This window comes from Megalobrama amblycephala, linkage group LG7 (genome assembly GCF_018812025.1).
Source record: "Megalobrama amblycephala isolate DHTTF-2021 linkage group LG7, ASM1881202v1, whole genome shotgun sequence".
Lineage (NCBI taxonomy): Eukaryota > Metazoa > Chordata > Actinopteri > Cypriniformes > Xenocyprididae > Megalobrama > Megalobrama amblycephala.
In genome coordinates, this window is record NC_063050.1 from 23,339,192 (window position 1) to 23,483,370 (window position 144,179).

Consider the following 144,179-nt stretch of genomic DNA (forward strand, 5'->3'; position numbering starts at 1 on the left):
AATTTTGTTACCCCTGTCATTTATACCAGGTGGTCCCTCATATAGTCCCGCTTGTGAAGTCTTTGAAGAGTGATGGCCTTCCCAACAGTAAAACCTTCCTGCTGCAGTTCGCAGAACTCATCCACTGCATGATGTACCAATATTCTGGCTTCCCAGACCTCTATGACAGCATTCTTGAATCCATTAAAGTAAGATATAGATGGGGAATCTTTGGTTTAATCACTTATGAATTAACTTAAGTATGTAAAACAAAGGACATGCTATATGTATCACTGCAATTATTTAACATTTTGTGTTTGTGTGTAATAACTAATTTTATACTGTTTGGTTCTGTAAGGTTTTTGAACATTTGAAAATTTCTTATTCTCACCAAGGCTGCATTTATTTGATGAAAAATACAATAAAAACATAATATTGTGAAATATGATTACAATTTAAAATAACTTTTTTCTATTTTAATATATTTTAAAATGTAATTTATTCCTGTAAAGGCTCCTGTTCAGTGTCTCATCATCCTTCAGAAATCATTGTAATATGCTGATTTTTAAATTAATTAGATTTGATTAAAACAGTTGTGCTGCTTAATATTTTTTAGGATTCTTTAATTAATAGAAAGTTTGAAAGAATAGCACGTATTTAAAATAGAAATCTTTTGTAACATTAATACTGTCTTTACTGTTACTTTTGATCAATTAAATGCATCCTTTCTGAATAAATGTATTAATTTCTTAAAAAAAAAAAAAAAGCTTACTGAATGCAAACTTTTGAGCAGTACTGTATTTCTATGCTTCATCTATATATATCCACCTCTGGTTCTGCTGTAGGACCTGTCTAAACCTAGTGAGGAGAAGATCAAATTTGTCCTGAACCAAAGTGCCTGGACCTCTCAGTCAAATTCATTTGCCTCAGGCCTGCTCAAGATCACTGGCAAATCAGAAACGGGGAAGACGGGACTTGTAAATCTGGGCAACACATGCTACATGAACAGCATCATCCAAATTTTATTTATGGCTACAGAGTAAGTTTAAAATCTATTGCATATTATCTGATCTCTGAATCAACTGTTCTACTGTAATTAATCCAACTGTAATTAACTTTTTCCCTATGCTATAACCACTACATAATGATTGCATGTAAACACAATGTTATAATGTATAATAAAATGACTCTCAAGCATTTAAATATTTATAATATTTTTTTTGTTTTAAATGCAAGATATTTCTCAGCGCTAACAGTCTCTCCTTAAAAGTTTCAGGCGACATGTTATGTCTCTGCATTTGAATGGCAGCAACAGCCTCATGAAAAAACTCCAGCTTCTGTTTGCCTTCCTGGCCCACACACAGGTTTGTTTTCTCTCTGTTTGTTTCAGAATGTTGCAGCACTCAGCACTGCTGGGTAGGTGTGCTTTCTGTTTCTTAAATGAGAGTAAGAGTACCTGCTAGTGACTATTTATCATTTTATATGCCCACCAGAGAGCAGCATATTCGCCAAGGAGTTTTTTGGAGGTTTCTCGGCCCCCATGGTTTACAGCCGGATCCCAGCAAGACTGCTCAGAGTATTTGCGCTTTCTTTTGGACAGGTAAACTCAGAAAATAGCAACAGGATCCTTTCCCATAACTAAAAGAAAGATACAGCTATTCCTGCAAATTTTATGTTTAGGCATACAGTTTTGTTTAAATGCCAATACTTAACACAGAACTGAGCTGATTTTGAAACTTTTTCAAAACAAAGAAAGGGCTGTTTAACACATTCATTGAATTTGACATTAAAGATTTATTCTGTTATATGATTTTTGTAGAATGACCAAAACATTCTGGATTTTTGCAAGAGCCCATCAGTGTTCATTACTGCTTCCTGTTTATCAGGAATTATTGAAAAAATGTCCCCTGTAACGAAAATCTTATTTATTAAAAACCTATATGGGATGTTTAACAAAAGTATATTCAAAGTCTTTGTAAAGTGTTTAGTTAGCATTGAAGTATGAAGTATAAATGAACAAGTGAACAACTAGTAAAACACACATTAATTTGTTCAAACCTTAATGAGAAGAATGTCAGAGGACAGCAGGTCAGCTGCAAAACCAGCTGTACATGTATAAGTCCATAAAGTCTGGGCAAAGTTGTCTGACAGTAATTGTAATTGACAGTTATTTGTCTCATGGGGACGTAAGGTAATTTTTACATTTATAGCAGCAAATTTGTGAATTTATTGACATCCAGAATGTCTGTGTTTTTCTCCCACCACCTGCATAAAAAATTCCCAGACACTGTCTGAATCCACATCTTAGTTTACAAGAAGGGATCAGTCCAAAAGTCTTTTTTGACCACTGGAAAACACCGTTCTGTTGTGCTTCACAGTAATGTGCTTGCATTTTAAGTATGGACTCTTATTACTGAATTACTGAAAGAAAGAATTAAACAAAATAATGTAAACTTCTGAAATGTGCCCTTTACTAGGGCTGCAACAAGAATGCAGAGAAGCACCTTTCTAGTTGTTAAGATTGTTAAGAACTTGCTTTTCCACCATAAATAATTGAGTTTTATTTCTGAGAAGCCATGGTGATTTATTTTTACAGACATCTCCATGAGAAACACTGCTGTCCGAATAGGGCTAAATGTCACTGAAACAACATTTATGCATATTGTTTTGTTATATTGTGTATGTTGTCATATAAATATGACTTTTCTTAAAAGGTTTTGAAGCAGTTAGTCTGTTAACTACAAATAATGAGATTTATCATGAACGAGTATTTCAATTAATTGACAACTCTAAAAATCTATTGATAATGATAACAATGTGTTTCCTTATTTACATCAGCAGGGGGAGTTCATGTATTTCGTAGTCTCCATAAAGTTTTGTTTCATCTTCCTGTGTAATATTAAGGTTGCATGAAGAAGAGAAGACTCTCTCAGCCCTTCAGGTGACCAGCCAAAAACCTGAACCTGCAAGCACTTCTGCTGAAACTCTTCACAATGCTGTAAGTCAGCCAGTCGCTGATGTGCCATCACACCCAGATCCTGTAGTAGCAGCCGAAGGAGATGGTCGCACTCTAGTGGAGCGTATGTTTGGTGGTAGACTCTCTACAGCCATCCGTTGCCTGCAGTGTCACAGCCTGTCAGAAAAAGAGGAGCCTTTTACAGACCTCTCTCTTGCCTTCTGCCCCTCGATGTCACAGCCACATGGTCCCACTGATGAGCACAAAAGCTCCTCTTCGGTGGGACCCTGCCAAGGGGCGGTGAATGGAGGCAGCGAATCCTCAGAAGGCTCAGTAAAAGAAGGTACAGGAGCCAAGATGGAGATGCCCATGGTGGAGCCCACGCTGTCTGTGACCGATTTAGTGGACTATTTCCTGGCTCCAGAAATCCTGGAGAATGAGAACTGCTATTTCTGTGAACGCTGCGCCTCCCTGCAGAGGGCCGAGAAGGTCATGCGGGTGGTGGCGGCACCTGAGTACCTCATTCTGACTCTGCTGCGCTTCTCGTACGATGCCACCTGCCACGTGCGTCGCAAGATCCTGGACAACGTGGGCATTCCGCTGCACATGTGCCTGCCTCTACGCCAACACGGTAGCTCTGCTTCATCATCTTCCTCAACTGCAGCTGCATCTTCCTCATCTGACTCCCCTGAGAGTGGCGAGAATCTAGCTAAAAAGCTCAAGCCTTCTCAGAAAGAGGAGGGGATGACAGAAAGCAGAACAAAAAGCAAGAAAAACAATTTGGAAATGCTGTCAGTGCCGTATGTTTTGAGTTCTGTTGTAATGCATTCTGGTATGTCCTCCGAGAGTGGTCACTACTACTCGTATGGAAGGAATGTGAGTAGCGCTGATGGTCTTGTAGCTAACCCATGTCCTAAAAACCTGGAAAGCTCCAGCCTATCAGAGAACTCGACAACCACACAAGAGGACATGGGGTGCCCTGACCAAAAGTCAACAGACTGGTTCTTGTTTAATGACAGCCGAGTGACTTTTACAAACTTTCAATCATTGCAGAACGTCACCAGTCGCTTCCCTAAGGACACAGCCTATGTCCTGATCTATAGGAAACAAGAGGTCAGTGGACATCCAAGCAATTCAGGGCCAGTCGTAAATGGCTCAAAACTGAGTGGAGAGCCACCCTTGCAGAAAGAGCTGATGGATGCCATTACCAAAGACAACAAACTCTTCCTACAGGTGAGAATATTGTACATTATCTATGTTGCTTTTGGAATATAGGCCAGAAATGATCAAACAGGCCCTCACTATCATTTGATTTACATACAGTCAAACCAGAATTTATTCAGACACCTTGAACATTTCATTCATTAATGCAGTTTATTCATTAAAGTTTAAAAAAAAAATGGTAATAAAAAATGAAAAAAATGACAAGATCTCAAGGTTAAACTGTGTCAAAAAAATTCATCTTAATTATGCCAGATAACACTTAAGCAAAACATGGTCAGGTCAAAGTGTCTGAAGAATTTTTGGTTCCAAATTTTTATCAATTTTACTGGTAATAATTTTTGGGTATAATCACAGTCACAATTTACTTTATTTTGCTATCCTCATTTACATAAATGAACTATAGTGTTCTGCACCCACTAGTCAAAATATATAAAAAATGTCTGAATAATCTTTGGTTTGACTGTATATACACTACCATTCAAATGTTTGGGGTCAGTAAATATTTTTAAAAGATGTGTTATTTTCATCAAGGCTGAATTTATTTGAACAAATATATATATATATATATATATATATATATATATATATATATATATATATATATATATATATATATATATATATATATATATATATATATAATATAATATAATATAATATAATGTGTGTATATATGTATAATATAATATAATGTGTGTATATATGTATATGTGTGTATTATACAGAAGAGGATTAGGGCCAAGCAATAATAAAAAAAAAAATAAAACCATCTCGAGATTAAAGTTGTTAAATTTCGAGAAAAAAGTCGACATGAAATGTTGAGAATAAAGTCATTCAATTACGAGAAAAAACTCGTTAAATTTCGAGAAAAAAGTCAAGATAAAATGTTGAGAATAAACTTGTTAAATTACGAGAAAAAAGACGTTAAATTACGAGAAAAAACTTGTTAAATTTCGAGAAAAAAGTTGAGATAAAATGTTGAGAATAAACTCATTAAGTTTATTAATGTTATTGTGAGTTTATTGTCAACATTTTATCTCGACTTTTTTCTCGAAATTTAACGAGTTTTTTCTCGTAATTTAATGAGTTTATTCTCAACATTTTATTTAGACTTTTTTCTCGAAATTTAACAACTTTAATCTCGAGATGGTTTTATTTTTTATTATTCCTCTTCCGTAGTATTAGTAAAGTAAAATACATAAAATAAAAATACAGTAAAATACTAACATTTTGAAAAAAATATTACAATATTTATATATGTTTTCTATTTTAATATATTTTAAAATGCAATGCATTCCTGTGATGGCAAAGCTGAATTTTCAGCATCATTACTCCAGTCTTCAGTGTCACATGATCTTTCAGAATTCATTCTGATATGCTGATTTGGTGCTCAAGGAAAAGGTCTTATTATAATCACAGTTGGAAACGGTTGTGCTGTTTAATATTTTTGCTTAATATAACTTTTTTCAGGATTGTTTGATTAATAGACAGTTCAAATAAACAGCATTTCTTTGAAATAGAATTTTTGTAATAAAAGTGCGTATGCATCCTTGCTGAAAAAAGTATCCTTTTCAAAAATTCTTACTGACCTCAACATTTTTTTTTCCTAAAAACTGAAAATGGCATAATGCCAATTTGTTTTGTAGAGTTATATTAATTTATTCCAGAAACATTGAAGAGAAAAACAAATGAATATATTATAAAGAGGACTTCTGAATACCATCATGACTGTGTGTCAAAGTGAATAAATCACTTCAGATAATGAATCAATAATTACATTTTTTTTCAAAATCATATGAAACATTTTCCTTGCTTTTGGACACTCTTATTTATCATTAGAGTATGGAGTTAACCCTTTGTTCCTTTCCCTCCAGGAGCAGGAGCTGAATGCCAGAGCTCGGGCTCTCCAAGCAACCTCTACTTCTTGTTCATTCCGACCCAATGGTTCTGATGACAACGAGCCGCCTGGCAGCTGTGGACCCTCGGGTGGGGGTGGGGGAGGGGGCTTCAATACTATCAGCAGACTCGTCTTCTAAGGAAGGGTCACAGACATACCCTCAGAGCACTGGACAGTCCCACTGACAACACCAGTTCTAATTGTCCTAATTGCCCACAGTCTGGATAAATGTGCCATCTCAGAACATGTCTTAATTTTTCTGGTTTGCATGCTTTTTTCCTTTACATCGACTTGTTCATTTGAAGTTAAATGAAGCACTTTTCAGTATAGGTCAGAAATGGGCATGCAATAAATTTGTACAGAATACAGTAATAATTTTGGTCTCATCCTGGAATATTAATCGTTTCATATTCTAAAATGAAATCATTAGGCAGAGAATGGTTTTAAAAATTAAAGCAAATATTTTTGGACCATAATATACAGTGAACTACTTGCATGAATATTTTAATTGGAAGTTTTTCAGCTTCTGGTTTGAGGATTACAGTTATAACTGTTTTGTCAATTATTTAATTATAATTAAGTTATTTTATTCATTCAGGGAATACTTTTTGATTTAACTTTTTAAATGTTTAAGCTTTTTTGAGAATTTTATGTGCCTTTCAATACTTCAGATTTTACAGATTTATTGGACTGAGTATTCAAAAAAAACACCTTGCTCTTGCTGTACAGTGTTAATATGTAATGATTATGTTTTTGCTCTATAGTAAAGACTCATCATTGAACATTGTCTTAATTGTATTATCTAAAATACACACATGGTTAATTTTATCACTCACATTTACTGTCATTTACTGGTTCCAACATTTAAGAAGATTGTACATCTCTAACCGAGGATGTAAAAAAAAAGCAGTTTCAGCATGAAGAAATCTCAGCATTACAACAGCGTTAAAAAAAACATTAAAAATGTCATTGCTTGAAATAAGATAAACATTAACTGAAATAAAATATAAATAACTTAAATTTATTTCAACTAGTTGCCAAGGCAATATTTCTCATGTTCAAGTTGAAGTACTAAAATAACTAAAACTAAGTAACACTTTATAGTTTAAGTATTAACATAAAAGAAACTTTAAAATTAAAATCTAATTTCAAATATGTCAATGATACTACTGGTTTACACAGGGCACCAAAGCAACAATTAATCATGTGTTATTCTTTTGAATATGTTGCTCAACACACATATTCTAAGACGGTTTAATCAAGCTGAGGTCTGTTTTTACTATCAAAGCATGAAACCTTTAGGCACCTTGTGGCTATCAATCCATAAGTCCACCCCCAAACTCCCAGTGTCCTCAGTATGAACCACTGCACTCCTGTCTTTTGGTGAACCTTTACAAAATGCTCCATTCTTGACAACAAAGCCCAGTTAAATCAGTACGGCATAGTCCTGGAGTATTAGTAACTGAATAAACATAGGGTTTAAAAGCATAAGATCCCACCCTCTCTTCAGAGCGCTCTCTAAAGCCACGCCTCCTTCAAAACACATGAACGTGCACAGCCAGAGCAGCACCTTCAAAGCGTCACGAGAGATGGTGATAAATTACCTCATGTTTAAAAGCAAATAACATTAAAATTATAATGAACGTAAGCAACTTAAAGAGCTCTGACTTGTACCACCTGACTCCTGCAGATTAATTTTGGTGTAAATAGGGTTGCCATAGAAATGCACAATTACAGTAGTTATAGCATGAACACAGCATAATCTTGGCATGCAAGTACATGTTGACAGGCAGGTAGGACATTGTATCATTGCATTTGGACCAAATTGGATGATTGGACGAACGTTTTTTGGTCCCGAGACTTCCACAGAAGGTATTTTTTTAATATTTAGACCCCTTCTATTATTGATTGCTATCAGGATGTGAAGAGAGTTTCAACCAGTACAAAAAGTGTTTATAAAAAACATTGCCTAAGGAAAGTTGGCCTTGTGGTTTTCAGATGAGGGCACCTTTAGCTCTTCAATCTCCCCCAGAGCCATTAGCTTTATAACATATTGTGCACTGAAGCATTGCACCACTCACACAGTCTCTAAGACCATTTGGTAAAATCAATGACTCTCAATTATTCAACAACTGAGACCTACACATTTCATCGCTACAGTTTAGGCCACTCCCACTAACAATTTATTCTGTGACATCAAAATTTGTTGAATGGCAAATATATTAGGTTATTGTTATAACAACATTAGCTATATTGTAGTAACAATTTGAATGGCCACTTACGTCATCTTTGGGTTTTTACATCAAAAATGGAAGAAAACAACCAGGTGTTTATTGTAAATTATAACATAGACACACAATTTAAATTATCACTGTGAGTTGCATATCATAAAGTGAATTCACCACTTTGTTTTTTGGCTTCATCCTTGTGTTTGCTTTATAACTTTTGCTGTCTGATAAGTAATTTTAATGACAGACTGTGTAATGTGTAAACAGGGCATGTAAACTGTGCACCCATACTCGCCATTAACACATAATATATTAAAATTATGCATGCTTTCAATTTAAGGCAGTTTTTTCTGCACTATATCTTGACAAGAGTACTTGTCTCAAAAATTTTTCATTTCTTGTAAGAGCTCAAACCTCTAAAATTTTCACTGTGAACAGAATTGAATAAATCAAATGCTTTCTTTTAAGTATACTCCGCTCTCTGTTTGAATTTATTTTTCTTAAGTTTGGAATTTTTATGTCTTTAAAGTTGTAATGCATGAGTAATAATGAGTTATACTAACCTACCGAATTTACAGGAAATTATAATAATTAAACTTTATTTTAAATGCATTAAAATTAGTATTGTTACTCTTAAGAATAAACAAAATCCTTAATTGTATACTTATAATACTTGTATATTTGTATGTTTGTTACTGTAAAGCTGCTTTGAAACAATCTATTGTATAAAGGTAGGCTTTATACTGCCTCAAGTATACTGGAATGTCAGTGCACATTTTCACTTTAATCCACAACCTGAAATCACATGATGAAAGATTATAGGATAATAAACTGTCTAAATCAATCCTTTGCACTGAGCTACAAATTACAGCACTGAGTAGGCACAAAGCTTCAGAGATAACTGAGTAAGGCGTTTAGCATTACAATAACATTCCACAGATACCAATCCCACTAACATGAATGTTCTTTACTGAAACTCTTCGCTTTTCATCAATATATCGCTACTAATTGATCAGTGATATTTATCCTGAGTAGCCTAGGTCTCCCTTGTGCGCTTTTAGATGTAGCTACAAAATATTTATCTCAAACACACTTAGCCTAATTTCTGCCCATTAATTGATTTTTGTTTTTGTTTTGTTTTAAATATGAGCATATCACTTGAAAAGACTATAAAAGTAATAAAACATAATTCTGGTAGGCTAAACTGCAAAGCATTCAAGACGTTTGCTTTGCTTTTATTGGAAGCCAGATTCGGTTCTTTCGAACAGTTCATTTAAAGAGTCAGTTCAAAACCAAATTCAGTGATTCTTTTACGTCCTGACGTAATTACGTCAAAATGTGTTGAATATTACATGCTGTAACGTCTAATATTGTCAAAAGTAGACAGGCATTGCTGTTTATTACGTTTTTTTTCGACTGATATTTATTAATATCGGTGCTAATTGGTCAGTTTGCTGCAGCCTGATACAGCTCATTAAATTTAAGTCATTTAGTATCTAAATATAATTAGCATTCACAATTAAAAAATACAAAAATAGATAGATAGATAGATAGATAGATAGATAGATAGATAGATAGATAGATAGATAGATAGATAGATAGATAGATAGATGTAAACTGTTTCTAGTAGTGTTTTATTTGTAAATGTGGGATTTTCGAACATGATTGGTTCGGTTCAGTGAGTCAGATAAAAGTTACTCTTTTTCTACCATATCTTTACTGAAATAATAAGAGAAGCATGAGTTTATACTTGTTTGAATGTAGCCAGTGAAAATATTAGAATCAATCATATATAAAAAAAGATTAGAAAAAGAAAAAAAAACACCCTACTTTATTATCACAGTCTTAATCAGAACTCAAGTTTTATTTGGGACATGCGTAAGAGATTTGATTACACCTATTCTTTGTAATACGAGCCACCGTCTCAGTGTTTTCCCTCTGACGGGGCAACACTCCAAGACTACATTTCCCATGATGTAATGTTCTTTATTCTCTGTCTTGACCGACTTCTCCCTGCCTCCATAGGCCAGAGGAGGCTGAGTTTAGGGAAAGTATCGACGTTTATGCTTGTCAATCAGCAAGGAGCTGTGGGGAGTGAAACTGGAGGGAAGGTCGACGATCGGGGAGGATTTCTACTTCAAAAAGCACTTCAGTGCGAATGCGACCATAATGTTTTGGAAAAACAAGGAAAAACTGTATATCTTTTCAAGGAAACTGTTTTGTTTTACTTTGAAATAAGGTAATCAAGCAAAGCTTTCACTACGGCGAACTTCGCGAGTATCACTCGCTGCCTCGTTGCATTTCAGCTCGGAAAAAAAGAAAACAGCGGATTACTTCTTCCGACAAAGTGTGTAAACTAACAGGGGGCTCAGCTACAGACGGGTATTGCTGTGTTTAAACACACTGTGCTTGATTAATTCCTCTGGCCAGAGGAGAGGACTTCATCCAGAAGAGTTTGTGAGAGCCGACCGTGTCGCTGTCGGGAAGCTCTTCCCGTGTGGACGTGCTGGAAGCCAGGAGTGACGGTATTCATACTGCTTTGATACACGCACTGAAAACACTTCGGCGCAACTTCTACTTCATATTTTGGGACTTTGCTTTGATATGTTGCAGGTTGAAACACGAAACTTAAAGCGCGTATTTTCCTGAAAGGTTATAAGAAAATGAGCGGAGGAGATGTGGTGTGCTCGGGGTGGCTCAGAAAGTCTCCACCTGAAAAAAAGTTACGGCGTTATGTAAGTAATATTTTAATCTTATTCAAATGCACTGTTAGTGTTGTAACCGCAGAACAGTTGGGGCAAGATTCATGCAAATTTTTGGTACGCTTTCCAACAACCGCAGGTCAATCAGTGCTCGTGATCTGGCGGTTAGGGCTTTTTTTTCCTCTAAAATGCTGATGATCCAAGAAGTTTAAAACTTGTTCAGTTCCTCAAAAATAACTTGAGTGTGTGTGTGTGTCAGCGCTGTTTGTGTTCACGGTTGTTTTCGGGAACGCAGCGCATGTGCAAAATCCTTATTTATGGCGTCTTGATCCGTGCTGTAGGACACACCTACCGGTGTTAGGAGAGAACTTTAGTTTTGTTCATTAAAGGGACACTTCCTTATTTTATACATAAAGGATTTACACACAAATAAAGAGCACTTTTGAGAAATATCTCTAAATGATGTACACTATAAGACTCACATGCCAGTCTTGCAGAAAAAGCAAGTTTTTTTCTACATAGAGGGGGTCGCCCTCTCATGGGCGGCGCCATGTTGATATCACGTGACATAATTGAACTAGATAAGAATAACAACAACAATAAAAAAATCATATATATAGTGCTTTTAGCTAGTGCGTAAAGTGTAAACATAAAAGTACATAGTTCCAAGTGCAAACCCACTGCACTGTAAAATGCCTCTGTCCAAGGCAGCCATTGCAGACTGGGAACTTGTGTTAGTGAGGTGCAGCAGTTAGCCATAAGGTTGACAGGTTTTCACAATAAAACCCGCTCAATTGCTCCTCAAACCTTGCCCAAAACTAGCCCAATTGCATTTCGCTTTCCAGGGGCTAAATATCACATTATTTGGGGTCAATTCAACCCGCGGACATGAAAAACAACAGTGTAAAAAGCAGCCCAATTTCCACAGACTTGGCAACACTGATTAGCCATCAATAACATGCGTCGTTGGAACTGAATCCGAGAATGTCCATGAATCCAGTGGATGTGTAGTATGAGATGGAGAAGCACAGACAAAAAGGAACAAAACAAAATATATACAAATAAATAAACTTCATGCATCCATGCCAGTAGTAGTCAGTATAAGTCCAAAGCCTCTGCTACATTTGGGAATGGATGAGAGCCAGATAAGCGCAAACCTAAGTAATGCTTCTTGTTTTAATGGAATGTGGCTTGACCTGCATACACCACTATTGTACGTCCAAATCTAAACACGTTTATGTTGTATTTACTCATGCAAAAGTTGTTTTCGACATTCTTTTATGCAGCAGACTCTGTAAATAATGCATATACCCAAATAGTGTGCAGTAGGCATGGATCTTTTGAAATCGAATGACTTTTAAGTGCGGTTCAAGCCAAAAGCTATTGTTGACATGCATCAAGGTTGCAGAAAACAATGCTGGTTTGGATAGATGACACTAATATCCATAGATTCAATTTAGATTAAGTTCATTTGTAACAATTTATTTGCTTGCACCAATGATCATTACACTGATTACTGGCTCCTTGATCTTGTGTATTTTGAATATTTTCTTTAGTTTTGCATTAAATACATTGTCACATTCCATTTCAAAGATGTTTTAAGAAAATGTATTTTTCACCAAATCATATGAAACGCCTTTGTTTGCTGCTACTTTAGTTGCCAAGACAACTGAACACTTAACTGTCCATTCTGTCTGTACCGGATGAGTCAATGCATTTAGTCATTCACACATTGTATGTGTACCATGGGGTCTTCCCTTCCTCTTAGTGGTAATATACACCAATAATCTGTAATGAAATCACTCACTTACAGCTCTGCCCGATATCGAGCTCCAACCAAACATGTTAGAAATCTCCTCCAGGCTCATGTGATGCTTTTTTTATTGGATTCCTTTAATCTAGTGGAGCTCTGCTAAGAACATTGCTATTGAATTCATGTTTTACCTCATTGTACAATCAGCAACACAGTTTAGACTCAAACAGCCAAGCATTTTGCAAAAGTGGGATCTTTGGCATATTTTCCCATTGTTTAGAAGGAACATTCGAATGTAGCTAATGCATGAAAATGTGAAGGCTTGAGAGACAGGGTGTGATTCCACATGCTTTGAGCTTCCAGAGTAAACGGTAGTCTGTTGAATGTGATGAACAATATTTCATGGCTCCAAATCTAATTAAAATGATTTCTGAGCTCATCCACACAATGCTATAATAAGATTAGATCCAAACAAGAACAAGTGCTTTGTTGTACCACAGCGTGTTCTCAGAAGTCATTTTTAGATTTCCTTTTGCTTGAGAGGCATTTAAGCAAAGTGATGGTGGACAAAAGCCTTTGCCATAGTTTGCATCGCACAAACTTGGTTGTTTGGTTGGTTTTTAGAGTAAGATAACAGAAACTTCATTCTTTCCTGTTGCAGTAAGTTTACAGTCTGGGTTTGCTGTAGTTTTGAAGTTCTGTCCTCAATATTAGTATTCATTCTTGTCCCGTTTTCTGGTGCGTGAAGGTGAAGTGGTCTCAGTGTATCACATGTGGTGCTTTGAAAGTGGCTGATTAGGACCAGACTGTTTTTATTGGAGCCGAGTGGCTAATAGGCCTAACTAAAATGCTTCTCCTCAAGAGGAGCCCCATGCTAGGTGTACAGGCCTGTTAGAGATTGTACATCTGTTTTGACTGGTTATACTTATATCAACATGAGCTCTAATTTAAGATAAGCATATTGAAAAGTTTTGTGCTATGATTGCATTGGACGATGCTGGGGAAACTTCAGAAGACCCTGTAATTTTTATCTGCTTCAGACGTCCTGTAATGCTTTTTTTTTCATGTCACTTGTAAACATCCTTTAAAAATGTGCACTACCATCCAAAGTTTAGGGTCAGAAAGAGTTCTTACAAAGAAATTAATCTTATGTCACTTTTGATCAATTAAATGCATTTCTATTTCAAATAAACACTGTTCTTTAGAACTTTCTATTCATTAGAGAATCCTAAAAACTAAAAATATAAAAAAAATAATTAAAGTGTTAAATCACCCAAAAATGAAATTTCTGTCATTACTCACCCTCATGTCGTTCATTTTTGATGAAATCCGAGAGCTCTCTGACTGCTCCATAGACAGCAATACAATTAACAAGGTATACGATTAACAAAGGTACTAAAGACATTGTTAAAACAGTCGACCTGACTGCAGTGGTTCAACCTTAATTTTATGAAGCGACGAGAATACTTTTTGTGTGCAAAAACAAAACAAAAATAACTATTCAACAATATCTTCTCTTCTGTGTCATTCTCATGTTGTTTACATCCGGCACCTCCAAGTTCTACGTCGGAACGGCGACTCATTGGCCGGCTCCTGCGTCAGCATCGCACACTTGCGTCGTGCTGCTCACGTGTGCAGCTTTGGCCAATACTGAGCCGGCATTCGGACGTAAACGCAAAAGCCTTCACTGTGCTTACTGCGTCAACTCCATGAGGATAATGACAGGGAAGAGAAGAGATTGTTGAATAAAGTCATTATTTTTGTTTTGTTTTGCACACAAAAAGTATTCTCGTTGCTTCATAAAATTAAGGTTGAACCACTGCAGTCACGTTGACCGTTTTAACAATGTCTTTAGTTAATTTCTGGACCTTGAAAGTGTTGATTATATTGCTGTCTATGGACGAGTCCTATACTTCTCAGATTTCATCAAAAATATCTTCATTTGTGTTCCGAAGATGAACGAAGGTCTTACGGGTGTGGAACGACATGAGGGTGAGAGAAATGACAGAACTTTCATTTTTGGGTGAACTAACCCAACTGTTTTTTTCAAATTTGATAAGAAATGTTTCTTGAGCAGCAAATCAGCAGATTAGAATGATTTCTGAAGGATCATGTGGCACTGAATACTGGAGTAATGATGCTGAAAAATCAGCTTTGCCATCACAGGAATAAATAACATTTTAAAATATATTAAAATAGAAAACTTTAAATTGTAATAATATTTTAGAATATTACTGTTTTTATTGTATTTTTGATCAAATAAATTGATCAACCTTCGTGCACATAAGTCTTTTTCTTCTTTAAAAGAAAAATCTTGCCTACCCAAACTTTGAATGCTAGTGAGCGTCAAATCCATTGTTTATGAACTCTCATTCTGTGCTGTCTTGTGTCTAAATTAAATGGAGTCTTTGAAGATTCTTTTTAGATAGCTCATGTCCTATTCATGATTGAAACACTGATGAAACAACAGAAAAGACTTGCAACCTGCAGCCTCTCAAAAAAGGATACACTCTATTATTTCATAATTAAAAAGATGGCTATTATTTGCATTTGAACCAGCTGGAAATTGAAACGCTTTGAACATTTTATGGAATCATAACAGCAGAGATTGCACAATAGCACTTTGTTTCATTATCTGAATGACCTGAGGTGGTGTCTAGCTTCTGACAATAAGTTTTTGCATTTCATATTCTAAATCATATCTTTGTTTGGACTAAAAGAAAACAGTAGATCAGCTGATTTATCTGAGAAGTTCATTGCACATGCTTTGGATCCTCTAGCGCTGCAAAGCTTTTAGTGGCACAGGGTCAAAAGTCTGATGTGTTTTTGACGGTTTGGCAGCAGTTCAAGATCATTTGACTTGTCTGTTTGCAGGGAATGCTCTTGATGGCTCAAAGTGCACAGTGATTTACTAAGGGTCTCCTCAGACAGGTAACTAGCTAGTATAACAGTAGTATATTAAAAGGGGCTACACAAGTATAAAAAGAGTTTTAAAAAGGCCTGTGCATGTGAGACATCTGACTTGTGGCATAAGAACATCATAAGCTATTACTCCCCACAATAGCCACACCATATTGCTCAAACTGGACTATGACGTTGAAAATGTCCCTGTGGGCTAATTTTTTTTAGTGTCTTGGCATTTTCCATTTGGCCTCATCATCTATTCTTTGTAAACTTCTTCTTTCACACCCTTCTCGTAATGCTTGGAGACTAATTGTGAAACTTCCAAATGAAGTTGGGAACACATGAACGGTATGGTACAGTAATGTAGGAACTCACTTTGGAGTGTTAATACTCACTTCTGCTATTGAGACCATCATGTGATTCCTCACTTGCGCTCATTTGGAATGTACTTGCTGATTGGGCTGTGCGATTAATCGGAAATTATTTTCGATTTTGGCTTCCAGCGATTATGTAAATGCGAAAATGGAGATAAAATTATTATTGTGCCCCGTTCCTTTCCTTTACAGCGGTGCACTTTCACTCCACTGTAAAATCCCAAACTTAACATGCAAATCAGTAAAATCATGTAACGTGACTTTCGTAAAATGGGATGTGCTTGATATTAAAAAGAGTTATTAAAAGCACGAAAGAGAACTAGCACTGTTCCTTAGGCGGCTTTCTGTGTGCACACTCTGAGACGGAGTGGAACACGGACAAGCAAAGTGAAATTTGAGCTAAAACCGTCAAATGCACACAAATTGTCAAAATGCTGGGCTTGGCGAGTGTTCACTTAACCCTTAAATGCATGACTGTTTCACCAATCATTCTTACATATTCGGGTCTTTATCGACCCGGATCAATATCTAACATGGAAGGATCTCTACCTGTCGCGATAATATAAAATTCCTCTGATATTTGAGTAACAATTACAGAAGAATAAAATAAAGCATATTTTGTAACCTTTTGGAGCTTGAAAGGGCTCCTTTTGAGCAGATGTTTTATGCCATCACCACTGTCCTCCTCAGAGCTCATTTCCCAGTAAATTCAGCAAATAATAGGATATTTTTATGTTTGAGGTCACGAATATGAGACCATTCGCTATTTCAAACGTATTCTCAAAACTATATAATTTTCAACATCTTCAAAATCAATATTTCGATCGCTAACAGCTTCACCAGATCCATCCAGTAAGAGTTACAGTCATATTTGATTGCGTTCAGTACTTGCTCTGCAGTAAATCACTGAGCCATTTCATGTTTTTCTTATTATTTTGTTTTTTGCCTGAATGAGTCGTCACTTCAGCATTGTGTTTCAGACATTGCCACCTTGTGGAATAAAGGTGAATTGCACTCATTCCGTCATCTAAGATTCAATTATTGTTGTGCAGAAAAAATATACGTACACTCATACACACCTCGGGTCGATAGCGAACCCTATACTATTTTCACAAAAAATGAATACAAAAATAGGCATTCTTTAATAATTTTTTATTTTTTTTTCTTGTTATATTCTTTATAATGAATTGATTGAGGAATACCAAGAAGGTTGATGTCTAACTTTGAAAAATGAACGAGGAGGAGGGTAGTGAATGATGTCCCGGGTCACTAAAGACCCGAGGTATGCATTTAAGGGTTAAACCCAGTTAGTTATGTCTTAAGTGAACGTAAACAGTTGGGTGAAAATAGAATGCATTGCGCATTTGTGCATCTGGTTTTAAAGTGACTTATTGTTTGTCATTTGCATTTTTTTCATTGTATTACTGACTGTGTTATTACTGAGGACTTTTTTTTTCTTACATTAGTTAGTATTCTGCTGTGGTATGGAAATTGTTATTGAGAATGCATCATAGCTGCCTTATTTCCAGCAAGTATAAACTTGATATATTACTATCGATAAATAAATTACTCTTTCAAGGTTTTGGTCATATGGTCCACTCATAATCGTGTTAAATAATCGTGATTACAATATTGACAAAAATAATTGTGATTATGATTTTTGCGTATATATTTACATATTTGTATATCTGTGTAAACATAGTGTTCAAAAACATTTACAAAATTCAGCAGATATGTGTATTCAATGAAATCAAAACTAATCAAATGTCCTTTAAAATCATATATCCCTCCCCTTTGCATCTTGTAGCCAATCATTGTTCATTGTGGTGACGTAACTTAAACCTATTGGCTAATTAAAAATGTAGGCATGCATTAATATTAAAATTCTGGCCAATAATTATTTTCATGTTATGACTGATAACCAATAAATTGCAGATATGAAAATTCTATACAATTTTGTCTAAAAGTTATTGTCTTAAAATTATAATGTACAGTAAAAAAAAATAAAAAAAAATGGATATTCGTTGTGAGATTTGCTGGAGATTTCAGATTAACATGATCTGATTTAAAAATACAGGGAATGAGCATGTACAGTTAGATATGTATTTTTACATATGTCCAATTACATTTCCAATAATCCAGTATTGACCGATATGAATCAATAAAAAATGTATAATAAAAAAATAAATAAATAACAATAGAAAAACAATACTGAAAGAAGCTTGTCAGTATATCCTGCCCAAACTTCCTTTTTCAGTAGGAAATGTCCACACAGGACAGACAACTATGCAGTAAACTACTCTGACGGTGATATTGATTGAAATGTGTTCCAGTGACAACAATGTGCACGTCTGTGTTTACTGTTGCTTTTTTCAGTCTTGCTTTGCGGTAGCTTATTTCTGAGATTGTGAAATTATTGTTTATGGTTGGTAATACACAGCAGCTTTCCACATTGCAATAAGTGTCAAGGAAGATTGAGAGGTTGGAGCAAAACGGGGAAAGAGAGCCAGAGGGAAAATGCAGAAATATAGTGACTTGTGCAGCTCAACCTATCTAATCAAGAACGCACTCCACCCTTCTGTTTTAATGCAACTCGGCAAGCCACTAGGTACTCTGAGCATTTACAAAGCAAGCCATTACCTATGCCATGCAATGGCTGCTCTCACTCACTGCCTCCAAGCATGCAGTTGCATTTTAAAAGCTTGATGCACTAAATTTAGTGGGGTGCAGAGGAACAAAAGAATAGTTTTTTACTTAGCAGCCGAATTATTTCTTTTAGTCGGGATTCATTAAATCTGCTTAGGTGGGGAAAACATAATCGTGTGCAACTTTTTGCTGAAACAAACATGAACAGAGAGCAGAAACAAACAGTGTTTGTGGCCGGGGTTATCGGCTTAGTTAGGTGCTGGTGCAGACATTTTTGCTCATTTGTTTTCTCTGCCTCTCTCTCTTCCCCTCCCCCTCTTTTTGGCGGTCTCCCTCCCACCCCGACTGGTCATTTGTGTCCAGAGTAGTTCTGTCAGGGCTGAGAGGGGCCCTGATAATGGATTGCCTCTGCTATCAATTATTAACTGTAACAAATAAGAAAAAACCTTTTGCAATATTAATGTGCTCCACTCCTACCCAATATAGCTTTTCAATAGTGATGGACTGAAATGAAAGTTCTTGGCTGAAACTGAAAATTCTGGACACACTGGGCTGAAAACCAAAACTGAAGATGCTAATTTGGAATTAGCTTTTGTTTTGAATGCCTTGCAGTACAGAGATGATGTTGTTTCTTTGACACTATTATGATGTGCAGAAAAACAGAATAGCTAATAGAATTATATTAATGTTAAGCAATTTCCATTGCCAAAAGAATAGTAGATTTAGTAACACCTAGCTTCTCTGCCTTGTCACATGAGAGATGATTCCTCTTCTGGTGAACTGTATGAGACTTTGCGTTAAATAGCTTCACAGCAAGCAAACATTGTTATTGTTGATCAGTGGTGGAAAGAGTACTAAAAATTGTACTTAAGTAAAAGTATTGCTACTTAAGAAATAATTTACTTGAGTACATGTAAAAGTACTGAAAAATAATAAAGTAAGAGTAAAGTAGTTTGCTGAAAAACTACTCAAGTTATTACGTTACAAAGTACTTTAGTATAATTTCTATTTTTACACAAAATTAGGCGATGTTAGCAATACGGAGCATTAAACACACTCATGAGGGCACCCTCGCGCAGGAAGTCCACAAGTGAGATTTATAGAAATAATAAACTTATGATATTCCAGGAAATCCCTTACCAGATATCGCTGCAGCTGAATAACATGAAGATAGAGATGTTTTGACTGATGAAACATAAAGACAATAAACACACGATTGCGACGCTATATCTATGTTTATTTGTGTTCTTCAAGATATCTTGGGTATTTTCATAAGAATAATGTACATCTATAATGCAACACTGATCAACATAGTCTGTATCATAGAGTTTTATAACAGCCTAATATATCTTCTGTGTAAGAAGCAACATGGGACCACAAAAGTTTTTTCAAACACGGCTGACGGCTATATAGTGATTTTGGAGCAAAACATGATATTAATGTCATAAATTGACGCTATGCTAAGCAAACGTACTAGCTATCCCTGTTGCCAAGAGTGATTTATTGTTTTATATCTAATTTTGGAAAGTAAGTCCACGTAAGATCATTTGAATGTTTTTAAGAAGGGCAATCGCAAAAAAGGGTAAGTGAGAGGTACACTGTAAAAAATGACCGTGATTTTAACAGTAAAAGACTGTAAAAATGCTGCGGTGAAAAACTGTCAATTGGTTTACAGAAAGTTTCCGTACTATATACGGTGAATAACTGTAATAGATCTAACGGTACATTTTACATTTACGGTAAAATACCGTTAAATTCACAGTTTTTGGAAGTGAAAAATAACAATTCATTGTAAGATTTACAGTGAAAAAACGTAAATTGACATTTCCACAATTCCCTGCGTGACACTTCACATTTAATATATTTTCATTGAAATAACTCTGTTTCTTCTTAGTTTTTCTCATTTTTTTTCTAATCAGTTATGTACATTAGGGTTTTATGTTACATCTAATGTTGTTAAATGAATGTTTATTGCATTTTTAAAATTTCATGCATGTTACCATGATGGTGTTTAGTGTGTGTGTGAATGACACTGTGTGCACCTTCTATATGTTAGTATTGTCCTTCTCAGCTTGTGGAAAATCTGCTTATGATGAACTTTGATTCATCATGTGACTCTTATCACCACTGTGTTTGGTGACTGTCAGTGTATTATAAAGGTACAAAACAGATATTAATACTTCATTAGGTTGGTAAATTAACATTGTATCAGTTAATGAAATGCGTTATTTTACCGTAAATTTAACAGATTTGTTTTATGTTGCTACTGTATTTTTTACGGTAAAGTTCTGGCAACCACAGCTGCCGGTTTTTTACCGTAAATTTTACTGGGATTTTTTTTTACAGTGTACGATCAAAGAAACGAGGGATTAAAACAGTATGAATAGAAAAGTGCCATTAAAAAAAATAAAGTGGGGTACGGGTTAACGTTAAATAAAATGCTCTTTTTTTCGTTATACCGAAAAAGTGCCGGGGCGGGAGCCCACTATTGCTATAGTAACGAACTACACTTTTATGTGCATCATAGATAAATCATGTAAGCTTTTTTTCACTTTGTTGCTGATGTTGAGGTTATTTCAGCTTTGTACAAAATTTGCTTCATACATTTAGTTTAACTGCATTGTTAAAGAGGGCAAGCTTAAACTGAACTATGTGCATGCATTTTAGACACATTGTTCTTGCTCCGTCCATGCAATAACTGCATCCTTGCATGAGCCGAGTTTTCTATTTACTCAAACTGCTCAGTGTTCTGGTAATATCAATGGTATGAAAAATGTACTCAAGTACTGTAACGAAAGTATTTGTAATTAGTTACTTTCCACCTCTATTGTTGTTAACAGAGAGGGTGAATGTTGTATGTTGAGTTTTGTCATGGAAAAATGCAAATACAAACTGAATGCAAACTACAAACTGGTAGATGCTGAATCTAAATAATCTAAAAAGCATTTTTTTCCCATTGATAATCATTCACGGTAGTGGTGTATTCTGAGGAAAACTTTTTGCAAGTTATAATGAAATTATTTCATTATAGAAAAAAATGCCCAAAGTTGATCTGTGATGACCTTTGATTTGGCCTAACATTACATACCCCCCCCCCCCCCCCCCCAAAAAAAAAAACAAACAAACAAAAAAGCATGCCATTATTCTTTGCCACAAGTCTTTGTCATCAGTATCTGTTTATTCAGTTATTTGTTTAGTCAGGTACTATTTTATTTTACTTAATTTTCTTTCTTTTTTTTCAATTATTATTTTTTATTTTATTTATGCACTTTTACGTAAAATCAGCCATCATCATTTAGCTACATTACATCCATTTTAAATGGGATCTTTTCCCACATTCATGCTGCTTTTTCTCTGTCAAAGATTCTGTTACTGGCTGTTAAAGTAACAGTTTCTGTTGACATTTTTGCTTGGAAAGGGCATTTCTGTGGCTTGGTCATTTGGCTGAGGCATTTTGAAATCCCTAGTATTCAAGCAAACTTTGTCCGATCTGAATTTAAAATTGTCAGAAAGAGTCATGAAAAATGAAGTTTATATAATGCAGTAGCATTAAAAAAATCTAATAAAAACACTGGTTAATCCTATTATTAGCTGTCACATTTATAATCTGTTTCACTGGTTCTTTTTCTACACTCCAGATGAGCAATTTCAAAAAAGAAAAATAAGGGCTTATGTAAACATTGATTTAGTGAAGTGAATTTCAGTCATTTCAAGGTCTTGACATATAAAAAGCAAGCACATCTTTTGTAATAATGGCTGTGATTATTGTCTGAATGGTTTTTAGAGAGGATATAATTGAAATTTTCATGAAATGGCCAGAGAACAAATAGATTTGTCTGCACATTTTGAAATAGCTGTGGAGTGTCTAATAATATGTTGTTATAACAATGGTTAATTAAAATTGTTACCACTCGCTTAACCTCAAACTAACACACAAAAACACTCCATGTCTGCTTACTGTTGGAATGTCCTACTCGTGTGGAAAACACACAATGTAAGTTTGTATTTGGTATAATGCTTGATATAACACTGTTTATTACTGCCTATTTATCTAAGACTCAAAAACTCTAGTTTCAACCTATTCAAGAACAGAAAATGACAGAAAAAATGTTTCGACCTCATGGGAAAGAGCTGGTATGATGCTGACATTTCAGAATACGTACGATAGTGTAGCCACGTTTTAAGGTGATCTGTGCAGTTTGCGCAGGAGATCTCTAGTGCCTTAGGTGTATGCAGATTCTCACGAGAGCATTACATTAGCATTGGATAAGCATTTGTTGCTCGGTTGATTTGATTTTATTGGCAGGATGTTGTGTGTTTTAGGATTCCAGTGGTGAGGGACGAGGCCTCAGCTGTCGTAACTCATTCACACAGTCTGCTCTCTAGAGGGCCTCCAAAGGCAGCCTCTGTCTGGGAGCAGGGAAGGGGACCTGCCCCTTTAAAACACACACACATAACCATACATAGTCTCTCCCTTTACTCGATGACCTTTCTATTTTTGCTGGGAAGCTCAAGAGTTTATTATTCACCAGGGCTCCATCAGTTTGATCCAGAGCACAGAACTTTATATACAGACTATTTACATTCTTTATTGGTGGGAAAGTATTTTCAACTTTTCCTGTTGTTGGTACTGTACTATTTTCATAGTAAGGCTGCATGATTTTGACAAACATCATCATTTCCTTTAAAGTCACCATGAAATCGAAATTGATAATTCTTATTTTATGCAGTATTTATTATAAATGATTTAATAGCTTCCCCTCCTAATATCTTCCCCTCCCCTCGTTTGTGCAGCGACATGTTTAGTGGCAGGAGGGCAGTAGTAAACGACAACCATCCAACAATCCAAAAAATTCCCAATGGACAAAACCAAGGTTCTTGTTCGAAATAGAGAAGACTATTGCAACTTCTGTTTCAACATATTCAATCTATTATTAATCTTAAAAAATAAATAAATAAATAAATATATATATATATATATATATATATATATATAAAATGGCCAAAATTATTAGGATGGTAAGGAGTCTCTTCTGCTCACCAAGGCTTCATTTATTTGATCAAAATACAATAAAAACAGTAATATTGTAAAATATTTTTACAATTTAAAATAACTGTTTTCTATTTGAATATATTTTAAAATGTAATTTATTCCTGTGATGTCAAAGCTGAATTTTCAGCATCATTACTCCAGTCTTCAGTGTCACATGATCCTTCAGAAAACATTTTAATATCCTGATTTGCTGCTCAAGAAACATTTCTCATTATTATCAATGTTGAAAACATAATTTTTTCAATTATTTGATGAATAGAAAGTTCAAAAGAACAGCATTTATCTGAAATAATAGAAAGCTTTTGTAACTTTATCACTACTGTTCAAAAGGTTTTTTTTTTTTTTTTTTTTTTTTAAAGAAATTAATACTTTTTATTAATACATATGTGTCTTGGTAACTTTCTTTAAGAAATGCTTTTATTTCACAATTTTTCTCTCTATTTCTAGAGGCCCATTACAGTCATGTGCTCATGGTGTTATCTGTATTGCTTGTTTGAAGTGTTCAGTCATTGAGCATGACGAGTTTAGCTAATTATAACCTGTTGAAGTGCTCAGTGGCCCTTTGCTTATCGATGCCTTCGACATCTGATTCACACGACATGTTGATTAGCTTTTATTCTTGCATGTGTCATTGTCTGCATATCTAGACTAGTGTTGTTTTGTCAGCTGATCCCGAATTAGCCTTTGGCCTGAGTGCTGAACTGCAGAAGTATGTACAGCAATGAGAGGCTTACAGGAAAAGGCAGTTTGTAAACAGATGTGAGCTTTTATTTACTGGGGATATTTGTTCAGTCTTGTTCTTTCCCATGCAGAGATTAGATAAGATGAAAATGGAAGTCTCACACTTTCATTTTCTCAGTCTGTTACCCCCCCGGTTTCCATATAACATAGTTTGTGTTGAGGTTTTCTGAATTCCTTCTATACTTTCACAGTGCCCTGCATGAGCCTTGAAGTTATTTGATTAAATTGAATGCAGTTGGCCCTGATTACAAGCCATATCGATTGGATTTGGTCTCTCTGAATAGGTGCTATGAATTTGTCAGCACCATTAAATTTAGACCGTATACTTGCATATTTTACTTCAATGTATTACTTAATGAATATAATGCACAAAACCATATTTTATTTGATATATAATATTATTTCAGAATCAAAAGCAGCTAGACAGAGATTGGTCTAATAATGTGATTCAAGATATTTTTAACTTGACACAATGTTTTAAAACATAGCAAATATGCCCTTCTGACATAATTAACACTCAGTCATGTTAATTTATAATTCACAAAACTAGCATAGTATTTTCTTGACACATATTGTTGAAGCTGATCAATTTGTTACAGGAGCGTTGAATTGATGGCTGTAGCGTGCTTTAAAGGTCCCGTTCTTCGTGATCCCATGTTTCAAACTTTAGTTAGTGTGTAATGTTGTTGTTAGAGTATAAATAAAATCTGTAACATTTTAAAGCTCAAAGTTCAATGCCAAGCGAGATATTTTATTTAACAGAAGTCGCCTACATCGAACGGCCAGTTTGGACTACATCCCTCTACTTCCTTCTTTAATGACGTCACTAAAACAGTTTTTTGACTAACTTCCGCCCACAGGAATACACAAGAGTTGCGTTTGTAGAGTGTGTTTGTCGCCATGTCGTCGAAACGCTGTTATTTTCATCCCGCAGTCCAATCACCGGGTCTGATTCCGGCTCAAATTGATAGGGTAAAATTAAAGACATGTTTACAATAACACTGAGCGTGTGCATCTCCACGTTATGGTAAGAGGCGTGACCTTTCCGGGCAAGATGCGCTAAGCTGCTGTCGAATCACAACACAGGAACCGCTGGCACAATCAGAACTCGTTACGTATTTCTGAAGGAGGGACTTCATAGAACAAGGAAGTCATCAGCCCGTTTTTATGACAGTGGAAACAGCGGTATACAGATAAGTAAATTATGTGAAAAATACTGTGTTTTTTTACACGCGAAACATGAACACATGTTATATTGCGCACTATGAACACAATCAAAGCTTCAAAAAACCACGAAAAACGGGATCTTTAAAAGCAGTGAGTTTGAAAACATGATTGTTGGAGCAGGTTTGCAAGGTTGTTAGTTTGAATTCTTCCCTTTTAAAGGGGTCATGGCATGAGAAATCCAATTTGCCTTAATCTTTTGGCATATAAGAGGTATTTGTACCATTAAAACATCCTGCAAGTTTCAGAGCTTAAAACATTTCTCTCTTCATTATGAACAAAGCATTTATTTTGCTCATCTTTATTTACTGAATGAAATTAACAGCTAATGAAAAGAGCTTTAGAGGGGAAGTCGGAGATTTTTAGGAACAGACATTTTGTTGATGCAGACTTCTTGGGTGAGCCCAGTTTAAGAATAGATTTGAGCATTTTTGCTTTTGGAAGGTGCTATTTTAAGGCTGCTCTTCCCCATAAACATACACTGACAACCAGAGACGGTACCTTTGGTTTGATCAAAGAATGTTTAGGGCAGAACTGTGTCTGAAATGACAGAAAAAAAATAAAAAAAAATAAAAAAAATTATACACTATGAGTGCCAGAGTTTGAATTTGTATGCAGGTAAGACCATCTAAATATCACTGCTATGCTGAATGATTATTTATAAGTTATGAATGGTAATATTTAATAATAAAAATAAAAATAATTATTTTATTTAGTATAATATGTAATATATAATATAGTATAATAATATTAATTAAATATTTATAATCTTAAATATAAAATATGTATAACTATTACTAATTAAAAATAACTAATAATGAATAATATTAAATAATATATTAATATATTATATATTATATTATATATTATATTAATATATTAATAATAAAATCTATAAAAGATTTATAATGATTCATATTTAATTATTTAATAATAATAATGTTGTAGTTATAATAGTAATGGTTATTATTATTTAAATGTTGCGTGAGCTGAAGGACATGTTAAACTGTAATAATAGCCTACACTTTTTCCCAGAGTCCCATGCTGCACAGGAATGCAAGTTTGTCAAGCTCCTCATCCCCCCCCCTACACACACACACACACACACACACACACACACACACACACACACACACACACTGTCTGTCTGTCTTATTTTTTCTTCAGCTGCTCTTCTGCTCTTGCCGTGTCGTTCTTTTGCGTTCTGAGGTGCCTGACAGCAGCATGGCGACCATTTCCTGTGCTACCACTGCTGATGGTTCCCAGATGGCTGTAGAGAGCGCTTTCTCTCTCTTTCTCTTTTCTTTATTTGGAATAAAGCCTAGTTATGGGCTTGAGTACATTAAGAGGAGGTGTTGGAGAGAGAGCGAATGAGTAGGCTGCAGGACCTGCGCTGGAAAACAGAGCCGTGTGGGATTGAAGAATCAGTTTTGGCTATTGTAGTGACAGTCCAGAATGACTGACATAATAATCCAAATTTACTCTAATAGACAACATGGGTGTGCTCTGAGCATTACATCAGCTGCATCAGCAGTGCCACGGCAAAAGGAATTATATTTTACTCAGTTTGAGTTAGCAGATTTAAGTGCATCTGATAGTAGCGTGTACTGCAAAATACTGATGAGAACGTGTTTTCACCTGCTACATTTTTTTTTTTTTTTTTAATCGGCCGTAACTTCTGTAGAGAAATACGTCAGACATTGGACAAGGATGAAACTTTCTAGTGTGCATTTGTTTGCAACTGCTATCAAGTAGATTATGCTTTTTTGCATTAGGTGCACTAAGCATTCATGTGTAAACTGCAGTATACTTTGAGCTTTATGAGCTAGTTCTTATAAGGAAAGACTTACAGGTTAATGTTTTGAATCAGTCTGATGAATCCTTCACTGAAAGAACTTGTGGTTACTGAATTACGTCTGACTCATTTCTGAACTGCAGGGTTTTACTTTTGAAGCGAATCAAGAATCGTTTAGTGTAATTAAGGTTTGCAAAACTTGAATAAGTATCATTACTGACTGGTTGATCATACAATGTGTATTTAAAGGGAAATGGTATTTTAATGAAAACTATGTATTATTTATTAAACATATTAAAATGTTAATTAAATAGTATTTGTGCATTTTAGTATTAGTTGTGGTAACACTTTACATTAGTTAATGCATTAGGTATCTTGAGCTAATAATGAACAATACAACACAATGTCTAAATACATCATAATGCTTTAAAATAAGTTGATTTATTTTTATTGGGCATGAATTAACAATGATCAGTAGTCTTTTTATAAAGTAACAAATTGAATAGTGAACTGTTAAAGGGTTAGTTTACTGAAAAATGAACAATGTCATTATTTACTCACTCTTTTGTTCTTCTTCGAGAAGATATTTTTAATGAAACCTGAGAGATTTTTGTCCCTTCATCGAAAGTCCACTCACCCAAAACATTGGTGAAGTTCTTGAAACATGTCATAGAGACATTGTAAAATAAATCTATACAAATCATTTAATCCAAGTCTTCTGAAGAGACTCAAACAGATTTAATTTAGGCTTTTAATCACATATAAAAATGAACATGCATAGAGCACATCACTTATGGTAAACGGACACTCAATTGTACTTTCTTGATGCATCAAAACAAAAACCTCATTGGTTGGTGAGTAAAATGATAACAGAGTTCCTACTTGTGATGTAGCTCTTTAACAAATTGAAACGTATTGTAAACTGTTATTGTAAACCGTAAAATGGTTGGACCATCTGGAGGTGGATGAGGGGCTCCTGGTTTTTGATTTGGCTTTGGATCTAATGGACTAAATGCTTCCCAGGTTCTCCCCGTCCCTACTCAGGATCACAGTGGGCTACTAGTGTGTAGGAGGGGTCAGGCTGGAGACAAGCTGTGAAATGCCGCCGCCGCCCCGTGTAATTTCTCAGGTTACCGTGAGTCTGCTGGGGCCTGGCTCACATTGGACTGCCCTTCCCCCTCACTGCACGTGTGTGTGTGTGGAGGGAGAGAGCTCTCAGCGACAGAGCCCTATTAGAGTGCTCTTTCTCCTGATTGCATTAGAAGGGCTGCTCAATGTGGCTTGATATCTTCAGCCTGGCATCATGCCAACAAAGATACAGCTATACAGTGTATACAGCTGCAAGAAGCCAAAAGACCTCCAGTATTGACCATGCAAGTGCATAGGCTTGTTTCTGATGTGAATGCTGTCCACTCGCAGTGCTGATTCGGGATGTGTTGTTTCCAGTCTTCATTTGACTTCTGACTGACTTGTTTGTTCCATAACCTTCGTCGTCCTTTTCCCCAAGAACTTTGGATTAAGTTTCACGCCACTAAATCTGCTCTGCTCTCAAGGTCAGTACGGGTTCCTTTAATTTCCTCATTGCACGTTTTGTTGATCTTATGGGTCTTGGAGAAAGACACCTGGCTTATACTGCAAATGAGTGGCTCCAGAGTTTCTGCTGCAGTTTCTGTGTGAGCAGGTGCTGGTAGCCCGCAGGTGTTTTAACTGTAAATGCTGAGAGTGCATGCTTGACTTTGGAACCTGAACCCTTCATGAGGTTATTATTCTCTGCTTGATGAAGAGCGTTTACTTTGTCTGAAAGCTTGGAAATTTTACAGATGTTAATTTTCACAGCTTTATTTTACGACTAAGCGAGCGATTTGTATGTAGGTTGATTTGCCTAAAATATGTAGACACTGTGGCTCTGTGATACTATCAAAACATTGCTGTTTGATTGTGAGCCTAAAACTGCAAAAGTGGCTCAACCAATGAGTTTGGGGCAGGACTGTCTGTTTGACCAACCAATGAAAATTACACATTTCAGCTTTAATTCTGAGTTTTGAGTCCTTTAGAAATATATATTTTAAAGTTGCCATGAAATGAAAGCGTTTTCCAATGGCATTATTGCGAATGATTCATCCATGCATGTTTTGTTTTTTTGATCCTGTAATTTAATTAAAATGAAATCTCGATCGATCTTCTGGTGAAACGACTTCTCTCTGGTGGCATATGCTGGACTTCTCCAATCATTTTAGTTTGCTTAAAACCCAACCTGCTCTTAGAAATGACTGCAAGCTCACATTCAGATCTGCCTTCATCCAATCAACAACCGCCCAGCTTTTTTTCTTTTTGAAAATTTGTTTCATTTGGATGTACATCACAATATGAAATAAAAGATCTGTCGTTACTTCCATTATATTGCAACGTGAAAATAAAAAATAACTTGCAGAATTCTTTTGTGTTTGATTTTCAGGATTCATAAGGTCATGGAAAACTTGAAAATTTTAAAATTGTTGTTTTCAGGGCTAGAAAATTTGAGGAAATCGATAATATTTGGAAGGCATGAAAATGTTTAATAATTAATACATTTATAAATAAATTTAGTCATCACTACAAAAAGTTTGTCTGTGAGTGCAGTTGCTGTTTTTTTTTTTTTTTTTTTTTTTTTTTTAAATGCAAAACTCATTCATTGTTCAAAAGGTGTGAAAACTGGATTTTGTGGTATGCATATCACAGCCCTTTCCAGCTGTCATATTTGCCTTTGGTGTTCTAGATGTAGCTACTCAAGCTACAAAAGTCCTATGACAATCATGAGGATTTTCTACCTGACACCAGAGTTGTGGAGGTCATGGTCCGTTTTGGGCCCCTTTGACAGAGTGTTTGGTACTAAAAAAGAGGGAATTGTTTGGGCAGGCTGTCGGACAGACCTAAGCAGTGCTCCAGTCATGTGAACAGAGGCTGCCCAGGCCAGAAGAATGTGTTGAATGTGAATGACGCAGCTTTGACGAAGACATGTGACTTTGAGAGCGATAGATAGAAAGGAAAGAGGAGCGGGGAGGAGGGCAGTTGACTCATGCAGGCAAAGTGCCACTCCGCTGACCTTTTTATGCTAGCGTAACTATCGCCCCCATGGATCAAAGAGCAGGGATGGAGGCAACTGAAGAAGAGAGGGGCAGTGAGTGAGCCTGCCCTGTTTGCGTATAAATCTGAGTTTGTTGATGTCATGCCCCTTTGTTTCTCTCCATCTTGGTCAGATGACTAGCCCATGCCTTACCACTTGGCGTTCCACAGCTACTGCTTAGACGTAATCTATAACCTTTGAAATGCCTTTCGGATGGCCTTGTAAAGGGTACACGCTCTCATAAAGACGCTTGCAAACTTTTGGGCCTTTGTTTTTAAATGCCAGCATTGTTATTCGCATTAGTGTTTAAGTATTGCAAGTAGTCAGGCATGATGGTGCTTATTTCAAGCTGATTTGTTGGCCAATATAATGATATTATCGACTAAAAACAGTGCTTGTTTGGCCACTTGACAGTCAATTGTATTGTATCATCTATTAACACACATATATGAACAGCGTGTGGTAAAAATGATCATGCAGAGTGAATCTTCTCAAATGGTTGAGGAAAGGCTGGATTAATTGTGCCTTTTATACTGAATAATTAAATACAGTCAGTGGAGAAAGGCTTCAGAACTAAAGAAAACATTGCTTGTATTGACATATATCATTACATTTTTAATTATTTTATTTATTATTGATAGTTGTTTCATTGCAATGTATATGAGTGTTTTTTATATAATGAGATATTGTAAATTTCATTATTTTTGGCATTTTTGCCTTTATTCAGGTAGGACAGTGATGTGGGAGAGAGAGAACAAACAGAAATTTAACTCAACTGGACAAATTGACTTTGTACTTTTTTTATTTTTTATTTTTAATATCACTCACCCCCTACATCTGCTCTGTAATCTACTCCAACATACTTTATAATATAATAAAATTTTTGCTATGGTATATGTACAAAAATGTTAGTTTGACAGGACTTTGTCAGAGAATTCTATCCACTAGCTGAAGTGTCTGTGTATCTAACAGAAACCTGAGTGAACTTTACATTGGGTTAATAATAGCTATTGATCAGTGACCTGGTTTCTACTTTGACAAGCACAATATAGTGCACCAGTGACAGTTTAGTTGTCCTTCAGAAGTTTCTTTCCTTATCAGAACACGTCACTCTTAAATGCTTCATTGCAATTGAGGGTGAACCATGGTAGCAAAGTCAAGCTCATTCTTTGTATTCAACTAACTACTTTTATTTGTGGCCAGCTCATTTCATTGACGCATGGGATAGGCAGCTGTGACACACCAGCCTGTGGTGACCTGCACTGTCTCTATCTATAGATTCAGCTTAGGCTGTAGTTTCCATTGTATCTATTTTATTAACAACGCATATACTGATGATACATGTTGCAAGGTCAGCACAAGTTTTTTTTATTTAAATGGATGAAATATGTCAACAAACCCATTAAACTGCACTAGCATGGATATTCACTGTACTTTGGAGTTACAGATACTGCGTCTTTTGCTTTTTACTATTGGTGATTCACCAGTTGTCGATGATGGTCGTTTTACCTTTCTTGATTAAAATCCGCCATCAAAATGACAAGTTTAATTATTTCAGCTGCTGTAAAAAATAACAAATGACCGCCACCTGCAGCATCCGGGACTCCTCCTTTATGTTTACAGATGTGACATAATGACACAAAGGCAAACTCATATTTCCCGCAGAAACCTACCAGTACCACTCAAAAAAAAAAAAAAAAAAAAAAAAAAAACACTATTACAATCTTACCGTTGTGAATCAGGCTAAGGTAAGGAGGTAGTTTTGAACACTGGCTGGTTATGTACTTGCTCAATAATTGATTTTGGATAATTTTTAACCAAAAAAGTTACAGACTGCAGCTTTAATATTACTTGTATTCACTGGATATTCCACATCTTGCCCAGTGACTTTAAGTTTATATAATGTATAATATCGGGGTTTTTCCTGGTAGCAGACAAACACTGTCATTCACACACAGTACAAAGTACCCTACCCATGCGAACTGCGAGCCCAGTACTGACAATAAATCCAAATTAAATGCAAAGAAACAGTTTGTCATATTAAAACGACATGAGGGTGAGTAATAAATGACATTATTTTCATTTTTGGGTGAACTAACCCTTTAACTTATCATATTTATTCTTGAAATGTAAAATAGTCACTGTCAGGATCATAAAACAAAGTGCTTAGAACTATTTTATATTTAAAAATCTGTAAATTTATATGTAAATTATATGTAAAAAGTCACTGAGTGACTGATTTGGAAAGTTAGTAATAAAACAAACAAAGTGGCAGGTCTATTATTTTGCATGAAGACTTAATGCACAAATAATTTGACATACAGTATCAGATTGTTTTGTTCCATTGCTATGGTTATCACTGTCAATTGGGTTTAATCACACATTTAATACGGTTGTCATTCCAGAAACTTTGCAATGTGTAGTTAGCAGCATGAAAAAAAAAAAAAAATGAATACAGAAAGCGAGCAAAGATCGCTGCCATTATAATCACTGAATCTGTCAGTTACTTCAGCTCAGCACGTGACACACAAAGCTGAAAATCCATAAAGCGGTCTACGCTGTGCAATGAATCTTTTATTGACATTGTGTTTATATATAGTTGGTTATAATAAAAGGATTTGCGAGCATACAGAACTTGTGCTGAACAAAAACTCTGTTAATAACTGTTATTTCATGTTATGACCAAACAAATTTAAACTTTTTTTTATTTGTTTTTATATGATACTTTTTATATAAATATTATAAATTTAAATAAATTTCCCAAAATTTCCCGTAAATTCCCGTAAATTCCCGTAAATTCCCGTAAATTCCCGTAAATTCCCATAAATTCCCATAAATTCCTGTAAAGTTTCCAAATTGGAATATTTCCAAAATTCCCCAGCTTAAGTTTCCGTGGAAAGTTTCCGGAAATTTTGAGCGGTGTTGAGAGGATTCTGACTAACTTGAACACATATGATTGGCAATGGTGTTCATGCACGCAATAGTTATGTCTGTGATTGGATCAAAGCTCAATGCTGCAAAAATATGTTGTAAATAGAAACCTTTGATGCTCTTCATAGAGCGCTTACACAAACACGCACAGGAGCATTTTAAAGCAGCTTACCGGTACTGCAGAATAGCAGGTATTTTGAAATCACGGCCCTCACGTTGAAAAGTCGTTATTTTATTTTTTTTGCTGCACAAATAGTATTCTTGTCGCTTTATAATATTAAGGTTGAACCACTGAACTCACATTAACTGTTTTAAATAAGTTTTTAGTACCTTTCTGGGCACTGAAAGTGTAAATTAACTTGCTGGCTATAGAGGCCTTACTGAGCCATTGGATTTTATCAAAAATATTTTAATTTGTGTTCCGGAGATGAACGAAGGTCTTACGAGCGTAGAACGACATGAAGGTGAGTAATTAATGAAATTATTTTCATTTTTTGGTGAACTAATCCTTTAGTGACTTGCAGGCATGTTTTCTCCCAGTTTTGCTCCTGAACTCGATGTTCTCCTGTAGGGGGTCACTGCCTCTAATGGGCTGAAATCTTGTGTCGTACACACACCTCTCGCCCCTCACCACCTGCTTGGACTTTAACAAGACTGTAATTTATGTGTGTGCACAGCCACAAAAAGTGTTCAGGAGAGTTTTTTGATGTCTAGCTATTTATATGATTTCAGAATGATAACATTATTTAAATTATTTTATGTCTGATGACTGATCATTTTAATTATGATTAGGACTGTTTATAAAACAACCTAATTTGGGGCATTTTGGCTTTTGTTTTGTCCTATTTTGACCCAGTGCTGGGTTTTCGACCCAGTTGGCTTGGTTTAAATGTTTGTAAATGTTTAAATGTTTTTTTTTAGTTTTTTTTTTTAATTCAATTATGTAACATATTGTTTAAAAGTTACTATATAAAATGAACATATCTCCCAGAAATGGACACAAATATAGGCAAAATAACATGCACGTGTATGTGAGTGAGAAAGCACAGAAAAGCTTTCAGTAAAGGGAATCTCAGTATGTTCAAAAGTTATTCAGATCCAGTTCTGCTGTACAGATGTGGATGAGATTTTAGTAGAAAAGGCTGGTCACAAGTCATCTGTCTCATGGCACACACCTCTCACAGTCCTTTGGGACACTAATGCTCAAAGTTAAACAAGTCAAAGTGACTTGCAGCATGTCATGCTGTATTGTATTTACCATTTAAGAAGTCTTCCTTTGCTGCAGAGTTATATGGCGGTCATAAATATCTGAATGGCAAACATCAGAGCTGGTGTTTTTTGGGACTTATCTAATCAGTGCCAGAGAAATGTGTGAAGGATGCTCTGGGACGAGGCCTCTTTTTTCCTTATCTCCACTATGCCATGGCTCCATTTCCTGTACCTCTCTCTTCTTTAGTTATATAGGAACAATTAGATTTGGCCCAAATAATGCCTGTGCACTAAATGTGATTTCCTGGGGTTAGCATTGGGCTGAGATTGGATTATGTCGGGTGACTAGGATGACATTATATGTTATCACAAGAGGCTACTGGAAAGAAGTGAGAAAGACTGCAAGTGTGTTTTCACACACACAAACACACACACGTTTGTTTTTGTGAATTGTGAGGACACTGTACTGTACAAACCATATTTTCTATCGCCCTATACCTAAACCTACCCATCACAGAAAACTGTGCACATTTTTACTTTCTCAAAAAAACTCATTCTGTATGATTTATAAGCCTTTTGAAAAATGGGGACATGGGATTATGTCCTCATAAGTCACCCTTTCCTTGTAATACCTATGTCATACCTATGGGGGTCTTTAATAAATTTGTTCAAATAAAAAGCATTTATTTGAAATAGAAATGTTTTGTAACACTAAAGGTCTTTACAGTCATGTTTGTTTTGTTTAATGCACCCAAACTTTTGGACATAGTATATTATTTACTATTCATTTATTATATTTATCATATTTTATTATATTTTTTTCTCAAACAGCTAGTTCTTAAAATATTATTTCGCTAATAGAATTATTCATGTCATATTAAATATTACACACAATTACGACTTTAAGCTTGGTTCACCCAAAAATGAAAATGCTGTCATTAATTACTCACCCTCATGTCGTTCCACACCCGTAAGACCTTCATTCATCTTCAGAACACAAATGAAGATATTTTTTATGAAATCCGAGAGGTATATGACTCGTCCATAGACAGCAATATAATCACCACTTTCAAGCTCCAAGAAAATACTAAAGACATCATTAAAACAGTCAATGTGACTGCAGTGGTTCAACCTTAATTTTATGAAGCGACGATAATACTTTTTGTGTGCAAAAACAAAACAAAAATAACGACTTTCAATCTCTTTTCTTCCCTGTCATTATCCTTACGCAGTTGACGCAGTAAGCACAGTGAAGGCTTCACTGTCCAAATGTTATGTCCAAATGCCGGCTCAGTATTGGCCAAAGCTGCACACGTGAGCAGCACAATGCATGCGTGTGATGCTGACGCAGGAGCCGGCCAATAATGAGTCTGCGTTCTGACGTAGAACCTGGAGGCGCTGAACGTCAACAACATATGAGAATGACACAGAAGAGAAGATATTGTTGAATAAAGTCGTTATTTTTGTTTGTGTTTTCCGAAGATGAACGAAGGTCTTATGGGTTTGGAATGGCATGAGGGTGAGTAATTAATGACAGAATTTTCATTTTTGTGTGAACTAACCCTTTAAAAGAGGAATAGTGAACTTTATGAACTTAACGTTCTCTCTAATAGGTATGTTGTCTTGAGTTTTTTTGTAATCCTGGTGGAGATACAAAGCACTGAGTCTCAACAGGTATCACTGGGCTGACCGCAACCTTTCTTCTTCACTGTGTAGAAAAGAGTGTTGTTGTCCTCTAAGGGAAGGTGGAGTGTAGGAAAAAGAAGAGAGGGAGAAAGGGGGGAGAAGGAGGCCTCTCGTTATTTTCAGTCTATTGTGTCTACTTCCTGTAGGTCAGGGGTTATTGGAGTAGGGAGTTGCAGACTAGCTGTGGAGCAAAAGTGAGACAGAACTTCCATATACTCAGAACATCAACACCGCAAAGGCAAGATCAGTTTGCCTAACGCTTGGGACTACCAACAAACAACCTCAACAGGTAAATACAAGACAAGCCGTTTGAATGATGCCACTTTATGCTTCCGATTCTTTCGAGTTCTGCATGCCACGTGTTCCCGGGTTGCCAGTCCGGTATCCTGTTTTGGAAGAGCCATAGTATTTATTTTGAATTTTTCCTCCAGTGTTGCTCGAAAAGGACTCTCTCTTGTTCTGCAGTCCATTTATGAGCGTTTGTGGTTTTGTGTGTGCATTAGTGCGCTCATCGATGTGTTTACTGGCTTTGCAGTCTCGTGACCAGAAGTGGAAGAGATCGGAAGAGGTTGGAATTGTTTTTGAAATGTCTCTTATGTAACTCGTGGGCTTCCTGAGAGCAGCCATATTAGAGCCCGGTTAATGGAGAGAGGGAACCTCTTCTACCATTAGCCAATATGGCCATGGCCAAATCACATTAATGCTGGACTGCAGCTCTGCAGGGAAAGATGCAAATCAAAAACACTGTGTCGCTCTGTCCAGTCCTGCATCAGCTCTTGTGTTTTGCTATTCACTGTTTCTTTAAGTCTTGATCAATTTGATGACAGAGGTAAGAATATCAGGTTTGGTGACTACGTTGTTTTGACTAGCCTAGTTAAGATGTGTTGCAAAAGTGTCCAGCTAAATAGTTAATGGTGTGATTTGTGTTTTTCTACTTAATTCTTAGTAAGGCTACTGAATGTAAACAACTCAACTTTGAATGTTGTGCAAAGTTTTCTGAAATATTCATTAGTAGTAGTTGCAGTAGCATTAATAATAATAATATAATTATAATTATTAATTTAATATTTAAAACAAGAAAAAATTAAATACTTATTTATTATTATTATATGATATGATTTATTATTTGAAACAGATAATAAAACAAAACATATAATAATAATAATAATAATTAATAATAATAATAATAATAATAACAAATATAAATTTCTAGTTTTTGGATTAAATTCTTTGCAGTTTCATGCAATACTAGGGTTGCCACAATACCCAAAGTTTAGTAGTTGATACTAGTGCCAGTCAATTTAAAACAAAAAATCATGATGTCACTGCAAAAATATGCTATTTGACACACTATTTTAAAAAATGAAATATTAATGAAAAAAAAAAAAAAAAAAAAAAAAAAAAAATATATATATATATATATATATATATATATATATATATATATATATATATATATAAACAAAATATATAAAAACACAATGGAGATATAATTAATTTTTTATTATGTTTTATTATATAAATTGTATTTAAATTGTCCTTTTTTTTTTTCTTTTTAACAAGATGGACAAAATTTGTCACCAGAAAAGTAATTTGGTTTTACTGAATGACGATATTTTCAAACAATGCTAACAGGCTGATATCAATCATTTTATATTCAGTACAAGTTTTTCAAATATTACAACATTTTCCATGTTTTATAGCGGTTGTACCGAATGACCTGATGTTTCGGGACATGCATATGAGCAAGTGAAAACATGAATTTTTCAAATGGTTAAGAGAAACTTAGTTACTTTTCTTCACGACCATGTGGTCCTGTGCAGGTGTCTGAATGATGTCACATCCTGTCACATGATATTGATGCATGACTTGATCCAAAATGGTGCCTTTATATTGGCTACTCCGAATGACATCAATGAAATTCATTTTTACAGACATTTTTTCTCATAACAAAGCAACGACTTCTATACATAATTGTAAAGCTGTTTTGCACTATGTTGATATAAGATGTTATAAAATCATTCCAGAAAAAAAAATATATACATTTATTATATTTTAAGATATTTTAATCACAAATGAAATTACTGTATTGACTTATACCTTTATATGTACCTTTATATGTAGCAAAATATAATTAAAACCTTTTGGATTCAATAAAAGAGATCTAGTTGCACTACCTTACATACTTTGGATGTCATATTTTTGTTGTTTTTATTATTATTAAGGCCTTTTGGACAAAAAAAAAAAAAAAAGACCCGTCACGTCAATGACCCACTTGCAGTGCTGATATTTGGGAAAGTGTGGTTGTGTGATGTTGCTTAACTATATATAAATATAATTTTTACCGCGGTATGTTTCTGTGAGTTTTATTGTGTATTGTTGCCCTCATTTGTTTTGATTTCTCCACAAGAGTCTCTCTCAAACACAGACAGGCTGCGTGAGCATCAAATGCTGCGAGTTTGTTACCGTCAACAAATTATCTATTATCAATCAATATTATCAACAGGTTTTGGTGACCAAAGTTTCTGCGCTTACCTAGTTATTTTTATTTATTTATTTATCAATCTATCCATCAGGCTACTTGTCCGGTCGGGCAAGTAAAATTCTCTTTCACTTGCCCGCCCCTTCAAAAAATCCACTTGTTGAGCTATGTATTGTATATAATGTAATGTATATAATAATGCACAATGTGATATCATAAGTCAGGTCACAGAGAAATGTCTTGTTGCTAGTTCTGACATAAACCTGTTATTGCACAATATCTAGAAATCCATTTGCAACTGCATGTTAACCATTACTGTTTTTGCAACTTATGAGTAACAAGCTAAGGATACCCTAATGCATTTGGAGACTTTAAGGAAGCCCTCCTTCCCCCACCAATAAAACCAGTCTAAACTTAGTCGTGACCAACCATGTAGCGAACGAGTGACAATGGAGGAAAAACAGGATGTCTTTTTCTCAAAGTGTATGTTGGGAACAGATGACCAGGAAGATGAAAATTGCCAGCGAAGTGGAAACTTCCACTTTGTATCTGTGTGTTTTTGCCCAGTTGAGACCGGTTGCTCATCTGTTGTCCCACAGCCAAGCATGATGGTAAACTGTAAATGATTAAGTCCCTCTTTCCTTCTGCTTACGTTTTTGCCCTGTTTCACACTCTGTTTCGCTCCTTGGTTAATGTTTGAATCCCATCTAAGTGCAGCCGCTGCATCTGTACTGGCTCTCAGCTCACATTTCTTCTGTTGAAAGAGAGATAAAGAAACTAAACCAACTGTAGAGAGGAAATGAAACCAGGCCATTCCCCTGGGATTGCTGTTAAGGGCTATCGATCTTTCTCCCTCTCCCTTTCTCTCTCTGCACAAATGATTGATATGGAATGACCTCGACTTGAAAACATGCTGCCGTTCTTGTCCTGCCTATCTGCCACATTGGCGGTCATTTGGAAGGGGAGCAGTGTGGAATAAGAGACAGAGGCTAGACTCGGCTATTTAGTGCAATTTTCAAGGACGGCCACAGCCGGGATGGTTTTTAAGCACTATGGATGGCGGGTCTCCTAGTTAAACTGAACTAGCTTGCGTTGAAGGTGATGTTGATGATGGACACAGCTGGAAGTAGGATCATGTGCACTTTTGTGTGGAGTGAGAGTTGTGAGACTCGCTAGCTCCGTGTTTTTTATCTTGCACACTTCTTTTACTGGATCAAGTTTCACAACATCGGATTTTTCCAGAGAATACACCACAATTGAAGGCTCAAGGTGAGAGAATTGTTATTGCGTAGTTTATTACTGAGTTCTCATGTTTCGCCATAGTTTTTGATGTGTGTCATTTTCAGTAAGCATATGTACCGGTAAAGAAAAAAACAAAACTTCTGTTCTCTAAAAACCATGAGTGCTTGTGTCTGTGTTTTGTACATTAGGGTTTTTTTTAATTTTTTTTTTTTATTTTGACTTGCAACTGCTGTTATTTTCTAACCTAGTACAGGTTATTTATTCAGCTGGTCCTGCTGCATAGGATATTCCCTACATTACATTATCTTCTGCTGCTAAGGGCTGTTGTTCCTCATAGGCTGCATTTACAGTCAGTGTTTGTGATTGTCAATGGTATTGACTATTAAATCGTTCCCTTCGTAGAACAGCTTTCAGTACACTGCCTGAATAAACAAGCAGCCAACGTGAATCCCCTTTTAAATTCTTGCAGTGTGTAACCACAGTGATAGTGACAGAAGTAAATATCAAAGATAGTGACTTCCATAAAGGCCCATTCCAACAAATTTTTTTTTTTTTTTTTTTTTTTTAAGTCAAATACTAACTCTGCCACCCAGTCTTTTGCCACTCAGTGGGTGTAACCGCAGTGACTTCCCTCTTTCTGTGATGTCATGTGCCCTCTAAAGTAGGGATGGGCAAACACTGTCCTGCAGAGTTCAGCTCCAACCCTTTTCAAACACCTTCGTATTTTTGTTTATTTTTAATCATCTAAAATGTGCTGTGACTTATATTCCAAAGTGACATATATAATGAATTTAACATAAAAAATAAACAAAAAGTAGATGCTTAAACGTTTTATAGACATATTTTTCATGTCTGTGCTAGTATTCACTTGGTAAGAAGTTCACGGAGATGTGAAGGTGCATTCTGTTTGTTTTCTTTATTTTACGAAATCAAACGTTTTCTTGTTATTTTGAATGTGCACAAAAATAATCCTTTACAGTTTTGAATGTCTTAGTCTTATCCGTATGACCATAAATGTTGTTTCAGCTGCTATAAGAAAAAAAATCCAAGTGATCGTGCCAGCGCGTCGTGTGCACAAACAACATATCAGTTCTATAATTTCTAACTGTTTAGATCAAAGACTATTCATAATCAACCTAAAAATGCAGTCACCCAAACAGAGAAAAAGTTTTGTGGCTCAATTTAAATGGTCTGTTGTACAATCTGTAGGCTGTTACTGTTAGCTTGACTACCGTTCTATCATCACACTGTAATTCTGTACAGTGTTAACACTGTGATTTGATGTTGAATGAGGGTAATAAAATATTTATCGTATCGAAATCAAATCATGATATTTGTGTCAATACCCAGCCCTAGTATTTTGTAATATTGACTACTCATCAGTTAAATCTTTGGCATCTTATATTCTAAGTTTTTGTCAGCATTCATTAAAAACATTAACCCCCATTAACCCCCCCCCCCCCCCAAAAAAAACAAGAAGTGGTCAGGTTGTGATTTTTTTATCTGTTAGTATTTGATAGAATCCATGATGCCATGTATCTGAACAAGATGTCCAGGACCTCCAGCAGAAAAATAGGCTCACAGCATTAAAGATCCAGCAGTATATTTAACCGTGGGCATGGGGTACTTTTTATCCATGTGTGCACCAAACCCATCTGGTGGGTTTGCTGCCAAAAAGCTATTTTTTTAGTTTAATCTTACCACAGAAGCCGGTCCCATTTGAAGTTCCAGTCTGACTGACAACTGAATATGCTTGAGTTTGTTTTTGGATTAGCAAAGAAGGATTTTTCTTGAAACCCTCCGGAACAACTTGTGGGGATGTAGGTGCTGTTTGGTCATTTTTTTTTTTTTAGGCTTTCTGAGACTCAAGACTCGACTAATTTCTGCAATTCTCCAGCTGTGATCCTTGAAGAGTCTCTCAAACTTTCCTCCTCACTTCACATTAGGACGATTTAGACACACGTCCTCTTCCAGGCAGATTTGTAACATCTTTAGTTGATTGAAACTTCTTAATTATTTCCCTGATGGTGGAAATGGGGATTTTCAATGCGTTAGCTCTTTTCTTATACCCATTTTCTATTTTGTGAAGTTCAACGATCTTTTGCTGCACATCAGAACTATATTATTTGTTTTTTCTCATTGTGATGAATGATTAAGGGGATTTGGCCTTTGTGTTTACACATATTTGTATTCCTGTGGAACAGGAAGTCATGGCTGCACAATTTCATGCTCCTAGTCACCCTGTTGTGCTAAAAAATGTAAATGTGAATGGGAATATAGTTCAGAGATATTTTACTCAGAAGAATTTCTAGGGATGCCAATAATTGTGGCAAACATGTATTGGAGAAAAACATTTATTTCATAATGAGCTTTTCCCTCCATTTTCAATTCTTTTCCTTCAATGAAAGGTTAGAATTTTGTGAATTTTTTTGAATGAAAGATCAAAAAGATAAACAATGCAGATTTTTTTTTTTTTCACAGCCGCCTTTGTTCATATTTACTAAGGGTTCCAATATTTGTGGAGGACACTGTATTTTGTAGGATATTAGGATAATATTGTTTATATTTGTTCACATGGTGCAGTTTTGCCATGTCTGTTACAGTTAATGCGATTGTTTCGGAGTTATTTAATGAAGTAATTTAAATTACGCACACCTTGTAACCGCGTTATTATTTTACTCTAGCCCTGTGGACACTGAGAACTCCGCTCATCCGGTCATATTTGTCTTTCACAGCGTGAGCAGCACGTACTCTTCTTCTACATAAGAGATGGTCGTCTTATTGAAAGATACAAGGGTCCGTGGCTCTACCATTGGAGAAAGCATAACGGCAATTTTGGATTACATGTGTCTTGATAACCAGTCACATTACAGCCTTGATGTCGTTGAATTTCCTTCAGAGTTGTGTGACAGTCAGTCACTGTTTGTGGATACCATAGAAATGAATGAGAAGTGCTGTAAACTGAATCATACCTGTTGCGCAATTGTCTGTTACTTTATAATAATATACTCTTATAAAACAGCATTTTTTTTTTTTTTTTTTTTTTTTTTTTTTTTTGTAAACTCTAAAAATAGATCAATCCAAAATGAATGTTTAGGAGCAAATCTGATTCATTAAATTATAAGCCGTTTTCCCACAAAAGCAGTTTATTCAGCATAGTGAAGCCTCTCCTCCATTGACATCCATTTAAAAAATAGCCTCTGGTCTCATTCCCTTTTTACCACAGTGTTAGCAGGTGTTATGCTTTTTTGTGTGTGTGCTAACTTTGCAGGCTTGCCTTCAAGTGACTTTGTTTTGCATCCTTAAAATGTGATCTGTTTATGTGAGCGTCAAGTTGAGAGACATTGAATCAAAAGAAGTGTTTATCAGCTGGTTTAGATCAGTAACTAATTGTTTGGGGCTAGAAAAACTATAATGCGCACAGTTGCATTCTAGGTATTTAGCCTCACATACAGGATATGTTAATTTGCTTTTACAAGCAGGCATTGTTTGATGCCACAGCAACCGCTTGAACATAACGATTTTGAAATTTGTGATTCCAACGCGCTTCTTGTGTAAAAAAAGTACCTGTACACATAAGAGCCATCAAGATCGCAAGAAAAGCTTGCTGTGTGCCAGTAACTATACATTATTTAAGGCTTTTTTCTATTGGTTAAGATATAAATATTGATATCATAAAGCCTCCACCATTGCAAGCCTGTGCGCTCTCTAAACTGTCCGGGTTCTGCACTGCTCTCGCATTTGACTGCCGCCACCTTTATTCCGACAACATTACATTATTAACAGACATTTAGAAAATCGATTTTGAAATTTGTGATTCGTTTCGAATCTGTAGATAATAGATTTCCCCCCCGCCCAGTGTTTACCGGGGTGAGGACAGGACAACCTGTCACACACGAGATCGCAATGAAAGTCCCCTTAAGTCCAAATCAAGTTCCATCCTAGATTTGATCTGAATTGAACCAGGAAATCTGAAATCTTGATACCCAGCTGGTGTTATGTTCAAGTGTGTATTCAATAGCTGCAGTTATTGTACAATTTCAAATTAAGTTTTACCTTTTGTATCTTCCGGACTGGATCGATTATTATAGTTTTAAGGTTGTTGTGTTAGGCTCGATTCTAAAGTGTAAAGTGTGGGTTAAGGACTAGCATGCTAGCTCTCTGGATGACCTTTCTAAGGGCTTGGCTTCATATAAAAAAATAAAATGATTGAAAATGGGTGTTCTTTGAGGGCAGGACCGCACAGCTGCCTGAATCATTCCCAAGGTTATTTGAATCAAGGTTGGGACAACAGACCTATCCCTTCTTACATACTGACAATCTTTTTTACTTTCTCTGTTTCTCTTTCTCTCACATAATGTCCTGACACAGAGGGGGATTTCAGATTTCCTCCCAGATCTCCCACAATACTTTGAGCTTGCTGCTTTTGGAGTCCAGGTCATAGAGCATGAAGACAAGGGATACTGAAGAATTTATCCAAGAACTGAGAGTGTTTTATTCCAACCTCTCTTCTGCTGGACCTTATACTTTCATGTCTTCCAGACCGCAAATACTGAAAGTGGTTTCCAGAATAAAGCATTCCAAAATAAAGCTGTCCAAACCTCATGTTAGGTTATAGCTCACTTCTTTTTTCGTCCGGGCAAAGCATATTGTCTCTGATGTTCTGCAAAAAAAAAAGAAAAAAAAAAGTAATCCCATGGTGGCAAACTTTGTCAGGTGTTGATAGAAAACCCTGCTTTCTCTTGAATGTATGAAAATCTTTCCTCAAAATAAGTAGGTGAGAAAAAGGCATTAAAGTTTGAGGTTGGACTCATTCTGAGTCATCATTATTCACATGATAGCATTCAGTTCACATTCCTTTAGCTACTCATTTGTGACCTGACCTGAGGATCTTCCATGTCACCAGCTAACTTCACTGTGTCCTGGTTGTTTTTACTGTTGAGGTTAGTTTTGGCAATTCCAGCACTGGTGTCAGTGTTGGTAATGTGAAGTTTAAATGTTGCAGGTGGAGAAAACGATGACTAAGGTGATAATGTTAAAGTAAAACGGTATCAGGCCAACAAGACGTACATGGAAAATTAGAGTTTGGGATTTTGCACAAGACTGACGCACCTTTCTTATTAGTCACAGGAGAGTGCAGCTATATTGCCTGAGCCTTTACTGTCTTTAACATCTTCCGTCCTAGTGATTGCTTTTAAAAATATATGGCCAAGCCAGCTGCAATGAATATATTCCTGTGCACGCTTATTAAGATAATTATGGAAATCTGCAGAAAAGAATGGACTTTCTGCCTGTTTTTCATTTAGTTGACCACTGATTTTTTTTTTTTTTGAATATATCCAGGATGAATGTGGAGATTTCTAAAAGATGAGACTGTCTAACCCGTATTGCTTCACCCATGAAAGGTTATTTAGCAGGTGACCTCATATTATGGCAGGTGCTTTATAAATCTCTCTAAAGCTGTTCTTCTAAATGGTCTCCTCTTTTTGTGCAGCTAAGAGAATCACTGTGTGATATAGCTTCATTTTGGTGGGTCACTCTCGCATTCGATTAGATTACACAGGCCTGGAAAACATTAGATTGTAATGGGCTGGTGAGCTGCTCAGGGGGCAGAGCTTGAGTGCTTCAGAACGCTATGCTGCTTTGAAATATATTACTGGAATAAAGCACCCTCCTTCAATTCAGTGGATGCGAATATTTTAAATTGTTGTGGTTTGTCAAGTCTAGGCATTTCATTTTTGATAACACATGCCTTTTTTGTATAAAAGATTACCTTCACCCAAGGAATGCTTCATCCCAAAATGAAATTCTGTCATCGTTGACTCACCTTCATATCATTCTAAACCTGTATAACATTTCCATGGAACACACAAGATGAATATTTGAAGAGAATACTGGCATTTTTCCATGTAATGAAAGTGAAAGTTTTTCCCATATGACTAATGCACCATTCCAAGTCTTCTAAAACCATGTAAAACCATATATTTCAGTAATATATACTGATAACCTCCACCATAACTCTGAAATAGTCTATAGAAATCTTATTCATTATAAAAATGACGTTGACCGTATTTCATGCCAAACTTCACTGGTTTTTGCATTTCTTGAAACTAAGTGCCACATCTAATTTCTAATTTCTGCTGTAAGAGCTGCAGTGATGGGGAAGATTTTCAGTGAATAACAACTTTGAGTAACAAATTGTGGTCTGTTCGTCACACAAAGCCAATCATAATGCTTCAGAAGATCTGGTAAATTTCATTAAGATGTCATAAAGACTGTTTATATGATACTTTTATAGTGCTTTATCATTTAGAGCTTGAAACTCCCAGTCCCCATTAATTTTCATTGTATCGTAAAGAGTAGCAATGGTATTCTTTAAAAAAATATATATATTTTTGGAGTTCCAAAGAAAAAAGTCAGTTTCAGATCCACATGAGGATGATTAAATGATGACAGAATTTATATTTTAGGCTGAACTAATATTAAAATCTGTTTTTATGTTGAGTTTTCTGACACTAGGACGCTCCCAAAAAGTTCAAGAATATGCTTTGCTTTGCTTTCTTTTCTTTTTTTTTTTCTTTCTTTTTTTTTTTTTTTGAAGTGTTCTGTCAGCATGAGTATGTGTGTTTGTGTTTATTTGTGCGCACACCCTTTCTCTGCTTCTGCCTTTAGTACACCCTGGCCTCTCTGATTTGGTGGTCGTGGTTTTAAGGCGTTCTGGGAGGGCCTGATTACCCATACACAGGAAGTTAGAGGTGGGAGAGGTCCCTCCAGAGTTCCATGTAAAAAGACTGGTATTTTTGATAAAGACTCACTCGTGCTACACATAACAGACACATCCCTCTCGGCTCTGCCCTGACTGCCATTGGAAACGGTGTTTGAAAGGTAAGCTCACTGCCTGTTAATTGTCTTAAGGTCTGAGTTGACCCAGGAAGGGTTGTTTAGGGCTACGGTGTTAGTCCATACAAATGCTGTGGAGTAAAGGATCATTTCGCACCATGTCGTCTTGCTTTTGTCAGATTGCTTGTGTAAAAGCCTTGCAATGCTGCCATGCTGGATTGAGGACAACCTGGTTGGTGTTTTCCTCAGCTTAAGCAGATACTCTTTGGCTGACCTCTAGTAAGACAGTCAAGTCACTGCTTTGGCTTGTACTAAGATGTGGTCAGGGATCAGAATATGACACACTTTTTATATTGTTATAAATGAGTTGGAGAGAACTTAAATTGCTGGCTTGATATTGTGATTGTGTTAGAATGTATTTGTGGGTTGTTGGGGTTTTTTTGATTGTAAACAGAAGGAATCGATGTCACTTCTGAAAAAATCGTTACAATCTGAAAAAAGTTAGAGTCCTTACTAATTTTTTCTCTGAGCTGGTGCTTGGTTGGGGGAGCCGTTCGTAGAACCGCCCCACGCTTCCACTGGCAATGACGTAACTGACTGTTAACCTGGATACACACACAAAAACTTCTGTATCATTCTAAGTTTTTGCTCAAGAGTTTAATAGTAATTTAATTTGGCTTCTAAAATACAATTAACGTATGAGATGTTTAAGTAAAACAATGAAAATTAAATTTCCACCTTTTAGCATTTAAAGTAATTCAATGTCTTCATACCATCACTAACTTTTGTTGTAACAGTCAGACATTATTTTATTAAGTTAACATATATTTCATAGCAATCAATTTAAATGTATATATTTTAATAATAGTGGCTGGAGCTGGTTTCAAATGTGACATTGCCATGAGATAAGTCAGATTTGAATTAAATTAATACTTTTGGTCCCACTTTATATTAAGTGGCATTAACTACTATGTACTTACATCAAAAAATAAGTACAATGTACTTATTGGGTTGATATTGAATTGCAAAACACTTTTGCTGCTTTTGGGATGGGATATGGGTAAGGTTAGGGACAGATTTGGTGGTATGGGTAGGTTTAAGAGTAAGGGTAAGGTATAAGGGATGGGTCGACAGTGTAATTACAAATGTAATTACAGAAATTAATTACAGACGTAATTACATGCAGGTGTTTTTAAAATATAAGTACAATGTAAAAACATGTATGTACACAATAAGTGCATTGTATCAAATGATTAATTTAAATATAAGTACATAGTAGTTAAGGCCACTTAATATAAAGTGGGACCTATTATTTTAATGTATTGTCTTGATTATAAACACGCTGGTTTGTAGTATAAACAGTTTGATATTCTTCTCGTTTTTCCCTATAGCAGCTAATAAATCGGAAGTCTCGCACATTCACAGAAAACACCTTACTTTTGTATTGGAAAATAAGGTGGATATAGAAAGTAAAAAAAAAAAAAAAAAAAATTATCAAGATGATTTCTGAAGGATCATGTAACACTTAAGACTGGAGTAATGGCTGCTGTAAATTCAACTTTGCCATCACAGGAATGAATTACTTTTTTAAAAAATGTATTGTAATAGAAAACGGTTATTTTGAACTATAATTCTTCAGTTTTTTTTTTTTTACTGTTTTGACTGTATTTTTGATCAAATAAATGCAACTTTGATAAGAAACTTCTTAAAAAAACAAAAAAATTCTTTCTGACTTTTGAATAGTAGTGTTCCTCGCATTTTAACGGGATATCCCACAATTGAATGTGCATTGAACCACCACATCTACTTTCAGTGTAAACAGTTTCATTTACTATAATGGTTGCAGATTGGTTTCATGCTATTTAGTTTTGTCTTGTCAGGTGTTTAGAAGTTGTTTTAAAAACAGTGCTTTGTGTGGACAGTATCCTACCTCCTGGCCTTCAAGACCAACAGGATTTAGGGGCCTGTGCAGCCAAATTTTTCCAGCCTGGAACCACCCCTTGGCATTCAAAATAAGTAAAGATAAGACTGACCAGGCTGCTCTTCAATCATTGGGTAAGAAAATAGAATGAGTCAGTGTTGGTTGTGGTTTCAAGTTTAGCTGTTAAAAAAGTCAACACTCAAATCAAAAACATACAGGGAGACATGAAGATTGAAAAAGGCAGGTGATTTTATCAGTTGGAATGCAACAAGAAAGACCTTGAGAACTGTTCTTTCTATTTCATCGATACTGTGTAGGTCTTTATAAAGAGAGTCTGCTCAGCTATTCACTCTGCAAGGCCAGCAGTGCCTTTCATAACACTGGCTTTTGAAGCCATCACAAGGATGCAATATAAGGATGGTCCTCCTCCATGCCATAAACAACGACAGTGATGATGATTTACCAACATGACAATAGGAAGGCACAGCACACCACTTGCACATCAGTACCTGTCATTATTGCCGCATCTGTGTGACACACAAGTGCGGACGTTAAAATAGCCACAGCTGTATCCCAGAATTTTTTTCTCACAGATAACAAAGACTGATTTTACAGAGCTATTGGAACAAAACAGAAGGTCTTTGTAGCTTCCCCTCCTTCTAGTCTTCCTCTCTTCTTGTGCTGTGTTAGCGAGGCCAGGGTGGCCAAAAACTCTTGACGCTCCAAAGTGAAACTCTTTCAAGAACTGCATTGTTCCTCTACAGCCTAGGGGCTTTGCAATGATTTGCATGTTTGTAAAGTGGAATGGGGTTTGGTCAAAGAATGCTTTGGAGAGACCCCAGAACTGTTATACAACCTCAAACTCATCAGAAATAAAAAAAATTCCTTAATGCTTTCACAAATTCCTTAACGCTTTCACAAAAAGCTAGAATAGAATGTATTCTAAATTTAAAGGGTTAGTTCACCCAAAAATTAAATTTCTTTCTCATAGGCAGCAACGACATCGCACCTTTTGACATCCAGAAAGGTAGTTAAAAACATGGTTAACAGTGGTTTCAACCTTAATGTTATGAAGCGACGAGAATACTTTGTGCGCAAAAACAAAACAGAAATAATGACTTTATTCAACAATTTGAACCGTTGTCATACGTAGTGAACTCCATGCAGGCTTCCTTGTTTACATCCGAACGCCAACTCGGTATTGGCCGAAGTTGAACACGTGAGCAGCATGACGCATGCATGTGAAGCTGACACAGGATAATGATAGTGAGCCGGCATTTGGATGTAAAAAAGGAAGCCTGCACTGAGTTCACTGCATATGACAATGGTTAAAATTGTTGGGCATAACATTACTTTTTTGGTTGAACTATCCCTAGTTCCCTGTCCTTTCAAGAATATTCAGGTCTTTATGGTAAAACAACATTTTTGTAAATAATCTTATGTAACATTCACACAGGTTCAAATGACCATTTATTTGGGTTCATTTGGTTAGTGGGACAGCCTTCCGATATTTGGTGACACCTATCAACTACAGTTGAGTCTGTTTGAATATAAGAATTAGGGATGCACGATTTATCGTGATTAAACCACACGCGATTTGGCAAAGGCTGCCATTATTTTATGCACAGCTTGTCAGAGCTGTACGGCTCTGTGATCAGTAGTAAATGCTTCTCCATCTGAAAGCCAGAGGGCACTCTTGCGCAGAAACTCTAAATATGCCCTGCCGCAGAAGTAGATAACAAACGTCATATCGCTGTAGCTGAATAAACAGAAGATTGAAACGCTTTGATTAAACATGACTAATAAACACACGACTGCTTTATTCTGTGTAAGAAGCCACATCATCTCACAGAAGGATGCTTAACTGTCATTATGAAGTGAGTTTGGAGTAAAACATGTTATTAAATGTTGTCTTTTGTTGGACAAGATGTTAAGAAATGCTTCTCATGTCTGGAAAGATGTTTGACGCGTTTTGCTTTTTCAAATGTACATTATAAGCGACTCAAACTCGCAGTGCCTTCAGATGGATTAGCATTTGGACCCATAATTCATTGACGAGCTGCGCATAAAAAAACAATCGCAGCCTTTGCGATTTCATAATCGCATTAAGAATCACATTTAAGCGATAATCGCATTAAAGTTCAGTGCTATTTTTCGCATCATGCAGCCCTAATGAGAATCTGGAGTTTGGTTCATATGAACCACAGTTTGGTTGAGTTTGAGGTAAACACAATATGGAAATGAATTACTGGTTACATACACTCACCAGCCACTTTATTAGGTACTCCTGCTAAACTGCTTGTTAACGCAAATATCTAATCCGCCAACCACAGCAACTAAATGCATTTAGACATGTAGTCATGGTCAAGATGATCTGCTGAAGTTTAAATTGAGCATCGGAATTTGGGAAGAAAGGTGACTCTCAACGTGGCATGGTTGTTTGTGCCAGACTGGCTGGTCAGAGTATTTCAGAAGCTGCAGATCTGCTGGGATTTTCACACACAACCATCTCTAGGGTTTACAGAGAATAGTCTGAAAAAGAGAAAAAAAATCCAGTGAGCGGCAGATCTGTGGGTGAAAATGCCTTGTTGATGCCAGAGGTCAGAGGAGAATGGCCAGACTGGTTTGAGCTGATAGAAGGGCAACAGTAACTCAAATATCCACTTGTTACAACCGAGGTCTGCAGAAGAGCATTTCTACATGCATACCACGTCAAACCTTGATGCAGATGGGCTACAGCAGCAGAAGATCACACCAGCTGCCACTCCTGTCAGCTAAGAACAGGAAACTGAGGCTACAATTTGCACTGGCTCACCAAAATTGGACAATAGAAGATTGGAAAAACGTTGCCTGGTCTGATCAGTCTCGGTTTTCTGCTGCGACATTCAGGTGGTAGGGTCAGAAAAACATCCTGCCTTCTATCAACGTTTCAGTCTGGTGGTGATGGTGTAGTGGTGGATATTTTCTTGGCACACTTTAGGCCCTTAGTACCAATTAAGCATCATTTAAACACCACAGCTTATCTGAATATTGTTGCTGACTATGTCCATCCCTTTATGACCACAGTGTACACGTCTTCTGATGGCTACCTTCAGCAGGATAATGTGCCATGTTACAAAGCTCAAATCATCTCAAACTGATTTCTTAATCATGACAATGAGTTCAGTAAACTCAAATGGCCTCCACAGTCACCAGTTCTCAATCCAGTAGAGCAACTTTGGGAAATAGAGATTTGCATCATGGATGTACAGCCGACAAATGTCAATATGGAGCAAAATCACTGAGGAATGTTTCCAGCACCTTGGTGAATCTGTTCTATCAAGTATTAAGGCAGTTCTGATGGCAAAAAGGGGTCCAACCCATTACTAGAAACGTGTACCTTTTATAAAGCAGCCAGTGAGTGTATATTTGGTGGTGGTAAACAGCTTCCAGGGTTTTCACATTGATAATAAAAGCATTTTGCAAACAGTGTGTGAATTGAGACTCTACTGTGACAAAAAAAAAAAATGGTTATATAGCTTTTTGTGTTCCATATGTTACAAACACATTAAACATTGTGTCTCTGATGAAAGAATTTCGTTATTCAGGATAGGAATCAATCTTATGGTTTCCTGCAACAGACATTAGATAAGTGCCCGGTTGTTGGTCCATATTGTGTGAATGCTGATTTGAAAGAGTGTGTGGAAAATGGGAGAAATGAGAAGTAGAATCTGCTCCTCTCAGTTCTCTTTTCTTGTGTTTTTAGTTTTGGACGGAGAAATGAAGCAGAGCCAGTGTACCACATACAAGTGTGAGCTTTCAATCCTTGGGTCTAAGAGAAGTACTGTCCATGTGCTGTACTAAGGTCCTTTCCTAGTTTTAGACTTTAATATTTGTGTTTATAATTGGTTGTACATCAAAATTGTATTTTTGCATGTATATGCATTCGAAGAAACCAAAACGTAAAAGGCTACGTTTTTGTTCATCTGTCTGGTTACTTCCTCTTAGAAATTTCAAGTTGTGTTCACCAAACTTATCACAGGCTCCAGACTTTTCTGACTAAGAAGGCATCCATCTATCTTAAAACTGCCTATATCCCTTCAGACTAACATCCTTGTCAAGCCATCATTGGAAAGTTTGTCTTGACAAACTTTGCTTTTCAAGTGTTTTTTTTTTTGGTTTGTTTGTTCGTTTTTTTCCTGTCATGCTTTTAAGTGCTAGCAGTTGGAGTCATGTGGTTAGTTTTAGAAAGACATTAGGAAAACCATTAATGCTGAGGCCAGCAAAGGGCTTTCAAGCACAAAGTTTGTTTGCACTGTTCTTATTCCAATGCGATGCATCTGAGATCACAGAGCAAGAAAGACTCGTTCTGGAAGGCAAATGTTACAGTCATATACATGTTTCTGTGAAAACCAGTTTAGTTTCAGCCCGTGGTGTTAATGATTTTTTCCTCATGTTGTTTTCACAGTTTCTAACAGCATGGATGTTTTATATCACAACATTGCAGTCAAAGCAAATTTGACACTTACTCGATTGAACGTCCCTAAGTAAATGTTTAAAAGTCAAATGGGTAACATACCTCTCAACATTAAAAACAAGTCTATGTAAGTGTACAAGTCTTTATTGCTACTTTTGATTAATTTAATACATCCTCTTTCAATAAAAGTATTGATTTTCTTTTAAAAACTTTTGAATTACAGCTTAATGGCTAATAAAACCTAAACATTAATTGTAACTTTTTTCTGTGTAGAAAATGTAACATTTTATGTTCAATATATTTAATAAAAATGCAGTTGTCTTATTATGTTTGTTTGTATTCAGTAAAAAATTATACATGTATTATTTAGACCCATTAAAGATGGAACAAAATATATCTTGTCTTTTGGTTGTTTTGTGAAAATATTCCCCTGCCAATATTTTCACTGGTCCCTCTACAAGTTATTATGTAATAAAAACATTTTTATGTCATGTACAAATCTGAATTCCTGGCCCAAACGATGTCAGCATAAAATAACTTCATTGTTTTTTATTTAAAAAAGTGTATCAAATATTGCAGACCTCGTGAGAGCTGAGTACTAGTATTAGTAAAGCTTGTCAGGTTGTTATTTTTACAAATGGGGAAATAGGATAAGAACACTAACTGTGAAGGTTCCTTTCTAATACACATCTGAAGCAGCGCCAATATAGAATGAGAATATACAGCATCATTATAGAGTTAGGAATCCAGGCTGTTTTGTAGTTTCATACTGTCACTAGAAAAAAGAAAGTGAGAGAGGGATTGAGTTGGATGGTGAACAAACAAGTGGCAGGTGTGACCCAACCTGGGCTTTGCCCTGACATGTAGCTGACAGCGTGTTCTCGGCAGAAAGGCATCCCGACACACCCCTCTTTACGCTGGAGCATTTCAACTGCGACATATGCATACTTGCACATGCTCTCATACCTTATGTTATTTTTGTGACCAACCTGATACCCTACACTTCCTCTTATCTCCCGCATCGGTCTGTAAAAAGGGCTGGGTTTGAGTATAGATCGTAACCATAATGTTAACAAACACGCACAAGCCGACACACTGACCGCATGCCACTGCCACCATTAACCGCACATTATCCGTCATTGTATCTGCTGGAGGTCACTCATGTGATGTTGTCCTGTTAGATCACATTGGTGTTTAATGTGTGCAAAATCAACTTTGTTCTGCCAATCAAAATCCAATAAATGAATCTGCATTGCATGTGGCTTGGTTAGCACTGACAATCCTGGTTACTTCTCTCAGAATGACCTAAAGACAGGACTGTGGCATGAGGAGATGGATGGGAATGAGACGTGAGAGGATGATGTCATGTAAAGAGCTAGTAGATGATGAGGGGGAGGTGCCCACATGTGTGTCTTCATGTGTTCAGGTCTGGACAGGCCAGTTCTATTATTATGCACTGAGCCGCCATCCTGTCGGTTACTAGCCTTTCAACTCAAACACACAGGGCTGTTTCCTCATGTCTTGTAGGGTGCTGGTAGAAAAGAGCTGGTCTGGTTAGATTCAGTTTTATGAAAGTGTGACCAAATGAAAAGGTTAAATATTGATTAGCGATGCACCGATACTAAATTTCTCAGATACCCATAGCCAATTATTTAGAATGATATCTGCTGATATCGATAGTTTGACTTTAAAGGGGTCATTAACTTCATTGTTTTATAATGTTTCCTAGGGTGTACTTATAATGTTAGTATACTTTTTACATCCAAAATGGTCATAATTTAGAAATAAAAGGCATTTTTCCTACCCTGATTTTGGCCCTCTTATTTGAACGCTCTGTTTGAAGGGGCGTGTCTGCTGTGAGACTTCAGTGTAAATGCCCACTGCTGTGATTGGCTAACATCTTTGCATATGAAATAGCCAAGTATTGCTCTCTCTTTTAGTGTGTTTTTACTATTACAGCTTTCGAGGTTAACTAATCGTGCAAAGTGCTGCATTACATTTAGATCTATGGCATTATAATTAGATCGTGGCATGAAAGGTTGCAGAGATGAACATTGTAGCTGATCACAGACTTGTTGTTGAGCGCATGAAAGCAGTGATCTCATCACTGCAACTCAATTTCTATACACTACCAAATGCTTTCATCGTCACTAACAGTGCAAAGTTGATATAACTGAGAGATTTGTTGAATAAAACGGGAGTTTTGGGGCGTGTCCAGAACTCAGTCACTGATAAACTCACGCTGTTTGATTGACAGCTCCAACGATTTGCAAAGGGAGCTTTCTTTGATCGCTTTCTTTATATAATTTAATCACCGTTTAAATAACAGATTATTTCCATCCTACTCAGAGAAACAACTTGAAGTTGACCGTAGTCACTGGTTTGATTTACTGACACATAGACAAAGAACATCTGGCTGTACATGAATCATTACATATCAGATCAGGCATTAGAATTAACTTAGTTACTTACATGGTGTTGCATTACCGTCGAATCCTTATCGTAAAATTCTGTTTTCAAAGCCTGCGCCGAAATGTGACTGATATACCAAAGAATCCACAGGAAATGTACCAACTGAGACATTCACATTGTTGAAAAATAATTACTATATTCCTAGCAAAAGGATCCTTTGAAAGAGAATGTTATTTTTGTTCTGTTGTATTGCTCTTCTCTCCTCATCTCACTAACATGCCAGTGGGCGGGGTTAATGTTGCAATGATGAAGTAGGCGTTGACTTCTTCTGCGGATGCCGAGTTTCACCTATTTATGACATTGATAGGCACATTCCAGGATCAGTCGTTCAATGTGCATGGTGTCAATAAAAGCTTTTATTTGACTAACAAGGAAGTTTTCAGTTCTGAAAATTACAGGATATTCTTAGAGAACGATGACCTCATATATCAAAAGCTCAAGGAAAAGTTGATTTCCCAATTCATGACCCCTTTAAGGGGAAAAAAATCTAATGCTGTAAACTAAATGGGGATCCCTCTCATTTGGTAAATTGCTATGATAATATTAGAGGTTAAAGTTAAGACCAGAGCCCAAACTATTATATTCAATGGCTATTTATTTTCAGATAACATATTTACACAAAAAATAAACTTAATTTTTTTTTATATATAACTCTGTTGCACTGCACATAAGGTAGTTTTCACATTTAAAGATTTCATTTGAGAAAATGAAGAAAAATCAAAACAACCACAAAGTGGTATTGAGCGTCAAATTGTCCCATGGCCCAAAATAACAAACAAATTTATCTAGAAAGTAAGACAATATAACTAACCTATAATTAAAAAAAAAGTCACATTTCCTTATCTACAAAAACAGACAAAAATTGTTTAACAAAAGGCAGGTCTCTCCTTTATTTTACCACATCTTAAACTGTCTCAACAACATTGGCAGATTGAAATGCACTCAAAGAAACTGACAATAATAAGACACCCAAATAGAGAGTTACCAAAATATATATATATTTATAGTTTTGACCTCATTTATTGGGTTAATTGTGCAGCCCTACTCTAGGGTGATTTTCATTGCTTTTTATCATTGCATTATCATTGATGACGTGTTTTTGTAGGCAAAACCTTGAAGCGAGTTAGTATTTTAGGACTTCCGGTTCCATCGCCATTAAGCCTATGGGTTTTTTTGAATGGGTTTTTGCTAAATCGCCTGAAATAAGATCTGTGGTTAACAAAGCCTCTAAATATTTTCACGTTTTGATCTATGACATAAAACACAACAGTTATAACCCGCTTGTGATTTATTTTTTTATTTTTTTAAACCTTTATTGTGTCTTAAAAACGGCGGATGCTAACAAGTTGCTAAAAGGGACTACTTCCTTTAGCGGGGACTTTAGACGTAATCATGATAAAGAGGACATTTGGACAGCATTTCTCATGAAAAAGTGGATAAGTATTCATACACAGCGCATATCATAATCAGCGAGCATGTTTTTAAATAAAGTTATTTTTTAAATAAAGTTTGAGGAAGCTTGGTGGTGGTGACGTTGATCCGCGACCATGGTGTGCTGTAGTCCGTTTATAGCCTGTTGTTAGCTTTTTATATCTGACAACTTTATTTAGGCTTCAGAATGTATAAATGTTGTGTTAACTTGTAAAGATTATTTTGATAGACAAAACGTGTAAGTGTCATAGTCCTTTGATAAACACAGAGCTTATTTTTTTGCATCTATGGGAAAAATGCATAGGCTTTCGATCGAGGGAACCCGTGCGCCGCTTCCTTTCGGGTTGGTCTACAAAAACACATCATCCCTGAGGTATTCTGTTTAAGTTGCTTAATAGTAGGTGCATAAGTATGACATTTGACTTGACATTTGATATTCAACAGTATTCTTGACATTTATTCAACAGTGCTTTAATCTCCCTGCATTGACACTATTCTTGAAGAGCTGCTGTGCAGCAAAAATTATGTACCAGTTATCAATGTAAAGCTGATTTGATACAATCTGCATTGTAAAAAGTGCTATATAAATAAAGGTAAAAAAAAAAAAAAAAAAAAAAAAAAAAAAAAAGTATCGTGTTTCAATCGTTGTTTTAACCTATTAAAATTTTTCCACAAATCAAATAATATTTATGATTATATTAGCATTTAAAAAATATATATATATATATATATATATATATATATATATATATATATATATATATATATATATATATATATATATATATATATATATATATATATATATATATATATATATTATTAAAATATTAATATTTATTGATATACATAAAAATTATTATACATGCACTTTCTCAGAAAACATTTTTTTTCTGTATTTTTCTCTTCTGAGCGGTTTCTGTTTTTGCTAGTATAGTGTGACATGCAGGCAAAGATTAATTGAAGTCTGCTTTAGCAGAATTTATATTTCTCAGCATGTAACTTTCACATTTCACATAGCTCCCCTGTGAAGTGCACACTATGGGTCTATGAGTGTTTTGAGCACACACTCGACGTGCGTCGCTCTTCACTGTACAGTCAGGATGGAGTGGCTTTGGCAGGCAGATGCGAGCATGTCACGGTTATTCCGTCTCGGAACGATCTCACACTTACAAATGATCCAACTGTCAGTTCTCACACACTCTCCAGCTCTGGTCTCCTTAGAGACCACTGATATAATTTGTGCTCTCTTCCAGTGTTCGTTAGAATACTGAACCATCTCAACGTACTGGTTTGAGTTTTCTGAATATTAGACCACAGTATTGTCATAAGATTTTGGAGATGGTAAAGTTTCTAACAACATAAAACAATGTGGGAACAATATAGAATTTTAGGTCTCACTGTATATTAAGTGGTCTTAACTACCATGTACTTACATTTAAATTAATCTTTGATACAATGCACTTATTGTGTACATACATTGTACTTATATTTTAAAAACACTTGCATGTAATTGCATCTGTAATTAATTTCTGTAATTACATTTATAATTACACTGTTGACCCATCCCTTACACCTTACCCCTACCCTTAAACCTACCCACATCACAAAACCTGTCTCTAACCTTACCCGTACCCCACCTCAATAGCAGCAAAAAGTGTTTTGCAATTCAATATGAACCCAATAAGTACATTGTACTTATTTTTTGATGTAAGTACATAGTAGTTAAGGCCACTTAATATAAAATGGGACTGAATTTTATAATTTGTTGTTTTTAGTTATGGAATTTTCTCAGTATTCAAACCAAGAGTAATATCTCAAATTGAGTTGATTTATTACATTCTGAATTATGCTCAATAGAAATATTTTTGCAAAACGTACTTTTACAGTTGACTGCAGTTTCCATCTGAAACAAACACTAGAAGCAGTAACGCAACAACAGCTTTTATTACTTTCCACTAGTGTTGGCAAAAGTACCGAAGTCGGTACTTTTGACAACACTACTTTCCACACAAATTATAACTACTAGTTTTATTTTTGCTTGGTTCTTTGCACAATAATTTATGTCCTCAAAACACGTAAGGTCATTGCACATTATTTTACCATTGCGCATGATTTGTAAACGAATACATTCGTCAATCCAGGGCTTTTCTGATTTGCTAAACTTGCTTGCTAGATCACCTGGAAAAGCATTGTATTTGCGACATGGAGCACTTGGGTACATGAGTCTCATGAAACAAAACATGATAAAAGATCTCAAAGACGTGTAGTAAGCAAAAATAGCATGGTCACTTCAGCAAATGCTTTTTTTCTCACATTTGCTTTTGGTAACACTGTTGGTTAGGTTTAGTGTAGTTGGTACGTTTTTTTTTTTTTTCCTTCTCTTCAAACGCAAAAGAGCATTAACTTTTTAGTGCTACCCACAAGACATTTAATTTACGATCTACCACGATACGTACAACAGCCAACATAATGAAATGTTGCCAGATTCACATTCATCTGTTTTTTTTGTTTTGTTTTGTTTTTATTTTTTTATAAAACTGGGGCATATTCTTCGTACCTCGCTTAATACATCTGAGATGGTTTGACAGATGCCAGACTTTCTTATCATGATAACTGAACTTTGGCTAATTTGGTTCTTCAAACGAATTTGCTGATTGGATTAAAATATCTGGATTAAGTTGTCTAAGATTACTGAGTGTTCTCGTGTTCCATGAAAAGGGCAGATGTATCGATACACGAAACCACGATCAGCAATGCAGCGATTGGCTGGAGTCAAGACGGCAACGTAACGACATCATAGAATGAGAAAAGACACCTGACGAAAAACTTGACGAATTTCTAGACATTTATAAGGAAACAGCCAAGCAAATAAATGAACAAGAACGACATAAATGTTATAATAGATAAATGAAATGTGCACTATTTCTTTTTTTTACATGATTACCCAATTATTTAGGCTATATTCACAATTTCTAGTATTTGTACAGACATTTTTTTATGTCAATGTTGTAATTAGCAACTAATTTACCTTTGAAGCGTATTTGACAGCATTAATTAAAGTTTCTTAAGGGTCAAGATCAAGTTATCTGCATCTCCTGCGCTTCATCAAGCCACTCTCATAATAGCTGTCGCGGTTAAAATGCACAAATGCAAGTACAGCATAGACATCCGTACATCATGTGTGTAAGACTCCAATTAAAATTATTACGTAATTATTCCCTCACGAATGAATCTCTCAAAGAGTAAAACTGTCGGTGTCTATATTATGACACTACACGGCATCATAATATTATTTGCAAATTTATTTTTAAATCATTATTATTGTCCCTGGTTTACATTAGGGTACTCTTGTGGGAAAGTAGCAGAGGCTGGGACAGACTTTAAGCATCACCTCCGCTTAAAAAGATGCAATCTAAGTGTTTACATGAAATAAGCCTGCTCCCGAGCAGGTTTGAGCTTACGGATCTGTTGCTATGACAGCAAGTCCAGGATGAGCGTCGAAGAACCGAACAATCCAAGATCATGCCAAATCGCCATCAGTCAAATCCAGCTAAGTGAGTTAGCGACGTACGAAGAATATGCCCCTGAACATGTTTTTAACCCACTCACTGGGCATTTTGGTTTTAAAGTGTCACAAAATGTGCAAGAAGCAATATAGTTTTGCAGAAATGTATCTAGAAAACGTATTTCCAATGAAACCTGGGTTGTGATTCAATTATATATCTTTATTAATCTGCAGTCCAAGTTACTTGTTTTATGGATTAGTCAGTTAACATAGTATTTATCTGCAGTGTAACATGTCTTCCTCTGTTTAAAGGTCTCTCACTTCCAGGTCTTTGTCTCTCTTACCAGTTTTTTTTGTTTCTGAGTGATGTTTTCATATTCTTGAATTAATGATCTACAGTCAAAGACACATTAGATCTATTCTGCAAACATTTTTGACCACTCAAAACCATGTATTCCAGAGAGACATGTAATAATTTTCAATCCCAATTATGAGAACGGTAGAAGAGAATGTTGTGGAGTGGAGAAGCACAAACACTTTGCATGTCTACGTGCTTTAGAAAGCCTAATCTGATTGTACACCTCATCTAAAATACAGTGCAGGGTAATGCACTTGGTATTTCAGGCATGTGAGAAATGAATGCTGATGCATTGGCGCTCTATGCGATCGTGCCGTTTTGCTACGACAGCAGAAGCTTGTGGTCTCGCATTGCTTGGCATTTCTTCGAAACATTATTTCTTTCTATCTCGGTGCGGTTGCTGCGCCTGATTACGTCAATTATCCGCAGAGAGACTGACCAGTCAGTGATTCAGTTCGGATGGCATTCCCCTATAGTTTGGCCCTCAATGGCATCTCTGTTAAGTCAAGACAGTGACACTGTGGCCCTATGCCTCTGTATGCATCACACTTGTTTGTGTGTGTGTGTGTGTGTGTGTGTGTGTGTGTGTGTGTGTGTGTGCGTGTGAGGCAGACAGCTGCTGCCACACTTGGAGGGGCCTCTTCAATTTCGTCCCACCCTGTACTCACTCCCTCTCCCTCCTTATACACAAACACATTCATTTTTCGTACTTCTCTTGGAGCTAAAGGACTTTCAAGAAGAAGACTAAATGGCCCGCTCTTGAAACTCAGTAGAAGTGGAAGGGAATTTTGCAAAAGGATCCATTTGGATGTCTTCAGGATTTAAAGGTGACCAGCTGTGGCCACCCCGTTGTTCTTTGGGAAACGGAGCATCTCACATGCGCTCCTCCTCAGATCAGTCTTCATCTGAGTCTTTGGCTTTATGTGCTTCTACTGGCTTTCTGACATTAAACAAAATGGAACAGACACTCACAACAGGTGGCTAAACACTACGCTCTCTGTGCCTGTGCTGCATTCAGGAGCTGGGACTCAAGGTAGGATTGACGTATTACAAACCCAGTGTATTATGGCTGGATTGGTGTCATGTGGGAGTGTTATTGTCTAAAATGAGGACATCTTGCTTTACTGACAAAGGCGAGCATGTCTGCTAGATACCAGTGCACAAATGGGAGAGTGGTCACTCAACTTGGCCACTTTCCTCCAAAATGAAGACATTTCTTCACCAAAATGATACAAGTCTAACATTTCTAACCCCTTTAGATTTCTCTGCAGAAGCCTGAAACTGTTCAAATCTATTCTTGTACTTTTATTTATTTATTTTTTAAACATTTTACTGTAGCCTGGACAGAGTAAAGTTTACTTTTTTTAGGGGTTAGTGACAAATAAGTGTCCAAGATTAAACGTTAATGATAATAATATAAAAATATGGTTTAAAATGCATGTGCCAAATCTAAGAAATGTAATCCTTGTATTCATTATGGTTTTACCATATGGTCGAAACGTTTATTCCATTTTCAATTAAATATTTGAGTATTTGGCTCGATAAATGTCATGTGCTATAACTGTAAGGGAAAATTAATAACATTTCTCCTACACCTTAATTACATACAAAATAAACTTTCCAGTGTAAGAATTATAAATGAATTAATTTTTTTAGAGGATTGTACCACTTGACATGAACTATGCTTGCCATGTCATCATAAGAAGGTTGAATTTTCAGTTATTTTAAGACACTTATTGACCTTGACGCTCTGTAGGGGTCCTCTCTATGATGTCATTTCCTGTTTTTTTTCCTTTCCTGCATGTTTCGGTACATTGGTTGCACCACATGACTTTGTTGGTTGCACCATATCAATTTGATTTGGAGGACAAAGGTTTTTCAAATGTTTATAGTATTTATAATAAACATAATTGTTTCACTGCTTGTTGTTTTTCTATTAAATAATATTAAGATTATGCCAAACAAAACAAGATTTTCTTTTCAAGAATTTCATTCAGAGTTATGATAAAGTTCTTGACACCACTTACTTTATGCCACAAAGAAATATCCAAATGAATTTAACTTAAAACAAACAAACAAAAAATCATCATAAAAGTTGTATTCAAACCATTGCATTGATGAACTGCATTTATAATGTTTTTAATAATGTTCAATGTAGAATTTTTTTAATGAATGATTTTGGCCCAAAATAATAATGTAACTGACCCTTAAATAGTATTTTATTAGTTTATTACATTTTACAATCCCATTTTGTTGGTTTTTAACTTATCAGCATTCTTCTTATTTGATTAGAGATCTCCTGAATGTTCACGGTTCACTGACACAGTTCTCTGGAAGATCTTGTGTTCCATCTGTGTCGCTGTACCCACGTAAGATGATCCGTGTGACAGGTTAGCCGGGGCTCTCTTCTGCCAGTAAACATACACATGCACACACTATCTGTGTAACTTGAGCTGCGAGTGCTTTGTTTTGAAGCGGTGTGTAGAATCTAAGGGGCCTCTGTGTTGGTTTGTAGTAGAGGAACAAAACTAAAGCAGTTAATTGTATGACTTGTTCTGTCACACTCCCTCTGATACGTTTTTACCTTTTATTGTTTAATCCCGAGTCTATATTGCAATCAAAATGTTCAGCAGAGTGAAACGGTCTCAGCCTGACACTATTGAGCTTTCCAAACTTAAAATGGGTGACATGATGCTCGGATGATACTTCACTGGGAAATTTAGGTCACGTCACACAATTAGGTCTATCATGCTGATCAGTTGTTGAGTGTCATGTTGTGTGTGTGTTTGGTTTGGCGTGGCGGGGCTGTTGCCGTGCAGTGGGGTGATATCCAGAGGGCCAGAGCTTGGCTCTCTAACAAAGAGAACCCTGTGGATTGAAAAACAGCTGAGAGGGGGTGAGAGAGGGGGTAAAGTACAGCATTGTTAATCCCCTCCAAACCTGATGGTAAAAAATAAACAACAACACAGATTGAGCATTCCTGGCAGTCTGGCGGTTTAATGACAGAAGCCTGTGATCTTTTCCTCAGGGTTAATTTCCTAATCTTGTTTAAGACAGAGTGGTCTGTTGAAGTTGAAGAGCATATCAAGCTTTTTCTTGTATACCTATCAGGGCTGTGCAAGAGTAATTAACTAATAAAGTACTTTTTCTTCCAACTAATTGATTAACTAGTTGCAACACTATTCAAATCTTGCAAACTGATAATTTTTTGCTCCTTTGCCTCTCATTGGTAATAATTAAATGTACTTTTAGCTTACGTGAGCTTATCTGTTGAAACTTGATTCATATCTGATAATTAAAAAAAAACATTATTTGTAACATATTTTAATTTGAGCAATTGATTATACTCATTTATTCGACTGGAAGGACTTGACTGAAATCACTCAAAAAGCTTAATTCAAGAGTATTGTTTTATTAATAACTTCATCAATCACTTTTTCTCCAGGCTGATCATTACCATACAGCATGATTTTTATACAATCCAATCCATCTTTATGTGAATGGATGTCTTTTCACACTTCCTTCCATTTTTCCCTCCAACTCATGAATTTAACCTTTCATTCTTGTGATTCTTTTCACTTTTATATAACATGTCCCTCTTTTATTTTGTTTCCACCCTGTTTTACATCCACCCATTTGATAGATGCCTTCATGTAGGCTAGTTTTCAAAGACCCCATCACTTTTTTTACAATCCGTGACATTTAAACTCTGTTTTTTATGCAAAACATGCATTTGCATTTTCCCTCCATTTAAAATGTGAAAAAAATGCATATTTAAGCTGTAATTGTCAGTTTCCTCTTTTAGAGTAAGTGCTTTGCAGGCTTTTGGGTGGTGTTATATTAAAGTCTGTCTGTACAGAGTTTAGCCAGTATCTCCGGGCAGAGTTTTGAGTGGATTCTTGCCAGACTGAGTCTGTCAGATCCCACGGTCTCCACTGCATGCGGCTGGATCAACAGGATCAGGTGTCACAAAAAGACCAGTAAAGACTTTTCTAGGACTGAAACATATCACAGTGCTTTTTCTGCAGTTAGTTGGTGTTCCTTTGGTACAGTTCTCATGTAATATATTTGCATAACAGCATGCTTATTCCAGAGAGACCAGTCTGAAAAACTGTTTGTAGACTGTGGGTAGGTTAGCGCAGTTATGTTGGGCAGTTGTGGCCTAAAAGTTAGAGAGTCAGACCTGTAACCCGAAGGTTGCTTGTTTGATTATCAATACCGACAGGAAAATGTAGGTGGGGGAGTGACTGAACAGCACTCTCTTCCTTGAGGCCGCTGTAAATGTTTTGACTTAAAATAGTTAAAATAGCCTTTTTGTTTTACAGTTATGCATTTATCAGACACTCTTATCCAAAACTTTTCCAAGATGGCTGTCGATTTAACTGACTTGCCTCAATGGTACATATTATTGAAATTGGTCAGGAGAATCATTCAATGGCTTCTCCTCCATCCAGTCATGTACATGCAGCGTAATTGTAATGGTTCTCCTCTCTCCTTTCAGGCATGGAAGAAGCGATGGTTTGTTCTGCGCAGTGGGAGGCTGACAGGAGACCCAGACGTGCTGGAGTATTACAAGAATGACCATGCCAAGAAGCCCATCCGCGTGATCGATCTGAACCTGTGCGAGCAGGTGGACGCCGGTCTCACCTTCAACAAGAAGGACCTGGAGCACAGCTTCATCTTTGACATCAAGACTATCGACCGGATCTTTTACCTGGTGGCAGACACTGAAGAGGAGATGAACAAGTGGGTGCGCTGCATCTGTGATATCTGTGGCTTCAACCCCACCGATACGGAAGGTAAATCATTCCACATGCAAACGCATACTAAAGATATATAGGGATGAGAATGGTAAGGAATTTAATTATTATGGTTTCAGTTAACAAGTCTTTAGGACTTTTGGGGAAGATATTTAGGCCCAATCCCATTTCTACCCCTTACCCCGTCCCTTTCCCCTACCCCATCGTTTTGCACGTTCACGTGAAGGGCTAGGGGTGTCTCGATTCTCTTTTGGCTGGAGTGGTAGGGGTAAGGGGAAGGGCCAGATAGCCCTTCAAATTAATATTTTTTGGGACCACACTTCGAACGAAGGGGTATGAGAAATTTCCCTGCATACACCGACTACTGTGCTGCTAAAATGTGTGTAGTGATCATAGTTGTGATATTTCCACTTGGGATCGATCACTTTTGTTACCTGGCTGCCAGTTTCTCCGTAGCTTGCTAAACGCGCTATTTGAATGATGTGAACACAAATGAATAATACAGTTAAAAGAAATATCTGGTCATCCTTCATAGCGCAGTCGCTATTTACATCTCGTATCGTCTGTAAACTCTTGCGTTACCAAGGCAACAACTGACTTGTTTGTATTACATTGCAAAGAGCTCCATTATTGCAGCACCACAGTAGAAAACATTCTGCTCGGCACGGAATGGAAAATTTAAACAAACGGCTTGGCCCGATGGAAAAGTGGCTCTACCTGTCTTGTATGTTCTGTATCATTCTGTATCGTCTTGGGACGATAGCTCATGTTTTCAAACTGAAATCGAACGCTGTTTTCTTAAGTCCAAAATACAGCGCAAAACAATGTAGGGAGTGAGTAATCTGCATTTCATTGCTGTTTACTGGTTGCTGCATACTGGTTAAATGTTACAGGACACTAATAAAAGAAACTAGGTATGATGACGTGTGTAATGGTGTAGTGGTGGTGTCCCCTTTCTTAGGGGAATATTTTTACCCCTACACCTTGCCACTCTGTTTCAAGGGGCAAGGGGAAGGGTGAAGGGGTAGGCGAAGTGGTATAAAATAGAACTGGGATTGAGCCTTAGGGTGGAGAGTGAGGGGAGAAATTAAATTCCATCTCCAAATGCTGAGATATTACATACATCTAAAACAGTTTTTTTTTTTTAGTATTTAAAAAAAAATAAAAAGTTTGCAATCTTCTACAACATTTAAAATCATACTATGCCATACATTCCAAATATTGCCCGTAACTAAATATTAAATAAAAATACTAAACAAGCACACATGTGGTAAAAATTGCCTTAAATTTTTATAAAATACTTGTGGCAAAACTCATAATGTGTGTCTTTTCTGCCTATTGTCATATTAACTACCAGTCAGTTACTATAGTTACATCCTATGAGCATGAAGTGAAACATAAAAAATGTCTTATAAGAGTCATTCGTTTAGGAATCGGACTACACTGGGTGCACTATATTTTTAATTCACAAAAAAAACCACACACACACACACACACACACACACACATAAGAGTTTGACTGATTCACGTTTCCTGGCCTTCTAGAAATCAGATGTTTCTAGTTCAACATGTAAGTTTGGGGTTATTAACATTTTTAAAAATATTTTTACAAGAAGTTTTAGTAAAAATACAGGAAAAAAAGGAGAAAAAAAAAAAAAACAGAAAATGTGAAATATTATTACAATTTTATTAAAACAACTTTTAAAAGTTTTATTTAGTCCTGTGATGGATGAATTTTCAGCAGCCATTACTCCAGTCTTCAGTGTCACAACATCCTTCAGAAATCATTGTAATCTGTTCATTTGGTGCTCAAGAAATATTTCTTTATATCACTTTTGAAAACAGTTGTGCTGCTTAAGATTTTTGTGGAAGTCATGATATATTTTTTTACATAGAGGTCTCAAAAGAACAGCATTTGTTTGAAATAGAATTGTTTTGGAACAATATAAAAGTCTTTACTGTCACTTTTGATCAATGTAATGTATCCTTGTTTGATAAAAGTGTTCATACACTCCTAGGCCCAGCAGGCATAATGGTCATTCACTGTAATGCAGATAAAAGACCGAAATGCCAAAGCCTAAAGTGTCCCCCTAAAATTGACTCTGGTCTCCTTTAGCTCAGCTGTATTGATCTCAGATGCTGTCAGCTCCCTATGAAGTCCTGAAGTTTGTGAAAACTGTTGTGGTAAATGATGTTCATGTTGGTTTCTAGGAGTGAGGAAGTGTTTATATTTGCTACTGCTTCAGAAGACATTTGTGGTTGTACATCTGGCCTTCACCATTTTGTGCACCAACTTCTGCTACTTTAAAGAATAGATACAGAGAGAAGATAGGTTTTTAAAAGGAGTCTGATATGTATCTTGGTTTTAAAGTCATGGTTTGGTATGTTTTCGGTACAGTGGGGGAAAAATCGAAAAATAAAATTGCTTATTTTACAATAGAATTATTGCCCTCCCATTCTATTACCCATTGTCTGTATGATGAGAATGTTAGAACCGGTGCTTCTTCATTGAAGTCTGAAGTTTTAAAGTTGCCCAAGAATGCTTTTTCACAAGATGTAATATAAGTCTAAGGTGTCCCCTGAATGTGTCTGTGAAGTTTCAGCTCAAAATACCCCACAGATTTTTTTTTTTAATTTTTTTTTTTAACTGCCTATTTTGGGGCATCATTAACTATGCACTGATTTTTTTCAGCGCACCACCCCTTTAATTCGCGTGCTCCCTGCCACACGAGCTCTCGATTATATTACAGCACATTTACAAAGTTCACACAGCTAATATCACCCTCAAATGTATCTTTACAAGATGTTCGTCATGCATGCTGTATGCATACTTCGAATTATGTGAGTAAAGTATTTATTTTAATGTTTATATTTGATTATCTATGAGTTTGAGGCTGTGCTCCGTGGCTAACGGCTAATGCTACACTGTTGGAGAGATTTATAAAGAATGAAGTTGTGTTTATGAATTATACAGACTGCAAGCGTTTAATAATGAAAATAGCGACGGCTCTTGTCTCTGTGAATTCAGTAAGAAACGATGGTAACTTTAACCTCATTTAACAGTACATTACCAACATGCTAACAAAACATTTAGAAAGACAATTTACAAATATCACTAAAAATATCATGCTATCATGGATCATGTCAGTTATTATTGCTCCATCTGCCATTTTCGCTGTTGTTCTTGCTTACCTAGTCTGTTGATTCACCTGTGCAGATCCAGACGTTACTGGCTGCCCTTGTCTAATGCCTTTTATAATGTTGGGAACATGGGCTGGCATATGCAAATATTGGGGCGTTCACCCGGACTGTTACGTAACAGTCGGTGTTATGTTGAGATCCGCGTGTTTTCCGGAAGTCTTTTAAACAAATGAGATTTACATAAGAAAGAGAAAGCAATGGAGTTTGAAACTCAATGTATGTCTTTTCCATGTACTGAACTCTTGTTATTCAACTATGCCGAGGTAAATTCAAATTTTGAATCTAGGGCACCTTTAAAGCTTTTTGTCAGAATAAGCGTTTATGCAAAATGGAAATATGATTTTTAGATAAGAGTACAACCATAAGACACATGTTACGGCTATACAGTGTACATGACTCTTGACATGAACTCTTTAACAGTATTAGGATAAAATCTTGTGTTGTGATTGTTGTCGAGACAGCCTTGTTGATTTTTGAAAGATCTAGTTTTGTTGCAGAGCTTGTTGGCCTGCTTTTCATTCCTTTCCATGCAAGTCAACAAAATATATGTTTGCTACTACGGTTAAATTAAGGCATAGTGTGTAAATATTAAATTGGTGCATGCATGTGTTGCTTGGTAACCTTCTGTGAGTGTCCAGTCGAGTAACTGAATATTCATGAGCTGCGAATAATTTGACAGCTGACTATTCAATAAGTTAAGCATTCTGGAAAAACATCACATAACATAATTAATATTCATGATCAAAGCCTCTGCAGTAATTGCCCAAAGGTTTGAGATCCCAACAATACTTGAAGTTAAGCGACATTAAACATTTACGCTCATCTGTACTTAGTTGCGATTATACAAAAACAATTCTATTATGAATAATACTTTACAATTTGTGTAGTTATTAAGGAACATTGGCAAGTACTGTAGTCATTTTTATTAGTATTATCTCAATATGAATAATTTCTAATGTGAATCAAACTAGAATATTTAAATCACTCTTTTGTTTCTTAGGTTTGATGTTTAAAAAACCTTGAAGCTTATCAGCAAATCAGTATATGTTTTATATCATTTAAATTTAAAATTTTTAAACTTCAACTTTGTTCTGCTTATTCAGTAAGGCATATTCATTGGCATGTTCATTTTTACTGTGGTTAAAAAAAAAGGTTTTGAGAATTAAGTCTGGCAAGATTAACAATTACCGTATTACTTTAATAATGTTGAAAATGTGGGTCACATTCTCATGCTCTTTTTTTTTTTGCAATATTGATAATATATTATATCAAGAAAGGACCAAAGTTTCAGACATTTAATTTTGTATATATTGAAACACAGGGGTTTGCCATTATTAGCCACCAACACTAAACAGGGTACTGAGAATGCAAATATGTAGGGGGGTTTTCCAGGGCTTGGATGATTCAGCAGCAAGCCTGACAAACAAGAGCGGGAGGGGGAGAAGAATGAGGGAAGGAGGAAAATGGGAAAAAAGTGAAGAGACAGAAAGAGACAAAGTGGCCCTGACAGCCTTGAGCTGCCTGCACTTAGAGAGAGTCAAACGCAACCCAGTGAGTGAGTGGGCGTGTGTGGGTGTCAATGTGTGTGCGCACAAGTGGTGTGTTTGTGTGCGTTTTACTGAATAACTGAAAGCAGAGTTTGAAGAGAGACTTGTACAAAAACATGCACAGCCACCCCGTCAGCTGCACTTCACTGACCTTGAGAGTAGGCTGTTCAAAGAGAGATGGAAATAAAAATAAAAAGTCAGAGATAAAGAATAGCTCTTTTAAAAGAACATAGACAAAAAGCTTTACAAGTTATCCTAGATGGTGCAACTGAGACTTCATCATGGATTAGTGGCGCTTTCTGATTAGCGTCTTATATTCAGGGTTTCTCTCTACGCGGTTTTGCACGTTCTCATGGCCTGTGTAGGATGCCAGCTTTAAATACTTTAAACAAGTATTTAAGTCTCCCTCAAAGTAACATGGTCTTCTCTGCTCTCGATTTTAATCTCATCTTCAACATATCTAAATATTTGGCCGTAATTTGTTCATACAATCCAAAAATCCAAAGGCACCATGAAATCAGATGAGGTGTTTGATGTTCAGATGTTATGTGGTGTTTAGTCCATATCTATTAGCTTTTAAAGGGATAGTTCACCCACAAATGAAAATTTGATGTTTATCTGCTTACCCCCAGGGCATCCAAGATGTAGGTGACTTTGTTTCTTCAGTAGAACACAATTGATGATTTTTAACTTCAACCGTTGCCGTCTGTCAGTGGTATAATGCAAGTCAATGGGAATTCCGTCTATAAGAGTAAAAAAAACGTACAGACAAATCCAAATTAAACCCTGCGGCTCGTGATGACACATTGATGTCCTGAGACACGAAACGATCGGTTTGTGTGAGAGACCGAACAGTATTTATATAATTTTTTACCTCTAAAACACCACTATGTCCGACTGCCCTGCGCATCCTGTTAGTGAGGTCTGATCGCACTTTGACAACGGAAGTGATGTCTCGCACTCATTGAAGCAAAGCGTCATCTGACCTTACTAACCGGATGCCCTGGTGGTAAGCAGATAAACATCAAATTTTCATGTTTGGGTGAACTATCCCTTTAAAGTCCCCCTGAAATCAAATTGTAAGTTTGTATGAATATGTTATGGTTATGAATAAGCTGGTGTGTTTCAAAACAATGACAAAAATTCGCATATAGGAAATATAAGCATTCAAAACTTAAGTTTCTCACTTCTGCTAAAATGGATCACGGATTTTCATGACATCACAGCGGACTTCAGCTTCTTATCAAATCTTCTGTCCAATCAAATGCTCTCTAGAATCTAAAGTGCCCCGCCTCCTACATTATAAATAGACGGCTGAAATCGGTCACTTGTTTGCACATTTACTATTTTCTACATTGTGAATGGCACATAGTGCACTATATAGGGGAGAGAGAACGATTAAGACAGTGCATGTATGCTTTCCATTGAGGCGATTGAAGTCTGGTTTCACGTTAGTGTCACGCGAACCGCAGCGCTCCGGTCCAGAGACACAATAGCACAGAGCGGATCATATGCTTGAGTCGGCACAAATCACAAAAAATGTATCAGACCCCTTTGAATTCTGCAAAGAATGCTATATTTTAAAGCGATATGGATGAGATTAGGAGGAGAAACGGTTAGAGATTAGAAGGAAACTGAGGTTTACCGAGCTCAATGGCTCTGGCCGAGCTTTGATATAAACAAAACGCTATTGGCTATTTTAAAAAAGGGGACGAGCTGCTCGATATGTCCTGCCCTGTCTTCTTGTTTCAGTTGAAATTATGTCAATGTGCGTTCCAAGGCACTTTCGTGGGCCTTTAAGCTAATGTTAATGCTAGTGTACTCCAAAAAAAAAAAAAAATGGTAACATTAACCTTGAGTAGATTGAGTACGCATTTTTAATTTTTTCTTTTGGAAAAATTGAACCAAAGATGTTCACAAACCATTTCCAAATTTTCCTTCTCCCTTCAATATTGCTGAATTCACACCATGTTGTGATTATCATAATTGCAAGATGACAACCCATGAGAACACTCTCAGAAAAGAGTTTACAAGTTATAATTCTAAAAGGAATTCTACAAGGAACGCATTCTATAAGGAAGTCGTAATTTTGTAATTATGGTAAATCCGTCATGTCCATCACACATTAACTTTTGTGTTTCAATATTAACACAGGAAGTAAAACTGCATTCGTAAGGCAGTGTCATTGGGTACTTTTTGGTTTCGTACAGTATGTAGTTTAGTTTTTAAAAAAAAGGAAAAATGTGTTTGCAATAATGTACTTACATTGGAAGTGCATTTGGAAAATGTCTGTGAAATCACTGCGATAAGACAAATCTTTAAATCAAGCAGGGTCATAGAACTAAGACCGAACTATCAATTACTGGCATATAAAACTTAACAAATGATTATCATGAGATGCATCTCTGCATATTTTCCAGTTGCATTTATAAATATAAAAATATTCAATAAATATTCCAGAAAACAAAACCATTCATTGAGCAAAAAATAAATAAATTATGAGTGAATGAATGAATGCTATTTTTTTGTACTAATATACCTCATAACCACACATCTCAGTTTAATTTTCATCAGTTGACACTTCTTCTTTTTTCCCCCAGTGCACTTAGTCAGCCTGTGGAGACTCTTTCACAATACTAATTGTTTTTTGGTACAGAGATGTTTTCAGTAAAAGCTTTTGATTAAAGCAGTGCTACCCTGAGTTTGATCTAATCTTTATAATATATCTCAAAGCTTGTGATCTCCTAAAGTGTGAAGCCTAATGTTAATCTCTCCTCTCTGTTCTTTCTAAAGACTCTGCAAAGGTCTCTCACCAAGTAAATGTGCCAGGGGGTCTGGTGGTGGATATGGCCCCTAGTGGAGGGCCAGGAGGAGCCTTAGGGGCTTCTGCACTGGCCAACCTGCCTCCTCCCTACCAGCCCGTCAGCATTAGACCCCTGGGGTCCTCCTCCAGTCTGGATGAGCCTCAAGACTACCTTTGGCTGCTCAACTGTGAGAGCAAGAAACCTGAGCCTAACAGGTAAGACTTGAAACACATCCCACTGCATCACAGATGTGTATTGGCTATTTTAGAACATGGCTCATCCTATAATTTGTAAAGTAGGTCTGTTACTCTTTTGAGGTTGTTGTTGTTGTTGTTGTTGTTGTTGTTGTTTTAAATCAAGTGTTATATAAAGTGAATGCCGCCCACCTATACTAAGAGGTACCTCAGTAAATGCTCTGGGTGAAGATCTGGATATAAGGGGCTCATTGTGTGTATTTGTGTGTGGTGTAGTCCAGTCGCTCCTCTTTCTCTAGGGGAGGAGGAGCAGGAATACCTGCTTTTGGAGGAGTGTGAGAGCCGGAGCGCTGCTCCTGACAGTCAGTGAGTGAAGAGCATCCGTGTGAAGAATACAGTACTAAACAACACAAACATTTGGCCAACAGCCAAATACTATTATTTTTACCTGAAAATCTGCACACTTATTACAATAACTTACTAAAACAATATTTTAATGAGCGAAATGGGTTGATATTTTGCCATCAGTGCTTATAAGTGTGTTTGTATACATAGTTTTAACTGGGACTTGTGTGAAATGTGATGTGCATGGTTGTGTTTGGCACTAACCTTGCCAGTTCTAGCTGTATATCTAGAAGCTTATTACATGCTCCTTGAAATACTTGATAATGATTGTTTAAACATTGCCTTCTGTGGTCAAATATTGTGTAATGATCGTTAAACTGGATATTTGACCGTTGTCCTTGGCAACCAGTCTGCGGCACTCTACTAGTTTTTTGTCTTCTGTGGCACTGTTGTCTATACTGTCATAATTCTTCTATTAACTCAAATCAATTTTTTAGGTGTGTTTTTTTTTTTTGTTTTTGTTTTTTTGTTTTTGTTTTTTTTGGTAAAGGTGCATTCAGTAGTTGTTTAGCTTGTGTTCGTATTGCTGTTCTTCGTGCACTGTAAGTACCGATGCCACCGTGGTGTTAGAAGCTGCCTTGCCATCTATCGCAGTTGTTCAGAGTTTTATGTAGCGGTGAGTTTTAGAGAGCGTTCTACACCATAATTAATTCCCTTTATCTGTCCAACAAAAAATAATCAACTTGGACATCACTACTCAAGATTTTCTCCATCATAAAATCTTTCCACTTTGTGTATGCTATACCAATGTTTATGCTTATTTTTAGTCTATATAACTGTTCCATTATCTAATTTTCACTATTTAATTTACCAAACTACACTACGCTACTAGCGTATCTACAGAGGCAGCATCTGATGAGCGTGCGGATTCTCTTTGACGTTTAGTGAGCAGACTGTACCATTTCATCACTGCAATACATTGAAAGGAGTGACCTGCACCATATACAATTATAGTTATATACAATTTGTACAGTTTATATACAATTATATAAAGTTTTTATAGATGACATTTATCTCATTTGAATGTACACCAATTGACAAAAACACTATTTATTTATTTGTAAAACTTTTTTTAAATTAGCACCAAACTATTGAATGCACCTTTTAATTGCCAAGTTGCTGTGTAATAATTTGGATAATATAAGCTGCGTCTTATTTCGTAGGCTGCGTCCTCCGGAGGTCGCATTTGAAGGCTGTATACGTCATCAAGGATGTCTTTTTTTAAGAAAATTAACCGACTGTTATTCCTTGTGAGGTGTAAAATACTGTAATTTCTTTCTTTGAAATCTAACAGTTACTTTTCTTAAATGAGACTCGATGACGTATGCAGCCTTCAAATGCGACCTCTGGAGGATGCAGCCTTCGAAATGCAACGCAGCTATAGTCAGCTTGTCATTATTTCAGAATAAAACCACTTTAGGATTCAGTTATTTATTCACTTTAAAATGAAAATTACCCCAAGCTTTACTCGCCCTCAAGCCATCCTAGGTGTATATGACTTTATTCTTTCTGATGAACACAATCAGAGTTATATTAATAAATATCCTGACATGTCAAAGCTTTATAATGGCAGTGAACGGGGGCTACAAGTTTGAAGCTCAAGAAAGTGCATACATCCATTATAAATGTACTCCACACGGCTCCGGTGGGCTAATAAAGGGCTTCTGAAGTGAAGTGATTCGTTTTTGTAAGAAAAATATCCATATTTAACACATAAATGACCACCTTCCGTATTCAACTTACAGAAAAAGCATAACTGACGTCGTGTCAGTTAAGCTTTTTTCGTAAGTTTAATACAGAAGGCATAGGACGTAGCGTAAGCATTTTGAACTGCAAGAGGCGGAAGGTGGTCTGGCAGAAGCTAGTTATTTTACTTTATAATGTGTTAAATATGGATATTTTTCTTACACAAACAAATCACACTTTATTGAGCTTCAAACTCATAGCCCCCATTCACTGCCATTATAAAGCTTGGACGCATCAGGATATTTATTAATATAACTCTGATTGTGTTCATCAGAAAGAAGAAAGTCTCATACACCTAGGATGGCTTGAGGGTGAGTAAAGGTTGGGCTAAGTTTCATTTTAAAGTGAAATAATTGTTTAAAGGTGATACAGAGGATTTTTTCGTCGACTGAGAATCCAAAGACTGTTAGTGAGTTTGTGTAAACTCACTAACTCACTGTTAGTGAGTTTACGCGATGATCGCGTAAACGATTGGCTGATGTTTTTAAGGCCCTACCTCGTGCACAGATGATGTATATTAATATTATTACTTTCAGTGCACCTAATAAATAGTCTTTTATCAGTTAGTAAAGACAGTTTCAAGTAATATTGCAAAAATGTATAAAACAAAACATCCTCTTTAGCACCTTTAAGTAATGACCAGCTGACTGTACATTATACATTTTGTATGCCAATTAATCAAAACTGAGATTTGTATATTGTAGTATATTCAAGTCTAATGTGTATTGCAAATTTCATAACAAAGAAATTTATTTTCTGGAAGCATGATGACATGAATATGGTATGTGTTTGAGGAGGTGTTTTCATCTTGATGAACAGCAAGTTTGTTGTAATATATTCAGTTAGTGTTATTTAACTGACAGTCGGTATCTCATGCATGGGCTTCTTTGCAGGGCTCATGGCGACTGCTCTAAGTCTACCTCCTCCGAACCCGACTGTAATGACAACCTCCCTTCCCACTACACGCCCACCTCCTCCTCTTCCAAGCACGCCTCGGTCAATGGTTTCTTTCCTACCCAGCATCCCGCAGGGCTCTATGATTCTCCTCCTTCGCGCGGGCAGTCATTGTCGGCCGACTCGCAGGGCCTGTACCATCTTCCCCGAAGTTACTCTCAGGACACTGTGCTGCTGCCGAAGTCGGCGTCCTCCCCTCCCGCTCCTGACAGCGAGCCTGGTGAACTCTACGTCTTTAACACACCTGGTCGTAAACCCTCCTTAGAGGCCCAGTTTCGGAACTTGTCAGTCAGCTATGATATTCCACCCACACCTGGAAGCAACTGCACCTACCAGGTTCCCCGTACAGCTGGGGTGGAGGCTGTTTCAGGGGCCACAGATGTGGTACCGCCCCCTCGTCCTCCTAAGCCTTCACTGACCACAGGATCAGTCCCACCTGAGCGGTCGCCCACGGACACGTATGTGGTGCCACGGTCAGTGTCTGAGACTGATGGGAATTACTGTGTGCCATCTGGTGCAGGAGGGAACAAAGCACTAAGAAGCAACACCATTGGTACAGTGGATTCTTCACGTCTGCGTAAAGGTAAGAGGATATGAAAATGTTAAAGCAAATGTTCAGTAACAATATAAGCTCAAAATCTAAAGAAGTCTAATTATGAATGCAGGGAATGTCACTTTGGCTTCAAAAAATGTGCTTATATGTAACAGCAGTATGTTAAATATTGACTCCACAAAGAACTTTATAATGGTTGAGTAAAAAATACAGATTTTTAAAATAAATAAATACTTATTACAATAAAGACCTATTTCATTAAAAATGTGTTTTAAATAAATGCTGTTCTTTTGAACTCTCTTTTTCATGAAATAATAATAATAAAAAAAATATATATATATTGCAGTTTCCACAAAACATATTAAGCAGCACAACTTTTTTCAACATTTAAAAATAATAAGAAATGTTTCTTGAGCAGCAAATCAACATATTAGATTTCTAAAGGATCATGTGACACTGAAGACTGGAGTAATGACTGCAGAACAGTAAGCTTTACCATCACAAGAATAAATTATATTTTAAAATATAAGAAAATAGAAAACAGTTATTTTAAATTGTAACAATATTTCAAAATATATTACTGTTTTTATTGTATTTAAGTTCAAATAAATGCAGCCATGGTGAGCTTAAGAGACCGACCCCAAATTTCTAAACAGCAGTGTATATTAATTATTTATATTATAAATAATTGGGGCTATAAGGCATTTTGCACTGTAGTAATTGTTACAGGTTTTCAAAAGTTTCTTCTTGTCTGTTTGACAGATATTACCAAATCTGTTAAGCATCCTGTAACAAAGCAGATAAAGGATTAATGTAGACGTGGTGTAATTAACAGGACGGGATCACATGGATTTTGGACAAGACACAGGACCTAGGGCCAAAACCTAGACTACCTAGACCTAGATTTTTTTAAATAAAATTCTTATATTTTTCTATATATTATAAAATATTTGTTTTTCTTACAGTTTGCCAGAATGATTAATATATATGCTAAAAATGTTAACGTCTGTACTGTGGCTATCTTTATTTTGAGATCCTAAATCTTGATTATTGTCTTATTGTCTCATTGTCTTGCAAATAATTCTCTCAGGATATTTTAATAGGCCATCAAGCTGTTTGTGCTGCAACAATGGAGTCATGTAGTCAAGAGCGGGGCCCTCTAGTGTTGTTTGGTGGTATTGCGAGAGATTGTTTACACTCCCTTCTTCACACATGCCTCCATAATAATGCACAACCATATACTAAAACTATGTATGTATGTTTGGGGGACAGTAAGATTTTAATACAGCAAGGATGCATTAAATTGACCAAAAGTGACAGTAAAGACATAGTTCAAAATGTATATATATATATATATATATATTTTTTTTTTTTGTAACAATCTATTAATAATAAAAAAAAAGGGTTTCCACAAAAAATAAGCAGCAGGTTTCAACATTGATAAGAATAAGAAATGTTTCTTGAGCATCATATCAGCATATTAAAATGAATCTGAAGGATCATGTGATTCTGAAGATTGGAGTAATGACTGCTGAAAATTCAGCATTGCTATCAGAGGAATACATTTAATTTTAGAATGTATTAAATAGAAATCAGTTCTTTAAAATTGTAACAATTCACATTATTACTATACTATTTTTACTATATTTTTGATCAATAAATGCAGCTTTGGTGAAAATAAAAGAGGTCTAAGACTTTTTTTTTTTTTTTTTTGACAGCATTCAGTTATTTTGTTTTTATTTCACAGATTACGGATCTCAAGACTGCTACGATATACCCCGTCCCTTCCCCCCAGACAAAAGTTGCTCGTTTGATTTTAATGAAAGCTTCAACAACTATTTTGTAAGTTTTCTTAATAATAAACTTTATCTTTTTTTCTATTCTATGCTATGCTATGTCCTATCTTTCAAGAGTCTCAAGTATCCCTAACTTTTTTCTCACTGTTCTTGGACGCATGCAGAAGAATAAAGGCATGGTGCCAGTAGGAGGTGTTTCCACTGAGGAGATGGATGAGAACTATGTGCCCATGAGTGTTCATTCTTCATCACATCACCGCTCCAGCAGCCTATCTGAACCCATTCAGGAGCCTAACTACGTGCCCATGACACCGGGTACAGTGGAGTTTTCCTCCCTCGGAAAACAGGTGCCCCCTCCGGCCCACATGGGCTTCCGCTCCAGCCCCAAGACCCCGCCACGCAGAGCAATGCACATAACCGAATGCCAACCGCCGCCTGTAGATCGCAACCTCAAACCTGACCGTAAAGGTGAGCCCTGAGGTTTGTTTCTATTGTGGTGTGTATGATGTAAGTGTGTGAGTATGTACAGTGCTTGCATCTCTTCAGCCCAGCAACTCTCATTACCACAATTCTCACTAACAGGTGCCGGCCCATGCTTATGAAACATCTCGTCCGCATGAACCGCTTCTGAAACTAACGTTGATCGAGTTCGCAGACTGCTCGTCGTCAAACGATCATAACTCACATTGCAGATCTTTCAACTTGCTTAGCGAACTAGTCCGCACTGCTGTTTCGGTGGCCTTTGCCTTTTAATCGTTAGCATGTGACCTCACAAATGAAAGAAGCTATTGTCCACAGACTCGGAGCCTTGGGTATGAGGGAGCCTGTCTGCGCCGTTAGCCTGGAGCGGTCACCTCTGTCCCCATTGTGCCTTAGTGAAAGACCTCTTTGATGGCCAGACCTGCGAGGGGAATTTCAATCTGGTCTGAGAGAAAAAGGGGACGTGCTGAAAGTTGCACAAGCAGGCCCGAAACATCAGCAGCCAGTTGGGACAGCACTATTGATCCTAACATTAATGGTAGCAGCTCTCTGCGCTCATCCGAAACCATTCTGTATCTTCAATTACGCGTTCTTGTTTCGGAGCGCTGACTAATGCAGGAGACAGCAACTTGCATGCAGAGATGCACTGCCTTGGTCATAACTATGTTTACACCAAGTATAATTAACAGGTTTGGTTATTTCAGCGAACAGTGTTGGGGGTAACGCATTACAAGTAACTTGAGTTATGCAATCAGATTACTTTTTTCAAGTAACTAGTAAAGTAACAGATTACTTTTTCAATTTACAACAAAATATCTAAGTTACTTTTTTAAATAAGTAACGCAAATTACTTTTTCACAGTTATTGACTGACAGCTCTCCTGTCCTCATGTTGAGAGAAATAAAGTGCAGAGGCGTTGTGTGCGCTGTGTAAACACGATGGTTATTGTAATTCTAGACTAAATGTGAACATGCATTTACTCATCTTACTTGCACGAAAACATTCAGTATTCCTCAAAATTAATAAAAACAGTGAAATGCAATCTCAGAATTGTATGCAAACCTGTAATAATTAACTATATTAAAATACACAAATATACTTTGTATTTAATCTCACTTTATTAACCAATATATTTGCTGCTGACCTTCAATGATCTAATTCACCGATACTAATAAGCAAAAATTACTTTATATTAGATTTAGAATTAAGAGCATTAAACTTTCTTCTCCTGTATCCTATTCTTCTTTAATCCAGAATGGCAGCACAGCTGAAAGGTTTGTGTGAGCGGCGCCCTCTACTGTACAGGCATAAATATGCATTTCCTTCAGCCCGAGGCTTATCCAAAAGGCCTTAACATTTGCAAAATATAGAATTTTTGTTGTTGTTATTAAAAAACAAACAAGCAAGCCTAGCCCAGGTGAGAAAAAGAAACGCAAAAGTAATGTAAAGCATTGCTTTTCATAAAAAGTAACTAAGTAACGCAATTAGCTATTTTTTTAGAGAGTAATGCAATATTGTAATGCATTACTTTTAAAAGAAACTTTCCCCAATACTGTCAGTGACACATTTCACTTTAAGGTGCATAATGTTAACCAGTAATGCAATGTTCCCAAAACTTGAATTAGATATGCATTTACCAAATAAATAGCTTGATGCGTATAAAGTCTTGTGATGTTGCCTCAAGTCATCATGTGACTAAATAATTAGCGCAGATGATTGACTAATATTATCTTTGACAGTCTGTCAGACATAACGCATCTGCCATTGATCACTAGCAAACCTGAAGCGTGCTCTAAACGTTCAAAACATTATATTTAATAAAAGACCTCAAATACCATTTCTTTATTCATGACCATTTTATTCTCTTGAATGGATGGAAAGATGCTTCATTTGCAAAATTTTTCCATATTCCTTTTTTTTTTTTTTTTCAGCTAAGCATGGAAACATAGCATGGCCATAACTATAGCTGCGTCCAAAATCTAATACTTCCCTACTACACTGCGTTCCAAATTATTATGCAAGTGACATATCAGTAAGATTTCAGTACAATAAACATTCAGATTTTAGTTTTTCTAAGAAAATGTTTGTTTGTTTATTTATCCATGTCTTTTTAGATAACTGGTATCAATATCAGACAAAATTATTCGCCAGATCTATGGAAACCCTACTTAGAGGTTGTTCCACATTATTAAGCAAGTCACAGTTCTCATGCAATATGGGAGGAAGAAAGATCTTTCTGAAGATGAAAAGCATTAAATGGTGCAATGTTGTGCAAAAGGCATGAAAACAACTAATATTGTGTGAAACTGAATGGAGATTATCAAATTATCATAAGATTTGTGAGTGATTAGAGCACAGCAGAACTCGGATAGATCTGGCATTATTATCTGACAAAATTATTTTGTCTGAGATTGATACCAGTTATCTAAAAAGACATGGATAAATAAACAAACAAACATTTTCTTAGAAAAACTAAAATCTGAATGTTTATTGTACTGAAATCTTACTGATATGTCACTTGCATAATAATTTGGAACGCAGTGTATATAGTATGCGAAAAAAAGTACGCCAACAGAGTAGTATGTCTGAATTCATAGTATTTCGAAAAACAGTTGGCAGAAAGTCCCTGGATGACCTACTACTTCCGGTGAGATTCCGAAATGCGCATTTGATGGACACTTTACTGTCCCATGAGGAGAGGATTTATGAATGGAGGTGAAGCGACGTAACTGACGCCTTTAGGTCACGATATAATGAAAACATGGCGGATGTAGTATGTCCGGATTACATTCATACTACCCCCCTTCATACTATATAGAATGTACTTTTTTAACGGTCACAAAGTAAGCAAACCCGAAGGATTCTCTAAACCTTCAAAACATTAAATTTGTTTAATAAAAGTCCCTAAATACCATTTCTTTATTCATGACCATTTTATTCTCTTGAATGGATGGAAAGATGCTTCATTTGCAAAACTTTGTTGCATAAATTAAATTCCAGCTATGCATGGAAACATAGCTACTGTAGTATAATGCCAATGACTTTAAATTGAAATGTTCATCAAGCACATACTGGTATGATGTTCAGGTGTCTACATGTATGTACTGTAGGGTAATGAAATAGGTCGTCTTTAAAATCAGTTTTCAAATTTTCACTAAACATGGGCCAAGCACAATTCTCTCATCATTCTCTAATGTCCAGTGTGTTTGTAAAAGGTCTTTCATCTTTCTGCTGCTCTTCAGGCCGCAGCTTATTGTATTTGTTGTGTATTTGCAAGCTTTTGCTGAACAAGGTGTGATTCAAATGGCTTTGGTGGCATTTTATAGGCAGTTGTTGGGTACTTTGTGTCCTAGTGTGTTTGTCTTCACTCATTATCCTTTTAGTGGCTCCTCTATATCAGCTTTCTGGCTGAATTCAAATTTTAGTATCTGTTTTGTCTGGTTTATTTCTCTTTTTATATCATACTTTTTACCTGAACTAGTGAACTTTCACTTCTCCTTCAATCTTGTAATAAATTCTTCTTCTTTTTTTTTTTGGTCTGTTTAATTGTTGCCATCATCACTGTTGACTTGTGGTATTTTCTTGTGGCATCTACATGCGTAGAGCAGAAAAAAATGTCGGTTTAATTTTTTCTAATATTCTAATATTGCAAAGACATTACTGAACCCTTCTGTCTGGCTGAGCCACATGCTGGCGTGTCGTCGGTTGGTGCGAATGCTTTACTCACCCACGTGTGTCTGTTTAACCCTGTGCATGTCTCGCCCAAGTCCGTCTTTGTGGGAAAGCCTTGTTCATCGCATGTCTTAAATGCATGAAGAGTTGTTGCCATGGCAGCAGCCCAACACATATCTGTGCGGAAAAAGAGAAGAGGCACGAGTGATGGAGGTGGCCGTGATTGTGCTAAATTGCATGGGTGTGAAGTTTAGAAGACAAGACAAAACCGATTCTTCTAAAAAAGACATGTAATAAAGAAGTTTTCTCTCACCAATTCAGGTCAGAGCCCTAAAATAAACAGAGCAGTCGGTCTTGAGCGAACCGACTCCCAAACCATAGGTGAATTCTCAAGACGGCGTAAGGGTACGTACCTCGACAGAATGCTGCTCTCATTGTCTTCGCTGTATTTTTTTTTTGAAGGTTTCGGCAAGCTCTTATTGTAAATAACACAATGTATAGTAGAACAAATATTTCATAAAGATTTCTGGCCTCACTGCATGTCTTGATATAAGGGACTTCTAAACAAAGAATATGGCTACCTTCACACAGCAAAAGAATATGGTTCTTTCTCTTGTAGGTAGCTGTTAATATTATGTGTGTGTGTATACATCTGATATTGAATCTAAATCATATCTAAACATAAATATAATTTTAGTTCTTTGTAATATATGGGTCATGGTCGAATAAGGTTTTTGAAAATGTAAAACTAATGGAGATATAATTAATTTTGAAGTTTTACTAAGTGTTAACAATGAGATTATGTGGTTTTTATAATCAATTAACACAGCTTTTGTCAGTTTTTTACAAGATGGACAAAATTTTTCACCAAAAAAGTCATTCGGTTTTACCATATGACACTTTTGGTTATACCGAATGATGATATTTTCAAACAGTGCTAACAGGCTGATATCTAGCTAGCAAAAGGACAGTCAATCATTTTATATTCAGTACAAGTTTTTAAAATATTACAACATTTTCCATGTTTTATAGCGGTTGCACCAAATGACCTGATGTTTCGGGACATGTGTATGAGCAAGTGAAAACATGAATTTTTCAAATAGAGTTTGTTACTTTGCTTCATGACCATGTGACCCTTTGCAGGTGTCTGAATGATGTCACATCCTGTCACATGACTGCATGACTTGATCCAAAATGGTTCCTTTTATATTGGTTACTCCGAATGACATCAATGAAATACATTTTTCCGGAGATTCTTTCTCATAACAAAGCAACGACTTCTACACATAATTTTAATACCATTTTGCACAATGTTGATATATGATGTTATAAAATCATGCCAGAATAATGTACATTTATTACATTTTAAGATATTTTAACCACAAATGAAATGGCTTTATTGGCCTTTGGACGGTTAAACCAAATGATCTTTTGACACTTCAAAATCTTTAAAATACCTTTATAGGTAGCAAAATATAATTAAAACCTTTTGGATTCAATAAAAGAGATCTAGTTGTACTACCTTACATACTTTGGATGTCATATCTTGGTTTTTTATTATTATTAAGGCCTTTGGACAAAAGAAATGACCTGTCATGTCATTGACCCATTTAGAATTTTAACGTTGGCCATTTATTGGTTATCTGCCATAACATGAAAATAATTATATTGGTGCCACCCTAGTATTAAATACAGTTCTGTTTACACACAGTTTGGTTATAAATGAGAGTGAGAAATGTATTTTATACCCGAAGTGACTTATAACTAAATATTTACTTTAGTCACTGTTATTCACACCTTTTTATAGAATAAAAAGCACTTGACTCAGGTTATTCTTTCACACAGACAGTATTTAAGCTTCTAGTGCTACTGTAAATTGTTGTATGATCCGAACAATTTGACACAATTTATTGTAAAAATGGTTTCCAATCCAAAACACTAACTGTGTGAACATAGTCTATCATACAAACACACATAACTTCACTACCTGCAGTGAATTTCTATTTCATAGTTGTCCATCCATTGCCTTGTCTGTTGTGTGCACAGATAACGGTCCATCTGAAGCCTCTTGGATTTGTTTCTTAAATGGTTGGTCAGCTTGTTATTAAGCAAATGAATTTGTGATGGTTAAGGTTTCTAGATTCTGGTTGAGTGACGCTTGTGCTTAACTGGTGGAGGGAGGCTAACACACTTGATATCACAGGTAAAACTAACTGATTAACGTTTGACACTCAATCATCAGAGTCTCTACAAACACCTTTCACTTTCAAACCGCTCACTGGCCCCACGAGTCATAAACATCATAAACACTTAACCAACACATTTGCAGAACCGTTTTTGAGTCATATTGACAAGAGCTGATAGTGGGCGGATGAATTCTATCATGACTAACAGTCTGAAGAGCAATCCAGGTGTCTGGTTAGAATATTGGGAGCTTCCTGATACTGCTTTGTTTAATGGCATCAGGACAGATCTGCCTTCAGGGTGTCCAAAGATATACTACTCTTCAAATATCTGGGGTCAGTAAGATTTTTTTAGTCTCTTATGCTCAAAATAGAGTAAAAACAATAATATTCATAATTTGGTGCTAAAGTAACATTTCTTATTATTTTTTGTGGAAAATTTTAAAATAATTTGAAATATAAATGATTTCTTTCACTTATGATCAATTTGATGCATCCTTGCTGAATAAAATCATTAATTTCTTGACCAAAAAAAAAAAAAAAAAAACTTGCCTACCCCAAACTTTTGAATGGTAGTGTATCTGCCATCAGGGTGTCCAAAGATACTTAAAAAGTATTAATATGTGTTAAATTGCCATCAGAATAGCAGTGATTGAAGGAAACACTGGTTATGTTAAGGCTCTGAGGTGAATATGCAGTACCACATGTTAAATGAAATGCTATCAGAGCAGTGCAAAGAAAATAAATATACTCCATTCTCCTTTAGATTGAAACATTGAATTAATATATTTTGTCATGCATTTTTTGCTAAGAAGTCATCACAACTTCATATATTAGTAGAATATTGTACAGTGGTACAATAATGCAACACTTGTCCAATATAGATGAATCACCACATAGTGTTTTGGAGTAAGCATCTTTTTTATGTGCCCAAAAAGTTCATTTAGGGCTTTGAGATGCATACCAGTCTGTGCTGTCTTCCCTCACACACTGGCACCAGCTGGTGTGCGTTTCAGCCAGCTACAGCTACTCCTCGGTTGCCAGATTGGGTGTTTCTCAGCTCAGCAAAGTTTCAGGGCCAGCTGTGATGATAACTGAATCAGATGCTTCTTATATGAGAGAAAAGCAGAGAGACGTGTGTGATTATCACTCGTTTTTACCCTTCATTTAGCTGTGGCCTTGCTTTTCCCTCAGGTGTGATTTCAGTTCTAATGACTTGCTCCTGTATTTTATTTAAGTGTGTTCTTAAGAAAAAAAAAACTGGAGTGAAACATACTTGTCCCACTGAGGAAAGGGTACTTATTTACTTCTCACTCCCATTATGTACTAAATAGCAGATATCACCCTCTACTGGTTAAACGTCTACCATTAGCTGCATGTGCAATTCCTCACATTTATTTTTATTTTAATATCATTTGTATATATTAGAATTAAGCATAATTTGTTTTGTAAATTAATATTTATTACCCAGTTTTTTTTATGAACAAACCTCAAAAATTACATGCAAATTTGTAATAAAGTAATATTAAAATTGTCCCGTTGAATTCATTGCAACAATTGAATGTTTTTATGAAGAATTTACACACAAATTAGTTCTGCTTGTTTAACTCTTTCCCCGCTGCTTCCAGAATTTTTGATCATTTTTACAAAACTTTCATGGCCCCCAGAATATTTTGTTGTATTTTTATGAACACTTGAATGTTAAAAAAAGCAAAAAACTATATTTTAGTTCTATTGCTTGTTTCTGTGTTTTGATCTGAAGATTCTGTACTCTTTTAGAAGATGCGTAATAGCGCCTCATACCATATAACAGTGAAAACATGGATTGTCATTGGCAGGGAAGTCTTGTATCATAAATGATGGAAAATTCTGTCGATGGCGGGGAAAGAGTTAATGAAGATTTTATTTATATATATATATATATATATATATATATATATATATATATATATATATATATATATATATATATATATATATATATATATACAGTGCTGCTTGAAAGTTTGTGAAACACTTGCAGAATCTGTGAAAATGTAAATAATTTTAACAAAATAAGAGGGATCATACAAAATGCATGCCATTTTTTTTATTTAGGACTGTCCTGAATAAGATATTTTACATAAACAATGTTTATAAAGTCGACAAGACAAAAAAATAGCTGAATTTATAAATATGACCCCATTCAAAAGTTTGTGAACCCTTGATTCTTAATACTGTGTGTGGTTACCTGGATGATCTATGACTGTTTTTATGTTTTGTGATGGCTGTTCATGAGTCCCTTTTTTGTCCTGAGCAGTTAAACTGCCCGATATTCTTCAAAAAAATCCTCCAGGTCCCAAAAATTCTTCAGTTTTCCACCATCTTTTGCGTGATTTAACCATTTCCAGCAGTGACTGTATGATTTTGAGATCCATCTTTTCACACTGAGGACAACTGAGGGACAATCTTATTTTGTTAAAATTATTCACATTTTCACAGACTCTGCAAGGGGTTCACAAACTTTCAAGCAGCACTGTATATATATATATATATATATATATATATATATATATATATATATATATATATATATATATATATATATATATATATATATATATATATATATATATATATTTATATATATAATTTAAAAAAAATATATATATTATTAGTTGTTATTATGTTTACAATATTAGGCTGAACCTTTTGGTTGGTATTATGTCATCCTGAACATTTTTCAGCATTAAACTGGTGTTTTTCTTGCAGTTAAGCCAGCCCCTTTGGAGATCAAGCCTTTACCTGAGTGGGAAGAGTATACGGCACCGGTCCGTTCCCCCGTTACCAGGTCCTTCACGAGGGAGTAAGTGTTGGGCATGTTTCCTCTGAAACAGATCAGCAATTAAGCATGGTTCTGCATGGCCTCCACGCAACAGACTCCACAGGCTAAATAACTAATCATTCATGCATTCCTGTAGTCTTGTCCTAACATGCCTATGATAGTGAAATATTAGTGATGATAGTAAAACGTCACCATTAGATTGTTTATAAGTTATTTGACTGTCATTGCTACCTAGCGCTACATAATAGCAAAAGTGGTAGTGATGACAGTCCAGAGAAGCCATTAATTGTGTTCTTGAATTATTTATTGAGTTAATACATTGATGTAGGTGCCATGTGGCTCGTGTCTGGAAGGCTGTTGAAAGCGTGTGTGGATCTTTGTGACTGCCAGTGTGTTTTGAGTTCCACAATATCAGCTAAAGAGTTCCAGCTCAGATCATGTATTAATCCAGATAGCCAGAGTTTGTGTTGCTGTTTTTTGTCTGTGTGTGTGTGTGTGTGTGTGTGAGCGGCAGTGTAAATGTTGTCCTGCTGCTCAGCCCCTCTAGGTGTACCACGGCCCCCAGACCATCCTCGGGGCATAGCACTGCCTCCAGCAGCGACTCCGACGACTGTGATGAGAATTATGTAACCATGCAACACAATATGTCTTCAGATGAACCAGTATGTAAAAAAAAAAAAAAAACACCACAGCAACTGTTTCACTTAGTTAAAAATATACATTTCATGCTGTCAGAATTGGAATATATTCAGAGTATATATGTATATAAAAATAAATCAACTTTAGAAGTAATTTATATACACATACATTAACGTTTGAAAGTTTGGGGTCGTTATTTTCACAAAAATGCGCACCAAGGCTGCATTTATTTGATCAAAAAATACAGTAAAAAAAGCAAAAATTGTGAAATATTAATACTAAATATTACTAACATTAATACTGTTTTCTGTTTTAATGTATTTTAAAATGTAATTTATTTCTGTGATTGCAAAGCTGAATTTCCAGCAGTAATTACTTCAGTCTTCGGTCGATCCTTTAGAAATCATTCTATTATGCTGATTTGCTGCTCAAAAAACATTTATCATTATTATCAGGGTTTAAAATGTTTGTGCTGGTTTTTTATGGAAATCCTGATACATGTTTTTCATGATTGTTTGGTGAGTAATACTTAATAATACTGATACTGAATAATACTTTAAATACTTTGGTCAGTTCAAGAATAATTTAGGACATTTTATTTTATGTATTTGAAAGAATTAAAAGAGCAGTTTCATGCCGATCCTTGTATTATTCAACTTGTAGAACATTCAAAAGCAACAGCGTTTATTTGAAATAGATTTTTTGCAACAATTCTCTTGACTGTCACTTTTGATACATTTAATGCAAATAAATAAATAAAATACTGACCCCAAACTTTTGAATGATAGTGCAAATAAAATGTATTTTAAAAAAATCATTAAGTGATTCTTAGAATTCTTAGTTTTCTTCATATTTTTTCAGCAGATTTGATTTTGAAATAAACATTCTGTTATTGATTTTTTTTTTTTTTTCTCTCAAATCTCTTAAAATCACACATATGTATTTATATTCATTCTATTCAGTGTTCTATTCAGTTTTCTATTCATTTTTTTTGTTTGTTTTTTTAAATATTAGGGACAAAGGCTAGAATGAGAATTAAATTACAGGTTCCCAGAAATCTTAAAGCGGTCATGAATTACAAAATCAAATTTTCCTTGATCTCTTGATATATGAAAGGTCATTGTATTATAAAACATGCTGTAAGTTTCAGAACTTAAACTTCCTCATTAGTCCCAGACACAGCTTTTATTGAAACCAAGCTCAGGAAATGACTCGTTCCGGATTTTGTCTTGGTATGACGTCAAAGTATGACGAAAGACAACTCTGCAGAAGATCAACGCCTACTAATACATCATTGTCTCTTTAGCCCCGCCCACTGATTTGTGCATGTAGTAGGAGGTGTGTAAATACGAGAGGGACGCAAACACACGATTACTCCAGCAACAAAATGATAGATATTCCTCTTCCTAGATTACAAGACGTTGTGGAAAAACACAAACTTTGCATTGCCTTCCTTGTGATTAGGAAAGCATGGATGAACTTTATTTTTAATGAAGTTCCTGATCGCGTCAGTAAGACAATTTGTTTGTTTGCCTAATTTTACTTGTAACAACTTTTAAATGTAACAGCTACCTCACAAATACACAAGGAATAAATATAAATAATGATGATTAATTACTGTGCTGTTACAGACTAGAGTATCCTTGGTCTTCTGATTCAGGTCAGACTTTGGTTCAAACATGTATGGCTGAATTTCACCAGTTGCCATTTTTCAACATTGGAATTTTTTAAAACAATTCCACATGTAATGGCAGGGACACTGAAAAAGATTTTAATATGCAAAACTGTTACCCAATCATAGCAGTGAGTGTTTCAAAGAGAGGGTCAAAAACTGGATAGAAAATAGCCTATTACTAATACAGTTATGTTATTTTTTATGTAAAAATCTTGCTAGCATGATAAGTGGACCTCAAAACATTATAACATAACAGTTCATGACCCCTTTAAGTGCTGGATGGTATTTTGTGGTTTGTGAACATACTAGATAGAAGGACCCCTCGCTGCTTTTTCTACCTTTACTTTTCTTTTTTCTCCAGGTTTTCTGCTATTTTTGTTGTGTCTTTCTTCCATTTCTTTTATTTTTCCTTGGTTTCACCCGAAGGGCCAACTTTTCTGTTTCATGTTCGTGTTTATTAATGTGATTATTATTTCTTTTAATGGACCATTTTCCTTATATGGAGCTTTTTGTGTATGGCTTGTTTTGTTTGCTAACATGTTAGCATGTCGGTTGTAAAATAACAAGCATACAGCTTTACAGCTGTGGTGTTGATAACACTGCACAGTGTGGCTTTTGATGCACTGGTTGGGGAAAGTCCTTTCTCTGCCTCTTTTTTTTGTTTCTCATTTTCTACATTCTGTTCTTTGCATTCTTTTGTGGATCCTTTTGTCTGGCTCAGTGTTTTGCTTTTTTCTTTTCATTTCTAGTTTCTCTGCTTGCCTTTGCCATTTGTTTCCTGTTTACTCTTTGATTTTTCTGCTCCTCCTCTCCTCCTTGTTCCTCCGTTCTGTAGAGAGGAGTCCTTCTACTGTACAGTTCCCATCACTCCTATAAAGAGAGAAGTGTCAGGTCTAGACCACCTGGATGAGGTGAGCAGGGTTGCAAAAGTAGACTGAACTTAGTGTATGACCTGAAAAATTCAGCAAGAAACACTATTAGACAGGGTTTTGTTTTTCTTTTGGGTATAAAATCATGTTCATTTCAACATGAGTGAAACCTAATTTGAGTGTAGATGTCCAGTCCAGATTTTATTTCATGCTCAAGATGATAATCTTTCTGACCTGTGTTGTTATTGTTGTTTTTATCAATTATATACAATGCAGTGTTGTTCCCCCTGACAGTCAATCGATGATTTGGTTTGTATTGAGTTCGCAAATAATACAGAGTGAAATAAGGCTTCATATATTTTGAAGCACGTACATAGAAGAACCACATCATGCATTACATTTATGACTCATTCCATGAAAAATAGGAAATATGGGATTAATTTTGCAAACAACACTTTTAGAGGTCGGATTGACATCTGCAGAGGTTGTTTTTCAGCAGAATCCTCTAGAACTAATGAAGCATTATTTTGAATTACTTAGATGGATCATTAATGAATTATGAAGCTCTCAGATCAATTTGAAACCGTTTAGAAAGACCTATTTTTCCACTGCATATTGTGCAGACACAATACTGTGTACGCAACTCAGTACCAATTTAATCATCAGAATGAGTGTTGGGTGAACGACCGCATGTAGATTGGTAGATTATATATATTTAAAAAAAAATCTGACTGTTCACTTACATCACCTAGAAGCATTGTCATAGATTAATATATCAGTAGCATAAATCTTTTAATAACTAATTCTGTTTACAACATTGACCATTGACTTTTCATATTCAACTTTTTTATTTTTTGTAATTTATTTTTTTATTTTTTGATATCTCAGAACATGAAATTAGGACCACCAATGAATGCTGATGGAGGTGGCAGTCCCATGGTGAAGCCCAAAGGAGACAAGCAGGTGGAGTACCTGGACCTCGACTTGGACCCTGGGAAATCAACTCCTCCTCGGAAGGTAAGATATGATCAATTATTTCTCACAATTAGACAAACTTTAAACCATTTATGAAAAATTCACTTTTACATGGTGTTTGAACATAAATGTAAAACACATAAAACACAACCACCCTATATTGATGATAAATCCACCCACTCCTTTTTTTTTTTTTTATTCCCATAAACCATAAGCAGTATCTTAGAACAAGATGTTTGCAGTAGGGCTGCAACTAACGATTATTTTGATCATCGTTTAGCTGGCCGATTATTTTTTCGATTAATCCTCATTTTATTTATTTTTATTTTATTGACAAAAAACACATACTATTGCACATCCTGCCCAATGTACTTCAAACAAATGTGCCAATTGAATGCTATGAAAACATACAGTGCTTAATTTATTAGACTACCTGTCATATTAAAAAGAGATCACAAATATTTTAAAAACTTGATAAAAATTAAAAATGTTATTGCCATTTATTAGTCTAATGACCTGAAACAACTAAATAGTCATTATTCAGACATAATATCAAAAAAAAAAAAAAAACTTAAGTCTCTTTTGTTATTGACTGTAATTGGGCATCTAAAAAAAAAACAACAACTATAAAGTGCTTTACTTTTTTTCCTGCCTTTCTTGTAAAACAGTGAAATGAAAAATTCATGGATAACAACAACAATTATTTATACTGTTGCATTAGAAATACTGCTGTGAAAGAACACAAACTGGTGGATTAACCATTTCAGAAATATGAAAAATGATTTTAGCAATCACCAATACCAATACTGATAGTTTAGGACAGCTGTGGCACAAACCTTACATTGTACTTACAGAGATCTAATAAATTTGTTAAGCACTGTATATAGTGAATATAGTGTAAATCTCTACATTAAGATAGTAATAAAGATAATAAAGAAAAACATAAACTCAATGTTAACCAACAGGCAAGGTAAATGATCTGCAGAAACACACACATTCACTCTGGACACGATCACCTCTTACTGTCATTTCTTTATCCTGTAAATAGGCTATAAGAAATGTCTTACATTTATACTCAATTACATGTTGTTATCCCTTTACAGTTACTACTCTCATAAAATACTTGAATGACATGTTGACTTTTAAATCTAAATTTAACTTTAAACAACAGTTATTTCAGCAAAATGAATATTTTTGCACTGAATATTAATTGTCCCCCTCTCTCCCGCATTCCGTCTGTCTGCAGGTGCGCGCGCCGGCGCTCATTCAGTAAAGTTTGAAGTTTAACACAGACTGTCAGGAGGAACCTTTATGCAAAATGGAAATGTTCACGTGAATTTGTAACATTTATAAGATAAGGATATAGCCATAGAATTAACGTTTTGCACTGAGGGCAAGCCATTACTCTAATGAATTAGCTTGAAGCTTAAAATAAAGAATTCTTATATTTTGGGCAGCTTGGATCACGTAGCTTTCCCGCAGCAGCTCACTCTGCTTCCTCCACTATTTTTAGATGCATTTTTGTCCATAGGAATGCGTTTTTCATGGCTGTAATTTGACGCAACTGGCAGAAGTTTTATGTGCACGGTGGGCAGACCCGACTAATCGATTATGAGAATCATTGTCGATGATTTTCATTATCGATTATTATCGATTTTATCGAATAGTTGTTGCAGCAACATCACTTTGCACAGGCCCCGCCCCCAGAGGTTGCTGACTCTGCCAATATTGGCAATACTCGCCCAGAGTGAGTTGTACACAGTCCACCATTTTCTCCAGGCTGGAGCAGCTGTAGCGACAAGAATGTCTAGTAAGCGATTGAGGTGTTTTGTTGTTGGATGTATGAGTGAACATAACAGTCTCCATGTACTCCTGACATCAGAGCCGCTGAAGACGCAATGGATTACATTTGTTTTTGCGCCCCCATATACCTAAATGTATGTGCAAATCATTTTACACCAGACTGCTTTATGAACGAATGTCAGTACAAAGGGACAATAAAAAACATAGGTTTTGCTAAAAAGTGTTCCTCAAGGATGGATCAGTACCAACTGTTCGTGATCCAGCTTATAATCTCCAGAGCGATACTGTTTACGACAGTAATGAAAGGGAGAGCAGGCACTTTATTATTGTTCATCAGAGTTGATTTACGAATATAAAGCTTACCAGTTTATATTTGTTTACTGTTAATTGTAACAAGTGTTTTTGTGTAATTTGCTGTATATGTTGATAATGCAAGGGAGAGAGAGTTTATGCATAATATTTGAATGCACACTTCACTTGTTTTATTAAGCTCTTACAGTAATTTTCTGGAGTGAAAACGGACACTTCATATTTTGTGTGATGTACATTAAACGTCATAAAACTCATCAGTAAAGTTTTGGCCATCATTTAGATGTGGTACAACAGGCTTGTATTAATAATTGATAAAAGCAAGATGACAACATAAGTTATAACGTAATTAAACTAAACTATACCTGTTCTATATCCATGCAACATATACTGTATTCTCTGGCTCGGTACGCATTATTGTCCGAATCCGGTTCGGACTGAACACCATTACTGACAGTTTCTGACATTGTTAGTGTGTCCTGACTACTGACACTGGAGAATGAGCTCATAAAGCTCCGCCCTCTTAGGCCAGGAGCAGCAGCTCATTTGCATTTAAAGGGACATACACTAAAACAGCGTGTTTTTGTTCACACCCAAAAAGTGGCAGTTTTAACATGCCATAAAAAATTATCTGTGGGGTATTTTGAGCTAAAATTTCACATACACACTCTGCAGACATCAGAGACTTATTTTAAATCTTGTAAAAAGGGGCATAATAGGTGCCCTTTAAAGTAAATTATTATGGATAGATTTGTGTGTGTGAGGTTTTAATCACCAGGAGTCAGACTACCTCATGCTTTTACTGTCTATAGCTGACAAGCGTAACAATGGGGGGCTTAATAAATGTTGACACCAGTGCTATTATTCCAAGGCTCTATGATTATACACCTACTGTAGCTTTTTTGTCATTGTGTAGCAATCTGCTCTTCTCTCAGCTTGATGGAATATTGTCATTCTCTGGCTTCTGTCTCATTAACAGTGTGTATTACATGAGTTGAGAATTATTGTATTTCCCATCGTCCAAACAAGAGAGTATAGTGAGTGGCAGCTGTTTCAATTCCTGATCAGCTGTTTCTGAGATATAGGAACATTACTTCTGACGCCAAAAAATATCCCTATCCCCTAATTTCTAGCTTTTTAAATAGTGTAATTATCCCTATTCTTTTATTTAAAAAGTTAAATATTAATATCCACAAATTAAACTACAACGTCATGTAGCTTTCAAGTATAGCTCATTTAAGTAAACAAGGGATGAACCGATATTAAAATTCAGCCGATACTTATTTACTGCTATGCCTGATAACCGATAAATGGCCGATATTAAAATTCAATAACATTTTATATAAATAAAGTGCACATTTATTTTAATATAAAATGCTAATAACTGAAATAAATACTTTAAATGCCAAAAGTGAATTTAAGTATTGTACAGTATGAAATTGAATTTGAGGTTTTGATTTGACCATTTGTGACCAGATCCCTTCAATGTGTAAAATACAGTCACAGTGTTACAATTATTAGTAAATAGCGAATGTTACATGACAAAAAAAGAGGGTAAATTAGCATGTACGGTTAAATATCAAATATCATCTGATAACTGATTTTGTACTGATATATTGTGTACTTTTCAATTAATTGCTCATTAACACTGTCAGTTGTATACACTACTGATACTGGAGAAAGAATTGTTGCATATTTTTTATTTTAGTATCACCTTGCTACATAACTACTGGTAATGTTTTGACTGTCTGTCATATCTTCACCTTGCAGAAGAAGACTAACGGGACTGGTATTTCAGCATCAGATGAGCGAGTTGACTATGTGGTGGTGGATCAGCAGCGAACGCAAGCACTGAAGAGCACACGAGAGGCCTGGAGCGACGGAAGGCAGTCGACAGAGACAGATACCCCCACCAAAGGGGCCAAATGACACCCATCTCTTTCCTCTTTTCTGCTTGGTCAGGACTCGCGGGAGGCCGAGGAACGGAGGACGCTGCACATGCTCTGAACCTCCTGTCCGGCCTCCATGTTTGATTTTAGATACAGCTGTGTGACAGCGACTAGGTCACAGCTCCCAGATCAGCTAGTTTACACTGCTTCCTGCTAGACGACAGCACCCACGCAGGGGAGAGCTGATTCGAGGGATCCTCATGTATAAGCTGACAGACTCGAAGAAAGATGGACCGAACTCTGCACAGGGGCTGAAGGACTCGTCAAGCCTTATTGGCTGAAAGCCCAGTGAAATTGCGCTAACAAAGCAGCATTATTCGTACTATAAGGATACACACTGCCCCTCACCCATCCACTCGGACAGTTTCTGATTTTTGGATATCGTTTTTCCCCCCATCGTGGTGTTAAAGCACATTATTCCATGGGCTTGGGGTGTATCAGGTCTGTTAAATTTGTCAAGGACTTTTGTTTTTGCAATGTTCCATTTTCACAAAACTGCCAAGGTGGGTTTTAGGATGTGTTTTAGGAACCTAAAATGATTTTTTTTTTTTTTTTTTTTTTTTTTTTTTTGTGTATATAGTTCCATGATAATCTGAAACCTTTAGACTTTTTTTCATTTTTTTTTTTTTTTTTTCATTTATTTTATTTTTTTGGGCCTCAAGTGTAATTCGGTAGTGCAATCAAAAGGTTTTGAGTTGCTTGAACCGCAAATCTACTAAGGTGAAAGAGTTAGTTTGTTTGAAAATTATTTTTGTTTGCATTTAAGACAGCAGGCAGACTGTATAAAGTGTTATGTACATGAATAAAAGTGTCCTTTATTTGTATCTAATATCTAGTATGTTAAGGCTAAGGTGTGGATTCTGCAGGATAGAAGTCTACACGGTCTGAGATGGTATCAGAAACTATGAAATGTTATTGGTGGAATCAGGAACTGTGATAGTTTTTAACAGAGAAGAGAATTCTCTGATTTTTTTTTTTTTTTTTTGATTTTTTTGTGTGTGTTATTTTCTCTGCTTTATTTTTTGTTTTTCAAAGCAAGGTATCAATTTACAAAAAGCGCCGAGGTCAGGTACTCACTGAAAGGTTTAACAGATTTCATTTATTTTATTTTATTTTATTTTATTTTGCAGCTATAGATGATGTCTTTAGTGTTGCAGTTCATATGTTCTCATAGAAACCTTTTGAAATTGCTTACGAGGCAAGATATTATTACAAAGGCTTTGTGCTGTATGAGATGCCTTCATGGAGGGGAGGAAAAGCCGGTCAAGTAGTTTCAGGAATTTTATTTTGTTTCTGCATTCTCTGTGTGACTGCTCTATCAATGCGTTTTATTGCCACTTCGATAATTTATTTCAGATGGAGTTCCACAACTCTTGGAAACTAATTGCCTTACCATTACAACTTTTTTTGAATGTTGTAAATATGATCCGTTCAGTGATTTTAGCTCATGTCAGAATACATCTATTCAGAATACATCAGCATAGAACTTTACTGTGTGTGTAAAATAAAACAGCTCTACTAACTACCATTCTTAAGCCAAGAAGACACTGTCGATGTGTTGCAACACCGTTGGTGGCTTCTGCTGTATATATTGATACAAGCTTTTCAAGCATGTCTTTTGATTCAAAGCTGTGCCTGTCTTGTTTCCCTTCTACTCAAATCTTTTTTTCTTTGAGCCCTCAGACCCTGATGCTTTATATCTTTTTTAATGAATCTGAAAGAAATGTACATTTTAAAATAAACTCAATAAAAATGATACTTCAGGAGATTACTGCTGACATTGCAACTAATGGAATTTGTGATGATTTGTTATCAGAGCTGCAATTTCAATTGTATGGAATATTATGGGTTAAAGGGTCAGTTCACCCAAAAATGAAAATTCTGTCATGTATTACTCACCCTCATGTCGTTTCACACCAGTAAGACCTTCGTTCATCTTTACACAAATTAAGATATTTTTGATGAAATCTGTTGGCTCAGTGAGGCCTCTATTGCCAGCAAGATGCCCAGAAAGCTATTAAAGACGTATTTAAAACAGTTCACGTGACTACAGTGGTTCAACTTTAATGTTATGAAGGGACGAGAATACTTTTTGTGTGCCAAAAAAACAAAATAACGACTTTATTCGACAATATCTAGTGATGGGCGAATTCAAAGCACTGCTTCATGAAGCTTCGAAGCTTTACAAATCTTTTGTTTCGAATCATTGGTTTGGAGCGCCAAAGTCACGTGTTTTCAGTAAACAAGGCTTTGTTAAGTCATAAGTGTTTTGAAATTTCAATAGTTCACATGACTTTGGCAGTTTGATACGCGCTCCGAACCACTGATTCAAAACAAAAGATTCGTAAAGCTTCGAAGCTTCATGAAGCAGTGTTTTGAAATCGCCTATCACTAGATATTGTTGAATAAAGTCGTTATTTTGTTTTTTTGGCGCACAAAAAGTATTCTCGTCGCTTTATAATATTAAGATTAACCTACTGTAGTCACATGAACTGTTTTAAATACATCTTTAGTAGCTTTCTTGGCATTTGAAAGTGTTCATTTTCTTTCTGGCAATGGAGGCCTCACTGAGCCATCGGATTTTATCAAAAATATCTAAATTTGTGTTCTGAAGATGAACGAAGGTCTTACAGGTGTGGAACGACATGAGGGTGAGTAATAGATGACAGAATTTTCATTTTTGGGTGAACTAACCCTTTAATATTACACCCTGTTGTGCTGATAGATATCTGTCCCTATAAGTGAGACTCAACTGCAAAATCTTTCATCAATGCACTTTGTTTGTGCTTGGAATTTGTTAAAGTTGTTTACTGCATTCTGATCACTCACTGCCTGGAACATGTTACATGTTAAATGACAGAAATTCAACTTGTCTCAGCTTATAGAAGTAGGCATTTATATTTTAAACACTTAACAGGCACTTTATAATTAAACAAGTATCTTTACAGAATTCTTTTCATCAGCAAAAAAAAAAAAAAAAAAAAAAAAAAATCAAAAACATTCTGATAAAATGGCAGTTTCCCCCCCCAAACACAAAGTTAATGGTGTATTAGCTAACATAGACTTCAAATCTGTTTAAACCTTTTTGTCCTGGTGTAATCTGATGTTAGCAATTTCCATAATACAAGATGAGATATAAATTAAAAAATGTTTGTAAAATTGGTTTGCGTCTATTAAATTTTAATAAATTGAAAAATATTTAGCATTAAACAATAAATTGAAATAAGTATCACCGACTGGGAAGCCACAAAATAAAAACTAAAAATCTAACAGTAGTAACAATTTAAACTTATAATTTGAATATTCATCATTCTTTGTTTCAATTTTGTAAATCTGTAATGATTTTTTAACATGGAAAAAAAAAACACTTTGTATGTGTGGTTCACAAGTTTTCAAGTTTTATCAGGGTGTATTTTATCATGTACTATCTTATGTTTAAACCAGTCTCTCCTTTTGACATTAGATAAAGAATAGGCAACTATGTACACACAGCATTAATGTGTGATTCTGAACCACATTTTAACATCCTGAAAAGGTATAAAAATAAGTACATTCTGAATAGTTATGAACTTGAACAGTACTCTCCTTTTGCATAGCAACACATCGATCATGTGGGAACGCTGGCCTGTGCTCTTTTACACAGCAGTTCATGTCATGGAACATATAAAAATAGATACATTTATTACATAAATGTTCGAAGAAGCCAGTTCTTGCATCTTTCAATTTGCTTAACAAATCACACACACACACTCAGAAGAAGAACTGTTACATATCGGCTGAAGTTAAAATGGACTGATTAAAAAAAAAAAAAAAGAAAGAAAGACTTGATGATCCTGAACATTTAAATTGTTCAAATTGCCTAGGTAACTGCTGAGATTGCTGGTTTTGGCTATAATGACCAACATATGCAATTCATAGCGAGGTAAATTTACCATTTAAAGGTATATATATATATATATATATATATATATATATATATATATATATATATATATATATATGTGTGTAATATGTTGTTGTAGACCTTTTTTTTATTATTTGGAAAAAATTAAATGGGTTGATTTATATATAATGGAGCAATGCTTGTTAAATTTGCAAATAATCTGAGTTTGACAAAAACTGAAGCACAGATTCACTCTGTTTGTCTGAGCATGTTTTCTGTGGCCAATTCTGGTTCACAGGTCTACTGATTGGAGCATGCTAAAATAAAATTAGTACTATGAAGCTCAAACATAATCTTAAGAGAAAGGCAACAAGCAACTTGAGGAGTCTTGGAGTCAAGATGTCTTCACTGAAGCTGTTAAATGCTCCAAAAACGCCATATATTGGATGGTGTCATTTGGCTTTAGATCTCAGAATATTTCCATCTCCATAACTTCAGCTGCTTCTTGACAAGAAAGCACCATGGTGAGAGTTAGTTTTGGCATGTCTTAATGAACAAGGAACAGGGGGGGGTTTAAACCTCAGAGCTGTCCACATTGTGTCTTGTGGGCTCCTTGTATGCTGTGCAGGATGAAGTGGAATAAGCTGGGTACTTTTTCTCTTTCTGCTTGCGTCGCATCAAGAGAACCACCAGAACTACAACCAGGCATACCAGCAGGATGAGCCCAGCTACCCAGAGCAATGTGGACATGCCAGCGGGAAGAGATAACTCTGAACCAGGCCCCTTACCCAGGCTCCCCTCCACCAGGGGGTGCTCTAGTTCAAGCTCACGGCCCCATGGCTGGCTCACCCGGAGTCGGTTTGAGCGGTCCAGGGCGATATGCTGAATGTTGGTGCCTCGGTTATTTTCAACACCGATGTCGAAAGCTTCTGGGTCAGGTACTGCACGTCGATTACGGGACTGGGGGCCAGGGTCAGCTACGGCGGAGGATATAGCATGGTGGTACTCAAGGCTTCTTTTACCAATGCCTCGGATGGCGTTCTCTCTAGAACGAAGGGTGTAGATGGTGTGGATGAACCATTCACGGCCAGCAGCGACCTGAGGAATTGAACAATCTATCTTAATATTCTGGATGAAAATTGTGCACCTTTGGGTTTCACTATAGTTATAAAATATGGTGAGTCTCTGACCTGGAAGAGGGGAGATGATGACAGGGTGAAACCATCTGATCCAGGTTGTCTGACCAAAGGCAAGGCTCCAGGGGTATCCAAAGCCAGACTGGCATCAAACTGGACATTTCCAAAAGTGATGGCCTGGGTTTCTGGCTGAGCTTTGTCCTAAAGTTCAAAAACCAACATGTCCATATCATACATTTAATTGGTGATAAACAAAAAATTAATTTATTTAACATGGAGTTACATACAATGACTTGAAAACACCTAATCTATGATGAGCATGTTTTTCATTTCTAAAAAAAAAAAAAAACATTTAATTTAAAATTTTTTGGGCGGCATAAAGTCAAATTGTCAAGGCGATACATCTACCCTGATATAATAATGTAAGAAAAAAAAACAATCTCTTGTTATTAAATTATCTTTTATTATTGTTCCTTTGAAAAAAAAAAAAAAAAAACATCAAAACTGCTTCAATCCTTATTAATATTTGAAAAACTTTTGTATGACAAATCAAAACCTTCTGGTGCAATCTACATACACAAATGCGCATAAAACCTCCCCCAAAACAGGAAATTATATCGTAGAGGAACTGCAGACCTTAAAGACTGTGTCAAGGTCAGGAAGTCTCTTACTACAAACCCGATTCCAAAAAAGTTGGGACACTGTACAAATTGTGAATAAAAACAGAATGCAATGATGTGGAAGTTTCAAATTTCAATATTTTATTCAGAATATAACATAGATGACATATCAAATGTTTAAACTGAGAAAATGTATCATTTTAAGGGAAAAATAAGTTGATTTTAAATTTCATGGCATCAACACATCTCAAAAAAGTTGGGACAAGGCCATGTTTACCACTGTGTGGCATCCCCTCTTCTTTTTAAAACAGTCTGCAAACGTCTGGGGACTGAAGTGACAAGTTGCTCAAGTTTAGGAACAGGAATGTTGTACCATTCTTGTCTAATACAGGCTTCTAGTTGCTCAACTGTCTTAGGTCTTCTTTGCCGCATCTTCCTCTTTATGATGCACCAAATGTTTTCTATGGGTGAAAGATCTGGACTGCAGGCTGGCCATTTCAATAACCGGATCCTTCTTCTACACAGCCATGATGTTGTAATTGATGCAGTATGTGGTCTGGCATTGTCATGTTGGAAAATGCAAGGTCTTCCCTGAAAGAGACGACGTCTGGATGGGAGCATATGTTGTTCTAGAACTTGGATATACCTTTCAGCATTGATGGTGCCTTTCCAGATGTGTAAACTGCCCATGCCACAGGCACTCGTGCAACCCCATACCATCAGAGATGCAGGCTTCAGAACTGAGCGCTGATAACAACTTGGGTTGGCCTTGTCCTCTTTAGTCCGGATTACATGGCGTCTCAGTTTTCCAAAAAGAACTTCAAATTTTGATTCGTCTGACCACAGAACAGTTTTCCACTTTGCCACAGTCCATTTTGAATGAGCCTTGGCCCAGAGAAAACCCCTGTGCTTCTGGATCATGTTTAGATATGGCTTCTTTTTTGACCTATAGAGTTTTAGCTGGCAACGGCGAATGGCACAGTGGATTGTGTTCACCGACAATGTTTTCTGGAAGTATTCCTGAGCCCATGTTGTGATTTCCATTACAGTAGAACCCCTTTATGTGATGCAGTGCCGTCTAAGGGCCCGAAGATCACGGGCATCCAGTGTGGTTTTCCGGGCTTGACCCTTACGCACAGAGATTGTTCCAGATTCTCTGAATCTTTGGATGATATTATGCACTGTAGATGATGATAACTTCAAACTCTTTGCAATTTTTCTCTGAGAAACTCCTTTCTGATATTGCTCCACTATTTTTCTCCGCAGCATTGGGGGAATTGGTGATCCTCTGCCCATCTTGACTTCTGAGCGACACTGCCACTCTGAGAGGCTCTTTTTATACCCAATCATGTTGCCAATTGACCTAATAAGTTGCAAATTGGCCCTCCAGCTGTTCCTTATATGTACATTTAACTTTTCCGGCCTCTTATTGCTACCTGTCCCAACTTTTTTGGAATGTGTAGCTCTCATGAAATCCAAAATGAGCCAATATTTGGCATGACATTTCAAAATGTCTCACTTTCAACATTTGATATGTTATCTATATTCTATTGTGAATAAAATACAAGTTTATGAGATTTGTAAATTATTGCATTCCTTTTTTATTCACAATTTGTACAGTGTCCCAACTTTTTTGGAATCGGGTTTGTAAACTAAATTTAAATTTATAAAATGGTATAAATGTTTTCACTGACTCTTTGATCTTCCGCTATACAAATTAAGATCCACATTCACAATGAAAGGTAAAACATAGGGTATGAGGTTGAAAAGAAAAATAACATACCAGGATCTTGAGCCTGTAAAGCAGGGATGGAGCATCAGCCAGGCATCCATACTCTTTATTTGTAGGGTTGTACTTTGGCACATAACCATCCGTACCAGTACACAGGAACACTTTCTCTATGCTGCAGGAGAAAGAATCACCCAGGTTCTGCACTGGGTCCACCATCACACGCCCATAGATCTTAGAACCTAGAGGAAAGCAAATTAGATTAGATTAGTTTCACACTCAATACAGGGACTGAATGAATAATAAATTCAGTGGTTTTCACCTAAACTAAATTTAAATAATTATATTATTATAGTCCTTGGGTGTCTATTACCTTCCATGAAGGCAGTGTCCGTGCCCTCTCCAAAGCCCATGGAGCCATCAGACAGCCACAGCTCCTTCTTCGATAGCAGGAACATCTGTGTGTTCAAACTAAACTCTGCTGATACAGGGTCACTCACCTGAGGAACAGCACAAAACAAGCAGGTGTTTATGCGTCATGTTTATATATTCATTGTGACTGACAGGATTAGATGACCATGCTGTAACCTTATAGTAGGTCTGTAGTTGAATTAATAAACATGTCAACTACATATTCTCACAATGTGAAGGTAAATGAAGAAGTTGAAACCAACCTGTTGGAAGCGGATGTCCATGTCGAAGGTGAGGGGCTCCCTCGGGTGGCACACAGGGGGTATGCTGAACTCCCCATTAGGTGAAGCACTGCATGGAATCAGCTTCACAGTATAGGTGCCAGAATAGTCTCTCACCTACACGCACATATGACCAGTTTACCTTTGTAATATTCATAAAATTTATAGCCAACATCTGTGAATTGTATGACTGACATTATCTAAATAAAATAAAAGGCAAAACAAACAAAAAACAGCTAAACTTACAGCAAAGTCAGAAACAAAGCTCCATTGTTGCATGGGCTGGTTGTAAGTGGGTTCAGTTCTGACCAGGGAGAGAGTGAATGTGAGTCCAGGGTGATCCGCTGACATTACCATAGAGGACAAAGTGGTTCCTGAAAGCCAATACACATCCCAGACATGTCAAATTCCAAATAAACATAACTTCAAAACCAGTTTGATTTTATTAACATTTATATAAAATAATATTTGCATTCAATCACACATTTAATATTTTTCTAGAAAAATATTAAATCTATTATTGTTGTTATTATATTGTTTAGCAATGTACTGTATCCAAAATATTTTAAGAAAAATCAAGTAGGCTAATATACTGTTTTATTTAATCTACAGAAATCATATATCTCTTGCCAGTGTGCCACTCTTCGACCAATCAGAGGCCAAAAGTTACTACCGCGTGACCAATATGAAGCAAAGAAGAAAATACGAGAAATGTAAACGGATATGAATTGGTGCTCATGAAGAATTTATGAATCTTTATTTTGGAAGACTAGAGGACAGTAGGACATTCGTGAGAAATGCATCGCAATGAGGTAATTTTTTAAGTATTTCCAACGTGGCGCCACACGAGATTTGAATGGCGACAACAAGTGTTGGACTAAAGCGCGCCAAAACAAACCCGGTCCTAACCTAATCATGTTTAAACTTTACATTACATTTACAAGCTCAGTGACAAGAGCTCATATAAATAACTGAGACTGAGATGTTTTATAATGACCTATACTGTGTTAGTAAAAGTAAATTCCAAAATAGGCCGTAAAATTTACAAACTAAAATACCAAAAGCGTGTTTATCATGAGCTGCGTTTCCTCAAATATAATACATAGCTTTTTAAATACTAAAACGTGGTTTTGACTGTAAAATGTATTAACAAGGAAATGTGTTAAAACAGAACACCAAATCTTTTTTACCAAAATCATTTCTATTTTATTACTCTTAAAGTGGGAAAAGGTTTTGAGAGATTAGTGTCACCAGTAGAGGGCAGTAAAGGTTTTTGTCAGTAAAGGATGTCAGTGTAGGCGACTGTAGCTCATAGATTTATCTCTTTGGGGCAAAGTTTGACAACACAGTGGAAGAGAGTTAAAGGAGGGCCTGTCAACAGGTATGTGTGTGTCTGTGTTTTTGGGTTACCTGGGTGAGACATGACAAACTGTCCCCTGAATCGAGCCTCAGTCTTAAAGTTGACAACAAGACGGCCATCATCATTTATTCTCATGCTTGTGGGATACATGGCACCTATAAAATAATTACACAAATAACAACATCAGACAGATTACAGTGACTAGACAGACTAATACTAATAAATGTTTTAAAATCTGCTTTAATTCGGTCTCTAAAATAATTTGTATTCATGTCTATTTGAATTCACCATCTATTAAAATTTCTGATGCATGGTATCCAAAACTTATGGCACTATGGCATATCTACCTTGTAGCTCAGCCTCTGGTGGGCTTCCAATACCATCTTGCCATAAGATGGCAGTGTCATACACAAAAGTGAGCCTCAGCTCAGAACGTAGGTCAAAATGTTGCCAGCCACCAACAGCAACAGGAGAGTGGAAGACATAGGACACAAACAGAGGCACCCTCAGGGTTACATAGGACTGAACTAGATTCAGCACCTACAGACACAGGAACAGAGGAAAACACATTAAAAAATTAAATAAATGTGTAAAATGTACAAGAACCTTCTCAGTCTTAATGATAAACAAATGCTGTCTCTGTGAGTTGAAGCTGGAAATATGTTTTCATAGAGATTTTCAGTCTCTATATGAACATGTTTATGCAGAGAATTTGCACATAGTTCCTAATATATATATATATATATATATATATATATATATATATATATATATATATATATATATATACATACACTACCGCTCAAAAGTTTGGGATTGGTAAGATTTTTAATGTTTTTAAAAGAAGTTTTGTCTGCTCACAAAGGCTTAATTTATTTAATTAAAAATACAGTAAAAACAATAATATTGTGAAAAATTATTACAATTTAAAATAACTGTTTTCTATTTGAATATATTTTACAAAGTAATTTATTTTCGTGTTGGCAAAGCTGAATTTTCAGCATCATTACTCCAGTCTTCAGTGTCACATGATCCTTCAGAAATCATTCTAATATGATGATTAGTTCCTCAAGAAATATTTGTTATTATTATCAATGTTGAAAACAGTTGTGTATTTTTTTTTTTTTTTTCAGGATTCCTTGATGAATAGAAACGTTCAAAAGAACAGCATTTATCTAAAATACAAAGCTTTTGTAACATTTTACACTACAGTTCAAAAGTTTGGGGTCAGTAAGAATTTTTATTTTTATTTTTTTGAAAAGAAATTAAAGAAATTAATACTTTTATTCAGTAAGGATGCATTAAATCAATCAAAAGTGACAGTAAAGACATTTATAATGTTACAAAAGATTAGATTTCAAATAAACACTATTCATCAAAGAATCCTGAAAAAAAAATATTGTACACAAATATTTTATACATCTGTACACAATAAATGTTTCTTGAGCAGCAAATCATCATATTAGAATGATTTCTGAAGGATCATGTGACACTGAAGACTGGATTAACGATGCTGAAAATTCAGCTTTGCCAACACAAGAATAAATTACGTTTTAAAATATTTTCAAATAGAAAACAGTCATTTTAAATTGTAATAATATTTCACAATATTACTGTTTTTTACTGTATTTTTAATTAAATAAATGCACTCTTGGTGAGCAGACGAAACTTCTTTTAAAAACATTAAAAATCTTACCGATCCCAAACTTTTGAGCGGTAATGTATATATAAAAGTTAGGAACTATGTACAAATTCTCTGCATAAACATCAAGCAGCTTAATCAAGTATTTAACATATAAAATAATAATTCTACATACAAAATAAAAATGAAAATTTATATTTAGCAAGGATGCATTAATATTACAATTTAAAATTGTTTTATATTCTTATATTTAAAATATTTCACAATTGTATTTTTAAATGCAGCACAAGAGTCTTCTTTCAAAAACATTAAAACAATCTTATTGACCCCAAACTTTTATATTTACAGTAAAATTAGAATGATCATAGCTTTGAATGACACGGAATCCTGTAATCTGATTCCTGAAATACCTGTCCATCTGTGCCAATCGATCCCCCGCAGTCATTCAGCAGCTCTGACATGTCATAGTAGCTACTGAACTCCCACAGACATGCCTCAAGGTTAAGGTTGCGGTAGAATCGAAGGGAATTGGTGCTACGCATGGCCACGCTGTACTGGTACGGTGAAGTCTCGCCAATAATTTCTGGGTTCTTTGTGGCATCAGTGATAAAACCATGCGCTGTTTGGATCTCGTTGAAATCCAAGAGGTTAGAGCAGCGGTGGTTTCCTACTCGTGTACCATCTGGACTAAGGGTTAGCTCAAAGTTTGAAAGGGGACGTGTGGAGATAACAGGCAGCATGCCTGAGAAAAAACAATGAAGATTAATATCCTGGATTTATTTCGATTGACATTTACTTACTTAATATTGCATTATTTGTGATGGAGGTGGTCACTCACCATCCATGTGCGGCATAGTAACAGTGAGTTTGATCAGATTGGGGTAGTCAGGGTCATCCGGGCCAGTGTAACGGATTTTAGCTGAGAACGGTTCAGCACCCACTGTTCCAGGTATACGAGGCTGACACAGGCCTAAGGATAGCAGACAACTTGATTAAACTTTCAAACTTATTCATTTTCCTAGACAACCCAGAAAACAGTAAAACAAACCAATATACAAACAAAACCTTTTTCTTGTTGAATTTCATATTAATAATTCTTAAAGAATTGAGCAGCAATCCAAATTGTGGTAGTCACAAGAGCCTCACCCTCCTCTCGGCTGATGACCACAATGGGCGAACTGAGCTCCAGCCCAGCGTCTCCATTGGCGTTGAAGGCTCGGGCGGCACACTGCACACGGGAACCTGCCTGGAAGTAGATGGAGTCCAAGGTGATGGACTTGGTGTTAGTGAAGAAGGTGTTGGTGTCCACTTCGCGCATGGGGCTGGTGACTCCATCCGGCCCACTGGGGGCACTAACCATCCAGCGGTACTGAGTTAGTGTGTCATTGATGTTCTCCACTGAACAAATTGAGCCAGTCTTGTCAAAGTCAAAGTATTTGGGGTTGCATGCCTGAGGAACATAATTACAAGAAAACAATCAGAATTATTAAAGTTTTTTTATTTATTTATTTTAATTTTTTTGAAAAATTAGAGACAAAAGATATTGTATCCACCCCTAATCATATTTGGAGTCATATTCCACAGCATTTAGTTATTGGTTCAATTCACCCTTTCTCCAGGAGTGAAGACCAATCATAATGCAGAATTAACGTCGGTGGACTTGAACTTGAAAAATAGTGTATTGACGTCTGTCCGCTGTTGAAACAATATACCTTCTGATTCTGATGTTCATGTTTTTTTCGTGCAAAGGAAGATTTGAATGGTTTACGTGTTGCTTGAACTGAGGCGCTACAGCGATCAGTCGTGACACATTAAAGAGGCACAAAATGTTATTGTTGGAATTTTTTTTAAAAATTACAAAATATGAAAGCTAACACCGTGTCTACACCAGACGCGACTTTTATCGCGTCGCATCGCGCCGCAGCGGCTAAAAGCTGTCTACACTGAACGCGACAAGACGACCGTTGGAAAGCACTTGGACTATGTCAGAAATAGAGCGGGGAATCCGTTCACTGTCAGGAATTTATCGCGTCGCGCCACATCCTGTGTAGACAGTATCACAGATTATAATGGGTTCTATTGTCTTTTGACGCGTCGCGCCACTTGCGTCCGGCGTAGACACGGTGTAAGACTTTGTTTCATACCAAAAGTAACCACCTCTGTCTTGTCTGTTGGCGCGTTGTCAGTGTCTTCTTTACTCCGCAATGTATTTTTCACTGCGTGAGAACATGATGTGTGGCATGAGAGCACCATGGCTTGTCGGACGTAGCGACATTAACTAAGGGGTGCAGATCTTTGCGAAGGGTGAGTTACTTCATTAAGACCATCTCCTTATTGCAAGGTCTGTTTTTACTTTTTCCTCTACATTTTTACCATACGCTTTATATGGCAAATGAAAGGGAAACTGTCAAAAATAAAATGAGACAAATCCCACAAAGTGATTAACTGGGAACATCATTAGCATCACTTACCGTGACACAGACAACAGGGTAGCCAGTTGGAGGGTGGGGATTGTCCTTAGCCCGAATTGTGTCATCATACAGCAGCAGTGACACCACCTGAGGCACTGCTGGGAAGGTGACATCAGCCACACTATTCATCTCTTCGATGTACACAATAGCCTTATTCATCTACAGAAAGTAGGAAAGGGAAAAAAAACAACAACCATTAGACTCTCAATCAAATTTGAGGAACAATAGAGTATGTAAATGCTACAGTAACGTAAGCAGCAGTAAAAAAGACTATCAACTTACTATGAACCTTGACATGTTTATGACAAAATGTTGCAGTTATTTCCTTAAGAATAAAGTTAAGAATATATGTATTCCTAAAAACATTTCTTTAAAATGTTCTCATTTTTTCTCTCAAAATGGTTCTTAAGACAAAAAATAAGAAGAATTTGAATTCCTGAAAGGAATGTTCTACAAATAATTGTCTTAAAGTTAGGATAAGCTAAACTTGTCTTAAATCTCCAAAGGTACTATTTTATTGGGATGAATTTATTGTGTTGTTTCCAATGTTAAGCATTACAAAACACTAGCTATATAATGCATATTACTCTTACTAGGGATGTGCACAAATCTGAACTGACACCAGTGGTGTGCAAATGAATGCAACAAACCACTCTAGACTGAGAAAGGGTCTTTATGATTATTTAAAATACATGGCATATTAAAAAAATGCATTGCCAAGTGCTGAACTCCATCAATCCCGTCGCAACAAAAATGTTGTGTATGCTTATTATGAATTTTGAGGTAATCTGCAGACAGCACAAAAAGATGGCCTTTGAAGTGTTTTTCAATGAGTTGATCAGTGAGTCTTCGGCAGGAATTGCCATATAATCAAACAATGCCAAAGACTGTAATTTTTTCCACAAGAAGAAAAAAGCAGATGTTCTTAGGGAAATATTTGAGAACTTATTAAGATATAAGAATTGTACTTGTACTGTATATAATATAGTACTTGTCTAAGTAGTAAAGCTCTATACAAACACATTTTAAACGTTAAGTCAGAGACTTGACGTGTGAAGTTTATGTGCGAGTGACCCAAGTTCATGCTCTCTTCTCAATTTAATTTCCTGTCGTCTCTCAGTCTGTCCCTGTCAACAAGATAGCAAAAAGCACCCCAAATGGCTCTAAGGCCTAGACTGTAGAGGCTTGTGTACATGTTCAATGAATAACACTGTTTATAGGTCACTGTGACCATTGAGGGCCATTTACATCATACAGACTCATTTGAAAGAGATTGGAGACAGCGATTGGCTCTTGCTGACAGAGGCAGCTGCCACATGGCTATTTTAGCAAGAGAGGCACGTTAGCGTGAGTCTATGCGAGTGTTCGATGTGGCGTCTCTGGGGGTATTTTTAGAGATGATGGTCTCTGACCTGTGTCTCAGCCACCATATACTCGTCAGGCTTCATGTGAACAGTGAAAGCCTCACGGATCTCTCTTTGTCCATCATACAGAACCTGGATCTCCACCACATGCTCTGTCTCACCCTCCTTAAATTCCACATCTGTAGGGACATACAAACAAAGAAGTACATAGAGGAATTAGACACCCGATTTGTTTATCTGTGAGCGTAATTGTGTCAGGATTTTTCATTACTTTTTTGATCTCTGTAAAATTATTTCTGCTAATAGTAAGGCATCTCATGGGCTTTTTATTTTGTAGCCTTCATAAGTCTTCTGCTGACCTTGAGAAAGGGGATTGTAGTCCTCTCCTGATGTTGCAGAGCCATCCTTGGTATGAATTCTCACCACAGAGACCTTGGAGGTATCACCCTGACGCAGGACAGGAATTTTCACTACAGCAATCTCTCCAGGAAGTTGTGGCTCCCTAACACTGTATTTGATCTCAGCAAACCTGATGATGGACTCTGAGGTGGAGAAGTAGTTTTGTTTTCTGTGAGAGAAGCTCATGAATGCTGATGTTTGTCAAGAATAAGAGGAAAAAAATTATACTCACTATCCTTATGGTCAGTGATTGTGACCAGAGCTTCTTTTTGTTCTCCTACTGAAGCTCCATATGGTGATTTGCTCTTAGGTGTGCCCAAAACCAAGCGGAACTCCTCATCCTCTTCATGAACCGTGTCATCCACTAAAGTCACAACACATGGCTTCTCAATCTCCCCTGTAAACAGAGATACAAAAGATGAGAACATCATGAGGACATGAATGAAAGGCTGGTCAAGGAACATGTTGGAAAAAAAAGGTACCTGGTAGAAACACGATGATGGATGCGTCAGTATTGGGTCGTTCATCATAATCCATCATGACTTGGGCAGATCCCTGGCGAGTGTAACAGAGGACTGTGGACCTCTGACTGATGTCGCCACTGCGGTACACCATCGCCTTCACCTCTCCATCAGCCTCATCCACCTTGTACTCTGCCTCCCTAAACTGGACTTTGGGTACTGCAGAAATACCCAGCAGCGATAATTAACCAGTATCACTCATCTCAGTGTTTCAGGTATCTGCAGTTTAATGCACTCTGAAACTGTTATTATTTTTTTCATAGTGTTGTTTTAATCCTCTACTCACAGTCTGTAACAGTGTCATTAATAGTGATGACAGTTTTGCTAGGCTCTCCAAGGACTGCGTTCATGGGCATACGCAGCACCAGCTCAAACGTCTCTGGCCCCTCCAGCTCTGGCTGGCCCAGGTCATCGAGAATAGTCACACGGAAAGTCTGCATGGTCACACCTGGAGCAAAGTCCAAGTTACGGCTGATTCCCACATAATCTAGACCCGCTGGAAGGAAGAGGAAAGGGTGGGGGAGATATAGTATGCATATGAAAATTTCACATACATGAAAATGATTGATTAATTGCCTAAAATATATTATTTTATTTTATTTTACCAAAAAATTTGATATTTAGGGCCCGAGCACCGATGGTGTGAGGACCCTATTGTAATTGCCCGGCCAATTATTCTTCTTCTCCAAAATGAATCGCATTTTTGAGGGCCTAAACATGCTCAAACTTTGCACATGCATCAGAAGTGGTGAAAATTTACATCTGGTTGTAGAATTAGGTGTGGCAAAATGGCTCGACAGCGCCACATACAAAATTTCAATTAAGCGCCCTACGTGGTACAGGTATGACATTCCGTAGACAGATGTAACAGCCCAATACCTACAAAAAAGCCCCTGGGTGCAAAATCTGTTAACCCACCAGGAAGTGAGATATTTTGAATTTTCTCTGCAAAATTTTGGCAGTTTTTGCCATTTCCACACGTTCTATTTTAACAGACTCCTCCTAGAGCTTTAATCAGGTCGAGGTCATATTTGGTCAGTCTAATCTAAAGGCCTTTGTGATGTTAAATTGCGAAGATCTAGAGTTTTCGCTGAAGGGTGTGTCCTTGGCGGCCTGACAAATTTCGATGTTTCGCCATGAAACAGGAAGTTGTTGTAACTCGGGCATACAATGTACGATCTGTATGAAACTTAACATGTTTTATCAGAGTCCTGACCTGAAGACATCTACATGGCAATATTCAGTTAGTCATAGCGCCACCTGTGGGTATCAGGGAATGACGTGTTTTACACTGTGATTAACCCCTCATAGAGATTTTAACCAGAAGCATGTCATTTATGGTCAGTCTAATCTTAAGGCCTTAATGATGTTAAATTGCAAAGATCTTGAATCTCCGTTGAAGGGTGTGCCCATGGCGGCCTGATGTTTCGCCATGAACGATGAAGCTGTTGTAACTCAGACATACAGTGTCCGATCTGCCCCAAACTTCACGTGTGATAAGAGTCCTGGCATAAAGACATCTATATGCCAATATTCAGTTAGTCATAGCGCCACCTGCTGGCAACAGGAAATGGCATGCTTTGCACTGTAATTCACTCCCAGAAACAAATTTATATATGACATGAAGTACCAAAAATACTAGAAACAAATCATTAAATCATGAAACACTTTGCTCAGTGATAATGTATGCGATTAACTCAGGCATACAATGTCTGATCTGCTCCAAACTTCACATGTTTGATAACAGTCCTGGCCTGAAGACATCTACATGGCAATATTCAGTTACACTCAAAGCGCCACCTGTTGGCAACAGGAAGTGTGGCACTTTTAAATGACTTTGACATATTTCCCTTGTATTTACTCGTTTACAAGCATGTAGCCCACTGTTCACTGTTTTCCTAAGGCCAACGGGTGGCGGTGAGCCCGGGTGCGAGGGCCCTTTCATCGCTGCTTGCAGCTTTAATAGCAATTGTTTTGTTTTTTTTGACAACTCTGACACTCTTTACCTTCTGCTGAAACAGGGTCACTCTTCCTGGAACGGACTGTGACGGTGGCTGTCTTTGAAAGGTCAGTTCCAGTCCTCCACACTTTCACCTCCACATAACCATCACTCTCATCCACCGTGTACTCGGTCTCTCCAAAATAGAAAGATGGTTCTGCATCAAAGGGAAAAATAAGTTGTTTCTTCCAATTTTCTTAGCATTTTCTTTATCCTGAACAATCTATGTATTAAAAAGTCTGTGTACATTAGTCTGAGACCAGTAGTAAAAATGCTTCTATTTTGCTATTTTATATTTTCTTTATTTGCTTTGTTTTTCATTACAAATTATATTATTAGCATAATAATTTGAGATAAATTTGGAATTACATGTCCTTTTTTTTTGCTTTAATGACAACAGAACTTAAGCTAATGCCTCCACAAGTTGGCACAAAACCTGATAATCTATGTCATCCAGGAAACCAGTTAGTAAAGACCTAACCATAGTTTTAATATAGAAATCACTAGCCTGTATATATGAGATGTTGAATTGGTCACACAAGACTTACCTGTGTTTATTGAAAGGGGATTTGCCTATGTGATTTGTTTTAGTCTTTTAAGACTGTAAAGCATATTTTATTTAAATGTACTGCTGTAAATGATAATAGGCCACATTTTTATTCATAAAATAAATTAAAATTAAAATTTTTCTTAATCATTTTCAATACTAAAACTTTATTTTCCATGTTTAAATTAGATTTGGAATTCAAGATTTTCTATGTGGTCTTAGACCTTTGGACCCTGAAGTACCTTAAATAAAGAAGAAGCCGAGAGGTGCCATTTTTCTCTGAATTAAGTAATTTTTCATCTTGCACAGAGTTGTTCTGACCCATTGGTGTGACAGCGCAGGAAACGTACCATCATTTCTAATGTCCTGCTGAAACCAGACCGTTGTGTGTACTCCAGTCAAGATGCACTTGGTGAGTGTTTATGTTTGTATGTGTGTGTTTGGGAGGTCTGAGAGGCTCCCAGAGCGATATCAGCATCGTGATAAATGAATGCAGAGGGGATAGGCCCTTCCAGGGTGGGGGTAGAGGCCGTAAGTTTGAGGGACCGTACAAAGAAAAAGAGAGCAGTGACACCTCCATAGACAACAAGTCAGAGATACAATAAAAAGATTCCAACTTTGGCTGGCATCCAGACCACAAGTCTATCCAACATCCCCCCCTACAACTAGACACAAATATACCACTGGGACCTTCCAGACCCACCAAGACGCTGAGCTATATATGCGCATTAATCTTCATTCGCTTCTTCAGAAAAAAGGTCTAGGCATGTACATTTACATTTGCACATAAATATCTTTTGGGGTAAGATCCCAAATTGTGGAGGATGGGATTGCAGTTTGAGGTTTTTATGAGTTAGGAAAAACTATGAGGAATGATATTTTCTGAAAATTAAGAGATAAAATAATTAAAATATTCTTTTTAAGTTGAATATGTTTAAACAGAGGGCTGTGCTTTGAAAGGCAAATTCCTGGATTAATCTTTGAATGTAATGAATTCACAGATGGCAGACTATGCTCTTGTTTGGACCATGTTCCCTTTAAGTAATGCACACAAATCCTAAATCCTGAATAGACAGGATGTTCACAAAGCTCTTTCAATGCCCTTACTGAGGTTTATGGGCCATTACAAAGGTCATAGGGGCCTCAATTGTGCTCCCTCAACTTGTTTTGGGTTATCGTGTTACCGTGCTGCCAAGGACAGCAGTGGTATGACCACAAAGTAAAGATGGATTGTTCTGCGGCTACCTATCCTTTCAAAGTGTGTATAATAAAAAGAACATCTGTAAAGAAAGAACAGGTGAGGCATGTCATTATAACCACAGAACATAGAGGAGATAGTTTTGTGTCTTTATGAGGATGTCATTTTTAAACTAATGTATTGAAAGGATTTGTGGTTTGAGAAAATGACTATATTCTAACTATATTTACACTACTATAAGTAAATATATAGGCTCAGTCCCAAGTACGATAGTATATAATAGTATATACAGTATACTGTTCAAAAGGTTCTTTTAAAGAAATAAAAAATTATATTAAAACATATTTTCGAAAGTAAGAAAATGACAGTAAAGACTTTTACAAAAAAAAAATATATACATATATTTCAAATAAATGCTGTTCTTTTGAGTTTTCTATTCATCAAAGAATCCTGAAAGAATTTTATATATTTATGAGAACATTATTTATTCAGCTGTTTGTTCTTGCCAACTCACCATCATCACTATCAGCCAAGATGACCACTTTGGCTTTGGGGAACTTGGCTCCCACTTGGCCACCCATAGGCATACTGAGGGACACATTGAAGCTCTCCTCTTCCTCATAGAGGGAGTCATCAATAATTATGATGCGACACGACTTCTCCCGCTCATCTTTATCAAAGCGCAGAACACTGGTGTGGTCCTCTGGTCTTGTGATGTAGTCTGAATAGGAAAGCACTGTGCTGGGGGTGGTTCCGGTTGCACTGCCTGAATAGAAGGATTTCTTGTTTTTTATACAAACAGACTTTCAAGTACTACAGATGTACAGTTGAAGTAAGGTCATGTAAGGTCCTCAGATGTAATAAGCAATAGGTTATGAGTCATAAACTAAAATATTGTCACGCAATATTCGAATAATCATGTCATTAGATAAAAGTATGATTAAAATGATTTCATAATATTATACAGAAATGGATAACATTGTAATTAGAAAGCTAGGTTTAATTGATCTTACCTTGTTGTGTGTAACAAATAACCATCAGTTCCTGGCTGACATCTCCTGATCTGCGGACCGGGACAAGTAGTTCTCCTATATCCTCTTCTATACGATATTCTGCTTGAGGGAAGAACACTGTGGACTCTGAAAAGAGATACATTTCAATGCTTAAATGTTGACGTGTATATATATATATATATATATATATATATATATATATATATATATATATATATATATATATATATATATAAGCCTAAGTAGCCAAAGTTTTGTGCTTTTTGACCATTTAATTTCAAAACCATTGGCATTAGTAGGGAGTTGTTCTTTCCTATGCTATTGTGGTGTACACACTCTGAAAGCAATACTATTGGTATATGTGTTTACACTACACAAAGTATAATACTTAGGAATAATTAGGCATTGCATAATTACCATCACCAGGATCTACAATCTCCACAGTAGCTGTATCAGGGTATTCAAGAACAGCCATCACTGGCTCTGAGAGCTGGATTTCAAACATCTCTGAAGTTTCAAACTCTTGATCAGTAAATATCTTCACCCTCCAGGTAGCGGATGTTTGGCCTGGGTTAAACTGGACCTGTTTCTGAGATTTGCCACGGAAGTCTTTGTCCTGTTTTGCTGTGCCGTCCTTGGTAGCAATGCCTTTAAATTAGAAAACATTGTTTGGATACCTTACACTATGAAAGTCACTCAGATTGAGTAAATAGTTTGTGATGCGGTTATTGACAGGACAGGACTATAGATGTGAGAAGTTTAAGATGTCTGCTGTCTACTTTATAACCATACATTTTAATAACCGTAAAAGGCTGTGGTACAATTTAAAAGATTGTAAATCACTATTAAAAGGCTGTGAAAATACCAAACACAGAGGGACCAACTTGTAAGAGTTGCAATTAAAAATTGTGTATCTCTAAATATATGCAAGCACGACAAAGAAGGAGATTCTGTTTTGTTTTTTATTAGGATTTGTATTTAATGAACTGTATTTTTATCTCCACAAAAGAATTCTTGGCCACAAATGATCATGTACTGAACACTTAATTTGCAGACAGATTAAACCTCAGCACAAGTCCTGTTTATTGTTTTTAACATATATTACAAATATATTTTTAACATATGTGACCCGTCACGGAAACCAGGGACACAAGTCGGCAGCACAACTCTTGAGCAAAAGGAGAAAGAAGCATTTTTTTTCAAAATTGGTGATTTTCGTTTTTTTGCAGAATCTGTTAGTTGAGATCATGAAGAAGCCTTTCCGTGTTTGAGATAGCAGTATTGGTATATTTAAAAGCGTACATTTTGAGGTTGAAATCGGCTTGTTTTTCGTAGAATCTAGCACGCAGTAGGGGCGTGTCATTGTCTGTGTGTATTTCCATACTGGGAAGCGTGGCTACTTACTATGCAGCGCTCTGGCCGGCTCTAGCTGATATCAAAATTCAATGAAGAACCGTGGCCGTTACACCGAAAATGTTTTGAAGTACTTCTTCGACAAGCTGGATGCTTATGAACAAGCGCTCACTGATTCTGAAGACGATCTGAGCGACGATGAAAGCGGCATAATAAGACATTACCTCTCTGGAGTCGGGTAACGCGCCGGCGCATTTTGCAGGATTTTTTTCACATTGCAGCAAAACAGACTTAAAATACTCCGTCATTTTTTGTCATAGAGACATAAGTAATATATCAATTGAAACTATAGAATGTCTTCTTTTATTTGTGTACACTCAGAGTAAAAACACAATGTTGTGCTTTTTGTAAAATAAAGAAAACTAACATGATGCGTGATCTCTCCTCTCCCTCTGAACGAAGTCCAATCTGATAGTTCTTAGAAAATGAACTGTAACTTAGTGAATACTAATCATAAAAAAATTATACTTATGTCTGAAAAAACGTTGAAATGTCACGTTTTAAAACGTGTAAGTCAAATCGAAAACAAACCTTCTGTGTTTATGTAATCTGTATGAAAAGAGAGCCATGTCAGAAGTCTGTGATTCAGCTCATTATCCGCTAATGCGGCCACGCCCACGGAGCCAGCGCTATTCATACACAAATTCAGTCAATACATGCATTCATCGTCTCAATCGTGTATTTATTGTCTTGAAAAGTGTTTTGAATAGGCATAGTTAGCGATCTCTGGCCTCTGTTAGTCCAGTTATTTCCTGGATTGCCTATTCTTCTTTAACAGGCTTCTCAGGTGAGAACATTTCATTTCATGATTATAGTGACCAAAATGATCACGGTTATCACAGAATCCTGTTCAAAAAGTCAATTCACCAAGTTTTATGTGGAAAACCAGCAAATAAAAAATTAAATTAGCATCAATATGTACTTTTTCTTTACATAAACATTAAAATAATAACATTAAAAATGATGGGCAGATTTTAAAGGAGTGTCTTGCAACATGTTATCTACAATGCACAAGTTCAAATAAAGTTTTGACAAAAAGTCACATATTTCAGCCTCTAAATCATTTTTATAAAAGTCAAAAAAGATAAATTACTGACATTTACAATGCACATTAACCTTTATTATTAATAGTATGTGGTCTCCCTATAGAGCTTTCTTGAGTGACTACCTTCAAATGGCCACAACTTCTCCAAATATTATCAGATTTCCATGTGTCACACATCGTTGGAAAGCTTTGAGACTACACTTTCAGAATCTGTGAATAACTCAAATTGCCCCAGAACCGACTTGTGTCCCTACTTTCCGTGACTGGTCACATATATTTTGACTTAACTGGGTAATTCCTTCACTTTAATAAATACTTACTGACAAACGATGTCTCTCCCAAGTATCCCCGGCGTTTGAGGGTGACCTCCAGAAACTTTGCATCCTCATCTACAATGTAGTATTCTCTTTCCAAGGATATCCAGGCCCAATTCAGACGGAACGGTTGTGGCTTCAATTTGTTGCCCCCTTTTTCAAACAGAGAAAAGCACAATGAATTGAATTTGATGAAACACAATAAAAAAAGACAAAGTGTGTATTTGAGCACCTTGATACACACAATTCAACCGTTTTTCTAATGATTTAATCTCTTTCAAGTTCAGAAATGTAGAAAGAAAGAGGGGCCAAAATGAGAACAATTTAATCCTGAGTCCTGCTTGTAAATATCCTGGGGTGGTTTTGTATATTGACACTCAACACTTTTTTTTTTTTTTTGTCTTTCCCTCATTACTACAGTAAAATTAAGACACAATATATATTCACACAGTCTTCTTTTTACTACTTTTGTTGGTAAATGAATGAGGTTCAAGAGAAGTGAGTTCAACCAGGTGTCAGGTTAGTGCTGAAAGTCCATTCCATGATAGTGTATAAAGAAAGCATTTGTGAAATATTGTAGTTGGTGCAGATTAACACAAAAGATGGAGAGTTTTGTTACCACTTCCTTCACTAGCCATGAAAACCATAAAGTGACCATAAATAAGACCTTTTGTCTCCAAGACTTCTATATGTGCTACACTTACTTCCATATGTGCTCCAGATCCAAACTATAGGCTAATATTCACATTAAGATAGAAACAAAATAGATATTGTATTGATATTTTAACTTTTTTCATTTTAATAGAGCTATAACCTGAAATATATTATTGATTTCAGCATTATTCTAGCACTTTTTCAGATATTACAAACCTCAGTGACTAATTATCATTTTGAGTAATCAGATTAAAGTATAATCAGATTAGACTCTCTCCATGGACTAAATGATTTAAGCAGGGAAGAGATACAATCCTGAATCTTGACTGACTGAAGTAGGATAAAGAACTGTAATGACTTTGAAAGGATCCTCAATCCCATCTTGCCATAATCCATGCTACCCCATGACTCTGATTATCCCTAAAGAGAAAGGGTATGTCACATTCTTGGACACTATTTCTTGGTACAAGCTGTTGTGGTTTTCTACAGCCAGCATTTGCCTTACCAAATAATTTCTGAGTCCTTGATACTGGACATTGTTTTATATAACAATAACTTGTAAGCAATTTTAAGTGTAAAGCCAACCTGAAAGTGCAATATGTGTTTAAAAAAACAAAACAACAACAACAAAAACCCCCCCAAAAAACAGCAGTTTGAAGTGTTGGAAATAGAGGTTATGTTGTGAGATTGATTTACAGTAATATTCAATAAAACAGCATCATCATGTTGACAGTTGGACTTCATCTTTACCACTCTCCTCAGTTTAGGAAACGGCCCAGCCTGACATGACAGCATTGGCTATGACCAAGCTCAAGTGTCTGACAGCTCTGCCTAAAAATATAGAACTCATTTATCATTTTTATCTTTGCCCTAGTTTGCTGAAGGCCCGTTAAAAACATTAAAGTTGATTGACATAGAAGATGTGAGGGAGCCTCATAGAAATTAGATGTTTTATCTCTTGTTAAGCTTTCACAGGAGTGTGAATACTGTGCACATCTCAGGAGCATTACTAATGCACCAGTTAAGATCTTACTCTATAGCTGAGCACATTAACACATGTTAAAAACAAGGTGATTTATTAAACAAAGGCACAGTGCAAAGAAAACGAAGCATGTATCAAAGGCTTAATGGAAGGTGAACCGTATCGTAGCTCAGCCAAGTGCCTATTTCTTTAGGAGACAATTTTCTCAGGCACACTGCCCAGTTTGAGTATGAGCTGATATTGAGCTTAGTGAGGCTGTATCAGAGGATTATTAAATGGACAACATGCAGACAGAAGGCTCTCTTTCAGTTAAGAATCCAGCAGTCACCTGTGAGACGCAGGGCCCTGTGACGTTTCTTTGGGCCTGGATAAGGGCACTTTGTCTGTCAGATTATGGAAAATATTTCCACATGCAGTGGAGACAATGTCCCTCTATTCAATAAATTCTGCACACAAATTAATGTATCTTGATTATACTGCATAAATGTATATTATATAGGAACAATTAAATGCATAAAAGCATCAAAAAGACAATCACAAGATACAATACTTGGCCATAAAAGTCTGTAAATTAAGAATGTAATTTACCGTGGTACTAAAGCCATACTGACATCTATTTTTTCTTCCCTCTGTTAGAGTAATGTTAAACATTTTTAAATTCAATTGAAATTCTGTATTGCACGTTTCACAATAAATACCATTCTAAAGCAGTTTTGCTGAGAATATTGCTTTACAGTGGTAAAGAGACACTGTTGAAAACTAGGTCTGTGAATAGAATAAAATAATCATTACTTTCTCAGTGTTTAGAAAGCAGAATGAAAAATGAAATTAATAATATAAAATTGGTTAAATGTGCATTAGATATATTTAATATCTTATGCTGACATTCACTTTGACAGCCCTAAAAATGTATTTTGTAAAATCTTTTTTTTTTCTCTCTCTCTGATTTTCCATGGACCCCTTTTTGTGGCCCACTGGTCAATTTTCCAAACTTATGTTCCAAAACCTAGTGACCTTCCTATGTAGTTCACTTTGAACAGACCCTTTATAACTGTGTAATCTAAAGAAATGCATTAACAAATTATGTTTTGATCTGCTATCACTAATGTACTCTCATTTCCAGAGTGAATTTAGCCCTTAGAGTTTACAATCACCTGAGGCGATTTCCTGAAGAGTTTTATTGCTATGTTTGGAAGGCAGGTGCTGTTTAACAGTGACTGTGGAGGCCACCTCAGTTTTCTGACTGTGCACTTTTTCTTCTCTTTCTCACACCATTTCTCAGTCTGTTTTCAGATTCCAAGAGAGGGAACTGACAGCTGTATCCTCACTCCCTGCACTTATCCCCTCCCTTGTTCTCCCCTTTTGTCAACTTTTATCTGTGCATGGGAGCAACAACTGAGGCGGACAGCAGGCACTGTCTGGGTGGCCCAAACCCACTGTCATGGTTCTTTCTGCTTCTTTCTACACTCTAGGGGGATTTGTGTCTACAATGAACAAACAACACAAAAGTGTCTCCTTGTGAAAGCAGAATGTTTTCTCATGAGTGTTTCAGACCGTTTTCTCAGAATGTTGTTTTTAGTTCACTATAAGTCATGAGAATCAGAGCAGTGCAATAGCAGTTTTGTGCTGTTACAAAGTATTTAATTTAAGGGTTTGTGCTGTAAGCTGGAGCGGCAGTAAAGATCAGCATCAGTGAGTGGTGCTAACTCATTTAATGGGTTCAGGCGTCATAGGGGGATGTCTGAAGCGCTGGAGGTATTTATGACTGCAATAATATATAAAAAGAATGCAGGGCTAAGTAATGGTCACATTCTCACTCATTCAAGTCACCCCAGCCTTTGATATTGCAGAAGAAAAGAAAAAAAAAATGATAAGAACTGAACCAACACTAATTAAAGCGTTTACATATAACCATAGTTTTGTATTTGTTTCAGACTGGCAGTAATAATTCTACAAGGAATTAATGGTTTTGTTGCTATTATGCTTAAAAATACAACTTTTGCTTGTAGAAAGTCTCATGTGTTACATGCATCAACTCAGTGTTAAGTATAGAGTTTGATAGTTCTGATAGATCTTCACTTCAGTGCCACAAGTCAATAGAATAGTTATGTATATAAGAGCCACAGGCATGGGAGGGAATGCTAGGAGGATATCATCATTCACTGCCAGAAGCATATTGCAAGACTAAACTAGCCTAATATCTATATACTTTTATATTGATCAGAACTAGGGCCAAGTTAAGTATCCTAAACATGAGAATGTATGGCTATTCTTCAGATTAGACCCAAAACTATCTTGTATCTCTAAAACTAAACTTATCTCGAGGCAACTTGAAATCATATTCAAATATGGGTCACAGCTTTCTGACCTGAGAAGCTTTAGCCATTTCCTCTGCATCTAATAATGGCATCTCACAAGTACCAAGCTTGGAAGTCTATGTCAGGCGTCTCATGTAATTCCAGGCATTCCACTGGGGGAATATTTGACAACTGGACACTGGCAGGTACTGTACTTGTCCACGTGACATTTGCAAAAAGCCAGGCACCTGATCCCCAAACTGCAGGGTGATGAATTATGGCATGGCAGACCAGCCACATCTCTTTTGACACCAGTCGCCTAAGTTGTCTGTGGTAGGCAGAGGGAGAGAGATCTAGAGAAAGTACTCTTTAAAGGAAAAGGCACCATAGGGTGATCTCAAGGCTCAGGTCACAGGAAGAACTCTGCCATCTGTGAGAGATAAGAATAACCCCAGAACCATGAATCATATCCTTTAGCACTCTCACAAAATATCATAAATCTGAGAGTTGCAAGGAGGAACTAGATCAATGACGATGTGGCTCCTGTGTTTAGTGTGGTTGTGGCAGCCACTGGCACCATAGAGCAGTAAATCTTTTGGGTGTTTACATGTCTGAGACACAGATTAGGTGCAGACGTCTATGATGAAAAAGAAACCTCCAAACTTGAGAAAGTTATAGAATCTGTTTTGTATACCTCGAAATTAAAGACTATGGCTTTTTTCCAAAACCTTGTGAGCTACAGTAGCGTACTGTCCACTGCCTACATAGGCAGCTACTTTCTAAGGCAGCATCCTAGCTGAAAGAGGACATTGTATTTGACTGTTTTGGAATGCTATACATAGGCATTAATTTGCACCGGAAATAACAGTAGACTCACATTGATTTCAGTTGAGTTTGGTGTTAGAATGTTGCTAAACTATCAATGTGATACTCTAAAAAGCATTAAAAATACACCATACACATGAATATTGAGCCAAATAATCAACATTTAGTCAAAAATATACGTTTTAAAAGTAAAAAGTACTAATCAACATTTGTATAATTTTGTCTGCCCTCTTTTATTATTATTATTATTATTATTATTATTTTTACAGACTTGTTGCAGAACAGATACATGCGATGCCTCCTTTTTTTGAAGGTACGTTTTAGAACAATCTACAGAGCGCCTATGATGCCTCAAAAGGTCACAAGGTTTTGGAGCAGAATCTATGTTTAAGCGCCCTGGCTTTTCACAAATACAGACTTTTGATGGTTTTTTTTTTTTTTGGAAGAAAATTGTTGGAAGAAAATCCAAATCCAACCAAGCAGTATGATCTTCTCCATCTTTTACATCTCAAAAGAAGAATTAGGCAAGGGGAAGCCCCAAGGTTTTCAGCATATCTTGTGATGGCTTTGAGTTTCAGCCAGGCATAGAGGGATCTTTGAAAAAAGATCTGTTAGCAGATCTCTGCTCCTTGACACACACACATCCCTGTCTGCAATGACTTCTACACTTACACCGGGTCAGTGTAGCTGGAGCCACAAATCTCAGAGGAAATGCATTCCACCATCTAACAAATGATCATATAACATTGATTTGGATATGAGTTATGGCATAGATATATAAGCTTAATTTAAAATGGTGGATGGGTATCCAAATTAAGTCCTTTGTGGTTTAACTTAGCAAATTGGAAGGAAACTGATCAAAAAGCCGCATGACCTACCCACTATTAAGACCATTATTTGTGCTACCCCTTCAAAATATTGTGTGTAGTCCAACAGCAACTGAACTGAAATATTACCACCTGGCTCACACTGCACGTAACCCTCATATTATGGCCAGCATTCTGCTGGTATCTATAACATCAACTCCTTTTCACACCTCGTCTTCACCCCTTCTGGTCTTGGAAACTCTGACCTTTATATGCATGTGTGTATTAGTGTATCCCCTTGTAGCATGCAAGCTATTGTGCCATAGCGCTTTTTTTTTTCTCTCTAAGGTCCTAGTTTGTGTGCAAGCATGTTTTGTTTAGGGTCTGTGAGACCTTAAAGGTAGTGTAGGCAATTTCAGAGAGGCTAGCAATAGCAAGCTAGCTTTGAAAGCATGAGATCTCACCCACCCTTCAGAGTGTCTCCAAAGCCACGCCTCCTTCAAAACACATGATTCAAAACAGAACACAGCAGAGTTTGCAAAGCATCACAAGATGAGAGACTGCATCAAATTACCTCATGTCTCAAAGCACATTACATTAATAATGAACGTAAACAACTTACAGAGCTTTTACTTGTACCACCTGACTGCTGTAGATTCATTTCAGCGTTAAAAGTGCTGACATAGAAATGCATAAATCCGAGTCTGAGGACGTGAACAGTTCCGTATATAAAGTCATGGGATGCCATGTTGTAATTATGGTTACGACATGGTGTGAACGCAGCATAAGCTTGTTGTTTTGGTTGACTGATTCGGACCGAATGCAATGATTGGATAAAGGTCTTTTTTTTTTTTTGTCCTGAGGCTTCCCCACAAGATATATGTGCTGTACATGTTTTAATATTTAGACCACTTCTATTAATGATTGCTATCAGGATGTGAAGACCAGTATATAAAAAAGTACACTGCCTACACTGCCTTTAAGGCCTTTTCATTAACCCCTTTATGTTCAAGGATCGGCGACGGCCTCACGTGTGACATTGTTTACATTGATCGCTTGTTTACAATACATTTTATCAAGTAAAATGATCAAGTTGAGTGAAATTTATCAAGTTGTTTGAAAGATACAAGAATGCTGATTCAACCTGTACAAGCATTATACAATCAAGATAACTTTATAGTAGTTTTTTGTTATTCTGTATGACCGTAAACAATTTCCTAAGACAACAAAAGGGAGGGGGCGCCCTTACCTTTTTGTGTCATGGAACTGTAATGTTTGGCAGTATAATGGTGACATCGACGTTTTTTCCATGGGAAGAGTCCAGTACAGGATTTCCATAGTAAATATTTGTCCAAAAGCATGCAAACTGGTATAAAAATCGATATAACTTCTATTGTTTACATCCTGTAAGCGCTATTCACGGGTGCGCTGTCATGTTTATTCGACGAATTGTCCACATCTAGCGCTTTATTCAATGAAATATAACTTATCACACACAAAAAGCATTCTTATCGCTTTATAATATTAAGATAGAACCACTGAAGTTACATGAACTGTTTCAAATATGTATTTAGTACCTTTATGGATCTTGAGAGGTGCAGTAAAATTGCTAGCAATGGAAGCCTCACTGAGCCATCGGATTTAATCAACAATATCTTAATTTGTGTTCCGAAGATGAACGAAGGTCTTACGGGTGTACAACGACATGAGGGAGTAATAAATGACATTATTTTCATTTTTGGGTGAACTAACCCTTTAAGGCAAACTCTTAATTCAGCTGATACTTTGACATGTTCTAGTCTTATTAGAACTAATTATTTTTGATAAAATGTAATCTCTGAAAAGTGCAACCTATTTTATTAATAACAAAACAAACAAAGAAACAAAACAGTAATATCGTGTTTTGACTAAATCTGGGAATATGAAAGGGAAAAAAAGAATTAGAAATAAGGTTAATTTTAAAAATGACTATTATTGCTTTTACAGAATTGGGGTCTTTGGAACCCCAAACATAAAGAATATATAGTCAGTCTTAACCAAAGAGGAGAGTTACTTTGAGAATTGTATATGTAAACACACTGTCTCAGTGAACCTGTTCCATTCTTTTAGCCTATAGCCTAAAGGAATTTTAGACATTGTGACATGGCAATCTAAGCTTTTTAAAATGTACTCACAAACAGTATCCTCCAAACAGTAATCATTTTTAGTCCTGGCTTCTTTTTAGTCTGTCTAAATGTTATTGTTTCTACCATCTTGGCTAGGCCTCTGACAGCGTGTATCTTTTTTGGCTCTTATATTAATGACTGCCTCCAGCTGAAATGCTGCCAAAAAGACAGTGCCAGCCAGCCCTAGTGCATGCTTCAGTTCCGACACAGCTAAAGAGCCATAAGTTAAACTACTAACAAGCAAATGTCTGCTCCTTTTTAAATTTACAATAAATGAATTTTAACAGAGACACAAACTCATGGGTCATTTGTGCAGATCATATGAATTAACATTGACAGTGAATTGAAATACAAGTACAAAATTAAACTTTAGACAAAAAACAAAAACAAAACAAAAAAAACCCACAAAGTTACTGGGAATTACTTAGACATTTAGACAAAAAAAAAAAAAAAAGAAGCTTGATCCTCACTCCAAGCATGTTAGCCAATTTCTATTAGTTGCTGACCACCAAAGCTCTACCCACTTGTTCAGGCTCATCCAAGTTGAAAAAAGTTTCTTTGTTTAATCCTTTGTTTAAAGTGTTTCCTTTTCTTGTCTGAGTGTGTGTGTTATGCTGAGGCGGCATACAGTAGCATTTCCAAATCTCACAGTTAAACTCAGAAAGTGTTGGCATTTTGATCAGATAAAATTAAGAAGCATTGAATCACCACATTTGTTCCAATCTTAGTACTATTAAAATTTAAATAAATTGTGTTTTCTGTTTACTTTTTAATATTGTCTGACAAAGAAACACTCTCCTAATTATGAGCCTGCCTAGAAAATTCCCCTTCAGTGAAATTGATTTAAATAAGTAACTGAAAGCTTGGAAATTCCAACAGCAGCTTTAGTGACACATGACACTTTTAGTTAATGAGAGGGGCAAGGAAGAGACATTCTTACCATTGTCTTCCACTGTGAAGTAGAATATGTCACTTGTGGCATTGGACCCATCAAGAAGCACATAACAAATCTTCATATCATCAATATCGGCTAATGACGAGAAATGAGAGTGTGAGAAGTTGGAGATTAATAAATCTTAAATAACAGTGACAGGTTTTGCATAAAATACTTAGGAAACAAAAGGAAAATAAGTATAACTTACCCTGTGAGAAAGACTTGATGCTATCATTTCCCAAAGCAGAATTCATGATAAAGCCATGAAGAGGGGTCTCGGTTACAACATACTTAAGCACTTTGTTTGGGCTGTCTCTGTCCTCAGCCTTTAGAGCTTTGCTGGTTATCAAAAATCCAAGGTGCCCAGTATGAAGAACCCTAAGTGTGGGTGCTGCTTTGTTTACAATGATTTGAGGCACCCCATTGTCCACTGTGCTAATATGAATAATCATCATCTGAGGCTTACGAGTTTCATATACAGTATCAGGGAAAACATAAAATTCAGTGTGAGTCCCATCAGTAATTGTGAAAGAGAAGCTGTCTTCATTTGTCTCTGTGCCATCATGCCTATAAGTAATAAGGTTTTCATTTAGATCCTGCTTGGTAAATGATGTAATGACTTGTGTTCCATTGAACAGAAGCTGACCGTGAACTGGCACTTGAGTCACTACAAATCGCAGCAGGTTGTCTGGTGTGTCACGGTCCTCCACTGTCAATTCAAAGGGTGTGATCAACTTGGTTTCTCCCTCCCCCAGCACCAGCTTGTTGATCGTCAAGACTGGCTTCTTGTTGTCGACATCTGTAATGGATACACGGAAGGTGCGGAAGACAGGGTTATAGCCATCTGTCACCTCAAACTCAAAGCTGTCCATCTTCACTTCATCGTCAGATGTATGGATGTAGTAGATCTTGTTTCCAGCTAGCTGCAGCTGAGTGAAGGTGGAGATGGGCACCCCTGGGAGATCAGTACTTTCAAGATGGCCCCTGCTAGGAGCACGAGTGATGCTGAAACTTAGATATTCATCTGGACTGTTGATGTCAGTTGTGCTGAGAAGGTCTGTGGTCAAGGTGACCTTACCTCCCTCTTTGAGGGTCACACCCTTGTTGATAACATCAGGAAAGACCATGTCCATGCTGCCAATATTAATGTAGAAGTAGCGGTCAATGAGGGGATTGATTCCATCAGTTACGTCAAACTTTAGCAGGTCACGGACACCCTCTTGGCCTGTGTGTATGTACTGAATCAACTGTTTGTCAAGTTCATCTTGAGTGAAATTCATTCCAATACTAATGTTGCCGATTACATCTCCATGTTTGGTAACTCTATGAAGGTAGCCTTGGCCAGGGCCATAACGGATAATGTAAGTAAGCTCTTTGTCCTCAGAATCCAGATCTGTGGCCTTCAGGACTCTGTTACTAATTACTTTGGTTTCTCCAATTTCTACTTCCAGGCCATCGTTGATGGCCATCCTTGGGGTTTCATCATCAACAGGAATGACTATTATGACAACCTTCTCTTCGACAGTGTGCTTCCCATCAGTGAGTCGAATTTCAAAACTGTCTTCCTTGGTTTCAGAGTCATCATGCTCATAAACAATATTGGAAGCCTCCTTTATTTGCTCTAAGGTAAATTTCGCCACTGGAACTGTCCCAGTGCTCAACTGCTGAACTATGTTTCCATGTTTTGGGTTTTTAAGTATTTCAAAAACTAATTCATCACTTGGGATATCTGCATCTGCAGCATTCAAAATAGGAGTGTCAATAACCAAGCTCATCCCCTCCATGACAACAAATTCACGAATGAAAATCTCTGGCTTTTCATCATTGGCTGGGATAATGACAATGGGGAAAAAGTGCCTTTCTGAAAAGTTAATGCCATCTGAGCAGCGGAAAGTGAATCTGTCCTCAACTGGCTCCACACCCTTGTGAATGCTTTGGACATAATAGATGTGACCTAGACCAACGTCTTTAATGGTGAATGCAGTGATGGCAGTGCCTACTCTTGATTTTTCAGACCCAGGAGCTGGGGAGATGTTCTCCACATAGCCAGATGTGGACTGAACGATGATAGTACACAAGATATCATCATTATCAGTGTCAATGTCCTCAGCTTGAATGTGCTCCAATGTGATAACATTTTTCTCACCCTCGACTACTACAAACTGGCCACCTACATTAACAATAGGTGGAATGCTGTCTACAGGAAGAATGGTGACATGGACACGGACCCCTTGAACTTTGTTGCCACCAACAACCCATTCATCCGACATGTCAGATATTGTGAGATTGAATGAATCATGCTCTTTGATGGGGCCGATTTCACCACTAGTGTGAACATAGACGACCACGCCATTGATTATGTCTTGCTGGGTAAAGCGCTCAGCAGGAGCTCCATTTACCATTATTTCTCCTAGCCTAGGAGGCTCCTCAACTATGAAAGTCAGCATGAGGTCATCTGTGTCTTCGTCACGACCCTGAATAACATTGCTGGTGATTTCTGTTGCACCATTCTCAAGTACATCAATGGAGGCCCCTAACAAACCTGCCGGTAACATAATTTTTGGAGTTTCATCATCGACAGGCTTGATGCTGATCTTGACAACAATGGGGACTTCATGGAAGCCATCACTAATGTCCAGCTTAATGACATCATGAAGAGATTCTTCACCACTGTGGATGTAGGCGAGTCGGCTGTTTTCAATGTCCTCCAGCACAAATGTTTCCCCATTAGACATGTCAATTCCTAAATATTGCAGCTGCCCAAACCTGGGAATCTGGGTCACTATAAATTTAATATTCTCATCCTCAGTGTCCTGGTCCGAGGCATCAAGTTCATTTTTGGTTATTATATAAGTATTTCTCTCTAGAACAGTGAAACCAGTATTCGTGATTACAGGGGGTTTGTTGTCAACAGGCTGTAAAAAGATTGTAAAAAGTCCATCAACAGAATTACTGGCAGTGTCCTCCACACTGAATGAAAACTGGACCACTTTTGGAGTAATACCAAGCTCTTGCTCTGGGGGTTTGTATGCCACTTTATGGTGGTTGACCTGAGCTTGCGTAAACTCACTGATTATGATATCAGGGTTATCAGTCAGTACAATAGCACCAAGAGGAACAGGGCTGTTTTCATCTGTGTCAGTAGGAGGTTTGATGATGGTGTATTTAAGATCCCTGTCATCACAGTCCAGATCTGTGTAGCGTAGAAATTTCTTCTTAAAAAATGTCAGCTCGTATTCTTTGACTGTCATGTGTAGTGTGGTGCCAGGGTAAAGTTCTGGAGGAATGTCATCAACCGGGTGGATTTTAATAATGAACACATGCTCTCCTGATTGATTCGGTGGGTCATTGTCATCCTGGACTCTAAAGGCAAACTGGTCAATCACAGTGGTGGTACTATGAGGTCCTTTGTGACGATAGAACAGCTTCCCATCCAGAATATCCTGCTGAAACCATTCTGTCACCACCTGTTCAAACATCTCATCTGTTGCACTAAATTTCCATGCAGATGGATCTGGAGGAGGCTCCACCTGTTTGATGAGCAGCTCACCAATTTCTGAGTATGGCTCTTCTAATATAAATTTTATTGTTGAATCCTCAGAGTCAATGTCAGTGGCACTCAGGATAAAGGGGGAGATTTGCATCACTTCATTTTTAAAAAGCACAATACCAGTGTTTGCATTTATAATAGGGGGTTCATCATCAGTTGGGGCAATTGTGATAGGGAACAAAAACTCCACTTCATTACTGCCATCAGTCATTCTGAATATAATGTTGTCACTGTAGGTATCGCTTCCATCGTGCTGGTACATAACAATGCCAGCATCTAGATCAGCTGTAGTGAAAAATTTTCGTTGAGACCCTAGCACAGTCAGCTCTCCATGTTTCAAGCCATCAACAACAGTAATCTTCACATCATCAAGATTATCTTCATCACTGATCTCTAAATTTTGTGAGCTGGATAGTGGTCTTGATTGACCCTCAAAAAGCAGCTGTCCTGTATTTTTGGTTACCACCGGAGCTAAAGTGTTCATTGGCTTCACAACAATCATGAATGCAAAAGTATCAGAAACAGCCCCATCAGTGTCAACAATTTCAAATTCAATCTGGAAAATTCTTTCTACGTCTGAATCCTCAGAGGGAGGTTTGTAAGCGATCTTCAGGTCTTTAATATCTCTCTGATGGAAAGAAGTGATTGGCTGGTTTTGATCATCTGTGCTGATAATATAGCCCTGCTGATAGCCCAAGGGAGATGTTATGTTAAAGATTAAATCATCAGAATCAGATTCAATATCCTCAGCTGCCAACATATCTGAAGTAATGGCTGTCATCACAAATTGGTCAATCTCCATCATCATCATAGATATAAAGCTAGGCTTTGGTGGTGTATTTTCATTACCCTCTTTGATTCTAACCATTATCTGGAAGTGTTCTTGTTGAATAGTATTACCATCATTATCTTGTACTTCTACTAGCATTGGAATATAGTCTCTGTTAGGAGAGTTGGTGGTTGCGGTGTGTTGATACTGAATTCCCTTCTTGACAAAATCATCACAATTAATCATCTGGCCATTAACAGAGTTATCAGTAAGACTACCATACCTGGGAAGTTTGCCTGCACCAACCAGTGTGGTCACCTTGCATGTAGTGACACCATCTTCAAATGCAAACTCCAGAGTTTTTTTGTCAATTGGGTTGCTAAGCCCATTGAGCTTATCCACAACCAGAGGCATGTTACGAGTGAGAATCTCCAGTTGCTGAAAGACCACCTCTACTTCAAGAATGAAAGGAACCACCACTGTGTCTGTGTTGGAGTCATACCTCAGCTGCAGTTTAATGTGATCTTTGCTTGGGCTCCGGGAACCAAAATGAGTATATTTCACCTCTTCTGCACCAAAAGCACAGGGGAACTTCTTGGGTGTTAGCATTCCAGGTCTTTGGGCCAGTGGGTCATTGTCCAGGACTGTAATGTGACAGCGGTCTCCTTCGTGCACTTCAGTCACAAGGTCATTAATAGGATCCAGATAGATGGAGCGTCCAAAGGGAACTCTAATCCCATTGTTGGCTACCAAGATTGTTTCAGCAGTAGGTCCAGATCTGTGCCTGTGGCGGAAAGCCGTGTCGAACGGATCTGCGTCCACTTTAGAGAGACAACATCCTAATGAAATCACTATAATAAGGCACTTCAGAGGTGCTCCTGCTGCACTCAGTCTTCCTCTTTGCAGACAACCAGCCATATCTACAGCTAGTTGCACTGCATAAACTTGCCAAAATAGATGCACTGCAGTGTCCAAGTAAGATTTAGGATGGTGCCCTTGATTTCTCAAGGCTTGGTATTGATTTCTCTGCTATGTTTCCCCCCTCTCTATCCTTACACACAGTACAAATGCAGCCAACCTACTGAAGCACTGCAGGTAATACTTAACAAGGGAGATAGTGACAGCACAAAGCTCCACCCTCAGTCCAACCTCTCCATTGGCTAATTTAAGGCAGCACATTGGACGGCCCCCCAAAGTGTTGCTTTCACTCTAGCCCTCCCTCCCCTTTTCTCCTTCCTTACCAACTGAAAGCAAAAAAAGTTTCAAATTAAGACCAGTAACATATCTTTTCCTAGAGAAATAAAATTGGAAAGAAAAAAAAAAGAAAAGAAAAAAGACAAGCATGTTCTGTTGTGAAATTCTGAAGTCTTTATTTATGTCGCTACTGATTTGTGATATGTTTGACAAATGCTTCAAGGCATAGAAATGGATGTGGTTGCCCAGGAACTTTTTGTTCATGGTCTAAAAAATGGTTGATTCATCTGATGTTTAACTTATTTTTCATGAAAATTTCCTCTTTAAAAGTATCCATTTAGTTTACTTTGCCAAAATAATAGATATAGCCAAAGACAGCGCCTTCTGTTGGAGTGTTGCAATATTGTAAAATTTTGGAATTTGGCATCTAATAAATTATATTAAAATGTAAACAGTTTTAAATTTAATATATTCCCACAATTGATATAAGCATTTGTGATTTCAAATAAATTAAAATAATTATTTTAAATAAATTGTGTGAGCGTGTGTTTCATGTATACCCTACGTTATGGACACAAAATATTCCCACAAGGATGGCAATATCTAAAATCCTTGTCCTTTTGGGGGCACTATTTTTTTTATTTTTTATTTTTTTTTATCCCCATGAGGAAAACAACTTATAAATCTTATAATACTAAGTGATGTTTTTTTGGAAAATGTAAAAATGTAAAAAAAAAAAAAAAAAAAAAAAAAAACTGTGATGGGGAGGTTTAGGGGTAGATTTAGGTTAGGGGATAGAATATACATTTTGTACAGTATAAATCATTATGTCTATAGAATGTCCCCATAAAACATGAAACCTAATTTGTGTTTGTCTGTGTGTATTTGGTACTTTTTTTTTTCTATTGTTTTTCTGTTCTGCAGTTCACATGCTTATAACTTGGGGGTTACCTCATGGGGCAGTTGAAAGGTCAAACCACACAATACTCAGTCCAGTTGGTTAAACAGGTGGACAGAGGGTATCCAAGTGCCCTGCATTTTATTGGAATGATAAAAATGGATTTTCTTTTTGATTTTACGTAATTCTTCTAGTTACACAAGCATTCATGGAAATAATCAGCAGCGCCAAGTTGTTGAAAGGTATATTCAGGGACATTTCCTAATGACACTTTGTTTGCCAACCATAAGCATAGTTTGACCTATAGCTTGATTCACAGTGATCCTAACAGGCATGATGTCCTGCTGCCTGCCTGAAAAATCCTCTCATATAATTTTATTTCTAGAGAGTCCAAATATATCTTTTGCAATTGCAGTCACTGGGGATGGGATTTTAAATGCGTCCACCGGATGATGATGGAAATCCCCCATGCCTGTCAGGAGTACATAGAGTTTATCTCTTAATGTGACACATGATCTAGCGCGCCAATACAAGCATCCAGCATCAATTGCGAAAAAAAGGAGGATAAATAGCTTTAATTTTTTGTGGCCTTGTTTATTCATTTACTTTATCTATAAGCCTTATTTATTCATACTTATAAAAAAAAAAGGACAGCTTTGAAACGCTGCTTTATTTTGTTCATGTTTATATGTTGCGACTTTAGCTTAGCATGACCTAGCTGAAGTGAGAATCAGGGTAGATACTTGAGAATACATACTGTGTATGGAAACCTTGTGGTCACATCTAGATATAAATACCCTCTTTCCATTTATGGAGCAGTGTTTCAAACGGATATATGGGAATTGATACCACCTCACATATCCGATTAAATGACCAATAATATTTTTGTTTTGGTCATCATTTTCTCAGATATCTGACATTTCCTGTTTTTTTAGAACTAATCAACTTCATTACTGTTAACTCAACAAGAGTAATTTACTTAAAGCATCATATTACTGAACATATACATGTGTTTAATTATGTCCCAAGATACAGTTAATCGCATGTTTTCCTGGTTAACACTTTATAATAAGGTTCAATTTGTTAACAATAGTTAATGCATCAGGTTTCATGAACCAACATTGAACTTTTTACATTTATTAATCACAGACATAATTAAATATATTTAAAATATGACTTCATGAACACTTTTTTTGTAACTGTTAATTACTATTTATTAATTATTTTATGTTTAGTGTTTATAAATACTAAAATTTCTACATCTCTACATCTAGTTTGCGTTGAAGTTATTATTTGAAGAATTAGCATTTAGATTTCCCTCTGGCCCAGTGACCCTCACTAGGTTCAGATAGAAGTTTTCTTGAATTTATGGGTTTAAATGTACTGTGATCCAGACCTTTCAGCACATTGTGAACCAGAAATCCTTTGGAGAACACAAAGGTCATAAATCTTCATGGAGAGTAAATATACACAGAATTTAACAATGCAAATCGTATAACTACCGTTCCACTAATGAATTGTTTGATGCCTTTAATAACATGAACCAAAATAAAGGACACTCTGTTTATTTGAATACATGTTTGGGACAACACTACACCACTCTTAGCAACCCTTGTGAAAAACCCCTGTTAGCATTCGCCGAATAGCAAGCATGCCACGGCTGCTTGATGAGTCTGTTTCTATTTTGTTACTTTGCTAAAATAACTTTTGGTGCACTTATAACCGATGCATAGTCAAACACCTAAAGTGGACACTTGGTGTAGTACTGAGTGATTAGTGGAAACCAGTCAGCACAGCACTATAAATTTAAACTTTTTCAGATTAAATTATAGTTGTTCTGATCTCGAAAACACAGAGCTCCACATAGAAAAGGTGGAGCATATACATATAGTCATAGACTAACTAAAAACTTGATTCATCAATCATTTGCTTAGAAACAAAAGTCATATTAATCATTATTGACAGTATTACCAGGTCCAGTAACGTTATATCAGTCTCCCAGCATTACATCTGACATTTTAACCTATGGCTACATCCAGCTGTATGCAGCAGTTGTGGCCATGTTTCACTGTCTCAGGATACATAGATTACAGACGAACGCCGCCACCAGCACTCAACCCTTCACCTCTTCAGCCATAGTACAAGTCAAGCATGCTAACAGACAACATGCTACTATGTCAATACAGTCATGGTCGGGCACAAGAAGGGTGCCTTTACATGTCCCCCAATAAAGTGAAAATATTGTCAAGTATGTTGACAGCCACATGCTAATCAATCAGCACTTGTATATAAATTCTGTCACTTTAAAGCAGGCAACCTTTAGTACCTTTAGGACATGTTTTATTATTGGGTTCCTAAAAGAATGTTAGGATGTTCTGTGCTTTACGTTATTGTTATTATAATATTACTTTATATGGAAACCTCATCAACAACAAAACTGAGTATGATTGCAATGAAATAAAAATTCATCTTTCTGATGAATTTCATCCAAACTTTGACTGCTTTAGTTCAGGGCAGGTTTCAGTGGACCAAGCCCTAAAGTCATGGCAGTTATGTTATTCAGCTTTGCCAGCATCAGCCAAAACTCTCTCTGCTTCAGAATAACTCTTTCCCAGAAAGGACGGCAACGTTTTCGCATTGCTTTCGCACGTTGCAGCATCCCAATCATCCACTGCTGAAAATATACACACTGTATAAATAGAGGATGCTAGGATAATTTACCCCTCTGGATCAAGCACAGGGTGAGCTGGGAGAGGGGTGGCTTTCTGCCTGGCCAGTGGCACCGTTCCTCTTGCACTGCGGTCACGTCAGCATTCCTGCGATACCTCTTCTCCGTCTCCACTCCCCTCTGCCCATCAGCTGACCGCAGGGACTGTACAATGTTACATAGGTGTGCTGTGAACAGTCTCTTTTGAGTCATGTCTTTTTATATCTTTTCTTTTAGGAATATACAATATTATTTCATAAGAGTAACTTTTAATGATTTCTAATTTATTTTTAATCATAAAACGGTTAGTTCCTGTCCTTGATTCTGATTGGTCAATAGCTGTGTTTTATTAATGAAAAAACACGGCCATGACCCCTGAGAAAGAGATCGAGTGAGCAAGTTTATTACCTACATTCAGATTTAGCATTTTCCTTCAGGTCAGTCCTATGTTCATAATAAAAAACCAGTTTAAATGTCCGATGTATTATCTTGTCCTTTTAACAGTTAAGGGGTTTTCCCGTGACTGAGAGCGCTAGTCAAAGCATTTGTCAGTTGTGTGTTGTTCCGTGTTCACAACAATTCAGTCTTTTCAATGTAAAAGTCTTCGCTACTGACTGACACACTCATAAAGACAGTCTTTGCTGCCATCTAATGGCGTTATAATGTAACTTCTGTTGCTGTTCACAGTCAGGGACTATTTTTTTCAGGTGGAAGGAAGGCTTTTAGTAAGAGTTTACTTCATGAAAGTTGCATTGTTACATGTTTCTGGCTTTAATATTTGTATTGTGTGGTAACCATTTTATAAAAGCAATAAGGTACTCGAGGCTAGTGCTGTATCGTGAATAAGTCACGGCTGAAGGTGTTGCAGGCACTCTGCTTCACGTTGTGCCTAACAACGCCCTTCAGCCATGACTTATTCACGATACAGCACAGCCTTGCGTACCTTATGTTACATTTATTTAATATTGGAATTATATAATTTCAGAGCACAACCCAATATACTTCTTGTATATCTAATAGCATTCTCAGCTTCCTCTGTGTTAAGTTTTTGTCAATGTTCAACTCAAAACTTTTTTTTTTTTTTCGTTCAACATGATTTTGATGAATAATTGTTGCAAATACTGTGAAGGTCTCTCTGAGATGCCATGTATTATTATCCACAAAACAGTATAGATGCCTTCAGTATACTGTACATCACCTACTACTTCCTCACATTCCTCTTCCTTTTGTTTTTATAAACATGTCAGTTTAGGGACTTCTGATGTTCAGGTGTTTGATTTTTTTGACAACTAATTCCTGTCTTTTAGCACACATCACACATGGTTTGAGATGTTTCAATGTGCACCTGGAAGTTGGAACAGATGCAATAAAACAAATTTGCTATTATTAAAAAGGAGGTAGTTATTAAAATGAACTACTTCAAAACAGAAATAAAACAGTTTATTGTGAGCTTGTTGTGAAACCAACCATTTATTTTGGCATCTGCTTGTTAGAACAATTTGTAACGCAGTTCTGATACAGTAATCTTGCTTTATTACAGATATAACATACATCTGACAAATTGCATAAGATTCAGTCTTACACAAGAATTACACAAGGTTTCATCCAACAGCTCAGCAGTGGTATTATTGTAGCTGTAGTAATGATCAGAGTAAATGGGCAGCCAGAACATTTAGAATATTTAGTACCATAAGCCAGAATTTGATATACAGAAGATATAGCCTTAAACATAAAATTTAAAAACTGAGACTGGTACTCCAGAAAAAGATTTGGGTAAACTACAAGTACTGATAAATGACAACATTTTATTGTATTATTTGACATTATGATATTAGAAGGGAGAAGCAGTTGATTATAAACCCATGTTGCACCTAACAATAGATGTTAAGACTGCGTAGTTTACAGCGGTTTATCAAAACACAGTTTAATACAAATTAATAAAACTAGCCTTTAACCCAAAACATAATGAGCATGAGATTTTAAACAAGAAAAGGAAAACAGAAAACAGAAAACAGAATTCAAAAAAAGGTACAGTGATGAAAGTTGTATTAGCATATATATATATATATATATATATATATATATATATATATATATATATATATATATATATATATATATATATATATATATATATGAATATATATGTTTTACAGTTTACAGTTATAGGCATCAATATCATACATACAGCAAAGGAACTGTAAGCATTATAGCACTCTAATGCAGACTTTATTTATATAAACTACCGGCATTGTAGCAATGTGAAGCTGGTTGAAGTTAAGCAAACTTATCCTTTTAAGATTAGATTTTCATAAATTAGATTTAAAATGGTTACACTATTGAAAAATAGAAAAGTTACTAGTAATTTTCTGCCAGGACATGATCCATTAAGTTTACTGACATTTCCTTTAACCCTAAAACACAATGCAATGCATAATTCAATGCAAAACATCAATACAGAATATTCCTTCATATTAACACAGTACAATGGGAATTATTATTATTATTAATATTATTATTATTATTATTATTATTATTGGACTTTTTTCTTAGAGCTTATGCAACTAACATTGTTCTAAAATGAAAATGAAGACTCACATAATTTACAAATGAATGAGTTTTTTCTCCATGTTGCAATGCAGCTTTTATTTACCGGTTCAAAAATCCATCAGTCAGGTTCAGATATCTGTAAAACAGAGTTGATATTGTTTTTAAAGATATTAATTTATTCACATTTAATCAATTTGTAGATGTAAATCATGTATTGTATTTAACCAAAACAATGAGACCGTTATACTGATAAAAGAAAATAGGTTCCAAAATGATCAAACCTACTTTACTTTTTCCCCCAATGAATTGTAAAGCCAGCTCATAACATCCTACATGTATTTAGTCTTTCAAATGACCATTTACCTCACACTAAAACATTGGTAACAGTTGACATTAAGGTTTTATTTGTTAACATTAGTTAACTACTTTAGTTATCATGAACTAAGAATGAACAATACTTATACTACATTTATTAATCTTAGTTAATTGAAACATTTACTAATACATTAATAAAATCAAGAGTTGTATTTGTTAATATTAGTTAATGCACTGTGAGCTTACATGAACTAACAATGAACGACTGCATTTTTATTAACTGTCATTAACAAAGATTAATAAACACTATAACACAAAGTGTTATCAAAAACAACTAAAATTTATTAATTTTATTTGCAAAAAATCCTGAAGGTGTTATGTGTTGATATACACCATCCATGGTTTGTCAGTTTGGTATAAATGCAGTTTAAATATTTAATTTTATAATATTTAAGAACAAATTTGTAAGGCATTTATGGACATGCTCAGATTCATTGAAAACTCATAAGCTTCATGATTTCTTTAACCTGTAAGTTTGTTCATAAAATGGTGTGTGATGAAAATGTGTATTGAAAATGTCGAATAACCACTCAATTATCAATAGAAAAGGTGCTTGTTATCCAATTAAACACAAATACTTTTACAGGCTTACACAAAGGCACAAGTGGACCATACACATTCGAACAGACTCCTTAGGCTGAGCTGGCATAGTAAACTGAGCCTGAGATAACAATCTCCCAACCCCCCTTAAATAGAGAAAGGAAAGCAGGTAGCTGGAAGACTGGACATTCCTTTAAGGATCTATCAAGACGAAACAAGGGGACTAATCTAAGAGCTCCAATCTTTCTTTTAAACTGAAGTGGAACCTCTAATTATATCAGAGCTGTTAGGGCAGGTTTGTAAAGCCAGTTTAAATTTCCATCCCAGTGCCTTTTCCACCCTTGATTTAAGCCTAAGATACTCAACTTAACTTTAAATGTAACAGGTAGAGTGTAAAGCAGTTGTTGTATTTTCTTGAAATTCATGTATTGGGAAGTGCCTGTATAGTTTTCAGGTCACAAAGCCAAATTATCTTGGGTTTTTACTTTTGGAATCCTTTTAAAAGACTGTTGTTCCAAAAGTAAAGCATTCCGTTCTGATATCTGCCTCCAGACCTGAGGCTGAGGTGACACTTCAAGTGCATTTCTTACAGCTTCTTGTCTGGTTCCAGGTGTGAAATCATGATTTGTGTGTCCCAAAATCCAAAAGGACACATCCTGAAGGGATGGGTTTTTGAATATAGTTTCACCTTTTACACAACACCTACTGCTCAGAGATTCATTATTCAGTTTTATCTGTAAAAAGAATTTCTTCTGACAGGCCAACACGATCAACCGATAGAGAGCATCAATCAAAAGCTTTTTCTCCAGTCACAAATGAATGTTGTGACATGAATAACCGTAAATTGGAACTTTATCTCACAATAAGACTTTATACTTCACAATTTCGACTTTGTCTCTTGTATTTGACACTTTATTTCTCGTTTGCAACTTTATTGTCATTGCAGCTTTGTATCTGGCAATGTGTCTTTCTTATTTTAACAATTCACAATTACCTTTTTTTAACCTTGAGTCTGGAACACCTTACTATTCTCAATTGATAACGACAGCTGAGCAAATAAATAATTAAGAATGCTTGTGCAGCTGACTGAATAACAGGATATTTAAATAAATGACAATAATGGTTCTAACATGACATAAGATTGTGCTTCCAGCCAACTTACTACATCATTCCTAAGCTGCCTTGTGAACTCTTTCCTTCTACTAGCAGTTAAAAGAGTCTCAGTGGAGGGGTGTCCTGTCAATTCCACTCAGAGGAATGTGGCTATGATGCCCAGGGCAGATACGGGCAGGTGAAGGTGTCTATCTTTCAGCAGTGGCCTGATCACAGCCAGGCCTGTGAAGCCTCTGCTCTAGGACACTCACTCGAATAGAAAACTGGAAGAGAGAGAATGTGCTATTGGATGCCCTTCCTTTGAATTCTGTCTTTTCAGAGCCCCATCAGTCAAACATGTGTTTGAAACGGTGTGTGTGGATGGCCAGCTGTACTTGTTATTTAAAAATAGCACAGGACATTACACATTAAAAGAGTTGCTTTGTAGAGTTGTTTTTTCTTATTTTATTGTACAGTTTGTCACAAACCAACAAAGGTTTAAAAGTAAATGATCTTTAGATTCAAAATATTCAGACCAAAATTTTCCTTTTTGGGGGTGAACTATTACTTTAATCAGGCTTCCAATATATTTTGAAGGTATCATTTATTATTATTATTATTATTATTATACAAATATTAAACAAATAAAGTGTACTAATACTATTATAATATTTCACTTTAAAATAAAACAAGTTTTTAAGAAAAGAAATAAGAATAAAATGTTTACTTTGCAACTGTATCTTAACGCTTAAAATTGAGTTATCTTAAAAGAAACCTAAAACACAGAATCATGCCACTGATGTGCACATACACTGTAGTGCCCCACTTCACTCTGAAACAAGCATCCATAGACATAATTTGCAGATGGGACGGAAGGGACATGTCCCCACATCTCACGGATGTATACTAATACAAAAGAAACATCTCTAGTTCATTAGAAAAAAATTCTACCCCTAGTCCATCAATACAACCTAATATTAAATGCTACAATAAATTTTGTGCATTTATTATTGTAATGATACAAATACAATACCCCCCCCCCCACACACACACACCACCACCACACACATTTCTGTCCCACCCACTTTTTAAAACAAAGTTATGCCACTGCATGCAGCACATATATTTAAGTAAATCGCAGCCTTTCTGATTTGATAATCTTACTAAGACATATAGCAATTTCTGTAGCACTTTTTGATGGTCCTCTTTAGACATTTTGTTGACTATAAGTAAGTTTGAACCAACATGTCAACTAGCTAGAGTCATTAGAATATTAGTAGGCTGTCTTCTTAATATCTGCTAACACTTTATTTTGAAGCTACCACATCTGACATTCTACTGGCTATAAGTAACTTTGCAAGTGCATGTCAACTTATTCTACTAACTCTAACCCTAACAGTGTACTAATACTCAACTAATCCTCTAATGAGAGTTAATTGACATGTAGGTGCAGTGTTACTTGGGGACCATCAAAATAAACTGTAACTGCAATTTCAGTTGTCTTTCAATTCATTGTGTAGCCCTGTCGCTTTTTGTAATATATTTTAAATGTGCATGTGCCTGCAACAACCTGAATTTGTACCTTGTAGTGTTAGTTTGTTTTTTTTGTAGGGTTCTGAATTGTGGACCATTGCTGTCTAAAGACTTGTTCAGTGAAACTACTGGAATGTCAGGAGGTTTGATTCTGAAAAATGACCATGAGCACATTGACAGGCTGCTCTCTAATTAGATTTGCTTGACCTTTGTCCTTTCATTAAGTTCCCACCAAGAAGACAGACCACAGATTGAGCAAAAGGAAGAGAACTTGTGTGAACAGTCACGATATTTAACATTTGCACTCTTATTTGGTCTATATAAGTTTCAATAGCATAGAATACAATTAAATATATATTCATTTATAAATTTTACAGTTTGTGACTGCAACTTTACACTAAAAAAGAAACCACAAAAACTGCATTTGAAAAGGCATAATGTGAATACCAATAATATCACAGAGACAGTTTTTTGTGTGTGTGTGTTCCGCAGATGAGTGAGTAAATGAT

At 36.3% G+C, this 144,179-nt stretch overlaps 4 protein-coding genes and 1 long non-coding RNA gene across 14 annotated transcripts in view; 3 read left to right on the top strand and 2 right to left on the bottom strand.

Moving 5' to 3' along the window:
* usp38 (ubiquitin specific peptidase 38) overlaps window positions 1–6,838 on the top strand; it is a 14,724-nt gene extending 7,886 nt beyond the window's left edge. For all 3 annotated transcript variants that reach the window (XM_048196634.1, XM_048196635.1, XM_048196636.1), the window contains exons 6-11: window positions 30–188; window positions 825–1,018; window positions 1,250–1,343; window positions 1,473–1,579; window positions 2,884–4,168; window positions 6,034–6,838. In XM_048196634.1, coding sequence (XP_048052591.1) covers window positions 30–188; window positions 825–1,018; window positions 1,250–1,343; window positions 1,473–1,579; window positions 2,884–4,168; window positions 6,034–6,195 — 2,001 coding nt within the window. In that variant the 3' untranslated portion in view covers window positions 6,196–6,838. The remainder of the gene's footprint in view (window positions 1–29; window positions 189–824; window positions 1,019–1,249; window positions 1,344–1,472; window positions 1,580–2,883; window positions 4,169–6,033) is intronic.
* A 3,368-nt stretch (window positions 6,839–10,206) lies between these two features.
* gab1 (GRB2-associated binding protein 1) lies at window positions 10,207–98,239 on the top strand. 8 transcript variants are annotated; one of them, XM_048196638.1, is made up of 13 exons: window positions 10,207–10,809; window positions 10,898–11,019; window positions 65,617–65,914; window positions 73,417–73,642; window positions 73,898–73,987; window positions 76,666–77,309; window positions 79,027–79,121; window positions 79,240–79,543; window positions 83,549–83,632; window positions 88,162–88,255; window positions 91,384–91,459; window positions 92,306–92,434; window positions 96,275–98,239. In XM_048196638.1, the coding sequence occupies exons 2-13, from the start codon at window positions 10,948–10,950 to the stop codon at window positions 96,431–96,433; spliced, it is 2,271 nt and encodes a 756-aa protein (XP_048052595.1). In that variant the 5' UTR covers window positions 10,207–10,809; window positions 10,898–10,947; the 3' UTR covers window positions 96,434–98,239. The 8 variants fall into 8 exon arrangements, with proteins under 8 accessions (XP_048052595.1, XP_048052594.1, XP_048052597.1 ...); XM_048196637.1 differs by lacking the exon at window positions 91,384–91,459 and adding an exon at window positions 88,773–88,896 and having other exon boundaries at window positions 10,211–10,809; XM_048196645.1 differs by lacking the exons at window positions 10,207–10,809; window positions 91,384–91,459 and adding exons at window positions 36,552–36,694; window positions 88,773–88,896 and having other exon boundaries at window positions 10,897–11,019.
* Window positions 98,240–99,130: 891 nt separating this feature from the next.
* frem3 (Fras1 related extracellular matrix 3) lies at window positions 99,131–134,234 on the bottom strand. The gene is made up of 24 exons (XM_048196646.1): window positions 128,671–134,234; window positions 128,469–128,558; window positions 119,806–119,952; window positions 117,445–117,675; window positions 117,028–117,153; window positions 116,529–116,780; window positions 114,277–114,426; window positions 112,557–112,766; window positions 112,232–112,429; window positions 111,982–112,146; window positions 111,710–111,892; window positions 111,399–111,529; window positions 109,987–110,145; window positions 108,662–108,965; window positions 108,354–108,485; window positions 107,926–108,257; window positions 106,221–106,413; window positions 105,924–106,028; window positions 104,760–104,887; window positions 104,496–104,630; window positions 104,195–104,321; window positions 103,876–104,063; window positions 101,527–101,673; window positions 99,131–101,434 (listed from the first exon to the last, which is right to left on the bottom strand). The coding sequence occupies exons 1-24, from the start codon at window positions 133,697–133,699 to the stop codon at window positions 100,910–100,912; spliced, it is 9,387 nt and encodes a 3,128-aa protein (XP_048052603.1). The 5' UTR covers window positions 133,700–134,234; the 3' UTR covers window positions 99,131–100,909.
* Window positions 105,060–144,179, top strand: part of LOC125272076 — a 62,267-nt gene continuing 23,147 nt past the window's right edge. The window contains exons 1-3 of the long non-coding RNA XR_007185760.1: window positions 105,060–105,325; window positions 114,292–114,337; window positions 115,126–115,228. This is a non-coding gene — a long non-coding RNA (uncharacterized LOC125272076). The remainder of the gene's footprint in view (window positions 105,326–114,291; window positions 114,338–115,125; window positions 115,229–144,179) is intronic.
* Window positions 139,032–144,179, bottom strand: part of si:dkey-27h10.2 — a 24,275-nt gene continuing 19,127 nt past the window's right edge. Inside the window, exon 10 of the mRNA XM_048196654.1 lies at window positions 139,032–140,266. Coding sequence (XP_048052611.1) covers window positions 140,259–140,266 — 8 coding nt within the window. The 3' untranslated portion in view covers window positions 139,032–140,258. The remainder of the gene's footprint in view (window positions 140,267–144,179) is intronic.

Excerpts from the sequence above, each read along its gene's own strand:
- gab1 (XM_048196637.1), top strand. The coding sequence starts at position 10,948 with ATGAGCGGAGGAGATGTGGTGTGCTCGGGGTGGCTCAGAAAGTCTCCA. Across the intron at positions 73,643-73,897 it reads AAGAAACCTGAGCCTAACAG|TCCAGTCGCTCCTCTTTCTC; the intron begins GTAAGACTTGAA and ends TGTGTGGTGTAG. Across the intron at positions 88,256-88,772 it reads ACCAGGTCCTTCACGAGGGA|CCCCTCTAGGTGTACCACGG; the intron begins GTAAGTGTTGGG and ends CCTGCTGCTCAG.
- frem3 (XM_048196646.1), bottom strand. The coding sequence starts at position 133,699 with ATGGCTGGTTGTCTGCAAAGAGGAAGACTGAGTGCAGCAGGAGCACCT. Across the intron at positions 110,146-111,398 it reads ATATGGTGGCTGAGACACAG|ATGAATAAGGCTATTGTGTA; the intron begins GTCAGAGACCAT and ends TACTTTCTGTAG. Across the intron at positions 101,674-103,875 it reads TTTACAGGCTCAAGATCCTG|GACAAAGCTCAGCCAGAAAC; the intron begins GTATGTTATTTT and ends TTTGAACTTTAG.